The sequence below is a fragment of the Carcharodon carcharias genome, chromosome 32, assembly GCF_017639515.1.
Source record: "Carcharodon carcharias isolate sCarCar2 chromosome 32, sCarCar2.pri, whole genome shotgun sequence".
NCBI lineage: Eukaryota > Metazoa > Chordata > Chondrichthyes > Lamniformes > Lamnidae > Carcharodon > Carcharodon carcharias.
The window spans coordinates 13,450,320-13,594,498 of record NC_054498.1 but is presented as its reverse complement, the minus strand read 5'-3'; the positions used below and the strand labels follow the sequence as shown (position 1 = coordinate 13,594,498).

General features: G+C 44.2%; 1 protein-coding gene and 1 long non-coding RNA gene across 2 annotated transcripts; one reads left to right on the top strand and one right to left on the bottom strand.

Moving 5' to 3' along the window:
• The first annotated feature begins 32,240 nt into the window (after positions 1-32,240).
• Positions 32,241-127,520, top strand: LOC121272058 (protein mono-ADP-ribosyltransferase PARP6). Its single transcript, XM_041178468.1, has 23 exons — positions 32,241-32,278; positions 33,513-33,590; positions 45,688-45,726; positions 51,758-51,852; positions 54,681-54,741; positions 59,891-59,981; positions 63,068-63,134; positions 64,872-65,021; positions 66,725-66,875; positions 67,559-67,612; positions 69,616-69,711; positions 71,828-71,920; positions 75,209-75,334; positions 77,617-77,682; positions 86,453-86,520; positions 98,809-98,857; positions 101,439-101,551; positions 103,581-103,653; positions 105,953-106,022; positions 107,597-107,676; positions 123,103-123,166; positions 125,447-125,531; positions 127,400-127,520. The coding sequence occupies exons 3-23, from the start codon at positions 45,697-45,699 to the stop codon at positions 127,500-127,502; spliced, it is 1,785 nt and encodes a 594-aa protein (XP_041034402.1). The 5' UTR covers positions 32,241-32,278; positions 33,513-33,590; positions 45,688-45,696; the 3' UTR covers positions 127,503-127,520.
• Positions 50,797-57,542, bottom strand: LOC121272059. Its single transcript, XR_005941842.1, has 3 exons — positions 57,427-57,542; positions 57,110-57,308; positions 50,797-51,079 (listed from the first exon to the last, which is right to left on the bottom strand). It is a non-coding gene; the product is annotated as an uncharacterized LOC121272059 (long non-coding RNA).
• Positions 127,521-144,179: the final 16,659 nt, after the last annotated feature.

Sequence of the window (144,179 nt, the reverse complement as noted above, 5' to 3'; positions counted from 1 at the left end):
AAATTGAGGCACTATCATTGTTAGTCCACCAGTTATACTCAGCTTTGAAGTGATGTGTGGATCTCATCCTTCTCAACACTTACATTCCCTTTCTTCATCCTGCTGGGAAGCTTCTGGGCCTGTTTGCTACCGGTGGGATGGAGAATAATTTGGAAAGAGTAATCGGCGAATCCGGCCTTGCACTTAGTTTTAAATTATTATTAAAATGGCACGGGTGTAAAGTCAAATGTTCTAAGCGAGATAATTGGATTCAATAAGGGGAAAAGGGAATGTTGTGCTCCTTTACTGGATCTTGCCCATGTATTGATTTAGTTAACTGAGCAGGTCCATTGTTGCCACAACATATTGGCACTTATAATTTCCTCTGCAATTATTTTTGTTTGATTTTGTCTGTTGGACTCTCAGCCCAAATTTTTAACCCTGTGTGATGGCTATATTATGCTAATGAAATGTCATTATAATGGTTTAAAAGCATTTTGTTTGAGTCAATTATAATTGCAATGTAAAAAAAAAAAATCTGAAACGAGAGAAGGATGGAAATTGGCACAGACTTCTGAATTCAGTATTTGTGTAATCCAGCGCTCTTGCACCTGTGCACTGTGTTTCTGTGCACCCAGAATGGCCCTCCCATTGATGCACAGATTACAGGGCCATCATTGTTTAATGTAGCACCATCCAACATGTAGCAATCGCTCCAGTGCTGGCAATCTAGTGTACAAATTCAGTGTTGTCTGAACTTCAGGTTCTTGTTCATCAATTTGTCTTTTTTGAATCTTGTAGGTCTGGATGTTTGGAAAGGGATGTTAGTGCTGTTGCCAGTTTGGTGGATAAATTCCAAATCAGCAATTTGACACTTATGCAGATTAATTCCTTTTCCCTTTAGAGTATTTAACTCCAGGTCTGGCAGCGTGAGGGTAACAAAGGTACATGTTTGTGAGCAACAGTGAATACTACAGAAACGTTGCTCACAGTATGCATGTAGGGACCATTGCCTAGTGGAATTGGAAGTGGAAGAGAAGAGATGTGTGGAGGCCATTGAGATGAGCTTCGGTGGTTACAACTCTAGACTACACTTTTGCCACACTTTACTAACTGGGAATGATAGAGAAGCGATGACTGAGGAGGCCCAGACTAAAGAGGGTGGTTGGGAATGAAGTCTGCCATTGGTTCCATTGTAAACCTCCAGGGATAATCAGTCATTTATTCTGGCAATGAAGTACCACTGACACCAGCTCTTCCTGCCACATGGTATTTTCAGACATCAGGAAGCAGGTTGTCTCTGTTAAGGAGATAATTGAGGTACAGAGTACTTCAGTTATCCAGACCAACACCCAACTCTGACCTAGAGTTAAATGGTCATCTGTCCAATTGCCTCCTTGGCTGTGACTGTCCCTTGCTAATTAACAAGGCTCTAACAAGTTCCATTGGTCTCTTTACTTAACTATTGACGTGCTTCCTGCTCTTTGTTTTTTGGAAGATGGCCATGTTCAGAACAGCTGCTAAATGCAGAGGAATAACCTGTCGATTTATTTTTCTCCCAAAATTCAGCCACTTTTTACCCAAATTTGGGCCTTTGCTAAGGATCACAAGCAAAGGAGATGCAAATTGTTAAACCATGTGCTAATTCTTTCTTCATATTAAATCAGGGTTGTCCAAGCTCTGGTCTTTGTGGGCTACACATGGTGCCTCGGTGGCCTCCCTTTAATTTGAATCCACGTTCTCATTAAACTGCTGACACCAATAGACCACCGTGTGGTCATTTAGGATTCATCACCAGCGTCTTACACTCCTCTGCGTATATCACTGGTGAAAGCAACAGTAGATTCACCAGAGCAATCGTAAAGACAGGTGTGACAGTCTCATTACCCAGCTCTTCCAATAAACCCTGCAATTAGGATTCTTTTTGAACGTATTTACCAAACTGGCGATTGCCATTCCTGATTAATGTTGCTACCTGCTGCATATACTTGGGCTGTTTTGGGCATTGGGGAACTGACACTTCATTTCCTGCACAGTGACAGGTACAGCGATCATGAATTTCTTCTATTGGGTTGGGAAGTGCTTGTTGTGTTTAATGTGTTCTGCTGCCGCGTTTGCCCCTTGTGTGTTGTGAACTTCTCTGTGCTGATTGCCAATGAGTTCCACCACTAAGTGTTTCTCTAACTGAAAGAGTAGTGCCCCTGGTTGGCTGCACAGGATGCAGATGGTTCACCCAAATAAAATGCATCATTGCTGATGGTCTTTGGTACTGTAGTTGCTCAGCATTTTCGGAGGTGACATCTATTCTCACTTGCTCAAAGCCATAGGGTGGCACAGAATGGTCACGAGAATTGGTAACGGCTGGTGCCACTCATCTCACTCTATGCTTGCCATTGATATGCATCTCTCCTCAATGTCCACTGAGGGCATTGATGAGAGGTCTAAGAGTCCTTCCCTAGTGAGATATGCAGCAAATCATGACTGTATCTTGGACTCCAAAACCCTGCAGAGCAGATTTCTTAAAAGATGCTTCTGTGGGATTGATAAGCGGAATAACTGGGTCCTAGGTTATTGTATGTTCGGTAGCTGTTAGCTGCGCTCCAGTGTTTTGCTCATGAGTGACTGAGTTACATAGCTCAATATTGGACTTTTCCAAACTACTCAGACCATTTTCAAAAGTTGTGTGCAAATCTTACATTCCCAATTCCTTTTAAACATGCTCTGCCACATAAACCTATATATTTTTTGCTGATATAGTGTCAAGACCACAAGGTTTGGAAGTTCACAGCCTGGCTTGATAATTAGTTCCCGCTGGGATCAGAGGTGGGTGGGTGTTATATATGACACCAGGTTGCAGCCGGATCCCATGCTCCATCCCACCGCCAGACCACTTTTGCAGAGGCGAGCTGGGTGTCGGCATGTGTCAGCCAGCGCTCCAGGTAGGCCTAGGAACCCTCCTTGCCACTGCAGCAGCCACAGTCCGCCCTGTAGAGGGGTGCATCGCCCACCACAGCATTGACCTGGCTGCGAAAGCAATTTTTAAATTTATTTTTTAAGAAGTTGGAGAGAGGGTAACTCCATTTTTTTGAAGTACCCCCTCCATCACTTACATTACACTGCAGTTTGTCACTCCTTTCAAGCTGGAAGGCCTCTGGCCCTCATGTTTTGAGGGCACCCCCCCATCCCCATCCACTCACCCCCCCCCCACCCACTCACTCCCCCCACCCATTCACCCAGCCCCTCATCCACTCACTCACCCGCTCACTCACCCACTTACCCCCCGACCCACTCAACCCCTCCTCCCACTCACCCCCCCACCCCCACCCTCTCACCCCCCCAACCACCCCCATCCCCACCCACTAACCCGCCCCCTCACCCGCTCAACCCCCCCACCCACTCACCCCCCCACACCCACCCACTCATGCCCCAACTCCCCCCACTCACCCCCCCACACACTTACCTGCCCCTCCCACCCACTCACCCCACCAATGCCCCCACCCCCACCCGCTCACCCCCCCACCCACTCACCCCCCCAACCCCCCCACCCCCACCCACTCACCTGCCCCCTCATCCGCTCAACCCCCCCCACCCACTCACCCCCCCATGCCCACCCACTCAACCCCCCCACCCACTCACCCGCCTCCTCACTCGCTCAACACCCCCCACCCACTCACCCCACCAAAGGCCCCACCCCCACCCGCTCACCGTCCCCCTCCCCCAAGCCCCAGCCACTCGTCTGGCCATAAGAGGCTGCCCCAAGGGAAAATCCCAATGAGTGACTGTTTTTGCCATGGTGCAGGCTTCAGACTCCCTTTTCCGCCTGACTTCAGGGTTCAGACGCCTGGAGGCAAAATTCCTATTCCAGCCTTTTCTTTCTTGGAAGTATATTTTTTCCCCCAAAATATCATTTAGTCACAAAATTTAAAAGTAAATTACTGTTCAAAGTTGACATTACGTAAAGTACAAAATGGATCAACTCCTTCAGCACAGCATGTGGCACTTTGAGGTGTCTCACTACACTAGTGTACTGTTTGCTGTATTCATTTCATGTCAAACATACGGCCCGAGTGTACACGATTTCCAGTCCCTTGGTAGACAGGAGATCTTAGAGAGTAACCAGGTTTTGTCGTCAAACATTGGAGCGGTGAGGATTGAGACAAGGTGATGTGACTCATTGGAAATTCCTTCCTAGACTCTGCTGATATGGTGTGTACACTGATTTCCAAAGCCTTGCAGGTTTCATCTCATACCTTAATATAACAGCAAAAAACTGCGGATGCTGGAAATCTAAAATAAAAATACTTGGAAAAACTTAGCCGGTCTGACAGCATCTGCGGAGAGAAACACAGTTAACTTTTCAAGTCCGTATGACTCTTCAACAGAACTAAGGAAAAATAGAAGTTATTTCATCTCTCTTCTCTTTTTCCTCATCTCATACCTTGTTTGGTGCAGCCTTGCTACCATTTCTCTACGGGTATTTGTTTATGGGCTTCTTTAACATTTACGATTTTCTGTCAGTTCTTTGAGTCCTTCAATAATTTTCAATGACTTTTCCTTACCTTTTGCCTTCCTTTTTACATTATTCAGGTTCTTAAGGACCTCCTACGAGATCTTTCACAGGCACCATCATTCTTTCGAGGTGTGATGTACATTTTGGGCCTATTTTTGAGGATTAGGGTGGAGAGGCAACTGCCTTCATGAAAAATAACATCCTTGCATCACTTTATGCACTCGCACAGCTTTGACACTCAAACTAGCTTCATGTTAAGCTATTTTTTTAGCCGAAGTTTCCAATTCCACAACTCAGCTCCCATTTCTCCTAAATTTGAGTCTTTAGTGGCTTATTCTCTGATTTATAAGTGTGAAAAGGTCATTGTCCCCGGTTTCTCTTGATTGGCTAATTATCTAATAACACTAAATTATCATACCATGTGCATTTCTCAGAGTCAGCACTTAGCAATGCCGTGCGATCATTTCTCACGGTTTGTTGGATCTTGTACCCGGGTTAGTTGGGTCTTAAGATTACGTGTTGCACACTTGTTTCAGGGTGGCCGAGTTGGTACCACAGACAGAGAAGATCAGTAGATCATTCTTAGAAGAAACACCATTCTGTTTATTTACAAAAGGAACTCAGCAGCTACACTCGTGTGCCGACAACTCAAAACTCTGTCTTTACACTTCAGACTCTAACTCAAGACTACTGAGTACAGAGGTAGCCTGTGCTACTTTGCTATTGGATACCAAGATCATGTGATCTTCCATTACGACATTTGTCTTAAAGGTATATTACACTTCAGATTACTACACAAACGGTCCAAAAACATAGGCCAAAATATTATGTCTGAACCGAATGAGCGTAAAATGACACGTGATGATGCTGGGCGAGTGTCCCAATGTCATCGGGCACTCGTGCGATATTTCAGTTGGCAGGCACGCGCAGGAGTTGGGAGAGCGCCCGCTGACAATTAAAAGGCCTATTAAGGCCATTAAAGTCCCAATTAAATGTTATTTTTTTTGCTGCCAGGTGAAAAGGCCAAGCGGCCTTTGCACTTTTTAAGAAACCTCATCCACGGGCGGGATGAGGTTTCCAACAGCAAGTAAAAATAAAATAAAAATGATAACATTTCATTAACAGCATGTCACAGAGTCACATGAGGGGACATGTTTTTTTCTTACCATTTTAAAATTCCTTATTTTTGATTTTTTATATCCTCGGCTCCCTGAGGCAGCTCTGTGCCTTGAGGAACTTTTCCAGTGTGCTCTGCGTGCAAACTTGCACGCTCCCCCTCCTCCCTCCCTACAGAGGCAGTGCCGAGCGCTGCCGCACGCATTTCACTCTGGGTGGGCCTTAATTGGCCCGCCAGCGTGAAATTGTGGTCCAGCCCCGAGCGGGGGTGGCGGCTGGCTTGCCAACTGCTCCTGGGCACTCCCCCCACCACCCACCCTCCCCCCACCCCCACCACTGGCCGAGCCCACCCGACGAGGTAAAAATCCTGACCGCGCTTTTCACTCTTCCTGATCCAGATGCAGGATTGTTGCTGCCTAACCCAATTTCACTTCAAATCTTCTGCATCCATCAGAGAGGTGGGCAGGGTCCCTCTTTGTCTTGGATGGCCTTTAGTTACCTGAGGTGAGCATGACTTGTGTACAGTTACACACAGTCCGCAATCAAACCCATTTTTGTAGATATTTCAAATATCTCTCTGAAGGAAAGAAATTGTTTTTAAAGTATTTATGTAGTTTTTTTTAACCACATTTGCCACTAACTTTTGTAATTTCAAATGAAGTAACAACAACTTATATTTATATAATACCTTTAATAATGTAATAAAATGTCCCAAGGTGCTTCACAGGAGCATTATAAGCAAATTAGGACACCGAGCCATGCAAGGAGATATTAGGTCAGATGACCAAAAGCTTGGTCAAAGAAGCAGGTTTTAATGAGTGTCTTTAATGAGGAAAGCAGGGTAGAGAGGTGGAAAGATGTAGGGAGGGAATTCCAAAGCTTAGGAACCAGACACCTGAAGGCACGGCCACCAATGGATAAATATTGAAGAGCATTCTATGTTGTCACAAGTTCCTATCTGACCTTTTCTCTGGCATGACACTGGGCTCCACGCTTTTCATCCATAGAGGGGAAGGTGAACTTTTGAATGATCCTGTTCACATCTCAGCAGCTGACCCCAGTGATGCTTTGTAATAATCGGTTGATGGAGACACTGTAATATTTCCTCCCTCCCCTCCCGGAAGTGGATTATTGTACTGTTCTGAAGCAACTCCTCTGGGGCAGCCAACAGGCAAAAAAAAAATGGCACTATTGGTTTTATCTCACAATGGAACTGGATGCTTTCTGTATAGAAACAAAAAAACATGTTCATAGGAGATATATACCCCTTGTTTGGTGTGGAAAATACTTCAAATAATAAGTGCTGCAAGCTAAAAGAGAAGGCTTACTTCTTGCACACAAACTTTGGAATAAATTACCAAGCGAGATTTAGCAAGGTCAGTATTAACTAAGCTCATGAGGAAATTAGCGGTATTTCTACAATGAATTTCACATCTTTGTTTTAATGCTTTTGCCCCTCCCTATCTTTGTAACCTCTTCCATCTCCACAACCCTCTGTGATCGCCAATTCCGGCCTCTTCAGCATCCCTGCTTCTCATTGCTCTACCATTGGTGGCTGTGCTTTCAGCTGCCTGGATCCTAATCACTAGAGTTCTCTGCCCAAACGTCTCCACTTCTCCACCTCTGTCTTCTTCAAATTGCTTCTTAAAATCTATCTCTTTGACCAAGATTTTGGCAATCTGTCCTAATAGCTCCTTATGTGGCTAAGTACCAGGTTTTGTTTGACAATGCTCCTGCGGAGTGCTTTGGAATGCTTTATTTATGTTAAAGGTGCTACCAAAATGCAATTTAAGTTATTGTTGAATGAAAAGGGATGAAAGGAGAAGTTTGAAAGATGAACCTCTTGTACACGCTCCAAGAATGGGTACGTCTTACAAGATCTTACAAGAATTTCTACCTGGGAAGTTCCCAGATTATCTGTACTGACTCCTAAGTTTCAGTTCCTAACTTGATTTTCCAGGCAACCATCTGGCACAATGGAAAGGTCATTTTGTTTAAAAGCATCATTTTCACTATAGCCTTCTTTACAAGCTGATGATACATAAAGGCTTGCTGCAAAACTCTTTATTCGGTGTGGAAATTCACCCAACATTGGTGCAGAAGGAGGTACTGGTTGTCCTGTAGAAAAAGCAAAAGAGAATATTACTGCAAAAGAAAATAGCTGGCCACCATCTCACATGTCATCATCTTGTGTACCAAATCTCAATAGAGTTAATATATTACTTATTACAGAGCCTCACGCATCTTCCTAATGACTCTATGGTCTAGCTGAAGGATCTTGTTTTTTTTTAAAAAAGTATACATTTGGCTTAATGGTCCAATTTCCCATGTGCTCTTATGTTCACTAACATAGCTTTTGTATTTCTCAGAGATAGCAAAAAATGAATGCCATCTTCTCTCACCACTAACTATTGCTCTAAAAACCTACCAACCCATTACGATGGGTATATAACCCCCTTGCAGTATATGTGGCAGGTGTTACCAAATACAGAGGCTGTCAGATATATTTAATTTTACCCGGTTAATATGCTAGCAAATGAGACTCTAGTTGAAAAATCCTATTAATGAAAACATTTAAATGGAAATAATCCAAAGATGGGTCTTGAAGATTTCAAATGATGGGGCTGTGACTATTTCCTTCAGCAGCTTGTTCTATTGTGGGATTGTCCTTGAGATTTATATAACTTGAACCTGAATTTAGATAGCGCCTTTAACATAAAGAAGTTGGGTTGCAGGCGGATGTAAAGAACATCAAGCCGGGTAAGGAGAAATTAGCATTGGGTAACCAAAAGCTTTGGGATACCACAGAATTTAATCCCATTAAGAGTGCCTCCCGATTATAACCTTTTCTGAAAGCTCCTTCTCAGTGATTTGGCTTCATCTCTTATGGAGCAATCATACTTAAATCTAATTTTTGTAAAAACGTGCTTCTCTTTTCAGTTTCCTGAGACAGACTCACAAAGGGATCAACTCCAATAATGGCTAACTGAACAAACAAATTATGACATGAATAACATTTAGATGTAGCCATCAGTCAAAAGGCAAAAGAAATCCAGAAAATAGTATGATAGCATGTTGCAGTCCCACAAACTATATTGACGTAGAGAAGCTGCTTATGTACTGCCATCTCTATAATTAATTGAATCGTGTTCTTTTAAATGATTTATTCTCTCTCCTTTATTGCTCTTTGTATCGTACAGTCTTACGGAAGGCTTATCTGAAACACTGAAAGGATCTGACATTTATAAACATTTTTTGTTTTGAATATAAATAAGTGAGATGGTTTTAAGTCAATGTTTTTGTCCTCCAATATTCTAATTTCTTTTCCTCTTGCACTTTCTACTTTGCAAGTCATAGCTCATGTGAAGAGCTGACTTGGACTTGGCAACCATTTTAACAATTCCAATGGAGCTGGAATCTCCTTAACCTCAGCTTCAGTGTCTTCATCACCTTTGCTTTCCTGACCCTCCCTTGCATCTGCATGTTGTCTCTTCTTCCAAAACCATATTCTATTAGGGCACTCTGGACCTATTCAGACAGCAGTTGTTGTTCAGTGCATGTTTGTGGAGACATATGCCTCGTTTATTTCTGTCTCATATACATGCAATTATAAGACCACCTATTTCCAACTCTGTAACTTCGCCCCTGTCCCTGCTCTTCTGCCATTGAAGCCCTGATTCATGCCTTTGCCTAGAGTTAACTATGCCAATGTATTCCTGGCTGCTCACCCACATTCCGCTCTCCATAAACTTGAAGTCATCCAAAGCTTTGCCCCTGTCTTAACTTGCACCAAGTCCCATTCCCCTACCACCCCCTGTGCTCGCTGACCTACATTGGCTGCTCGTCTTGGTTTTAAAATTCTCACCCTTGTTTTCAAATGCCTGCGTGGCCTTGCCCTTCCCTATCTTTGTAATCTCCTACAATCCTCCAAGATATCTGCACTGATCTAATTCCCAGCTGCTTGGCAATACAGAACTTGGATGTTGCTGAAAATTTCTGCCTTGCACTTGTCAGGAAAATGAGAGAACGTCAAATTTCCGATGACCACAACAATTTATACTAGAGGAGAAAAGGGGTGCTGATTGGTTGGCAAGTTGCATCCTCGCTGAGTGTTGCCATGGAGAAAGCAGCAGCGAACTATAGGCCCTCCAAGCTCCCAGATAATTCATAAAAGGCGCTAGGCTTGAACATGTTCCTTTTGTTTTCAGAGAACAGGCTCCTGCATGTGAATGTCTGTTGCTTCTAGCAGATGTAAATGAGCCATGTTACGAGTTTGACTGATTTATCCCAAATTGGTTGTTAGTGTAGCTATTAGCACACTCAGGATTGTTTAGCAAGTGCTGCCCAATCACAGAATGACATTTAACAGTAGACCAAGTGTGGGCTGGCTGAGTACAATCTGTATTCTGCCTATTATTAACAACAAAAGGAATATGCTGTTTGATTTGATCAGCCAATCATTGGAACATATGGTCTAAATGCCTGGCATAGCACTGGTACTGGTTGCTCATTTGTGTGGTAGGCAGAGTTGAGGTGAGAGTAACTGCTCTCGACATCAAGAAAGCATTTGACCGAGTGTGGCATCAAGGAGCCCTAGCAAAACTGGAGTCAATGGGAAGCAGGGGGAAAGCTCTCCGCTGGTTAGAGTCATACCTAGCACAAAGGAAGATGGATGTGCTTGTTGGAGGTCAATCATCTCAGTTCCAGGACATCATTGCAGGAGTTCCTTAGGGTAGTGTCCTAGACCCAACCATCTTTAGCTGCTTCATTAATGACCTTCCTTCCATCATGAGGTCAGAAGTGGGGATGTTCGCTGATGATTGCACAATGTTCAGCACCATTCATGACTCCTCAGATATTGAAGCAGTCCATGTCCAAATACAGCATGACCTGGACAATATCCAGGCTTGAGCTGATAAGTGGCAAGTAACATTCACGCCACACAAATGTCAGGCAATGACCATCTCCAACAAGAGATAATCTAATCATCACCCCTTGACGTTCAATGACATTACCATTGCTGAAGCCCCCACTATCAACATTGTGGGGTTTACCATTGACCACAAACTGAATAGGAATAGCCATTTAAATACTGTGGCTACAAGTCCAGGTCAGAGGCTAGGAATCTTGTGGTGAGTAACTCAGCTCCTGACTCCTCAAAGCCTGTCCACCATCTACAAGGCACCAGTCAGCAATGCGATGCAATACTCTGCACTTGCTTGGATGAGTGCAGCTCCAGCAACACACAAGAAGTTTGACTCTGTCCAGGATAAAACAACTCACTTGATTGGCATCCCATCTGCAAACATTCATTGACCACTGATGCACAGTAGCAGCAATATGTACATATACAAGATACACTGTAGAAACTCACAAAGGCCCCTTAGGCAGCACCTTCCAAACCCACGACCTCTACCATCTAGAAGGACAAGGGCAGCAGATAGATGGGAACACCACCACCTGGAAGTTCCCCTCTAAGCCACACATCATCCTGACTTGGAAATATATCGCTGTTCCTTCACTGCCGCTGGGTCAAAATCTTGGAACTCCCTCCCTAACAGCACTGTGGGTGTACCTACACCATAGGGGCTGCAGTGGTTCAAAAAGGCAGCTCATCACAATTAGGGATTGGCAATAAATGCAGGCCTAGCCAGCGAAGCTCACATCCTGCAAATGAATAATAAAAAAAATCTCTTTGACTGGCAGTCTGTTAATGGAAAATGCCACCTGCATTGCCACTACATAGTAGCAGCATAAAACGGCCTGCTTCACCTTGGGTTCAAACTTTTGAGACTCTTTACCTTTCCAGTGTAACCTAAGGTAGACCTGGCACTTTTCAGATCTCTATATGGCTGCTTTTGGCCCATTGGTGAGCTTGGACTATAAGCGTTAGGTCAGTTAGGCATTCCTGGTCATTCACAATTCATCAGCCTTGGGTGAAATAACATTGGAATTGTTCACCGATGTAAAAGAAAATGTATCACGGCACTTTACAGGGTACAGGCATCCTCCAGCTTGATGGTCATTAATAGAATGGATGCCCTATCTAATCATACATGTCATACTATTGGTAAAAAGAGATGGAATGGATATAGGTGTTCTGTCAATGAAACCCTGCACTACTGGGAAGGCAAAACTTTTAAAAAACTGAGTTTTTCTTGCTGTTGATCACTGTACACAGGAAAAGTGATTCTTTCCTTCCTTTTGACAATACACTGATATAGGCAGTGACCCGCTTTAGATCGGCTGATCTGACAGATATCACTCAAGGTAGCTCAGCTCCCCACAGCACAATCTGGTCAGTCCCATTCCCCTACTTGATCCTCATAGCCCATCGTGTCCATGAAATCCCCTTTTCAAATCAAATCCCTTCTTTAAAGTCCTTAATGGCATCTAATTGGAATCCTCCCGTCTGAACCAACAGAGGAAGGTCAAACAGATCAGAACTCTATAGTAAGTGCTCCATGTTCACTCACCACTTACTAGACTTAATGGGCCAAAAGGCCTCTTGCATTGAAAATGCCTCTCTGGTTCAAAGGAATGACCAGAATTTGATTTCAAGGCAGCAGTGACTTGCACCACCACAGAAGTCCCTCCCTCAGGCTTGGAAGGGGTTTGGATGTCTTGCCACAAAAGGCGTCAAAGTTCAGAGGTTGCCTCATTGGTAAACTTTTGAGGTCTGTTCCATGGATATCTCCAAATAACAATTGCATTTTTAGGAACGTGTCTTAATAAGGCTTCCTCCAATGCAGATGCACCTGCCTCCTCTCATATGGAGCTGTTCATCAACACTTAGCTCCTTGGGATCTCTAAAAGGAATGTTTTGTCAAGGCTGTTTCAAAGCAGAAAGCAACTCCCCTTAACCTTAGCTACAAATTAAAATGAGCAAAAGTCAGCAGGCCACTAAAAATTGGTCTAAAGAATCATTAATCCTACAGAAAATAGTGAAGACTAGCAGAAAAATTCAATGAAACATTAAATTGCCTGTGGCTTGCAATAGCAAGAGGCATTCCAGCCTTAATGATTTTTGTTCCGCTGACCAGAAGTCCAGTGTCAGAATTTTTCATGTTGGCTTCAGGACTGTGGTCAGGGTCGGGGTGCAAGGAAGGCCATAACATAAGGCAGCACATATCTGCCACTATAATTCAACATCCAATTTTATTTTTCTTTTTTTTTAACTCCGCTATATTTAGTAGGTTGTTATCGGGGCTGGAGCGCCAATGGGCACAACATGTGGCCCAAGACTTACTGGCAAGTGGGAGGAGAACTAAAGCCTCCTGTTCCTAATAACCATCCACTGGCCTTACCTAGAAGACTCGGACAGATTTAAAGTGAGGACAGATTTGGCTGTAGTGCTTGAATAGTCCAACATTTACTGTATAAGCTCAATTATAACAAAAAGCTACAAGTGTACTTCAACATAAACCTTGATAGGAAGAGGGGAGGGATAATGGATTGGCAGACGGAGAGGGGGTGAACTATAAAACAATTGAAATTTTTAAATGTCGAATTTTGTCAGCTGTCGCATCCTTAATTTTGTTCACATTTCTTTGATTCCAGCTTCCCCACCTAGACCACTTTGCTCTGTGATTGTGGCCACTTGCTGTTCTTTGCTGAGATGTGGCAGTGTTTCATAATTCAACTCCTGTGGAAGTGGATCAGAATCCAAATGCATAACATCATGACATCTGTATATGTGCCAACTTCAACAACAGGCAGAGTTCACTACAACCATCAATTTTGTCTCCTATGGAGACTGGTATGAACAAATTTGCAATTCTAAATGAGCATTAGAGCATGAGGAGTAATCCAATGCCATGCATAGCTTGCAGGTAAAATTACCACACTCATAGACTGCGGGTTGCCAAAACATTCTCAAAAGGTCATCTGTGTTTACCAGAAATTTGAGGAACTTGGTAATCATTAACCCAAAGTCCCACTCCAGAGATTTGAGCACGTAATCCTAGGCTGACACTTCAGTGCAGTACTGAGGGAGTGCTGCATTGTCGGAGGCTCTGTCTTTCGGATGAAACATCAAACCCAGGCTGCCCTCTTAGTTGGACTGAATGGACAAATGTTCCCAATATCATCCAAATGCGGGGAATTATGAGGACAAATGGCTGTGGATGTTAGGTCAATTAAATTTCAAGACTAAGGTTAATCAACAGATTTTTATTAAGTAAAGATTTCATAGGAGCAGGATTAGGACATTTGGCCTGTCAAGCCTGCTCTGCTATTCAAGCAAATCATGGTTGATTATCCAACTCTACGCCATTTTCCCCACTATTCCCATGTCCCTTGATGACATTAGTATCCAGAAATCTATTGACTTCTGTCTTGAATATGCTCAATGACTGAGCTTCCACAGTCCTCTGGGGTAGGCAGTGCCAAAGAGTCACCACCTTCTCAGTGAAGAAATTCCTCCTCATCTCAGTATTAAATGACCTTTCCCTTATTCTGACTTTGTGCCCCCTGGTTCTAGACTCACCAGCCAGGGGAAACATCCTATCAACATCCACCCTGTCACGCCTTGCATGAATTTTGTACACTTCAATGAGGTCACCTCTCATTCTTCGAAACTCTAGAGAATACAGGCCCAGTTTCCTCAATCTCTCCTCATAAGACTAATGCTGCTATCCCAGGAATTAGTCTGTTGCACTCCTTCTATGGCAAGTACATCCTTCTTTAGATAAGGAGACCCAAACTTTACACACTACTTCTGGTGCAGTCTCACTAAGGCTCTATACAATTGCAGCAAGAATCTTTACTCCTGTACTCAAATATGCTTGCAATGAAGGCCAACATACTGCTTGCCTTCCTAATTGCTTAGTGCACCTGCATGCAATTTCAAGGGATTTTGGATCAAAAGGCAGGTAAATGGAGTTCAGGTCCAAACTAGTCATCGTCTAATTAAATTGTGGAACAGGTTTGATGGTCTATTCTTGTCCCTAAGTTCCTGATCATTGCACCTACAGGTGTTCAGTCTACTACCAAAGCTGCTAGATCGTCAAAGAGGGTATATACCTACCTAAACTTGCCCTCCTAAGTAAGTGATAATTAGAATGAAAAAGAAGAAAAAAGCTACCGCTGTAGCTATGTTTCCAGTCAATGGCTGATACGTAACTTTATTGATGGAGCAATTTTCCTGCATGTTTCCAGGATGCACGAGCTGCCTGTTGAGAGCCTATCAACAGCGAGAGGTTTGGAAAATTTACCCTCCTAAAGAATGTGTGCATGGGGATATTTGTTTCTCTCCATAGATGCATACCTCTTCCTATCTGAAGTTCTTGATCAAGTAGATTTGGGTGAATACAGTATAAGAAACATCAAAGTATTTGCTCATTATCAATGAGTTATGGAACGAGCAACTTTGTTGCGATGTATTGCTTTACTTCATCTTCCAAATGTCCTCTAGTCCACCTATCAACCCACACTAGATCAACCACAACAACTTGCATTTATGTAATGCCTTTCATATATAAAAAGGCCTAAGGACTTAATAGAAGCCTAAGGAACAATAGCTGGTGTGTCAATAACGGTGGGCTTAGGAAAGGGGGGTTTAAGGAGCAGCTTAAAGGAGGGGAGGGACATAGAAAATTGGAAAGGTGGAGGGATTTAGGAAAGGATTTCCATGGATTGAGAGATTGAAGCCAAGGCTACGAATGGTGAGACAAAGAGAGGAAAGTTGCATGACAGACTGGAATCAGAGGAATGGAGAGTTTGGAAAGGAGGGAATGGACACTGGAAGAGGTTATTGGGATCTGAAAGAGTGAGGCCATGGAGGAATTTTTATTGGGAGGATGAGTAATTCAAATTTGAGGCATTGTGGCATGGGAGGCAATTAGGTACAAGAGGATGTGGTGATGGGAAAGGAGGACCTTGTGCGGAAAAGGATATGGGCAGCAGAGCTTGGAACAAGCTCGTATTTACAGGGAACAAATGGTAGGACTATTCATCAGGAGAGAACTGTAGTAATAGCCTGGAGGTAGGAAAGGCATGGATGGGAGCCTGTTACATAATACCCTGTTGGGTTTTGCTGTCTCCATCACTATACAAAGTATTTCCTGTCAATCTTGGCGATGTCACAATCTGAAGCCATCATTTCTGATGTTGTACGCCAACTGCTGTAATCCGTATAACAATGCATTGTTCACCCACTGAACAATCCATATTGGTTTTTGATTTCATCTGGGTCACATTGAACAGAAAGTAATGAATACTGAGCAATAGTCTAATCTCCAAGGCCCAGCTGGTGCCAATCCTTATCTGCCTTTCTCCATCACTATCCTGCCTTATTCTCTCCTGTGATCTCCAATGGAATTTCCACAATTCCTTCCCTTCAACAAACCTTCACTTTTTTTTGCAGAGGCCACTTCTAACCAAAAACAAGTTCCATATCTGAAGAGTCTCTTTTACAACTTGTCCTGCACTCCTGGGTTGAATATAATAAAACCTTGCTGTCTGAAAGTCACTTTATCGCGATGACTTTGACCCTCCAGTATCTTTTCTGCCACATTTGGCCTTAGCTTCTTTCTACCGCAACATTTCCTGCTTTTTTTTTTTGCTTCTCTGTCTTATGATCACGACTGTGATCACTGCTCTTCTGAACTAATGTTCTCTGCTCAAACTAGATTCCTATTCTCAGAATCTTAACGGCACCGAAGGAGGCCATTCGGTCCATCGTGCCTGCACCGGCTCTCCAAACGAGCATTGTGACTTAGTGCCATTGCCCTGCCTTTTCCCCGTAGCCCTGCACATTGTTTCTGTTCAAATAATCATCTCATGCAATTTTGAATGCCTCGATTGAATCTGCCTCCTCCACATTTCCAGGAAGTGCATTCCAAACCCCAACTACTCGTTGTGTGATAAAGCTTTTTCTCACATCACACTTGCTTCTTTTGCAAATCATTTAGCAAATTTAAATCTGTGCCCTCTCACTCTTGATCCTTTTACGAGAGGGAACGGCTTCTCCCTATCTACTCTGCCCAGCCCCCTCATGATTTTCAACATCTCTATCAAATCTCCTCTTAGCTTCCTTCTCTCCAAGAAGGACAGTCCCACCCTCTCCAATCTATCCTCGTGGCTGAAGTTTCTCAATCCTGGAACCATTCTTGTAAACCTCTTCCGCACTCTCTCCAATGTGTTCACATCCTTCCTATAGTGTGGCGCCCAGAACTGTACACAATATTCCAGTTGAGGTCTAACGAGTGTCTTATATAAATTCAGCATTAGCTTGCTGGTCTTGTACCCTATGCCCCTATTAATAAAGCTCAGGATACTATATGCTTTACTAACTGCTCTCTCCACCTGTCCTGGCACCTTCAATGATCTATGCACATAAACACCCAGGTCTTTCTGCTCCTGCACCCTGACAAGATTTTACCCCTTATTTTATATTGTCTGTCCATGTTCTTCCTGCCAAAATGCATCACCTCACACTTCTCCGCATTGATCTTCATCTGCCACCTATCTGCCCACTCCACCAACTTGTCTATATCCTCTTGAAGTTCCACACCATCCTCCTCGCAGTTCACAACACTCCCAAGCTTCATTTCATCCGCAAACTTTGAAATTGTCCCCTGCACGCCAAGATCTAGATCATTAATATATACCAGGAAAAACAAGAGTCCCAATACTGACCCCTGGGGAGCTCCAGTACAAACCTTCCTCCAGCCCCTACAACGCCTTATCCATATTTCCCCTTTCCTGCATTTTCCAGAGGTGGGGAATAAGTTTCATAGCTTCCACATCTTTAATTTTTCTTTCCCCAGGACCTCAAGATCAATTAACTTTTTATCTTCCTCTGACAATCTATCAATCTTCTGAGTGAAAAAATGTTCTTCTCATCTGTCTTAAATGGGAGACCCCCTTATTTTTATACTGTGTCCCCCAAAGGGAAACATCTTTCAGCATCCACCCTGTCAAGCCCCCTCAGGATCTTATATGTTTCAATCAGATCACTTCTCATTCTTCTAAAGCCCAATGGATACAAGCCCCAACAGTTGAACCTTTCCTCCAAAGATAACCCTCAACTTAGGTATCAGTTGAGTGAAACTTTTCTGAACTGCTTCCAGTGTAATTATGTCCTTTCTTAAATAAGAAGACCAAAACTGTAAACAGTACTCCAGATGTGGTCTCAGCAATGCTCTATAGCAAAACATTCTTACTTTTATATTCCATTCCCCTTGCAAGAAACAAGAACATTCCAATTGCTTTCCTAATTGCTTGCCGTACCTGCGTACCAACTTTTTGTGATTCATGTACCAGGACACCCCAATCCCTCTGTACCTCAGTTCTGTAATCGCTCTCCATTTAGATAATAAACTAAGTTTGCTGATCTCCTATAATTGACCACCTGTGTCCTCACGCTGTGGACCTTGGCCCTTTACCTTAATTTCTTTGAGAAAAAGTTAGTCGTGTCAAGCTCATGATGTAAAGCCTTGATGCCTAATGTGTCATTTGAACACCTTTTAACTTACAGCTTGGTATCAGTTTTTTGTAATAGGGAGGATACTTTTTTTGTTTAGACTCATCAAAGGATGTTACCAGACTGATTCCTGGGATGAGGAGCTAAGAGATTGAGCAGAATCGACCTACATTTCCGAGAGTTTAGAAAAATGAGAGGCGATCTCATTGAAACATTTTATTTATTCATTCATTCATGGGATGTGGGCATTGCTGGCTAGGCTGGCATTTATTGCCCATTCCTAATTGTCCATGAGAAGGTGATGGTGAGCTGCCTTCTTGAAACACTGCAGTCAGACTCTGTTACAAGCACTGTTTGATATAACTGGATCGCATGCTAGGCCATTTCAGAGGGCAATTAAGAGTCAAGCACATTTCTAGTTCTGGGCCAGACCAGGAATGGATGGCAGTTTTCCTTCAAGGACATTAGTGAACCTGATGGCTTTTGACAACAATTGATGATAGCTGTGATGGTCACCATTGCTGAGACTAGTCTTCAATTCCAGATTTACTAATTGTATTTAAATTCCCACCAGGGATTTGAACCCTGTCCCCAAAGCATTAGCCTGTGTCTCTTGACTACTAGTCTAGTGAAATGACACTACTGTCTCCCCCTAAAATATAAAATTCTTAAAGGGTAGTGTTTGGTTGGGGTTCCAGAACAAGGGGCCACAGATTCAGAATAAACGGTCAGCTATTTAGGACTGAGATAAGGAGAAATTTGTTCAGGCAGCAAGTTGTGAACCTCGAGGAATTGTCTACCCCAGAAGACTGTGGATTCACTTGTTTAGTGTCCACGGGACTGCAATCAATAGACTTTTAGGGACTAAGGGATATGGGGATTGTGCAGGAAGGTGGAGTTCAGGTAGCAAGACTGCCGTGATCTTAGTGAATGGTGGTGTAGGGCTTGAAGTGTTAAACTGCCTACTTCTGCTCCTATTTTTTATATGCTTATTTTACTACCTTAGGGTATCCATGTCTAATGATATTAATACAGGAAGGCTAACAATTTGAAATACTTGAATAAGAGGGATGCAGCTTATCAAAAGTTGTTTTGAGAAATATATTTAAAGCTGTATAATATTCATAGAGATGAATCAATGTGCTGTTTCTCTAATGAAATATTGGTTTTTGTGCTCGTTCTTGCAGGCAGGTTATAGGTTCACTTTGTTTCTTAATGGTCATCATATTACTAGAAAATATTGTTCCTGCTTCAATATGCAGGTTGCCTCTGTGCACGTTTAAATCATTGTGATGAATTTATTCCTGTTTTCTTTGGGTTTGAGAACATTTCAATTGCTCTACCATTGGCAGCCCTGCTTTCTTTCTTGTTAAGAACGTTGGGATGTTTTACTACATTTGGTGCTCCCTAAGTTATTGTTATTAATTTGGAAGTGATGAAGTGTCAAAGAGCAACCTTGGCAAACTGAGTTATGATTCAAGCTGTGTTTTGTGAAAGCAGAAACCTACACAGATTTTTTTTTTATATATTCGTTTTGCCCTTTTTCTAAAAAGAGTTTTGGTCTTCATACTTAAGAATGGATATACTTGCATTGGAGACAGTGCAATGAAGGTTCACTAGATTGGCCCCTGGAATGAGAGGGTTGTTCTATGTATAGTGTAATGGGTTAATAGAATGGCTATGCTAATGAGCGATGTAGGCTATGATGTATCAGTCGTTAATGTTGGAATCCTGGTACAGTGAAGTACGTGCTTCAGTTTGTAAGCAAGAGCAGCTATTATTAATTGGGGAAAGATTAGGGAATTATTCTTAAGTATACAAGAACTGGCTTATACCAAGGGAGGGGAGGAAAAGGGCATCTGTGCTGGGTGCTCTGGTGTTTTGTAAATAAACCTGTGAAAAGGATAAGACTGGCTCCAGACTCATCCTTTGCTTAATGAACAAACACTGACTTTTAAAGGTCAGTGACATCAGTCACGTGCTAGACTCCTAGGAGAATGGATGGAAAACTCTGCACTCTTGAGAGACATACCTACTCTGTAACCTCTCTTCCTGTTAATATCCCAGTTTGAAGCAAGTACCAGAGGAAGCTTACGTTTCGCTAGGTAAGATAGGTCACACACACGAGAGTAAATTGGGTCTATACTCCCTGGAATTTAGAAGAATGTAATGTTATATCATTGAAACATTAAATATACATTAGGGTAGATATTGAGTGGCTGTTTCTGCTGGCTCGGGAATCTAGAACCTGTGGGCACAGTCTCAGGATCAAGGGCCAATCATTTAGGATTGAGAGGAAAAGAAATTTCTTCAGTCACAGGGTTGTGAATCTTTGGGGTTCTCTGCTCCAGTGGGTTGTGGATGCTCCATTGTTGAATACGTTTAGGTCTGGCATAGAGAGATTTTTGGGGTCTCAGGGAATTGAGGGATATGGGGAGTGGGTGGGAAAGTGGAGTTGAGGCTGAATATCGGCCACGATCATAATGAATGGTGGATCAGGCTCGAGGAGCCACATGGTCCACTCCTATTTCAAATGTTCTTAGGTGAACATTTCACTACAGCAAACAATTTGCTTGCAGCAACTCTCGTCAGTTCCCTTCCTCATCTTGAAAACTGTAAGTTAGATCTCCTCTTTTCCAAAAAATAAAGAATCTCAACTTCTTCATCGAACTAAAACTCCTGATTTCAACAACAGCTTACATTTACAGAGCGAGTTTAACCCAGTAAAATGCTTCACAGGAGTATGATCAGACATAATTTGACACTGAACCACATAAGGAGATACAGGACAGGGGATCACAATCTTGGCCAAACAGGTAGGTTTTAAGGAGCGGCTTGAAGGAGAAGGGAGAGGTAAAGAGATGGGAGGTTTGGGGCGAGAGCTCAGAGCCGAGCCAGCTGAATGCGTGGACATCAGTGATGCGGTGATTAAATTCAGGGATCTGGGAGTAGCCAGCGTTGGAAGAGCGCAGTGATCTTGCAGGTTGTTGGGCTGGGGAAGGTTGCAGGGATTGGGAGCAGCCAGGGCATGAAGAAATTTGAAAACAAAGATTCAAATTTTAAATTGAGCTGTTGCCGGACTGAGAGCTGACATAGATCGGTGAGCACGGCAGAACAGGATCTGGTGTAAGTTGGGAGACAGGCAGCAGAGTTTTGGATGGTTTCAAGTTTATAAATGATAATTGTTCACCTGCCAGGTCCTCTTCAGGCCTCAAAGATCCTACCTGTGATCTGTATGCCAACTAGGGCCAACTGAATATCTTCCACAGCCATAATAAGAGCTCCCTTAAGTTTAGCACTTTTAGCTCATTTTAAATGCATACCTTAATGCAATTAATTAAGTTGTTTTCATTAACACAGAACTGGACTGATAATCCAGAGACCCAGGGTAATGCTCTGGGGACCTGGGTTCAAATCCCACCATGGCCGATGGTGGAATTTGAATTGAATAAAAGTCTGGAATTAAAAGTCTAAAGATGACCATGAAACCATTGTCGATTGTCGTAAAAACCCATCTGGTTCACTAATGTCCTTTAGGGAAGGAAATCCGTCATCCTTACCTGGTCTGGCCTACATGTGACTCCAGACCCACAACAATGTGGATGACACTTAAATGCCATCAGCCAATTCAATTAACTCCATGTGATGTCAAGAAATGGCTGAAGGCACTGAATACTGCAAAGGCTACGGGTCCTGACAATTTTCTGGCAATAGTCCTGAAGACTTGTGCTCCAGAACTTGCTGTGCCCCTAGCTAAGCTGTTCCAGTACAGCTACAATACTGGCATCTACCCGGCTATGTGGGTAATTGCCCAGGTATGTCCTGTAAACAAAAAGCAGGATAAATCCAACCCAGCCAATTACCACCCATCAGTTTACTTTCCTTCATTAGTAATGTAATGGAAGGGGTCATCAACAATGCTATCAAGCGGCACTTGCTTAGCAATAACCTGCTCATTGACGCCCACTTTGGGTTCTGCCAAAGCTATTTGGCTCCTGGCCTCATTACAGCCTTGGTTCAAACATAGACAAAAAAGTTGGACACCAGAGGTGAGGTGAGAGTGACTGCCCTTGACATCAAGGCCACATATGACCGAGTGTGGTATCAATGAGCCCTAGCAAAATTGGAGTCAATAGGAATCAGGGGGGAAAGTCTCCACTGGTTGGAGTCATACGGAGCACAAAGGAAGATGGTTGTGGTTGTTAGACGTCAAACATCTCAGCTCCAGGACATCACTGCAGGAGTTCCTCAGGGTAGTGTCCTCGGCCCAACCACTTTCAGCTGCTTCATTAATGACCTTCCTTCCATCATAAGGTCAAAAGTGGGGATGTGCACTGATGATTGCACAATGTTCAGCAACATTTGCAACTCCTCAAATACTGAAGCTGTCCGTGTCCAAACGCAGCAAGACCTGGACAATTTCCAGGCTTGGGCTGACAATTGCCAGACAATGACCATTTCCAACAAGAGGGAATCTAACCATCGCCCCTTGATATTCAATGGCATTACCATTGCTGAATCCTCTGCTATCAACATCCTGGGGGTTAATATTGCCCAGAAGCCGAACTGGACTAGCCATATAAATATTGTGGCTACAAGAGCAGGTCAGAGACTAGGAATCCTGTGGCAAGTAACTTACGTCTTGACTCCCCAAAGCCTGTCCACCATCTGCAAGGCACCAGTCAGGATTGCGATGGAATACTCTCCACTTGCCTGGATGGCTGCATCTCTAACAACGCTCAAGAAGCTTGACACCATCCAGGACAAATTGCCTGCTTGATTGGCACCCCATCCACAAACATTCACTCAACCACCAATGCACAGTATCAGCAGTGTGTACCATCTACAAGATGCACTGCAGGAACTCACCAAGCCTCCTTAGATGACACCTTCCAAACCCACAACCACTACCATCTAGAAGCACAAGGGCAGCAGATAGATGGGAGTGCCACCACCTGGAAGTTTCCCTCCAAGCCACTCACCATCCTGACTTGGAAATATATCGCCGTTCCTTCACTGTCACTGGTTCAAAATCCTGGAACTCCCTTCCTAACAGCACTGTGGATGCACCTACAGCACCTGGTCTTCAGCAGTTCAAGAAGGCAGCTCATCACCACTACCTCAAGGGCAATTGGGGATGGACAATAAATGCTGGTCCAGCCAGCCACGTCCACATCCCATGAATGAATAATAAAAAATGAGAAACATTGCAAAGTTCAATCTAACCCAAAAAAACTAGTGCCACAAACAGTCTGCACAGTTTCCATTAGATATATTCTATTCATTTGTAAATCATTGTTCAGTCAGTAGCAGCAAGCTGAATTTTTCTTTGTTAGTTTGTTTTCAGATTTGCTTTCATTATAATGGTATTTTGTAAAAATAATATTTTATTCAAGAAACACAATTGCAGCCCAAAGGCTGAATTGCAGTGTAAATTGCATCAAAAAATTCATACATAGACTGTTGTGTTTACTAGTTTGTATATTTTATATGTTGAATCTTTACAGAAGTAACACTAGTTTCTGTGTGAACAGGTTTTATTTACAGTGGTTAAAAATATCCCTGCAATCAGAAAATGTCTGCACTCATGCTTACAGCTCAGGCTTCCAGGTGTTTTCTACATCTTTGTTCACTTTTCTGAGTCCACACCCAGGCTTAACCAATCAAGCACAGTGAGCATAGATCAGTTACCCGACTTGCATAATCAACCACAGAACAATTGAACACTACCAAGATTAAATAATCAAATTAAAAACATGGAAAGCTGTAACAATCATCCAGTAACAGAAATAGTCAAGTAAATTGAGCAGGTAACAGAAAAGTGGTGGATGGGATAGTTTTTTAAAAAAGGAATTTGAATTAAAATTATATTATAATTCCAAATAAACACGCCTTTCCTACATTTCAGGCACTGAAGCACGTACACATTTCTTAGTTTAAGTCCTTTATTGAGGACCTGAAGCATGAAATGAATGGAACTACATGTGATTAATTGGTTTTAAAAATAAACTTCATGGAAAAATACAAATACCTCAAATCACTGTTAATGCTTAAATGTAGCTGTAGTTAAATAAATCATTCCACCTTCTTTACTTAAAAAACAATACCTTTTTGTCCTCTGTTTTATGTGATTTAAATTAGTCAAGTCTCGAGTTGCCTTGATTGCTATGGGTGTGGTGGTTGTTTTAATGATCTATCCTTACATTTACAGCTAAAAATAATCTTTGTTAATCAATTATAAATTAGATGTTGGTATTTCCAAGCATATGGCAATGTTCCACTCATTACTCAGCACTCCCCTCAGTTGGGAGCTGTTGCCCGTGTACAGCTGTCAGCCCAGCTCAGCCCAGGACGTTTCTGCTACCTTTTCTACTCCTAGGAATTCATCTGAGAATGAATCATTGTTTTTAACCCCTGGTGACGTCTGTTCCTCATCAAGGGGTCCCTGGGTACAATGGTTCCAAACTTCGCAGATGTCAATCTCTTGTCCCCGCTGTGAATAGTGTGCAGCTGCTTGCTTTACCTCAGCTTTCTCAACAGAAGCAGATGGAGAGAAAAAGAGAGAGAGAGAAAATAATCTGAAGCAACATGTCCAAAATTCAGCCAATAGATTCTTGCTACTAACATGGTTTCTTTAAGTATTTTGAAGCATCGCTCTTTAGCTATTACCTTCTCCGATATTTTTATTGCGTACATAATTTAAAGTTGCAGGCGCTATTGATTCGTTTTTGCTTTCCTTTCAATGACAGAGGAAGTTGTGGAGAGATCGTCTGTTGTCAAGGAGATTGCACAGTGCTGGCGATTGTTTGCAGGGCCTTTCCTTCATTATTTCCAACCCATCGGGCAGTATGGAGGACCGAGGCCTACTTCTAATACAGACAAGTCTCTGAATTTCAGCACAAATGGTGAGTGTGCCTCATCAGATTTCTCACTGGTCGTACATTGACACCAAGGGTTTCAGTAACCCTTTCGGTGCCTCATGCCCAACCCCCACCATCAAGTTATGTTTCATTAATAATATGAACTGGGCAAAAGGACATTAATAATTGATGATTTCACCTTAATATCATAGGCGGCAGATGAAGAATGTGCCAGCCATTTCTTATTTAAGTGGGGTATCATCTGCACATTAATCACAGATGGCCTATTGCATGTATTGATTCCTTAGTTGCTGCAAGTTATAGGTTATATTTCCTAATATCTAATATGTATTTACCTCCCTCTGGCAATTTTCAAGCACTGGTTAATATACTTGCATAAATTTCCCTCTGCGGTATTGGGATATATTTAAAATATCTTCAAATAAGACAGTGGCAACATGGGGAAACATGTTAAGCAATGAGCTGGAAATAGTTCACAGAGGAACTGGAACTAAAGTGTGGAAATGCTTAGCTCACTGTTTGCGTAACTATTTTCTAACGTGACTCCATTTTATGTCTTGAGCCTATAAGTTCACTAGTCGAGTAGACTCTATTGCATGCCATCCATCCAGATGACTCCGAGTGTGTCTGGCCCATCCAACTCCCTTCTTCCGGTGACCTCAGCAGCTCTAGCTCCACAGCAGAACCCCAGAAGCAGGCTGGGGTCCTCCAGAGGACACCTGCCAAGGTCACCAAAGTAGCAGTCAGCAGGCTGCCTCCATCTCCGCTGTTGATGTCCGGGGAGCACCAAGACTTAGCAGCAGGGTTAGGAAAGTCAAGATGTAGTTGCACAACCTGAGTACAGGTGTTAATCACTTGTGCGTACTGTTCACTATTGTCAATAAACTGTCAAGAATGTCTCCCTGCCCTTGGCTGCTTGTTCTGATGAGCAGTGTTCGTGTCACTCAGATGTGAAACATTGGTTCCTGCACAAGATAAAAGCAGGTGTCTCAGTCTAGGGCCTCTTCCCTGTGCAGTGCAGTCCATAACCTTCAGGGCAAAGTGATGGTCTGGCCTCACATTCCCTGGACACATCACTGATGCCTGCACCTTGATGGTGCTGGTCATTGCTGCCAGAATGTTGTGGGCAGGTGTCACAGAGTTCCGCCATTCTCTGTGTGCTCTCAGCACTTTTAACGTGGGGCTGGCCCCCATCTCTTCAGCATCTGTGACCAGTGACTCTGTGCTCCTGAAGGGCTCAGGTGCTGAAGGTGGGCAAAGGATCAGATGCTTTTAAAGTTTCATGGCTGTGTCTCCATGTTTGACCTTAACCACAGAGCGCAAGCGAGCTGCCCTTGGCCAGACAGGAGTCAGACATTCTTAGAGGCTATGTGAAGATCTATGGAGTGTCCTCACTGCATGTCGTCGTCATCGTCTTCGTCATCATCCTCCACTACGTCTCCATGACAGGAACATTATCACAGAGGGTATTTGCGCTGCCATAAGCCAGACTGGAGTCAAGCGTTCATAGATGCAATGTGAGGATCTATGGGGACACCTCACGGCATATTGTCATCATCCTCCACAAATCTAGTGTCTATGAGGACCTCCTGAGTGCACCTGCCTCGTCTAGCCAGTGCGAAGGCCTCATCCCAGTTATTATTGCCTTCAACGACCTCCTCAGCCTCATCCCTGTCAGAGCCCTCTTCATCGGAGGAGACCTGCAACTCCTCCATCTCCTCCTCAGCCAGCTCCTCTCCCTATTGCAGCGCCAGATTGTAAAGGGCGCAGCATCGATGATGATGCATGACACCCTCTGTGGACTGTATTGCAGGGCTCCACCAGACCGGTTCAGGCACTGGAACCTCATTTTCAGCACCCCGATAGTCTGCTCCACTGTTGCGAGTTGCAGCATGAGTCCCACTATCCCGTCGCTCTGCTGCTGTCTGAGGCCGCCATAGGGGTGTCATCAGCCACGGCGTCTGTGAGTAGCCCTTGTCCCCAGGGAGCCGACCCTACAGCCTCTGGGGACCCTGGAAGCCTTCAGAGATCTGTGACCGACTGAGAATGTAGGAGTCATGCACGCTCCCTGGGACCTGTGCGCAGACCCGCAGGATGTGCTTGTGGTGGTTGCACACCAGCTGCACATTCAGCGAGTGGAACTCCTTGCAGTTGACTGCATGTAGCGACGGAGATCTGCGAGCCACATGAGTGCAGTCGATGGCACCCTGCACCCATAGAAAACCCAAGATCTGGGCAAATCTAATTACCCTCGCATCCTTGCTGCCCTGGTCCTGGTAAAATGCAAAGCTGTGTGCCCACAAAGACAGCATCCGTGACCTCATGGATGCGTTTGTGGGTGGAGGCTTGTAATATCCCACAGAGGTCACCTGTGGAGCCCTGAAAGGAGCCACTGACGTAGAAATTGAGCGCCGTGGTCACTTTCACGGCCACTGGCAGTGGATGCCCTCTATGTCCCCGTGCCACCAAATTCTGCAGTAGCTGTAGATCTGACTGGAAATGTGCAGTCTTTGGCGAAGCTTGTTCTTGGTCATCGGCAGGAATGAAAGATGGCGTCTATAGAACCTGGGTGTCGCTAGGCGCTGACCAGCAACAGCTCACTGTGGCTCTTCAGCAGCGATTTTTTAATAGCATATGAATACAATATTCCAATTTTTTTTGTACTACTGTATCACTCAGAAATTTTTTCGTTCTCTCGTGGGATGTGGGCATCGCTGGCAATGCCAGCATTCATTACCCAACCTTAATTGCCCTTGAAGCTGATGGTGAGCAGCCTTCTTGAACCATTGCAGTCATGTAGTGTAGTACACCCACAGTGCTGTTAGGGAGGGAGTTCCAGGATTTTGACTCAGCGACAGTGAAGGAACGACAATAGTTGCAAGTCAGGATGATAAGTGGCTTGTAGAGAAACTTGCAGGTGATGGGGTTCCCTTGCACCTAGTGCCCTTGTTCTTATGGGTGGTAAAAGTCATGGATTTGGAAGGTGCTGTTGAAGGAGCTTTGGTGAATTGCTGCAGTGCTTTTTGTGTATTGTACACACTGCTGTAACTGTGTGTTGGAGGGAGTGAAGGTTTTAATGTGGTGTGTGGGGTACCAATCAAGTTGGCTGCTTCATCCTGGATGGTGTCAAGCTTCTTGAGTGTTGTTGGAGCCACACACATCCAGGCAAGTGGAGAGTATTCCATCACACTCCTGACTTGTGCCTTATAGATCATGAACAGGCTTTAGAGAGTGAGGAGATGAGTTACTTGCCACAAGATTCCTAGCCTCTGACCTGCTCTTGTAGCCACAGTATTTATATGGCTAGTCCAGTTCAGTTTCTGGTCAATGGTAACCCCCAGTTGATAATATGGGATTCAGTGATGGTAATGCCATTGAATATTAAGAGACGATGGTTAGATTCTCTCTTGTTTGAGATGGTCATTGCCTGACGCTTGTGTAGTATGAATGCCATTTTCAACTTATCAGCCCAATATGTAAACCTTCCTTAGCTTAAAGTACTTTTTTTTTGAGAGTACAAGGCATCAGAATGTGTGTGACAATTGATTTCAGTCCTTCTGGACTAGGGAGAATCAGGAGAAAGTCAACAAATCTTCACCTTCCCGATCAACACTTGTCACAAAACCATCATATTTTTCATAATATTGTGTTATTGTGCGATATTGTAAAGTAGTCGTGTGTTTGTGTGTGTGTGTGTGTGTCTGTGTGTGTGTCTGTGTGTGTGATTGAGACCGCTGGACAGCAAGGTTTAAGTTATCAAAAGAGGTGTAAAAAGGCCTTTGAAATGCTCCTGGATGAGCTAAAGTAAAGGGGAATTTGCATTTTTAGCTCAGAGGAAAAGTTGTTGGATTTTCAAAGAGACATGATGAGGTTTTTATGACTGGCAAGATAAATAGGGCAAGATTATTACATTGATTTTTCCCAAAAGTGCCGACCATAATGATAACATGAAAGATTTTTATATTATAGCAGAAGTAACTTCCAAAGCCATGGGGAAAATGGGATTTACAAATTGAAGAAGGAGGATGTTGGATCCAATGCCCTTGGTTTGTTGAGGCTAAAGGATCTGAGCTGCACGCTTGTTTTGGGTGACCAAGTTGGTGCAGAGACAGAGAACATCTGAAGATCGCTTTTAGAATAAACACATGCTGTTTATTTACAAACTAAACTCTACAGCTATACTCATGTGCTCTCAACATTAAACTCTTTCTTCACTCATCAGTGACTAACTCAAGACTCTCACATAGAGTAGCCTGTGCTACTCTGCTATGGAATATTAAGATCATGTGACCTTACATTACAATGCTTGTCTTAACGGTATATTATGTATCAGATTATTACAGAGAATTATTTTTATAGAAGGATGTAAAGCTGTATAGGGGTGGCCATGTGAGATCTGAAAGGTATACCGTGTGAAAGAGACTTGGGGAAAAGCCTCTAGGCACTTTGCAGAAGTTCTGCTATTCCAGTAACCAAAGTTGTGGAGTTCCACTGTCAAGTGGGTGTTTGTGCTAACCTTGCTGGATTGTCTCTATACATTTAAAATCTATTTTGGACTTTTGCCTTATAGGGGGTGAATAGATGGGAGTTTGGTTAAGCAGGAATTTTGGGAATTGTTATAATATTAAGTAACTGTACAACCGAAATCTTGTGTGTGTGTTTTATTCTTTTCTTTTGTTAATAAATGTTTTAATTTAATTTTTAAAATCTCTAAAGGAGTTAATGGACTCATTACTTCTGACTTCAGTATACAAGCCTTCTCATAATAAATACAAATTGCAAAACCATTGTGATAGTGTGGCCAAGTTTCTCTTGTGGATTTGGTCGGCCTGGTGAGTGCCACCTGGTGTATCATAGTACTGTCTGGTGAACAGTGTTGGAAGGTGTATGGATGTCACATAAGGACAGTGATTTCTTCCACAATCCAAGATTCTCATATCATTCATACCAAGTCCAACTGAGGGAGAAAAGGCACATGGACAGATACTAGAGAGTGTCCATGGAAATCGAACCCGGATACTAGTCTTCACTTGTGGGGTTAGAGAGTGATCAAGGAAATGTTCTTATTGTCAACACACTCCTATGTCCATTTGATGAGGGGGCGTGTAATGCGATCATTGAAAAGGTGACAAAAAAGGCCTGTAAGTCTTATGTGGGGCCTAACAGATAACTTTGGGAAGTATAACAAGTCTCAAATTCTGGCAACTTGCTTAAAACAAGAGATGTTAGCCTAGGCGGTTGATCTAATATTGTTTGCTTTGTCCTATCGCCTAAGTTCTAAATGACTCCCAGCATGCGAGGCCTACAGAGTTAGAGTTTTTGTATAATGTATTTTAAAAGATGAGAACAGCAGCAAAATCATTCAGTAAACAAAAAAAATAATGTAAGTGGCAGATGCTTTTGTACTGCACTGAAGTGCCAGTCTAGAGTTGTGCTTTTAAATTATCAAGTGAGATTTGAAGCCATAAGCTATTAAAAACCTTCTGTAGGTGAGAACGCTGCCATTGAGACAAACTAATCCAATGGGCTGTTCTAAAATGCAGACTCATGCCCATGAAGGACAGGAATTGGACTGAACTATATTTTCTTTTTGCAAGTTGCAATTTCCAGAACATAAGAAATGGGAGCAGGAGGAGGCCATTTGGCCCTTTGAGCCTGCTCCACCATTCAGCGAGATCATGGCTGATCTAACTGAGGCCTTAACTCTACTTTGCTCTGCCATAATCCTTGACTCTCTTGTCAATCAAAAATCTGTCTAACTTGGCCTTGAAAATCATTGCCCACTATGGATTTCGAGATTATGATTCTGGTTGTAAGAGCCTCATTGACTACCAACTGAGCTGGCTGGGAATTTCTGGGAAGTGCTAATCTGTCGTACAACACACCCCATAATTTTATTTTCCTCATCAATCTCTCCTCCCACATCTCTCTGCTGAAGTTGTTGAATCCTCTCTGGGGTAGAGCTACGTGGACACATTTCATCCAAGCGGACATGACTAACATGGCAGTCTCTACCATGAATGTCGACTGTGTGTTGCCTGTCATTTTAAGATCAGTTGAACAGAGTGGGGTCATGTGATTTGTTCAACCAATGTGTGGCTAGCATGGGAGAATAAATTCGAGGGCGGGGCTTCCTATGTAGAAATGGCTGTATGAGGCACTGGCTTGGATACAAGCAGCCAAGGAAGCTCTCGTGTCAATAAGGTTTGTTTTGTTTGATGAGGAAGCCTCTCAGAGCCTGTTTCTACAGACAGGTTATAGAAAAACCTTTTACGCAGCAAATGGTTAGTGTCCGGAATGCCCCTGACAGTGTGGTGGGGGCAGATTCGACCGTAACTTTCTAAAGGGTCTTAGATAAGCTCCTGAAGAGAGAAAATATGTGTTAGGGTATGGGGAAAAGACAAGGGAGTGGGACTGGCTGAGCAGTTCTTACAGAGTTGGCACGGATATAATGGGCCGAATGGCCTCCTGTGCTGTAACCATTCTATTCTATTCTATTCTATTCTTTGCCACCTCAGAGGTGTGCACCATAGCCAACCTTGATCTTATCTGCTTCCACATGTGCAAATTTCCAGCAAGGTCTGTTATGGGGACTAGGAACCCTGACTAGTATTTCCCTTTCCTCATCTCATAGGACCAATTCTGATGCCCTAACTCTATCCTGGCTGAGACCAAATCCTTCAACACAGAGACAGTCTGGGACCACTCCGAACCTAAGCCACTCATCAAATGAACTCTCTTGATTTATTTCTGGGGAACTTACACTCCACATGTTTATCGGGAGAGTTTTGAAGCTGTGGAATTCATTTCAATGGGGATGGTTGAGGAAGAATATTAGATTGCATAGGTGGATGAGTGGAAATGGGGTTGAAGGGATATAGGGGAAAAGACTAAGTACATGTGACCAGGACTGTTTGCTTTCATGGAGGGCAAACGCCAATATGGACTGGCTAGTTTGAATGGCGATTCCCCCTTGTTATGTCTGTATGTTTTGTCAATAATTCAAATAAAGGCAGAGTTTCATGTGTAACTTTTCCAAAAAGGACTTCCAATAAAATTTCTGTGACAAATCATGAGATTGTTGCACGTTGATATCAGTGCCACGTGATATTCAAATATCTGCAGTTAGTGCCTGGCAATTGAAGCTGAGCCTCTGTTGATTTTTTTGGCCATTTGATTGATACCTTCCAAGTTGTGACAAAGGTGATTGTGTTTGTGTGCTTACATCTGGCATTGGTTTCCTCTCAGGCTGCGAACAGTACAGAGCGAGGTGCAGCCTGCCTCATGAGGCTGTCCCCAGTCGTGTGGCGCTTTCCTCACTCGAGTTTGAAAGGATGGGCAGGAGGCAATCAAAGCTGTCAACAGGTGGGATCGCCTTCTGAAACACTAGTTGTCTATAACCTGCTCAGCTTCGCCAAAAATAGAATTAAATCCTCTCTTTTTGTTAAAAGTTACTGCAATTATTTTTGTGCACTCTTCTTACCCTGCTTCCCCCACATTTAATCTCCTCCTTTTATTTTTTTTAATTCACTTCCTCACTTGCCCCACATCCAATCAGGTTATTCACTGACAGATCTAGTAGGCCACCTGCTGCATTGATGAGAGATCTCGGGATTCATCTGACTCCAGGAACATGATGGGCATCTGAGGAAACCTGCCCTGTCAATCTTCCTCTCCACCATGTGAGGAAGCACCAAGTTTCTCTTCGACACTTGACCCGAAGGACGTTGTTAAGAATGGGATCTTGCCATGTTGGCAGTTGCTTTTGTGAATCCATCTTGCAATAGCCCATGACACAAGGGGCTACATTCCATGGGCTGAATTTTCCCCCTGTTGGGCGTGAAGTTGAAGGGCGGGCACGCACAGGGGTGTTTCCAATCGGCGCCATTTCATGTGGGCGGGCCAATTAAGGCCTGCCTAGCATGATGTCTGCACAGTGCTGTGTGCTCCCTGTGCAGGTGGTGGGGGGATTCCCAAAATCGAGAGTGCGCTCTTTCACGCACGCGCATGAAAGAGCGACTCATCTCCCCGAGGCTAAGTGCTGCCTCAGGGAGATCGGCTCAAAATGTTAAAAACCTAAAAATAGAATAATAAAATTTCCCTGACATGTCCCCGCAGGGGCTCCTGGCTGACCTGCCGACCTTAACGTTGGACGGGCAGGTCCTTTAATTGCTTAAATGGCCTCAGTTGGCCACTGACAGGTTGGTGGGCACACAGCTGATTTTGCTGTGCGCCACCCGCCTACCGGAAAATTTAAATGGGGCGCGGTGACACCGGGAGTTCCGCCCAATGAATCCGCGTCATCTTACATGTTGGCGAGTGGCCCCGCCCCCTGCTCGCCGACAGGAAAATCCTGCCCACGATGTTACTGCAACCTTGTGATGTCCTCATACTCCATAATATTTTGCCTACAAATAGGAAAATCAAATTGTAATGTTTAATTCTCTGGCTGTTTTAATTAAATTGACTCCTAAATTATGATTTCCATTTGCCTCTTTTATTATTTCTGTCTGGAGCTTAGCAACAATTTGTAACTTGTGTGTCACCTGCGTTCAAGCCGTAAAAGACGTGACTTTTTATATCGATGACTTTCCTTTAGGACATCAAAGGTCAGCACTGGACCGATGACGATTCTGATGGTGACAATGACTCTGATGAATTCTTGTATGGCGTGCAGGTAAGCAATCCTTTGATTTTGCTCATTTAGGGTGCAGACTAGGGTGAGGGTCTGCAAGCACTGGCGAATATCCCTTTTGTGAGTTCACCATCCCAGACATTAAAGAGCCATTGGATTTATGGGTGGGGAAGGGAGGGTGGGGGCATGTTGACAAGTCTTAAAAATCAGCACTTTAAAGAGTAGTGGAAGATGATTTGACAGTAATTTTCAGAAGGGAATTTGATATATCCTAAAGGGAGAAATTTGTAGGAATACAGGGAAAGAGCGAGGCAATGGGATTTTCAACGAGCCAACACAGACAAAATAGGCTGAATAGCTTCCTTATATGCTGTACAATCCCACAATTTATAGGACAGTTGCCTGCCAATTTTATCTTATGCAATGACTTATGTTAAGCACTGTCCTTCATGTAAAGAATGTCCCAAGACATAAACAGGGACAGGGGAAATCAGACATCGGGCCAGAAGGGAGAACGTGAGAAGAAGTGGTTAAGGAGATAGCCTTTGAGGAGGTTATTAAAGGTATAGAGGGAGGTGATGAGTCAGGGTGGCAGGTAGAGGCAGCTCCAGATAGTAGAACCAAGGTTAATGAAGACTGGGGTGGAGGAAGCACTTGAGAAAGGATAGAAGGTTAGAGAAGCTTGAAGACAGGTAATGCTATATTTCCATTAGACAATTGATTCATAGGGCACATTACCAGGAATAGTAACTCATTTGTGAAAATAAAATGTAGGAAGTGAATCAATATTTGACAAGAAAGGAGATTCTTGGCATACATGTAATGGTAGGTCTGTTTGATTTAGATGGAGATGTAGAAACCTTGGGCTTGGTGCCTCTGGTGGTTACACTTGGAATGAGAAAGGACGGGGCTTGATGAGCCTTTCCTTATGTTAGCAACAGACAAATTGCTTCATTACGCTTTTTTGTATTTTGACAGAAAAACAAAAAAGGTGTTGCCACAAATTCTTGTAAAAGAGCATAAAGTTTTGAATTTATTTGGCCAATTATATTTCTCTTGTTTTACCATAGGAAAGGCATCTTATGGTTGCATGGTCTGATCAGGGGCAAGGAGCGCAAAGGGTTTTTACCACCAATATCCTTGATGCTAATCTCAAAAATACTGACAGTGAATTAATCAGAAAAACTTCACAAACCTCTTGCAAAACGTGACAAAAGATTTGTGATGCCAACCTCCAGTAGCTTGCTCTTCCCCAAACTCTCACCTCCCGAGGAATAATTCTGAAGGATGAAAATTGTTTTATAAATTGTCATTAATTGAAAAATCATGCGGAAACCTCTGGAGCATGGCTTGTCAACCACCACTGTTTAGAGAAGTTGTGTGTACTGCTGTAGATATTTCTACACGCATGGCTATCTTGCTATGTAAAACAAAGAGTGTGATTTCCATAGAGCAGAGATGAAGTCAGGTCCGTACAAGTGACAGTTGATTGAACCGTATTGAATTCGGCAATTACAGCTTAGGTTTCATGAGGTCTATCCTGAAATGGAATTATAATGCCAGGTAAAAGGGGCAAATTTCACAAGTGGATTTAAAGTAAATTGGAAGCCGGTGAACAAGCTGGTCAAAGTTCCAGAACCTGTGCTTTATGGTACGTGCTGGGGTCTTTCAGAAGTATTACAGCATGAGGCTGTTTCATATGAAGAAGACCGGGGCCAAAAGTCAAAGACCTTCGTAACTTGGCCATGGCTTAATGGTTTTATGTAGGGTGCACAGTCAGCAGAATCAATCCCAAAAGTCTCCCGTCTTCATTTTGCTGGAGTTATTCTGAACTTGACAGTGCTGGCTAGATTTGTTATAGCTGCGACCAAGTTCAGCTACTATCTCAGCAGATTTATTATTTTTGTACACCAGACTTCACCCTTACTCCTGGATGTTGCCTCAGCCCCGTTTTCCACTCCGCCCCCATTAGCTGTTCAGTTTGGGAACAAATTAATTCCATTCTGATGAGACTAGAATTTATCCATAAGGATGCAGCATAGATCAAAATGCTGCTTAATATACAGACAAATGCAATAATTTTATTTTCAGCTCTTAGTGGAAAGACAATTTGTGAACAAGGGTCATATTTCCCTGGTCACTGTTTGTTATCTTAATGTCTCAGAGTCCAAGCATGCAAAGGAAATCTTGAGAACTCGCTCGTATACCACAGGAAGGCATTTTATGTGATGCATTCAAGAGCAGAAGGATATTTACTACAGCAACGTTACCCTTTGTAATTGAGAAAGCACAGATGAAGTCGATTCTCCACGATACTATCAAATCAATATGAACAAAAAAAGCCTTCCCATCATATACTCTATAAGCTAACTTATGCTACTGGCCTACTTTATATTCCTCAGGAGTGATTCACCCATCAGAGCTCAGCTCAGACAGTCCAGGTTTTACCATTGTAATGATGGCAAAACTGTCAACATTCACTGTGATTATCCTGTAAAGCCTGAGCAACATCTGGCACCCCAACTTGTGCAGTTAAACATGGAAATCCAGAAGTTGGTATCAGTGATTTCCTGCTCCTCTACCAGGTGCGCTGTTGAAGTCCCTGCACATGTCAAACTTTATAAATCACTGAACTGACTAGAACTTCCCCTTTTACACGGTTAAACCTCCTTGACGAAGTTGTGCCAAGTTGATGAGGTATAATTAGGTTTTTGGTGGTCTAACAAGTCATAATGACTGCTGAAAACCTCTATAGCCCTGGAAACCCAATTTTATATTTGTGCAAAGGCAAATTTTTTCCATTCTGATTAATCCATAGATTTTTAATTATTTTTAAAAATTTTGTTTGAGATTTCAGTTTCTAGTAGGCATGTCCCCATCTTTATTTTGGTCTGTGTAAAATTTATATAAAGCACAGGATAATCGGGGCATTTTACTTTCTGGTCTCCTGTCCGTGAGAATTCTTCAATGTGATTGGCCCTGTTTGATGACATCACTGTTACTGGATGCCTGGAGATCCGCTTGACTTGGCGTCAGATGCAAGTCAACATTGGGAAAAGGGAAATCCATAGTGCAGAGATCACTGATCTTCATGGGCAGCTTTCCTGGAGGTCACTTCACTGCTGCCCACAAAATCTGAGCCATTAATCTGCAAAACAAAATTGAATAGAGAAAAGCCAAAGTCTGCTGAGATTCATCACAACTTTTTGTATTGACTTTATTCTGAAAGATGGCCAATCATTTGTTAAATTTTAAAGCTAAAGATATTTGACTTGCATGTAGGAATATAGAATGCGGCAAACAGTGGTGTCCTTTCCCTCTTCTAAACGGACCCTAAATTGGTTAATGTTGAGAGGATTGGAGCTGGCCTTTCTTTGTTGAAAGGCTTTGTTTTGGAATCCAAACTAGGGGACTTATGGACAGATTAAGACATATCATTTGTGGGTCAGTATGGATCTCAGCTAACATGCTCTGGCCAGTTTTGGCAGAAGCACCTATTGACTTTCATGGTGGTCCAATTCCGAAGACTGCTAGCATTGTTAAAAGCAGATCACAATATCAACAATTTGGTCCAAAGTTGGGTTTCACCAACAATAGAGTGTCTCGTTCCAGATCTTTGATCTCCAGTTGAATGTCCCTGAGCATATATAGCTCTATCAATGTGTGAACAAAATTGTTGCTTAATCATTCTTATAAAATTCCCCAGACCCATTGTCCCTTAACTTGCCATTTGATAATATCAGTGAAACCAAGAACGGAGTACAAACTATGTCACCACTGGCTGGCCTGGTAAATGTGGTATTGTTCCATTACTACTGATATATATATTTTACATAAAACTGTCAACTTTCCTCAGATGTACAAGGATAGTAAGCACTGTCATTATAACAAATTGTTTCCTCAATGGAATTTTGTTCAATGCAATTGGGGAAGCATTTCAAGAGTTTCACGGTTACAGTTTTAACAGTTAGCAAAGGTCAAACTGATTGTCTTAGTCAGGGTTATTACATAGAATTAAATATGCCTGTTTGGGTTTCTGTGGCTGGAATTTTCCAGCTGCTCCCCACCCACCACCCCACCCCGCCCCACTCTTTTCCCCCTCCCCCTCCGCGATGTATTTCCCTGTGGTGGGGCCGATGAGCCATTGAAATCTCCATTCACATTGGCAGGACTGGAAGATCCCACCGGTGTGAGGGGCTGAAAAATTCAGGCGTGTGCTGTAAACGCATTCATCCCTATCGGTCCATTTCTGGTATTTATACTCTACACGAGCCCCCCTTCACCCTTTTTCATCTGATCCTATCATTATAACTTTCTATTCCTTTCTACAAGAGAAGGAACCTTCTTTCTGAATGAAAACTGATCACGTTGCTTGTTCGATCTCCCCAAGATCTCTCCCCTCCTGTCGTCATGTTAGGGTCAACATCTCATAACAAGTCAGGGCACAGATGCTGATTGAGAACTGCAATAATAAGTGAGGAAGACATTTGGTAGAATGCTAAATGTTTCTCATTTTAAATCTATTATCTTCATTGCAATGTCTGTTCAGATTTTAAAGACCCCTTTAAACATGGTCATTGAGAATGTTGCCTGAACAACCAGAATAGGTCTCTCTAAAATGGTGCCTGCGGCAATTTAGCACTCCCTCAGTATTGCACTGGAACATGCAGGCCTCCTGCCAGCATAGAAGCAATTAACTTTTTTTTTATTCATTCATGGGATGCCAGTGTCTCTGGTGAGCCCAGCATGTGTTGCCCATTCCCGTTTTGCCCTTGAGAAAGTGGTGGTTTTCTGCAGTCTTCTTGAACCACTGCAGTCCATGTGGTGTAACTGACAGTTAGTGAGAACAATGTTTTTTTTTGTATCAATAGGCTCAAACTCAAAATAAGATATGATTGCTCACAACATTGAGTAAATGCAAGATAAATCTCTCCATACACTAATCTAACAAGATGCTTTGACCCAACGTCAGAAATAGCTGATAGTCCCTTCCTTGCCATCCACTATCTACTAGAGAAACTGTTATGAGTTGGCGAAGGCTTTGCAAGGGACACATGTTGAACCAAACCCCAAATTACCTAAACTTTGCAAACGTCCGATACCTGAAAAGGTTATCAAAATGGTTCACTTTGGCCATTTGCAAATTGCCTCTCACTTCTGGCAATTGCACTGAATGTTTTCTCTGAGCAAGAGCTAGAATGCAAACCACATTACCAACATGGTTGCCAAAATATCAATGAAGATACCCAATAGGGAAAGGACCTTATTTGGAAACGTGGGAAGTTAGAACTCACTTGACCAAAAACAAACTTGATTTGGTCCAAGTGTAGAGTTACGAATTAAGTCACGCATAATGCTTAGATTGTTCGTGGGCTTGATATCAGTTATACTCTGAGTTGACTATTGGGGTTGACTGAATTTAAGGTTCTTTGGGAACTCTGTTGGGACTTTTTTTAAAAGCTTTTTGTCAGTCAGAAATGTTTCATTACCTTCAACATTACTACTTAACTCAGCTCCACAATGCAAAGGCAAAACAACCAGGCTAGAAGTACTTTTCATTGCCCTGATCTTAAAAAGCAGACTCTTTAAGATATGTGATCAATTAAAATCCAAATTGACAGCCTAATAGATGTGATTTTTTTTGTTAAAAGGCATTTGGGCTTGCATGGGTGCATATCACTGCATGAGTTATGCGTGCCTGTGTGTCTTTTTGAGATGCATGTTTATAAGAGCCACTGAACTAAATTGATTTCCTTATGGTCTGGAGACTCTTATACTCTCACTTCCAAAATGAATGGGCTCTTGGGGCACCTCTTTCTGATTTCCAATAGGCCCTCGAACCCTCGGGGCACATTCTGACCAAGCTGAGCTTCAGAAAGGGTGCAGATAAAAAGACACACAGCTTTCACAAAGAACAAGTTAGAAAGACATTATTGTGATGGGAAGTAAAAAAAAAACAAAATGCTGGATACCTTCAGCCCGTCAGGCAGCTTATATGGAAAGGGGAACAGAGTTAGTGGGCTGAATTTGACTGCGGGCTTCAGTACTCCGATGTCCATGTGAAAAGTGGGCCCCAAGCCTGCATTCAGCAGCAACGGGACTGGCTCAGTGATTGACCCATCCAATAAAGGAGAATGTCTGGTCTCCTGATGTTGCTGGTCCAATCAGAGAGCCCACAGCTCTGAAGCCTCGGCAGCCCCACTAGGAGTTGTGGGCACTTCTGTGGCAGGTGGGAGATCTCGGGTGCATCCAGATAAGTAAATTTAATATATAAAAAGAATCATGGGCTGAGGGTTTACAGGGGAGGGGGAGCGGGCGGGTCAGAGAGGGAGACACCTTCAGGGAGGTCAATGGGTCCTTTCCTGTTTTTGGACCACTCTTTGTGCCATGGAGACTCTGGGCTACAGCAGGGAGGCCCATTTAGCTGGTGGACTCCTCACCCAGCAGTGACCTGGACCACTATTGGCAAAATTCCAGCAGCTCTGTAATTAATAAGGTCTTTAAGTATGCAAATTGTACTGCCCATTCCCTTGGAGCAAGAAGCCCATCTGTCATACAGCTTGCCGCTGGGAAACTATGCTGCTATTTCACCGCAACCCCTCCTCCCACCCCATCCCCCACCTCTCCAACCTAAACCCGGTAAAATTCTGCCCAATATTTAGATTGATGACCTTTTATCAGACCTCGCTTGGCACAGATCTGAAGAGAGGTCATTGGCCTGAAAAGTTGACTTTGTCTCTCATCCCACAGTGGATGCCTGACCGCTGAGTCTTCCCAGCATTTTCTGTTTTCGTCTCCAATTTCTCGCATCTGCAGCATTTTACTTTTGTTTTGCTGTTGTAATGGGGTCCAGCATGGATAATGGGATCCAGCATGGATAGGAAAACCAGGAAAAATGGAATTGTTAGAGTAATCAAGTTATCACTGGGAAATGAATAAAGGATAAAATCTGGTTATCTACATTGTATTAAATTAAATCGTATTTGTGGGCGGAAGTAATTGATGGACATATCTGTAAAAGAGAAGAGAGGAGGCTGCATATTAGACCATTTGATTGCATTGGACAGGACCCCAGGTCTTCAACACATTTTGCCATTGAGCAATGGAATTTGAGTTTGTGCCCAGACCTGAGGCTCTGAGAGATCCCCAAGCAGAAATCAGCCTTTTTTCCACACAATGCTGGATGTTATTTTTTTATTTTGGGGAGTGGTGGTAATAGCAGGTGGGTGGGTGGGTGGGGGAGCTTTTAAACCTCTTCCCCCCACCCCCCACCGCCCCCTCCTGAGCATTGTCCATTGTTAACAGAGATTAGCCTTTCAGTCTGGAATGATGTGCAGCCTGGGGTGGGGTGGGGTTGTTGGGGGGGTGGGTGGGTGGTCAAATTATCCTTTCATGTTCTCATTACTTTAGAGTTCGGAAATCTGGCAGGCCAAATGGGCAAGTGTGAATTACTTAAGGAGTAGTTGAATTTTTAAAGATTAAGTCTGGTTCTAATTTAACCCCTTTTGTGCTTATCCTTCGCTGTTTTGGTAACTGTGATGATAGGTGATGGGTATTGCAGTCTACAATTGGGAATAGGAGGGAAGATTCTGGCTTATCTATTACTGGGGAGACAGCGGTGTAGTGGGGTAATGGTATTGGGTTAGTAAACCAGAGGCCCAGGCCAATACTCTGGGGACGTGGGTTCGCATCCCACCATGGCAACTGGTGGAATTTAACTTCAATTAATGAAATCTGGAATTATAAAGCTAATCTCAGTGATGGTGACCATAAAGCTATTGATTCTTATAAAAACCCATCAAGTTCATTAATGCCCTTCAGGGAAGGAAATCTGTCCTTACCTGGTCTAGCCTACATGTGACTTCAGGACCACAGCAATGCAGTTGACTCTTAATTGAAATGGCTTAGAAAGCCACTCAGTTCAAAGGCAATTAGGGATAGGCAACAAATATTGGCCTTGCCAGTGACATTCTCATCTCATGAAGGAATAAAATGTGATAAGTGTGATATGGGACTAAGGCCTAATCTTTGCCAGTGCTGGACCTGTTGTACATTGATGAGAGGGGTGCTGATAGACAACAATAGCAATCCATCTACTCATCTCTAAGTACTCTGAATCAGCGTGGTACTTAGTCCATCATAAAACTCAAGTTCAGAAATGGCACTCCCCAGACAACAGTAGTATCCAAACAGAGAATGGGAGACAATTCAGTAAAGCGTGCAGAAGGGCATGCCAAGAGCACCACCAGACACACCTAAAAAAGTGGTGTCAGCCTGGTGAAACTACAACACAGGACTACTTGTGTGCCAAACAGTGAATGCAGCATGCAGTCAACAGAGCTAAGCGACCCCACAAACAATGGATCAGATCTAAGCTCCAGTTGTGAATGGTGGCGGACAATTAAACAACTCACTGGAGGAGGAGGCTCCACAAATATCCCCATCCTCAATGATGGGGGAGCCCAGCATATTAGTGCAAAAGATAAGGCTGAAGCATTTGCTACAAGCCTCAGCCAGAAGGGCTAAGTGGATGATCCACCTCTGCCTCCTCTGGCGGTCCCCAGCATCATTGATACCAGTCTTCAGCCAATTCAATTCACTGCATGTAATATCAAGAAATGGCTGAAGGCACTGGATAGAGCAAAGGCTATGTGCCTTGACAATACTCCAGCAATAATGCTGAAGACTTGTGTACCAGAACTTGCCGCACCCTTACCCAAATTGTTCCAGTACAACTACAACACTGGCGTCTACCCGGCTATGTGGAAAACTATCCAGGTATGTTCTGTCCACAAAGAGCAGGACAAATCCATCTTGGCCAATTACCGCCCCATCAGTCTACTCTCGATCATTAGTAAAATGATGGAAGGAGTTATTGACTGTGCTATCAAGCAGCACTTACTTAGCAATAACCTGCTTACTGATGCCCAGTTTGGGATCTGCCAGGGTTGCTGAACTTCTGGCCTCATTACAGCCGTAGTCCAAACATGGAAAAAAGAGCTGAACTCCAGAGGTGAGGTGAGAGTGGCTGCCCTTGACAACAAGGCAGCATTTGACCGAGTGTGACATCATGGAGCCCTAGCAAAACTGGAGTCACTGGGAATCAGGGAGAAAACTCTTCATTGGTTGGAGTCATACCTAGCAGAAAGGAAGATGGTTGTGGTTGTTGGAGGTCAGTCATCTCAGCTCCAGGACATCACTGCAGGAGTTCCTCAGGGTAGTGTCCTCGGCCCAACCATCTTCAGCTGCTTCATCAATGACCTTCCTTCCATCATAAGGTCAAAAGCAGGAATGTTCATTGTGCAATTATCATTGTTCAGTACCATTTGCGACTCATCAGATACCGAAGAAGTCCATGCTCATATGTAGCAAGACCTGGACAATATTCAGGCTTCGGCTGATAAGTGGCAAGTAACATTCACGCTACACAAGTGCGGAGGTTGGGGGGGGGATAGAACCATTAAAATCACAGGGATCTGGATTGGATTGGCTCCCTGATGCAGTCCCTCGTTCACTGCATTTTATGGGACAGTGGGACTGGATGCCAATTTACATAATTAAAGGCCCAATTAGGGGGCCATCTTACATTGTAATGGTGGAGCAATGCCTCTTCCCCCGCTCGCTTCCCCTCCCTGCGCTCACCTCTGCTTTCCTGTTGCATGAGGAAGCTTGTCAATTAAATGGATGCAGTCTCCCAGTTGTTGCCCTGGGACAGGTTTTATGGAACAAAGAGGAGATTGTGGGCAGGGATGGTAGCCGCCTGGGGCCGCAGTGGTCTCCCTGGAGGGGTTCACCCTCTGACCCTGTGACTTTTTAAAATATGTTTCTAACAGCCTTCTTGGATGTTCCAGGTCTCCTGCAGCCCCTCAGTAATGATCACCTCTCCCAGTGGCACTGCTCAGGCTTCAGAGCCATCGGCCCTGGTGTTTGGGGCATGCAGCATCAGGAGCCTGCCTGCCCTCCTTCATTGGATGGTGGGTCCACAGGCAGCCAAGTAGGAGTCAGTCAGGTCCCACTGCCGGCAAGTGCAGGCTCAGGACCCGCTCTTTACCCTGATGTCGGGGTCCCAATATCCTTTGTAAAATTCTGCCCATAGGTTCTTCCACCACCCCCCCACCTCTCCCACCACATCCTCTGAGTTCAACTTAGCAGCTTCTGAAGTACGTCAAAGTTTACAAAATCATTTACTTTCTTCAGGCAAGTGTGAAATCATATTACCTGTGTAGCTTTTTAAAAACAATCTCTCTGCACATTTAGCAACAGCAGAATGTTTTGGTGCAGGACTATACTCTCACAAGAAACTTAATTTTGGATGAGATCAGTAGTGGAATCATATTGTTACAAAGGTACAAGTAATCAACCAAAACGATAGGAAGTAGATCCATTGCTTTGATATTTCCCACGTCTCAAGTTCCAGATCTCACTTGCACATTTATGTAGGTGCAATGTGGAGATAGGGTACATATTTGAAGGGTAATCAATTCCTGTAATATCTAGGGTAGGGTTTTGGAGATGGAGCAGGAAAGTACCATTGAGATAAGTGGTCAACCATGATCTAATTGAATAGTGGATCAGGCTCAATGGGCTGAATGGCCTACTCCTGTTCCTAAGTTCCTATGTCATGTGTAATCTTGCTACTGCTCTTTGGATACCTTGGATAGATGCTCAGAATATAGCCTACGGTGGATACCCTAAGGTGAGACGAAAAGGAATTAGAGAGAAACACAATGTGCTATAGATATATCTGAAAAGAGGGAGACATGTTGCTGAAGCTTTTCATCTTTCACGTGAGGACAAAGGCAAGAATGCCAAATTTCAAACAATTATGACAATTTATACCACAGGAGAAGAGGAGTCTTGATTAGTTGGCAAGTCAACTCTGATTGGCCGAGACTTTGCCATGCGAAAAGCAACGGGGAACTATAGAATTCTTGGGTAATTCAAAAAAAGGTGCAAAGCTTGAACATATTCTTTTTATTTGCAGAGAACTGGTCGTTGCCTATGAATGTGTGTAGTTTCAAGCAAGTAAAAATGAAGCATGTTATGAGCTTGACTATCTTAAATTGGTTGTTAGTGTAGCTTTTATCGCACTCAGAATTGTTCAGCAAGTGCTGTCCAATCACCGAATTATATTTAACAGTAGATGTTTTGTTTTGGGTTTTGCAGTACAGGTTGGTTGGGTAGAGTCCTGTGCTCTGCCTATTGGGAGCAGCCAGAGAAACATGTTTGATTTGATCAGCCAATCGTTGGAACCTACGGCCTACTTTCTTGGCATCACACTGGCACTGAAATTCATACGTGATGAGTGCAAGGTGAAAAGGTTCGGCAACGTGTCTCTCTTTTCAGCAATTTTCAAATTCTGTACTGCCAAGCGCCTGTTAGTAATCTAGATAATCAATAAGTTGAAGCTGGATAGCGATACTTTTAAATCTTCCCGTCTTTCTGGGATTTTCCCTGCTGTTAAATAAATGGGAAGTTGCAAATTAAGTACAGAGCCATAAACACGAGGCAACTGGCATCTACATGTGGAACAGTTTCAGGTCTGGTACATGCCCTTCAAGTTGGCAAAGACATAGAAAAAAAAACATGAGAAAGATTGTCAGTCATTTCGTACTTATTTCTTCTGATCTGGAGCTAGAAATTTACAAGCATCCGTCAATCTGCGAATTTCTCTTGCCCCCAACGGCAATTAATCTGTAACTGTCCCAAGGATCTATAGCAATTATTAGACTGTGTGGGTTTAAAGTGATGAGCCATATTAACTGCAGCTTAGCAGCAGAATAATACACGGTGTTACATGCATGATATTCCTGTTATAAGAGAGCACATTGTATGAGTTACCGTGAACAATGCTATGGGAGATCTTCTAGGTTCACCTCTCACACTCCGCATAAGGTAGGGTAGGGAGCTCACTTAATTAGAAAGGACTAAATATGTACATTCCTCAGGACAGATAAAATGTCATACAACATCTCTTAGGGATGATACTATTGTCTAAGAGTCTGTTAACAAGAAGAAATACGTTGGCCATTCTCCCATGTAAACACTCTCTCCCGTATACACTTGAACATTGATGATTTGTTATTAAAGTACTGGACAGCTATTGCTTAAAAATAATACAGTGCTTCCTTTTCAATAGATACATGAGATGGCCCAGTCAGAAATATCAACCCAACAGGTAGGACATCCTTTGGACAGATCACAGTAAAGCTTTCCGCTAGTGTGAGCATTCAAAATTTTGTATATTGTAACACTGCTGTTGACTGACTTTATTCCTAGAATCCTCTTAAAGGTCAGCATTCATTTACCAGGGGACAGTTGAGCTGAAATAAAACTTAATTTTAAATATACTGTGGTTAATGTTTGGTGAAAGGAAGCAATTGCAAAAACAAATTTAATGTAAGACATGGTGACTCAGTATATGAATGTAACACCAGATGACTTGTTTCAAATCTTAAGGACTTTCTAGGCCCTTTAAAACATTGCAATAGGATTTGATGTCTGAACTTTTAATATTGTTTAATTAAAATTTCAATTTAACTTCACTTTCCATTTAATCCAGACAGCCTGGGATATGTTGTGGGTTGGTTTTGACTGATGTATTTTTCATTGCGGGACTGAATATAGAACTGGGCTTAAATAATGTGTAAAAGGGTATTTGTTGAATATGGTTGTAATGCAAAATCTTTCTGGATCTCAGGCAGAGTCTCTGTTCTAATATAATTTGAATTGCCACAGGGAATCCCACTGGACTCATCCTCTTCGTTACGGTGTTTATATTATGTGACTGTGTGCTAGAGTATAAAGCATTTACAACAGACAGAAATGTTTAATGAGAGCAAAAAACGTCATGTCGACTTTATCTGAGACACTTAAAGAGGAAGTGTTGAACAGATCACTAGAAATAGAAGCAACGTTATTTTAATGGTATGGCAAGCTGTGAACTGACTCAATTACTAACTTTTAAAGAGCAGTTTGATCAATTTTGATTATACCTATATTAAAAACGTTACATTTGCACACTCACCCCGTTATGTTTTTGTCACTTTTTTAATCAACTTTTTCCACTGTAAATTCTGATGTCCACATTTATCATGGAAAGTGCCTATGTAAAGACATCTAGCTGTAAGTACAAATTCCTGCCAGTAGTGGCATTGCAGCATCTCAGTTTTGTCCCTCAACCTGCTATAGAAACTTCTCCAAACAACTCTACTCCGCTTCCTAAATCACTGTAAGTACTCTATAGTAATACAAAACAAAATTATTATAGAAAGTGAGGGCAGAATTTACAAAGTTACAGAATTACGTCTGCCTGGCCTAGTTCAATTGACCTATGCCTTCTGATTCCACTTCCCTTCAACGCTATAATTTCTCTTGTCCTCCTGTGTTCAGTCGATTCAGTTGATTGACTATATTTATTACATTTAGCATGCACCTCCTGTTAGTTTTACTCTCATTTCCCATTATATGTTTACCGCCGCACTTGACCCGTTATATTCTTGTGTCTCTGCAAAGATGCCACAGAAGTTCTGTAACTGAATTAATAAAATTATGTAGATTATTGAGGTGTCCTAACAGACACGTGAGGGGATAGTCTGGTTGCTCAGAGTCCCAAGATGACAGTCGCAAATGATACCTCACTATTTCATAAATAAGTGTCAACAGAAATTGTTTGTAACCTGTTGTTCACGCAAAAGTTGCACACCAAATCATTACCCCTTTAATAACATGAATCCCGAAATGTACTTTTTTAAATGGTTCAAAATAAACATCAATATGTGGAAGCTTGTGTCCTCCGCTGTGGTGAGTTTGGTGGCCGGGGCATTTAATCAGGTGGTGGGTGAGGACTTCGCTACCTTCCAGTCTCCACTCTGATTAAATCTAGGGCAGGCAGGCCCATGGATGATCTTCCTGCCCTGCTATCAATTGAGGCTTTAAGTGGGCAATTAATGCTCACTTAAGAGCCTCATCATGCCACTGCTGGCATTCATCCAGTGGCAGGTATAGGATGCCCGCCATGCAGGGAGCATGACCAGGAGACCTGCACAGGCTTGCCTGTGGGCTCCCAGGTGGGTCCCTCGTTCAAAGGCACTCGGGGCTGAATTGAGAGACCTGACATTGGGAAGGGGGACCCACTGAATACCTCCCCGGTCCTTGCTGCCAATCCCCTCCCCTCCCCTCCCCACCCCACCCTCCCCGTGACGTCTCTCCCCACCCCACCCTTCCGCGACCCCTCTCCCCACCCCACCCTTCCGCGACCCCTCTCCCCACACCACCTTCCCCGTGACCTCCCTCCCCTCCCCATCCCACCCTCCCCGTGACCTCTCTCCCCACCCCACCTTCCCTGTGACCTCTCTCCCCACCCCACCTTCCCCGTGACCTCCCTCCCCACCCCACCTTCCCCGTGACCTCCCTCCCCACCCCACCCCACCCTCCCTGTGACCTCCCTCCCCACCCCACCTTCCCCGTGACCTCCCTCCCCTCCCCACCCCACCTTCCCCGTGACCTCCCTCCCCTCCCCATCCCACCCTCCCCGTGACCTCTCTCCCCACCCCACCTTCCCCGTGACCTCCCTCCCCACCCCACCTTCCCCGTGACCTCCCTCCCCACCCCACCCCACCCTCCCCGTGACCTCTTTCCTGCTATCACTCACCCGTACCTGGGCCACTGCTTGTCCAAGGCCGCGGGTAGGTGTAGTACCGGAAGCAGCCTCATGTGGCGCTGCTGATACAGAAGAGCTGCCGGCCTCTGGTTGGCTAGCAGTTCTCGGTAGGCGGGACTTGTGCCCCTTGGGGTCCTTGATCCAGCGGGTAGGCCCGCCTCTTGCCTGTCAAATGACTTGAGTGGCACCAGGTCTGCTGGGCCTTCCCTAACAGAGGTGACGTGGAGCTCATGCTGGCTCTCCAGCTGGCGGACGAGACCCCTGTCGTCTTTGCAAGATTCTGCCCAATATTTTCCATCCCATTTCATCATTCACTTGTGCTACAATTCCATTCCGCTCGGAGCTATTGACATTTCTGTTTTCACCATCATTTCCCTGTCTTTGCTGGGTTATGAATTGATGGCAGTCACACCTCAGTGAACATGCTCCCAGGTCTCCTCTGGCAGTGCTGAAAGGCTTTCCATCCAAGTGTGTGAGAGAAGCCTGTGGATGACTCTTGGTGAAGTTCCCGGAGATAAAATTTGCTGCTGACATTAGGAACATAATGGTGGAGGGTTAAGCTTGTGCCCCACCTCTACTGACAATGCTCTTGGATGTCAAATCACAGCAAAACCCTACAAAGCATGACTTTTGTGTTTAAACTTCTCTCTCCTGCTGACTCTGGCTAGGCTATGATTCCGTTAGAGCTATTAGTCTTCCACCTGAGTAGCAGTCTTCATATTTGAGATGTAACAGATTATTAGCCTAAAGGAGACCCACAGCCTATCTCCTAACCTCACTCAACATCCTCACACATGTAATAAAAACAGAAAACACTGGAAAAACTCAGCAGGTCCAGCAGCATCTGTGAAGAGAGAAACAGTTAATGTTCTGAGTCAGTGTGACTCTTCACAGCTCTGAAGGAGAGTCATACGGACTTGAAACGTTAACTCTGTTTCTCTCTCCACAGATGCTGCTGGACTTGCTTAGTTTTTCCAGCATTTTCTGTTTTTGTTTCAGATTTCCAACATCCGCAGTATTTTGCTTTCATCCTCACACGTACTTTCCAGTTGGGGTGTAATAGGCAAGATGGTGGGGTAATGGTAATGTTAACTAGTAACCTAGAGGCCCAGTGTATTGCTCTGGCAGTTGATGGGATTTCAATTCAATTAATAAGTTTGGAATATAAAGCTAGTCTCAGTAATGGTGACCATGACAACTACCAACAAATATCTTAAAAATCTATTTGGTTCACTTGATGTCCTTTAGGGAAGGAAATCTGCCATCCTTACCTGGTGACCCACGTTTGACTTTGGACCCACGACAATGTGGTTGACTCTTAACGGTCCACTGAAATGGCCTAGCAAGCCACTCAGTTTGCGGGCAATTAGGGATGGGCAACAAATGCTGGCCAGCAACACACACATACTATGAAAAGAATAAAGAAAAAAAATAATGATGATCAGGATTATCAATTAGCTGATTATTTTATTCTCCTCATGTAAGTTGCAAGGGGCCATCAGAAGCCCAGCAAATATCAAGGCTGGAGCCTGAGGCCTTCATGCTCTCTTTGGCTCACGACAGCAGCCAGTGTCCATTTACCCTGTAAACCATCAGAAGAGCTTAGGAACAGGTGTAGGTCATTCAGTCCCTTGAGCCTCTTCTGTCGTTCGATTGGATGAGAACAATCTTAACTCAAAGATCCAGCTTTAGTTGCATCAGTCTTAATGCCCTGGCCTAACAAAAATCCATCAGTCTCAGTTTTCCCATTGACATGCAGCCTCACCAGCATTTTTGGAGGGGGTGGAAAGAGTTCCAGATTTCCACTGCCCTCTGCGTGTAGAAGTGCTTTCTATAGCCAACTCTGAAAGCCGTAGCTCTGCTTTGAAGGTTTTTGCCCCCTTCTTCTGCACTCTCCCACCAGAGGAAATAACGTCCTCTAAGTGCGCCCTGAAGTCCTTGATTCATTTTAAACACCTCAATTGGATCACGCCTTAGTCTTCTATATTCAAGGCAATATAAACTTGTCCATGTCAGCCACCCTTCTGATTGAACCCTTTTAGCCCTGTATCATTGTGATGAATAATGGTACATTAATGATCTTACTGCAGTACTGGTAAGGCAAGAAATTCTAGAAGACTTTTCAACAGCGCAGTACGCAGTTGCATTGCTGGTGACACAGCATAGCAGCACTGCTATTCCAAAGAGAAGACTGGCGGGCGACCTAATTATGACGCGTTATAACAGGTCAAACGTAGAAAAAACACTTTTAGCTAGCAGGTCATAAATGTAAGATCATGACTAATAAATCCAGTAAGAAATTCAGGGGAAATTGGAGAATGTGGCTGGAGCACCGTGTGGAGTTGTTGACGCAAATAGCCTGAATATGTTTGAGGGGAAGGAAGCTGTATTCCGCAGTGGGTAGCATCCCAGTCTCTGCGCCAGAAGTTCCAGGTTCGAGTCTTACTCCAGGACTTGGTGGCCAAGGAAGGTGCATTTGTACCATAGCTAAATGGGTTGAGTATCAACTTATAAATCCTTCCAACACACCGCCAATGGCAGGCAGTAAGAGCGGGAGAGATTCCAGGTCGGCCACATGATGGAAAGAAAATTGGAACTTCTGCCACCGCTATCCATAGCTCCAGACTACACCGTGCATGTAAAATTGTCCAATGCCACGGCAACTCGGACTCCATGGGAGGGCTGGCTCAGTTGGCTGGACTGGTGGTGTGGATCAGACTGATACCAACGGCAATGTCTATTCTGGCTCGGGTGGATTCAAGAGCTGCCTCCTTGCCTTAGCCGTGTTGGAAGTCATGGCGCTGAGAGTCGGACCTGCCCCATTCAGGCAGGGAACCAAAGAAGATTTAAGGGGCAGTTATATAAACACCTGAGGGCGAGAGGAAAAGAGTGTAACAAATCACGTTGTGAAGCATAAACACTGGCATAGCCCAGATGGGCTGAATGACCTGTTTTGGTGCTATAAGCTCTAAGTAAAACGTAAAGACAAAACCACGTATCTGAAAACTTGAGCACTACAGGCAGTTATTGCATGTGCTGCAATTATGCCAGTTTCTCAAGTTAAACTAACTTATTCAGAGAATCACTGGGGAAGATTCAGACTGCAGCAGACAGAGCTGATGCAACTTAATCTGTCCCGTAGAGTGACTCATGGCACTCCTCTAGAGGTAACTGTTGTATGATCCTGCTCCACCCACACAACCTCCTCAACACAAAGACATGGGTGCTATAAAAATTCACGAGAAAGGACTTCCCCCACCCACCCCCGCCCCACCTTTTTCAAGCTGAATCCAAACATCACTCACATCGCTGAAGCACATACAGAAAAAAAGTGAGACAGAGACAAAAAAATAGCAAGCGAGAGAGACGGGGAGAGAGAGAGAGAGAGAGACCAACATAGACAAAAAGGGCGAGAATGAGACAGTGAGGGAAGAATGTGACTGAGCTGGCCTGAATCCTAGGGAGGCCAAAACATCAGCAGTGCCTGTAGTGACAGCTCCTTCTCGGGCAAGCCCGCCGATATATTAGTGTGTGTCTGTTTTTATAGGGTAGCTGTGCAGCTGATCTATACCGACACCCACAGCTTGATGCAGACATTGAAGCGGTGAAGGAAATTTATGGAGAAAATTCTGTCTCTGTCAGGTGAGTGTTTAACGTTCCATTTTCGAGTGTTGCAGAACTGATGGTAATTTTTATTACGCTTTTTTTCAGCCTGACATTTTGCTTTTATAATTTTATGAGATTCTTCAGGGAGTAAGAGCTATAGATTCTTTTTTTTTAAAAAAAACCCCTTACTTTAGTCTTTTTGGCTCCATTTCTTTCCCCCCTGCTCTTTGCTTCTAGGCTTCGTTCCATCTGCTGGAAGGATAGAGTGGTCCGAGATATAGATTCTCTCACTGCTCCGTCATTGCTGCTTTCTGATTAGCACTGCAGAATGGGACTGGGCCTGAAAGGTTTACCAACCCCTCTGTCCAAAGATGGAGCACTACAAGCCTACACAGGGTTTACCGTTCAGACTTGGATTCAAACTTGGATGCACCACCCTCCCACCCTCCCCACCACCCCCCCCACCAAATCGGATCTCACATTCACTCCTTCCAGATATATAAGACCACTTAAGTCAAAGTTGTTTATTCCGATTAAGTTATTGATGTTCGGCGTAATTTGCTTTACGCTTCATGTCCTCTTTTGTGATATGAAAAGCATATCATTTATCATTGCGATACGTGAATATCTATCACCCATCTATCAAATGCATTTTGTACTTGACTAATTCGGGCTCCTGGATGACATTGTTCAGACACCATGGGACTATAAGTTGCTTGTATCAGTTGTGTGCCAAAGAAAAACAGTGCACCTAGAACCTCGTAGTTTACCATTCGCTTTAACATCATTATGGCACAGATAAGGCAGCTCGTCCATTGAGACCATTCTGACTCCCTGTACAGCAATGCAGGCAGTCCCATTCCCCCGCTCTATCCCTGTAGCCCTGCGAGTTTATTTCCCTCAAGTACCCATCCATTTTCCATTTCTTGAGCTCTCCCTTTCCATAGCTCCCTCCCCCAACTTCAAAAGTCTCCTTCCTCTGTTCTTCTCATGAACCCTGCTTACAGTCTGAGAACCGTGGTGAAGGGCCAGTGGACAGCTTGTTGTGCTAAAGGCGCTATGCAAGTGAAATCTGGTATTCCTTTACGGTCCTATAAATACCATGGAAAAGAATCATTTGAGTCCTATCGTCTACATGCAACATTATTTTGCAAATTTCTTCAAACATAAATCACTTGGTTTCTCAGCATATTGTTTAATAAGTAACATTGCCTAAAAGTAGCCTTCTTTGTCTGCAAAGTGTTTTAGTCTATAGTTACTGTCTATGTCTGCACATGACGAAAATAGAAAATTCAGGAAATCCTCAGGCCTGGCAGTATCTGTGAAGAGAGAAACAGAGATAACGTTTCAGGTCAATGGCCGTTCCTCAGTGTTTGGGCCAGTCTCGTGATGTTTAAAGACAAAAATAAAAGCAGAATACTGCGGCTGCTGGAAACCTGACATAGAAACAGAAAGTGCTGGAAAAACTCAGCAGGCCTGACAGCATCTGTGGAGGGAGAAACAGTCAGACCTGCTGACAGCATTTTCTGTTTTTATTTGCGATGTTTAAAACTAGCTCAAGTAGTTTGTGTCAGTTGGGAGTGACTGCTGAAAGAAATATTGTGCGGTCCATAAAACTGCCCAAGAATAAATGGTCATGTCGTGTCCCTGTGACCACAGTTTTACCCTAAGGCCCGCTATCCAATTTGTTTTATCCTCTGAGCTCTCAACACTCACCTTTGCCAGACTTACAATTTAATTCATCCTTAGGATCTGAGCGTTGCTGGTAAGGACAGCATCCATTGCCTGTGTTAACGTTTCGAGTCCTTCTGACTCTTCTTCAGAGCTCTGAACGGGACTCAAAACGTTAACTCTGTCTTTCGCTCCACAGATGCTGTCAGGCCTGCTGAGTTTTTCCAGCATTTTCTGTTTTTGTTTCAGATTTCCAGCATCCGCAGCATTTTGCTTTCATTCATTGCCTATCGCTAGCTGCAATAGCTGGTGGGGGAATGTTCCTCTTGAGCTACTGTGACAGTTTGATATAACTAGGCCACTTCAGAGAACAGAGAAGAGCCATAGTGATGGTCAGGACTGTGGGCTTCCTTTCCTAAAGGGCATTAGTGGGCTTTTATGATACTCTGTCAGCTTTCTGGTCACTTTTACCAAATTAAAAAAAACACTTCTTTAATACACTTACTTCAAATAGCTCAAACTACTTTGGTGAGATTTGCACACACATCTTCTGAATTGTGCTCTGGGCTACTAGGCCAATAATATAAGCACTATATTGCCATACCTACTTTTGATGTCTGCAGTAAATAACTTGCATTGAATTATCAATGCAGACTTTAAATGACAATTTTCTAAGAGTTTCACGTTGGAAGCCCAGAATTAGACAACATTTTTCCTGGAGAACTCCAGCCATTTCACCAAGGTTTTGATCAATGTTCTGCTAAGGAGTTTGGGAGAATCCCCTTCGAAATTCCAAGTGGCAGTGGAGTCTAGGACTCCAAGTGTAAGTTCAGAGTGCATAATCTTACAATCAGAGACAGGCCATTCAGGAGAGAAGTTAAGAAACATTTATTTATGAAAAGAGTGGTCAAAGTGTGGAATTCTCCTATTCAAGCTGTAGATGCTAGCTCAGTTAACAGTATTGAATCTGATATATTTGCTAGATGATGGTCTAAAAGGATATAAAGCCAAAATTAATGGATGATGTTGAGATACGGATCACCCATGATCTTATTGAACAGAAGAACAGGCTTGAGGGGTTGAATGGCTTACTCCTGTTCCAATGCTCCAAGTACATCATAACCGAAAAGGCCTAAAACATTCAATGTTCAGACAGGCTGTGATTTATTTATTTAAAATATTTATTTCTGCAGGGAATATGGGACGATTGATGATGTGGATGTGGACCTGCACATTAATATGAGTTTTCTCGATGTAAGTACTGACTCCAGGATCAATTGCTATAGGTTCCTCCTTTAATTTTGTGTTGTCTTCATTCACAGTTGTGAAGATTAATACGTAAAAGCACAACACAGGTAGGGGAAAATAGTAAAAGCAAAATATGCTCTCAATGGCCTATCATATATTAAAACTCTTACATTGAGTGACCACTTTCTGGAGGAGCCACAAATACTTCCTGTAACGCTTTCCCTGTCACACTTTGTTGCCAACCACTTCTATTGTAATAAAACAGCACATCCAATGATTCACTTTGAGCTGTACCAAGGAAAGATTGTAACTCTTTCGAGTACAAACACGTTTCCATCTGTTTCAGATGAAGTTACATTGTTTCATAGTTTGCCATTGTGAGATTTGAATTCTCGATCTTGGGGTTACAAGCCCAGTACCATAACCACTTGGCTAATTAGGCCAAGCAAGGAAAGATTGTAGGTTAAGTAATGAACATTCTCCATTTAGCATGTGTGTGTCACTGAGAAGAGGACAAAACATTTAAAGCCATTGCCATTAATTGCCATTTTCCTAACCTTAACAACCTGGTTTCTTCCAAAAGCAGGAACCATTAATTTACAAGTATCTGCCAACCTCAATATGCTTAGTTCAATCAATTACAAAATAATGGTGCTCAGGCAATGGGGTTAAAGGGACAGTGTTGCTTGAGCACAGCTTGACTGTAGCAATTAAACATCACAATTATGATCCAGAATCCAGAGATAGTAAATGATTAGAGAGATATGGTAAGTTGCTCCCATTTGTGAGACTGACATTTTTTTTTAGGATAAAGGAAATATTGAATTCACCAAAGCCTTTCTTGTGGCACATTTCAGATTATTTTGCATAGTACATGCAGACTTACAATGGGAGATAAAAACAAAAAACAGAATACTGCGGATGCTGGAAATCCAAAACAAAAACAGAATTACCTGGAAAAACTCAGCAGGTCTGGCAGCATCGCCGGAGAAGAAAAGAGTTGACGTTTCGAGTCCTCATGACCCTTCGACAATGGGAGTGTTGCATTGCTCAGCATATTTCATTAGCACTATGTAGTGGTGATTAGATTAACAGGTTAGGATTGTCCCTGTAAGGGTGGTTGATAGAAACCCTTCGCACGATTGCACTTAACCTACAGGGCTACAGATTGTTAAAAATTCATTCATGGGATGTGGGCATTAATTGCCTATCCCTAATTGTCCTTATTCAGAGGGCATTGAAGAGTCAACCACATTGGAGTCACATGTAGGTAAGGATGGCAGATTTCCTTCCCTAGTGATAATCGACAATGGTTTCATGGTCATCATTAGACTTTTAATTCCAGATTTTTATTGATTTAAAATTCTATTAGCTGCCATAGTGGGATTTGAACCTGAGCATTACTCTCGGCCTTCGGACTAGTCCAGCAACAATACTGTGTCATTACCTCCCCCTAAAAGGATTAAGAGCTAGAAGGGGAGATTAGGCTTGATAGCTCATTTTTGGCTGGCACAGAAATGATGAGCAAAATGGCTTCTTTCATTTTATTTCTATGTTCATTGGGACCTGTGGTGGACAATGTAGGTAGGTCAAGTGGGTAACTGGGTAACGTTTGAGTGCCGAGTCTCTTGGGTTGCTGAAGGACTGAACAACAACCTATTTTGATTATCTGGTCAAACTCATTCACCCAGCCAATTGTTTGTGCACTGTGCGCACTTGCACCTTTGCAAGCGCCAGTCAGAGTGAAGAGAGCCTGGTGACCATCACTGAAATATATTAATTGTGACAGCCCAGTTCTCATGGGGAAAACATTGGAGTGAATACAATCAGGTTAGTAAAGCAATTAAAAATAGCTTCTTGGCAATGAATGAAACAATTCCATATGGATCTGCAGTTTGCTTAGGGGAGGCTGAGATTTATTTTTTTCTTTGTTGCAAGATTTCACCCTGAATGGTTGCTTTGGTTTGGTTCGAGATGTGTTGAAATGACACACCATTCCTTGGTACAGGGTTTGTGTAGATTTTGTAGATTTTAGCCATTCTAGTTGAAATTAGCATTGTTTTTCCACGAGTCGATAGTCTACTTGCTCAAGTGGAGCGATGTAGGGAGGAACGGAAATGATGGACTGCGATTGGGAACTGGAGCATGAATTGTGCCATATGCTGCATTTATTTAAGCTGCTGGCTACAGGTCTGATAACAGATGCTGTATCTCCAACCAGGTCATGCCCTCAACCAGGATCAACTAGCTCCAACCCAGGGGAAGGAAAAACATTCTTGTACTAAAATGAAACAAAGAAATCCATTTTTCAATGAAACTCTGAGGTAGATTCCCAAAGGTTATATTTTCACATCTAATGATTAGATGGTCTCACCTAACTAGTGCTCCTACTGGTTGGAGAGTCACTGCCCATGTCTTCATTCAGGCAGATTACTGTTGTTGGCTAATTTCGATGAAACTCATTCTGCCCCCAGGCTTTTTCTCGACTTGTTGATCCAAGTGCCTTTGGGTCTCTGCCCAGCCATTGGTTAGGTCTAGGTTGGAGTGGAGTTCCTTCTCATTTTTGTGCTCTCCTGCAAAAGAAGTTTAGGAGAGGATAGTGTGTCATTCCTTCGATAGAAGCTACAATGAGACAGAAAATTTTGTAGAACGCATGCATGTGAGACAGTAGTGATAACCATCATCGCTCACCTGCTGTCCACCATCTTGGATTGCAGTTAAAAGTCAGCGGGAATTTAAGTTTCCTAGGTTACAGTGAAATGGGCCAACGAGGAGTTGCAATCATCTCGCTCAGCTCCTTCTGAGGTCTGCTGCCTGCAGACGGAAGTTAAGATGGACACTGGGAGTAATATCAAAGGAAAGCAACCTTTCTGCCATCATTTACAGTATGACTCCCAAAGACCAAACCCAAATAAATCACTTTGAACCATTAATCACCCATTGGCCCCAGCACAGACCCTGCAACAAAAAAGATAACATGGCAAAGTACTGCGGATGCTGGAAATCTGAAATGAAAGTTTTAAAAAAATGCTGGAAATACTTGACAAATCAGGCAGCCTCTGTAGAGAGAAACAGGGTTAATGTTAACTCAGTTCTGATGAAAGACCATCAACCTGAAACGTTAACTCTGTTTCTCTCCACAGATACTGCCTGACCTGCTGAGTATTTCCAGCATTTTTTTTGGTTTTTTTTAATTTAAAAAGGTACAATTTTTAATCTGTCCTTGGGAATCTGGGCATCAGCATGTAGTGCCCATCGCCAATTGATCTTGCTGCCTTCTTGAACTGCTGCAGTTTATCTAGCATAGGAAAACCAGGGCTTTTTTCTGTAGAGGTTTGGTGTAACTGGATTCATGTGTAGGCCAGACCGGGTTAGGCTGGCAGATTTCCTCCTCTGGGTTTAACAGTTGGGTTTTTACAGCAAGAATGCAGCTTCATGATTATTGTTAATGACATTAGCATTTTATGCTAGATTTGTTATTTTAATTGAATTTAAATTCACAAGGTGGGATTCGAAATCGTGTTTCCAGAGAATTAGTCCAGGCTCCTAGTTTACTAGTTCAACAACATTATTACTAAGCTCCAGTGTCCTGCCATTTCCCATCAGCAATGAACATGCCAAGTGGGTTAAAAACGTATAATGGATGCATATCCTGGAAAACACTGGGCAGAATTTAGCCCTCGATGGGCGGGCGGCAGCCGAACTCTGCCGCCGAAACGGGTGCCGCCTCCATTTTGAGTGGGCGGGCCAATTAAGGCCCACCCAGCGGCCTGCCCGGCGGGAAGCGCTATGTCCTTCCTGTGCAGGGGGGAGGCAGGGATTCCCCAACTGTCAGAGTGCGCATGCGCACAAAAGAGCGCACTGCTCCCTGAGACTAAGAGCTGTCTCAGGGAGAGCGCTGAAAGTTTTATAAACTTGAAAAAATAGAAAACTAAAAAGAATTATTAACATGTCCCCCTCAGGTGACAATATCACAGGAGATGGGACATGTTAATAAATATCACAAAGTTTATTAAATCCACCGGCGGGATGAGGTTTCATGTTTTTTCTCCTTCCCGCCGGGGCTCCTGGCCTGGTTACCAACCTTAAGGTTGGACGGGCAGGGCCTTTAATTGGCTTAATTATCCTGTCGGTGGCCTCAATTGGCCATTGACAGGTCGGCGAGTAGACAGCTGATTGCGCTGTGCCCCCGCCTTCCTGAATATTTAAAGGGACCGGGATGACGTCCGGGATTCCTCCCAGTGTCATCCCGCATCGTTTTCCCCTCGGCGACCGGGTCCCGCCCCCAAATCTCCGAGGGGAAAATTCTGCCCATAATGTTAAAAAACCCACTGCAAGTAATCACGTTGGATACGACGCTACCTGTAACTCTTAATTATTGTCATATCAAAGCCCCATGGTAATAAAATAAAAAAAAAGAACTGCACATTAAGAGAAATGGCACGAAGAAGTTACCCATTGCCCTGAAGGAGGCACAGGATGACATAAAGGCAGAGCTGGAGAGAAGCTAACAGTGCCATTCATTGCAGTAGGTCAAAGGGAGCGCAATTTGCATATTCCACATTCAACGTTAAAATAACCTTTCTCTTCAGGTTCAAATGGAGCTTGGAATGGGGCTAAAAAAAACAAAAAAGCCCATTGCACACAGGCACTTGACTCACCAGGTTGTCCACTCTTACCTAATCCAAATTCTTCACCATGATGACAGGTCCATGGTTTCCCTATATTTATTGCACAATATGAGAGCTGCTTCCAAGGGACAGAGCAGAAAGGCTAAACAGTTTGATACTCTCCCAACAATAAAATTCAGCAGCAGCAAGGTTTTCTTCCGACCGCTCTAGCCATTTATAGATTAAGTACATGAACAGAGCCTGTGATATTATTCATTTTCTACACCCTGATGGATGGGGTTGGTTCCTTAGGCCTAATGACCTCTGTGCTCTGTACTCCATGATCTTAAGTCCGTTGGACAATATCATTCATTAAAGTCCACATATGTGCAGGTGTTTTGTTAGAATTCACAGTCCTAAAATATAGGTTAGCCCACTATAGTTCCTGGTTGTTTCAGGATCAGGTATTAAGCTAGAATTAACTGACTACAATCGTGTCCACCGATCAAGACTTGCTCTTTGTAACCAATGTAATTTGTTAACAGGAGGAGATCGCAACAGCTTGGAAGGTGGCGAGGATAGAGCCCATTGTACTCAGGCTGAGGTTTTCTCTATCTCAGTACCTGGATGGACCTGGTAAGTGACGAGCATGAATTTCATTCAAGTCTCTTCTCAAATTACCCAAGCGGATTGTTCACCTGACTGAGAAATTGGTTATTCATGTGAGACAGAGTATTTACCTAATAACACATAACAGTTAGCTTCTCTCTCTCTCTCTCTCTCTCTCCTCTCCCTACTTCCAACAACAGAATCAAATGGATTTTGCCATATATACAGCGTGTCTAGCTCCACGTGAGTGCATGAAGCCTCAGCTCCACCTGCTCATAGGTCAACCGCTCAGGTTCATTACGCTACCCCTGACAAAGCTGTAAAAGTGGCAATCAAAAAAGCAAAGGAGACCTAAGTGCCCGAATGTGGCATTCAGGTGATATTTGGCCATTTACAGTGAGTTGACACACTTTCATCCACCAAGACCTGAGAGTCTGCATCCTACCAATCTGATTAATTGTAAGTCCCTCTGCCTGATAACAGGGGAGAGTCAATGTGAAATAAATCTGGGCAACCTCAACCCACCTACAGGTCAGTGAAATTCCACAGTAAGCACTCTCTTATTTGAATTTAGTTAACACTAAATTGGATTGTCACAGTGGTCCTTGTTAAGTTAAGGATAAGTTTTTCACAAGGCTGTTGGTCTGTTGGCTTTAGTTTGCTGCCATATTCATTCCTTTTGGTCAACACAATGTAATATATAATTTAACGAAGAGGTTGAACATTGTGATACAACAACTCATAAATCCAACTTGAGACTATGGGCTGGATTTTTCTTGGAGTCAGGAAGACCCTGCAGAGCTCTAAGAATGGAGGCAGGACCCAAATGCTGAAGCCCCAGCCCCATGTGCAATATATCCAATTTTTGCTGTCAGGGGAAATGGAGAGGGGCGAGATTCACACTGGAGGGAAACCCAAACTCAGCAGGGCCATTTGCACTTAGTTTTGAGTTCAAACAGACCCCATTTTGGCAATTGCAAAGACGTTAACTGCAGTGTCAGAGTCAGAAATTGATGCAGTAGATGTAAATGCTCTTGAAGGGTGGATGAGGTCTGTTTCAGTGTCATGAGCTGAAATTTTGTTAAATCCCCCACTCTTTAAATATTTAAATAAAGCAGGCTGCAGGTGTCAGTGAGGGGCTAAAAAAACAGGCTGCAGCTGTCAGTGAGAGCTTTAAAAAAGCTCTCTGCTGGACTGCTTTGATTGACAGGCCATCCAGTGTAGATTAGTTTAAAAAATTACAATCTGTGCAGTTTCAATAGCGGTTTTAGTTGACATTTCCCAAAGAAGACTATCATTAATATATCACTATGAATGCTTGGCTGAGTTTCAAAAGTTAATTATTTCAGCAGGCGTTTCTGAGTTCACAGTTTGTTTGACAGTTTAAAGAAGCTGTTAAAGGATTGGCCATCTTTGATATGGGGTCTGAATAGATGTTTGTTTGTTTTTATAAGAGATTAACCATTTGAGATTTAAAGGTTTGAATAGATTTCATGATTGGGAGTTTTTGCACTATCAAATTTGTAGGAATGAGAGCTGTATTAGGTTGTTAGAAATTCATTTTCTTTCATCTCCATATGACTCCTGAGGTCTGCCCATGGTGACTACTGGGTGAGTTGTCATGGGGACTATGAGGGAACATGGCAGTTGGATGGGGGCATGAGTTGGAATTGAATTGGCATGGAGGGTATTTGAGGGGACATGGTGGATGGTAAGGGGGTGGGAGGGGTGCTATCAAGAAAGCTAATAGCTTTAAAACAAATGGGATGAAGCGCCAGACAACTGGGTGGGCCTTTTAACTAGGCCACCTCAGCATTTGCTGGCTCCTGAGGTTGTATATGCTCTGTTACTGCTATCCCACCCCTGCCGCACCCTCCTCAGAGTGAAAATTGTGTGTATCGAGGCACTTTTTACCAAGGTGGGTCCAACAAATCGGCAATGAAAACCCAGCCGTATAGGTTACATGATGCACATGAAACCACCCTTTGCTGAATATATTATGGAATCAAATTAGACTGCTACTGTACAAGAATTGATTTATATATTTTCTACAATTATACCAAGTGTTGATTCATTTTTAGGTAAAATATCATTTCCTTTAGGTCTATAAGTGCATTGCAAAGACTTAGATTTTTACAACACATTTACCATGTATAAAGAGGGTCTCAAAGTGAAGATATGCCATTCGTTCTGGCATTATTCAACATTTTGCATGGAGGTTAGGTGTTGTGGGGAATATGCAGTTTATGACCTTTGTCTTCAGCCCTGATATTTGTCAATTGGGTGGAACCAAGCAGTTGCGCATGTGGTCAAAACATTTCTTGAGATTGGCCTCAACTGCAAAAATAGTGAACATGCAGCTTCTTTACTACCAACTGCAGAAAGAATAAGGTATGAAATCTTCTGCAACGTTTCACTCAGATTAATTTTATCTGATTTAAATGTCCAAATAATAGAGCAGGACAAAGTCTCAAAAAGTCACTGACCTGAATTGTTAACTCTATTTCTTTCCCTAGAGATGCTGCCAACCTGTTGAATGTTTCCAACATTTTCTGTTCTTATTTCAGAACTGGGAGTGCATGCGCTGTTATACTACCTACCAAGTTGACTTGAGCCACAATTCTAATGGGTTCAAGTTCCCCTTGAGGACTACTAGCTCTATGCTGACACTCCAATGTAATACTGATGGATGAGCTTTTAAGTTGAGAGCTTCTCTCTAGTTTAACAAATCGGAGCATTGTTAAAGTTTCCAGGGAATTAATTGAAGAGGAGGAGTGAATTCTCCTGCTGTCTTGGCCAATAGTTCCTTCTGCAACATCACCAAAAATAGAGTAGCCAGTCATAACTGATTATTGGATCTTTTTATGCACAAAATGGCTGTCACCTTCCTTGCATTTCCAAGTAATTCACTTCTGTGTAGTTCTTTGAAGAGAGGTGAGGATCTCTTGAGAAGCAAATCTCACTTCTTTACACCTTTTGAGTTGTTCAATATCAAATTAAGATGCATTTAAAGATGGCTGATGCACAGCAGATATTACCTGTTTGACCCAATAGTCTTTGTCTTGAAAGTACCATAAGCCCTCACAAATGATGCTGTTTGAATCACCCAACAGAGCCATCAGTAGATGTTTTCCAGCCATCCAACAAGGAGGGATTTGGCTTAGGATTACAGCTGAAGAAGTAAGTACAATGGTCCCCATCAAACAACGTCACTAAAACAGGTCATCGTCACCTCACTGTTTGTGGGGTATTGCTGTATGCAACACTGGCTGCTGTGTCTCCTATGTTACGACAGTGGTTACATGCCAAACAATGCTCCATTGGTTGTAAAGTGCTTTGGGATGTCCTGAGGTTGTGAAGGGCGTTATATAAATGCAAATCTTTCTTTTTTATAAGGGAATGTTATATTTTAAAAGTGGATCACATTTATGTGTGATTATGAAGGCATTATATGTACAGTATACTACTACAAATCTCAAACATGATAGTCTTGCATTTGGCATGCATTTTCTGTAAGTGTCAACATCCTGTACAAGTCATTCCCATCACATTGTAGTTATATATTTATAAAACAGCATATTTTCCATCTCGTCAAACATTGCCATGAGAGATCTGTAGAATAGAGACAGGTCGGGTCCCCTTTATCCAAAACCCTGAGGGCCGATTGCCTTTCAGATTTCAGATCGTTTTGGTTTTTGGATTCTGCGTATAAACTTTCATTACAATAGCCTAAGACCAGGCTAGCTGTCGTCTAAAGTTAATAAAATGGCTATAAAAGTAAGATGTATCTCTGAATAGTAAATACAGGGTGCCTTTTCTCGAGGGACTGAATGGCCTACTCCTGCTCCTAATTCTTGTGTTCTCCAAAGGTTTTGAAGTGTCAGTCAGAGCTCAACTGGTAACAGTCCCTTTCTTTTTGGCATGTTCACCACAAAAATCGCAAGGTAAACAGTCAAGACTTCCCACATTAGAGGTTGATGGGGTTCAAAAAAAGTGTAGGTTTTGGATGTGTTTGGTTTTCGGATTTACGGACAAAAGATACTCAACCTGTAAAACATACACAAGCGCTGCAAGGAGCAAGGGAGTCTAAGGTTATGGGGTTGCTGACAGGAAAGTGGAGTTGAAGCCCCAGTCAAATCTGCCATGATCTTATTGAATGGTGGAGTGGTTAGAGGGACTGAATGGCCTACTCCTGCTCCTAATACTTGTGTTCTCCAAAGGTTTTGAAGTGTCAGTCATAGCTCAACTGGTAACAGTCCCTTCTGTCAGTCAGAAGGTTGTGGGTTCAAGTTCCACTCGGGGATCTTGGGTACAAAATCTCAGCTGACACTCCCAGTACAGTACTGAGGAGGTGCTGCATTGTTGGAGGCACTGTCTTTTTGGATGCAACATTTAAACAATGACTCATCTGGTCTCTGGCATGGATGTAAAAGATCCAATGATATTATTTCGAAGAAAACTAGGGGAGTTATCCTGGCCAATAGTTAACCCTCAATCACCTTTCATTAGAACAGCTTCCTTGGTGATTAGTTGTGAGGTTTAATGGTGATACTGAGTTCCATGATTCAACCCCAGCGCAAACAGCCCCCGCCTTCTTCAAAACAAAATACAGAAAAGGAAGTACAAACAATTTCAAGTTTAGTCAGACGTACTCATGTAGCAAATAAGCTTTCGTTTTAGAGAAAAAAAATGGCCCTGAAATTTCTTCAGGCTTCCTGGTTGCGGTGCTGCTATAACTCCCCAGAGGCAAAGCGGAAAACCAGTGTACTCCCGTCACAACCCTGACCAAATTCCGGTGGTAGAGCGAAACAGATTGGAGGAAATTCCTGGCTAATTCCGAAGACGGGGTTGACTCGTTGTTTGGTTTGTGCGAGAGGGAAATGTGATGGTCAATGCCCTGTGTTTCTTCCTTTGCAGAATTCTGGGAATGTTTACCTCTCAGCAGTGGAAGCACCTGAGCAATGATTTCCTGAAGCGCCAGCAGGAGAAGAGGCAGAGCTGGTTCAAATCGAGTGGCACTGTGAAGAAATTCCGATCTGGGCTCAGCATCTTCTCACCAATCCCAAAGTAAAGGGGCTTTTGTTCGGCGTTGGTTTCACAAGTGGTAGCATTAAGGGAGTAGAGTTAGCCATCCTAATTGCACACATTCCTGGAAGCCCCATCACATGTCAAACAGCTTTCCCTCCTGCCAATCTCCAAATATTTTTAGAACTAGTGAAGGAAAGCGTTGAAAGAAAATGAAAAATTAAAAGGTGTCATTATGGCCCGAATTTTCCAGCCCTTCCTGCCGGTGGGATCCTCTGGTCCCGCCAAAGTAAATGGAAGTTTGAAAGCACCTTCGCATCCATCACAACAGGACCAACCAAGCCGGAGCCAGAAAATCCCGGCCTATGAGGTTTCTCCTGAGTTGCTTGCAACAGTATCTGGAAGATTAGTCTTTAATTCTTGGAGACTCTAGGGCAATCTTGGATGGTTGACTAAAATTTGGTCAATATATGATTCCGTTAATAAATGGTAGCAGCAATTTAAGGAGTAATTTGTGCCAACCTGCTGTTCAAGAATGGCAAGCTGCACATTCGTGCCTGTGGACTTTGTTATCTCACCTGGTCCATTGCTGCAGGGTGGAAGGTAATCAGAGTTTTAAGTGCGTCCTCATAAAGGGTGAGGGGAGAAATGTGGGTACGTCACTCTCAAACCAGATGCCTTTAGGCACCTTGAGGTGCCCAGTAGCAGGAGCCAATCGTCCAGTTGGCAGTAATTTGGAATGATGCCAGCTGGCTGCTTTCCCAGCCAGAGTTTGGTGGATGAAAGGCCAAAGAAAGAGAGGGAGTAAAAAGGTGATATTTCTCCAAATGATGGTTCGAATGTCAAGTCCTTTTTTCAGTTTATGACAGCAGCTGTTTTACACATTGTAGCAGCAGAAACAATAACTCTGAAGTGCAGAGGAGAACCAGGAAAGGTTTCATGAGGGAAGGTTGAGCAGATTGGAGTTTAGAAGAATGAGAGGTGATTTTATTGATCCTGAGAGGATTTGACAGGGTGGATGCAGAGAGGATGTTTCTCCCCGTGTGGGAGTTTGGAACCAGGGGAAACAGTTTAAAACTTAGGGTTCTCCCATTTGAAACTGAGATGGGGAGAATTTTTTTTCTCTTGGTGTTGTTTTTCTGTGAAATTCTCTTCCCCAGAGAGCAGTGGAGTCTGGGTCGTTGAATATATTCAAGGCTGAACTAAGTAGATTTTTAACAGACAAGGGGGTTGAGGGTTATGGGGGGGGGGGGGGGGGGGGGGCAAGAAAGTGGAATTGAGACCATAAACAGATCAGCCATATCGAGTGGCAGAGCAGGCTTGAGGGGCCGAATGGCCTACTGCTCCTAATTCTTGTGTTCAGACTGACTGTCAAAGTGAAGGTCAAGTCCAAAATAGAAAAATGTAATAATTTTTGAAGTGTTCCCTTCCATACTTAAATGCCATGGGTGGTTTTCTATTCCAATTTAGACCAAGACTTTAGAGTGAACAAGGAAACATTAGTTAGCAAGGAAGTTAGCAATGTAGTCTTTACCACACTAAATTTCAGTGAGGTGAAAGATCCAATTGAGACTTCGTTGATGACCATATCCCATCTCTCGGAGCATTAAATTATTATCATCCTTGATAAGATGGGTGATAAAAATTATTGGATAATTAAGATAGACCTTTACCTTCTGGTCATTTGTGAACATTTAATATTATTCTGCCAGCTGATGAAATTATTTCTCCATCTCTCATTGTAGATCTCCAAGTTTTCCCCTCATTCAGGACTCCATGTTAAAGAGCAAACTCGGGGTGCCAGATCTCCGAGTCAATCGCATCATTAATCGCTCCATTTCCTGCACTATGAAAACTCCCAAACCAGAACTCTTTGGGTACCCCTCTGCCAATCAGGCAAGTTTCACCCCGTATAGTGTAAATGATCTGCAACTGTGGGTTCATTTAAATGGACAACAGATATGTAAAATCTATTTACGTGGCATGAATTTCTAAACCGACAATTTTCAGTTACTGAAGAGTGACATTCATTTGAATTGTTTTAGTTTCAAACAGAAATATACTTCCCAGTTACAATGATGACCCAAGTTGTACAGTTGACCAAAAATACCAAATCATTATATAGCACATTCTTTACAGCAGCTCATGATACCCTCTCCCCTCCTTCCTGTGCCCAAGGTGGAAATTTTCTAGCCCTTCCCAGTGGCCAGGTCTTCCAGTCAGTGGACGTTTGATTGGCACGCCACATCTGTTACAGAGAATCCCCCAACGGCGAAGCCGGAACATCGAGCTTGCTCCCTCCAATACTGTGGATGGCATTGGGAATGTATTGGTGAAGAGTTGCAAATGGAGCATGTAGCACCAACTTATTCCCATCTGTCTGTGAACGTCTACATTATTTTACAGTTTAGGAAGAATCTGATTTAGGCTATCGTATTGGGTCAGAGTTTCCTGGGATGAGGTGTCTCCCTCACATGGCAGTGCTGCACTGTCCATCTTTTGGAGACCCAAGATTAATTTATCATTAAGAAATTATCCATTTGCTCAGTGTCTTACCAATCTTATCCATTTACCCACAGGCTGGGAGCCACTGTAAGAACATTCCAACGTTAGAATATGGCTTTCTCGTACAGGTAAACTCTGAGCAGGAATATTTCTTACAGTAAATTGCAGTGAATGGGAGGATCATTACCAGTACAAATTTTGTGCATAAAATAAGTCCAAGCTCTTTAAAACGGTCTTCTCTCTAGACAGGATTGACCGAGAAATTACCCAATCATCTCTGTTTCAGCCGGGTCTTGCGCAACCTCCTAGTCAAGACATCTACTCCTTATAGCATCTCCTTAGAGAGCCCTGCCCTCATTTTGAGTCCGTTATGGGGAAAGGAAAGACTGCTTGCCACAGAGAAAGCAATTATAAAAGTAAAATTTTAAAAAATCCTCATTGCAGCGCTTCCCGGTGATACCCCCATTTTAATGCTGCACAGGCTTTGTGTGACCCCGGGTGGGTGGGAGCTGTAGCTTCGGTTGTTGAGGTGGGGAGACCGGTTGGTTGGGCGGTGGTGGCTGTTTTAGCTTCTGAGCAGGTGGGGGTGGGGTGGAAGTTCAGCGTGGTCGAAGTTATTTAAACAGCAGGGTTTTTTAAAATCAGAAACAAAAATCTACCTTTTCATAGGTTTTTTTTGCAGCAGCAATCAGGCCTCAAAAAGCTGTCCGTTAGGCCACACCCATTTATAGGAAAAAATGTGAGGATTTAAAGCGTCCTCACAGCTGTTAACATTCAAACAAGCTCCATGGTAGCCATTACCCCCTCGGAGTCTGCGAACCCAAAATCTTGTCTTGTGACCCCACCTGGGGTCACGACCCATGTTTTGGGAAGCCTTGTTCTCAAGATGACAGGAAATTCAAGGTGGTGATTGTGGGATTCTGTGCATTTGTTTTTGGGTATATACAGATGTTGCATTTAGTGTGAGCTTTGTCTGTCACACCCCAGGTAGCGCACTTTGTTATAGATGGGAAACAATGTTAAGAAAGAAGAAAACCAGTCATTTGACCCAGAATTTACAACTACCCACAATCTTCAATAGGTCTCATAGCTACATATAAGTAACTCCAGTTACTTGGATCCGCCCATTGAGAATACAAGGCAGTTACCAAACTAAAGATCACAACCATTCTTAAGACTAATCTATATCCGCTGGCTTTATTTTAAGTTTGGAATTTGGTAACTCCACCACAGGATGTATCTGCAGATACTGTATGGTAGATAATGTTTATGTTGTAGTCTGATAGGAAATCATTCTCATCCCTGTGCTTAGTGACTTCTTTAATACATTTAAAGAGACAATGTCTTTAATATGTTGAAATTTGTAGAGATCAAAGTGCCTTACCTTTTAAAAATTCTCCCCCTTTTGCCCCAATTTTTTCTCCTCTCGCCTTGCCAGCTTCCCCGTGGCATGTGAAGTGAGAGACAATGTTCAGAGAATGGTTCCTGCTGTCTAACTGTTGCCTGTGGCACTCTCTGCTCAGCCAGAAACAAGTCTGTTTTAATTGGGACTAATTTGACATCTCTGTATTGTACGTTGTGCAGCAGACCAGCCAAGTGAGTCCCGAGAAGGTTTAACCAGTTTATAACAATGCTTCGAGTGAGAGGTGGCCTGAGGTCATGTTGGAACTTGGCTGTCAAATCGCTTTAGCTATGAAGCCGTTGTTTAGTTTTCCAATTCCATCAAAGCTGGAACGTCACCGCTTCTTGGCAGCTAGTACCAATTTTCCCAGCACCATGCAAAAGATCAGATTCAATGGAAAATTACAAAAGGAAATTAGATAAATACGTGAAGGCAAAATTTTCAGGGCTGTGGGAAAAGAGCGCAGGAGTGGGATTAATTGGATAACGCTTTGAAAGAGCCAGCATGGGCCTGATGGGTCAAATCATCTCTTTCTGTGCTGTAAGCACCTATCATCTTGTTCATCTCCCCTTCTTGCACGCCTCCAAGCACACAAAGGGGTCTGCAGCCATGAAACACTTGCATGGAGCCAGGGCAGATTTCCTTTTTGATAGCAGTGGAAAACTGACACAGCCCCAAAAGCACTCAGCTACAGGCATATTGTCACTCAGTTGTACCTCACTGTTTCAGACCATGAAGTATGCAGAGCAAAGGATCCCCACTCTGAATGAATACTGTGTTGTGTGTGACGAACAGCATGTATTCCAGAATGGATCAATGTTAAAGGTAAGCACAATGTAACTGACTTTGCAGTATGGTAGATGTTAGAGTGGAAAATAGGTTGTTTGATGGGCACAGACCAGAATCATAGACTGGTCGAATAGTGATTAATATTCCTGGGTTCCCACTCAGCAATTTGCAATCTTGGCTGCATTTCCGAGTCCAGGAATGACATTACTATATGGAAGATTGGCCATTGTCTTGTAAGGAGATTGGGAGAAATGGAGGGCAGGTCATCTCTTAATGGGCAGTTCCACAAAACCATTGGCCAAAACTCAAGAATCTGACTTCACCAGGGAATGTTGACAGCATCAGACTTTTTAAAAATTCATTCACGGGATGTGGGCGTCACTGGCTAGGCCAGCATTTGTTGCCCATCCCTAAAGGCTTATACTTGCCTCCCTCCAAATTCAAAGAAAATAACTTCAAAACTGGAAGCTTGTAGGGGTTTTATTGAGAAGATAACTCAAGTGGGCACAGACACTACAGCAATTTTGTGCATATTTTCCAACCAGAGGTAAAATGACAAACAATAGAGACAGCAACAAAAAGGAAGGTAATCTTTCTCAAGTCTATCCAAACAAACATGCACATGTGGCTGCATACACACACTCTCCTAAAGTGTCCAGTTGATTCTCAGCTGTTACTTCTGGGTGAGCTTGGGCCTAAATCCCAAAGACGTTGTATCTCATCCCAGTTCTTAGCGTTAGCCATATGAAGCAGTTGCACCCATTACCTTAATTTTCTCATATTTACTATTTAATTTTAGCAGGACACTGGTCCTATAACTGCATCCTAAGTGATGAGTAATTCAATTTTCATAAACCCCTTTGAAATCTGTGACCGTTTATTCTGAGCTAAGGAATCGTCACAGTCCTCAATCGATACAATTTTGCTGGTTAGTTTTAATAAAAATGCCCTCCTTAATTATGTAAATACTCTTCAGTACCCTATCCCACCCCATCCCAAAGCTGTTAGCTTCCTAGTAATGGTTCCCTCATGAACAGGCAGCCTCAAGTACCTTGCCCACTTAACCATTCGTGGCATTGGCAGAGTATTTGACTGGCACAAATGTGTGTATATAGGGTCAGACACGCATTTCCAACAGAAGTCACTCAGCGGCAGTCAAGAGAGTTTTTCTTTTCTCTTTTTGCATCCAAATGCCGGTTGAACACCCTTTCCTGCTCCCCCTGACTGAGCTAGGAATTCAGGAACAAGAGGAGGCCACTCAGCCCCCTTGAACCTGATTTCCCCATTTAATTAGATCGTGGCTGACCTGCATCTTAAACCAATTTGCCTGTCTTAGCTTCATATCCTTAAAGGCCATTTTACCGAACAAAAATCCATCCATTTCCATTTTGAAATTTACAATTGCACTCCGCCCCCCCCCCCCCCCCCCCCCCCCAAACTTCCTCCCTCAGCCTCAAAGGTTTTCTGGATTGGCAAACGCAATACATGTCCTTCCTGATAGGTAACCAGCCAAATCACTAGGGGAGCTGACGCTACTAATTTTTCATTCCTGATTTTATTGAAGTTATTACAATAACACAGAAAAACATGCGCTCCAGTCACCCACGACTCCATATGTTAATGCAGGTAAGTTTGAGATACACATGTGTCATGTGGCTTAAAGTGATAGCTGATCCACACATTATTGTTTTCAAAGAAGGACTTGCACCTTATTCAGCAACTTCCACCCATTTTAGGACATCCCAGCCAATGAGGTAGTTTTGAAGTGTTAGCGTCAATTTGCACGTGCCAAGTTCCCACAAATGACACTGCGACAATGACCAAATAATCAATTAGTGACGCTGGCTCAGGGATAATATTGGTCAGGACGCTGAGCTAAGGCACTTGCTCTTCTGTGAAATAGACTTTTATGGTCTGCTTGAGAGGGCAAACAGTGCAGCACTCCCTCTGTACTGCACTGGAGTGTCAACCTACAGTTTGTACTCAAGTCTCTGAATGAGAGTTGAACTCACAATCTTCTGACTCAGAGCACTAACACTGAGCCAAAGCTGAGATTCTAATAGGCAAGAACCTGGTTGCCTGTATTACTCGCATATGGAGCTTGAATTTCAGTGGACTGACAGTCTTCCTTCCTTACTCCCTTATTCTCCAGCCTGCTGTATGCACCCGGGAGCTATGTGTCTTCTCATTCTATACACTGGGGGTGATGTCAGGAGCAGCAGAAGAGGTTGCCACTGGGGCTGAGGTAGGTAATCATGCTTTCCCTGTTTCAGAAATGGAAGCTACTTGACTCAACACCAAAAACTTGTAATATAATTAAAAACATAAAAGTGCTTGAGAAACTCACATCTGGCAGCATCTGGGGAGAGAGAAACTGCATTCATGTTTGAGACCAATTTGACTTAATTTTATAGCGTCTTTCACAAAATAAAACGTATCAATGCACTTCACAGGTACATTAGAAAGCAAAATATGATGCTCAGCCACAAGGACATATTAGTTCAGGTGACAAAATGTGTAGATACAGGTGTAGGTTTTAAGGAGTGTCTTAAAGGAGGAAAGGGAGGTGGAGAGGTTTGGGGAGGTGTTCCAGAGCTTGGGGCCTAGGTAACTTAAGATGCAGCCACCATTGATGGAACGATGAAAGTCAGAAATGCTCAAGAGGCCAGAATTGGAGGAGCACAGTTATCTTAGACATTTGTTGGGCTGGAGGAGATTATAGAGATAAGGCATGGCCATGGAGGGATTTGAAAACAAGGATGAGAATTTTAAAACCAGGATGTTGCTTGACCAGGAGACAGTTTAGGTCAGCGAGCGCAGGGGTGATAGGGGAATGGGACTTGTTGTGAGTTAAGACACGGGCAGCAGAATTTTGGATGACCTCAAGCTTACAGAGGGTAGAATGTGGGAGAGCAGCCAGCAGTGCATTGGAATAGTCAAATCCAGAGGTAACAAAGGCATGAATGAGGGTTTCAGCAGCAGATAACCCCTTTCCTCCTGACCCACCCAAAGCCTGTCCACCATCTATAAGGCACAAGCTAGGAATGTGATGGAATACTCTCCACTTGCCCGGATGAGTGCAGCTCCCACAACACTAGGAAGCTCAACACCATCCAGGACAAAGCAGCCCACTTGATTGGCACCCCATCCACCACATTAAACATTCACTCTCTTTACCATCAATGCAGGGGTAGTGGGGTGGGGTAGATTAAATTCCACCCAATGTGTTTCAGAGAATTGGCAAAAAAGTTGGACAGAAAATAAAACTATTGCAGATATTACCAAATGTTCTTCAAAAATTAAAACAGCCCAGATTTTTTTTCAATTCATTAACCCGTCTGGATTAACCGACAGTGATAAAGCAAAACACCAGTCGGAAAATCTAAACCACTGTGGCTCCTTTTCAACTTGACTTTGAGGGAGTTGGGGTGGGTGGGGCTTTATATAATGAGACAGCACAATTCAGAAGGTGCTGTAAGATATAATTGCAAAAATGTTGTGTGAATTCAGTGTTCCTACATCATTGAACTGGAATGAAACTCACTCCACAAGGGGCATTCATATACCATTTATTTTGGCTGAACTCTTGCCGTGTTTGGTTTCTGCCACTTGAAGGAGTGTTGTTGGGGAATCTTTAGAAGAAGACTTTCTGCATCTAAGGCAATTGCATCTCTGACCTATGTGGAGCCATCAGTCCAATTATTTGTAACTCTTTTGTTACAAAACAAATAAACTAAATTAACAAATCAAAGGACAAAGTAAAAAGCAGCCCCTTAAAGGGAAACTGCAAAAACAAAAGACAAAATGCAAAGGAGACTTATCAACATTAAATTAAAATGTCATTAAAGGGGTTGAAGTGCCAGTGATTTACTCCTTCTTAATTGATTGTTTCAATTATATTGTTTACCAATCATGTTATTAAGGCAAAAACAGAATTACCTGGAAAAACTCAGCAGGTCTGGCAGCATCGGCGGAGAAGAAAAGAGTTGACGTTTCGAGTCCTCATGACCCTTCGACAGAACTTGAGTTCGAGTCCAGGAAAGAGCTGAAATATAAGCTGGTTTAAGGTGTGTGTGTGGGGGGCGGAGAGATAGAGAGACAGAGAGGTGGAGGGGGTTGGTCAGCTCTTTCCTGGACTCGAACTCAAGTTCTGTCGAAGGGTCATGAGGACTCGAAACGTCAACTCTTTTCTTCTCCGCCGATGCTGCCAGACCTGCTGAGTTTTTCCAGGTAATTCTGTTTTTGTTTTGGATTTCCAGCATCCGCAGTTTTTTTGTTTTTATCTATGTTATTAAGGCCCTTTTCCTTGATCACAACCTACCATCCAAAATATTCTGATACATTGCTGCTGTGACAATCCCCAACCTGCAGAGTGATGCACGTTTGTATTACAACTTTAACGTGGCCAAGTGCTGCAAGGTGCTTCATGGGAGTGCAGCAAGATAAGAATTCTCAAAGGCAATTATACATCCCTCGAATTAAAATTGATAAACAACCACTTGCATTTTTTATATTACCCTTAAGGCAATAAATATCCTGACAGCCACTTAATCAGGTGGGAGGGTGAGGAATGAAGATCCCACCTGTACCCCGATTAAGTCTGGGGCAGGAAAGCTCATGGATGACCTTATTGGCCTGTTGCCATTTGAGGCTGTTAAATGGCCAATTAATGACCACTTAAGGGCCTCGTCCTGCCCCCTTGGGTGTTCACCTAGCCAGGGTGTGGCAGACCCACCACGCAGCCAGCCCGAAAAGCAAACACTGTTGCTTGTGAGCTCCAGGCGGCGGGGCATTTGGGGGAGGGGAGGGGAGGGGGGGGGATCTCTCTTTGTCAGACACTCAGTGCCTGATTAAGCGACTTAGCATTGGGAAGGGCCCAGCGAGAGGCACCCTCCCTGCCCTTGCCAATTCCCAGCCAGTTAGCCGTTCTGATCCGGGAGTAGGAATGTTACAGTTGGTTTCAGCATCAGTGGCTAGGGAGACCATTATCATCTAGACGTTTTGCTCTTGATAACCACCCTGCTGATGCTCACAATCTAATGGCTATGTCGGTAAAGTGCTGGAGGCTAACCAATGGAGGTGGAGCTATATTTCCGCAAGGAATCGAGGTGGAGAAGGATATGGGCATAAAATGAAAGAAGGGGAAAATATATTTATGAACGTAATCTAGGAACATTTGGAAGACATTTCTCTTCCCCCTCGCTTGTATGTGACATTATTACAATATGAAGTACCCTCTGTCATAGCCTGTTAACCATAGCCGACTATTTTGGGGTGTATAATGTGACAAGCAAAGAAATGGATCGTCACTTTCCATGATTTTTTTTTTTGGCAATTTGATCTGTAACATTGGGTGTTGAGTCAGAGGGACCAGAAACATTAACTCTGTTTCTCTCTCCACAGATGCCGTCAGACCTGCTGAGTTTTTCCAGCATTTTCTGTTTTAGTTGTAGCCTCAAGTAATGTTGGGCGTGAATTAAATGTATGAAGCGCCACTTGCCTCAAAGAATAATAATGAGGGTTCGTTTGTTAGGTGGTGGACCTGTTGGTTGCAATGTGTCGAGCTGCTTTGGAGTCTCCAAGGAAAAGCATTATATTTGAGCCTTACCCTTCTGTCGTGGACCCAAGTGATCCTAAAACTCTGGCATTCAACCCCAAGGTGAACTGTTATTAAACTAAATTTACATTGAGCTCTAACAGTCAAATTTCTATAGCTGATCTTGTGTGATTGAGTTGACAACACCTCATCAAGTTCACTTCCACTTACCGTTGTTTTGCTTTAGATGGGAGATTTTTGGATTAGCTCCCAATTCCCGACTTCATTTCATCTATTTCAGTCTGTTTGGACCCTATTTCCCCCATCCCATGTTATGTAACTATGAAGAAAAGACCAATTGCTAAAATGCTCCTTGTACATGGAACACAAAAAGTTAGCATACAGGTACATCAGTTGAAACAAGGAAGGCAAGTGGAATGTTGGCTTTCATTGCAAAGGGGATAGAGTATAGAAGGAGGGAAGCCTTGCTACAGCTGTTCAGGGCATTAGTGAGATGTGTATAGTTTTGATCTGCTCAGTTAAGGAGGGATATACTTGCATTGGAAATGGTTCACTAGGCTGATTCCTGGGATGTAGGGGTTGTCTTATGATGAAAGGTTGGGCAGGCTGGAGTTTAGAAGAATGAGAGGTGATCTTACTGAAACATATAGGGTAAAATTTTTAGCTCGCCAGGCGGGCGCTCGCCCGAATTGACCGAGCGTAAAGTGATACGCGATGATGTCGGACGAATGTCCCGACGTCATTGCGCATTCCTGTGATGTTCTGATTGGTGGGCCTGCTCCTGGGTCGGCAGTGCACCTGCCCACAATTAAAAAGCCAAGTGATGCCATTAAAAAGCTAATGAAAAGAATTTTATTTCACTGCTGATCCTCACCTTATGGTTGGCAAAAAGCCCAAGTGGCCTTTGCACTTTTTTTTGGAAACCCAATCCACGGGCGGGATGAGGTTTCCAAAAGCAAATAAAAATAAAACAAAAACTTCAATTTTTCGTTAGTAACATGTCCCTGCTCATGGGACATGTTTCATTACATTTTTATTTCCGTTATTATATTTTTAATATCACACTTCATTTCCCTGAGGCACAGAGCTGGAGATTATGAAGAGCGTTTGTGCACGTGTGTGAAGGCCGTGTTCGCCCGGCTCACACTCCCCACCACCCCCGCTGCCACCATGTTACACACTGGGCAGACATTACTTGGCCCGCCAGCGTGAAATCGCCTTTCATCCTCGATCATGGGGCGCTGTCGGCTTCCCAACCGCCCCCACCGAGCCCCCCGATATAGGTGAAATTCTGCCCCGTAAGATTCGGAGGGGGGCTTGGACAAGGTTGATGCTGGAAGGATATTTTCCCCCATTGGGGGAATCTAGAATGAGGGGGCACAGTTTCATAATATAAGGGGATGCCCATTTAATTAGATGCCCAAGATGGTGAAGAGGGGGAATTTCCTCTGAGGGTCAGGAATCTTTAGAATTCTCTACCCCGGAGAGCAGAGGAGGCTGAATCGTTGAACATATTTAAAGTGAGATAGACAAATTTTTAAATTATGGGGAGTCGAGAGTTATGGATGACGGGCAGGAAAGTGAAGTTGAGGCCATGACCTAATCAGCCATGATCTTATTGACTGACAGAGCGGGAGAGCAGGCTTGAAGGGCTGAATGGCCTACTTCTGCTCCTATTTCTTATGTGCCAAGTGCACCAAGAATGTTTTCAACAGGATAAAATATTAGTTTAAACTGCTCAAACAATGTACTAATTTTAAAAGTAAAGAATTAAAATTTAGTATTTTATTGTATTGTGTTACCTCACTTTTACCTAGTTATTTTTCTTCTATTTCCTTTTCATCTTGTCCTTCAGCCCAGTTAGTTTTGGAGGGAGAGTCCTCCCAGATACTCAAAGTTACCCTGCCCAGTTTTTAAGCAAGCATCTGGAACATTCTGAATATAAATCCTTCCCTCAGATTCTGCTCTATTACTTCGGAAGTTATTGCAATCAACAGGCATTTTTGTTCACAATAACGTTATTGGGATCTTCAATAAATATGGACAAAGCTCCAGTGAATCCATGACCTTGTGGGATAAGTTGGAAGAATTTCTGCCTAAGACTAGCTGACATTTTGGGAATGATCAGTCAGGAGTTCCACTGGATCTTGTGTCTACCTGATCTTTAATGTCTAGCCTTTATTGTTGTCTCACAAATTCATTGTTCAATTTAGAATTTTCATTGGCTGAGAATCTTTGATAAGGGAACTTCTGCCCCAGCTTTGACTACATTGGCACCCTAACCCTAACCCAGTTTGTTGTGAACTGTTGGGTTGTTAGGTTCTTGCCAATTGTTGCCCATGGGATGACCTGTGTCTGACCATTTTCTTGTTGCCTATTTACAGAAGAAGAACTATGAGAGACTACAGAAAGCCCTGGATAGTGTAATGTCCATCAGAGAAATGACGCAGGTATGTCAACAGTGCTCACACTACATGGACACCCTTTATCTCATTATGGTTTCTTGACTGCAAAGACAGAAATTTACCAACTGAGATTAAAGACAATGAATGTGGACATTTTGCCAGTTAATGGGTTAGATTTTCAACTTGGCCCCTGGGTTTGAACTAGCATCACAGATGAGTTATCCATTTAGAAACCAGCTGATTTTCAACCAAAATTTAAGTTGAGCGGATCCTCTGATGTGTGGCAAATCTGAAACATGTTTCAATTTTTTAGTTGCGCTCACCATAATTAATAATGTCTATCCTTTTCTTGGTAAAATATCAACTTGCTTTTGAAATTCCTTAACTCCCTTAATCTTCTCCACCCCCTCCGATCTAAACCTCATGCAGAAACTTCCTGATTAATCTTTCTGCCATGAAAGAAACAACTTGGGAGAGGAGAATTTCACCTCTTCTTTGTGATAGTCATTGCTCCTAATCAGCCACACCAACAAAATAAAATTAAGCTGCATTTAACAGTTTGCTGCTTAACGCTGCATCACTGTCCAAACAGAAATATGGAAAAGCAAAAAATTAAGTTGCAATCTTATTTTTGCTTGATAGGCATCTGACCCCCATGACCGCCAACATGTAATGCCTCCCACTGGCAAACTTCAACTTCCCAAATGCAAATGAGCTAAACCTCCCAAATGATGTAACCGAGGCCCATGCCCAATACCTCTCTCTTTGACTAAACCCTGCCTTAGATCATCGCAGCTTATTTAGCTCACTGGCTGCACTGTCGTTTGAGCTACAGCTTGGTTAGCCCTCCGGCTTGACCACATAATTTGGGCCTACACTTTAACCTGGTTCTGAGGGAGTTCCACGCTATTGGAGGTCTTGCTTTTTGGACGGGGTGTTAAACTGAGGCCCTGACAACCAAATCAGGGAGATGCAAAGCAAATCCAAGAAAAGCAGGATAGTTATTCTGGTGACCTGACAAATATTTTTGATTCAACCCACAACCCAAAGTATTTCGCAACCAATAAATTATTTTGAAGTGTGCTTTTGTTGTTATATTATCAATGTCCCTAAAACAGATATGAGATAGATAATATCTTTATCTTTCCTTCTAAAACCTTGGCCTAGCTTTCCTAACTACTGCTGGAACAACAATAACATAACAAAAACGAAAAAATAAGTTAAATCCTTTCCAATTACATAATTTCTCTTTTTTTACTTGTCCAATAAATTATTTTGTGAGTTTTTAAAGTAGAGAGATGTGGGGTGGAGGGAGAAAAAAACACTATGGGGTCACTATTTAAAAGTAAGGGATCACCCATTTAAGACCGAGATGAGGAGAATTTTTTTTTCTCCCGTAGGATCGGGAGCCTTTGGAATTCCCTTCCTCAGGAGGTAGCACAGCAAAATATTTTTAAGGCAGAGGTGAATGGATTCTTGATAAGCAAGAGGTGGAAAGATTATTGGGGGTTATGCAGCAGGTTACAATCAGATCAGCCATGATCTTATCAAATGGCAGAGCAGGCTCGAGGGTCTGAGTGACCTACTCCTGCTCCTGATTCGTATGCTCATACGCATATTTGGAAATACATTTTCTTTGTTGCCCTTAGGTTTTTTTGAAATGTTTCTGCTATAGAAGTGTCTGCCTAACTACAGGCCTTTTTTTGGCTGTCATGAGTGCACGTGCTCTATAAGTTTTAACCTGTAGAAAAAGCTGGGAGTTCAATGAATTCAGAAGTGCCCAATCTTCCAGGCCTTGAGTTTGCTTTAATATCAGCTGCTGAAGGAGGGGGGGAAAGCACTGTGAATGAAGGAAACCTGCTCATTGTTGTGGATTCTTGACTGCCTGCCCACTGAGCCTCTTGTTTCTTTAATATCCTCTAGTGGGGGCAGAGAACAAGTTTTCAAATTCCCGCTTTGAGAACGGTTCGGTTTCTAACTTAAATCTTTAGATCTGCTCCACCCCCAAGGAACCTCTGACCAAAAAAGTAGCCCCTGAACACCAAAAAGTGGCCCACAAGAAAATCTCAGAAAGAGCCCTCGAGAAATGAAGCTATTTTGGCCCCTGCTTTGGGACATGTTGAGAACATTTTGTTTCTTTGTCCTTTCATGGAATGTGAGCATCGCTGGCAAGGGCAGCATTTGTTGCCCATCCCTAATTGCCCGAGAGCTGAGTGATTTGCTCGGCCACTTCAGAGAGGGCAGTTAAGAGTCAACCACATTGCTGTGGGTCTGGAGTCACATGTAGGCCAGACCAGGTAAGGATGGCAGATTTCCTTCCCTAAAGGACATGAGTGAACCAGATGAGATTTTACAACAATCGATGATCGTTTCATGGTCACCGTTACTGAGACCGGCTTTATAGTCCAGATTTTTATTAATTGCATTTAAATGCTACCAGCTACCATGGAGGGATTTGAACCCATGGGCAGGATTTTCCGGTCGGCCTGTGGGGGCAGGCCCCACATGCTGACGGGTAAAATGACGCACGCGCTGACATTGGGCTTTTATTAAATAAATAAATACATTTCCACAAATATAAAAACATGTCCCCACTCATGTGACAGTCACATGAGGGGACATGTTTAAATAAGTTTCTTAATCTTTTCTTTCATTATTTTAATATCCATTCAATCTCCGTGCCTCTGGGAGGTTGCTGAGCTCTATCGCGCGCATGCGTGAAGGAGCGCTGGCCCTGACTCTCCCCTCCCCTCCACAACCCCCCCCCCCCCCAGCCCGCACAGGTCGCTGAGCGCTACCGGTTGCATATTACACTGGGTGGTCCTTAATTGGCCTGCCCATGTAAAATGGCAGCGGCTCCTCGCCCGCTCCTGCCCAGCCCACCCGACGTAGGAAAAACCCTGGCCCCTGCCCCCAGAGCTTTAGCCTGTATCTCTGGATTACTAACCCAGTGACGTTACTGCTATGTCATCACCTACCCCTGAAAGACACTGTCTGAATGCAGGTTCTTTCTTTCGTTACTCATGAGGGACATCGATGGACATATTGTGAAGATTGGTGGAAGTGAACCCCCTTGATACACCTTTTTTCCGCTTCGTTCTCAATGTAAAACATTCGATTGTATGGGGTCTGGGGGTAGGGGTGGGTTGGTGGACTGTGGGGGTGAAATTGGACTTGCCTCAGGATGCAAAACCTGTGGAATTCTGTCCTCCGTGTACCAAAAGCCCGATATTTAACTCTGCTCTTGGCCAAATCGAAAATTGGGTATTCCTACACCACATGGACTGCAGAACCTCAAGAAGGCAGCTCACCATCACCTTCTGAAGGGCAGTTAGGGGTGGGTAACAAATGCTGGCCTTGCCAGCGACACCCACTTCCTGTAAAAGAATAAATGTTTAAAAATACCCATAATCGAGCAACTTATTGTCCTTCAAGTATATGTCCAATTCCATTTGGAAAGCTATTATTGAATCGATTTCTAACATGCAGTCAGGCAGTGCGTTCCAAAATCTAAGAACTCATTGAAAAAAGTATTTTTCCTCAGACCATCTCTGGTTCTTTTTGCCAAAAACATTGAATGTGTGTCCTCTTGTTATTGACCCTCCAGCCATTGGAAATGATTTATTTATTTACTTACTCTAAATTTTTGAAGTATCTCTACCAACCTCCTCTTAGCCTTCCCTGCTTAAAGGGGAACTACTGTTTCACTAATCTATCCATGTATCGGTAATTCCTCACCTGGAATCACTCCAGTAAATCTCTTTTGTAATTTCTCCAAAGCCCTCATGTCCTTCCTAAATGGTTGTGTGAGAAATTGGACACAGTGGGTGGAATCTTCTTCTCTCTGTGGTGGCAGGAAGGACATTTAATTAGGTGGGATGATGGCATACTGGACACTCACCCCCCACCCCTGTCTTTCCGCCCCTGCCAGAATTAAGTTCTGGGTGGGAAGCCCATTGTTGACCTGCCTGCCTCAATGCCAATTGAGGCTCTTAAGTAGCCAATAAATGACCACTCAAGGGCCTCATCCCAACGCTGCTGGTGTTAACCCAGCTGCAGGCTGTTGCCATGGAGCACGTGTGACAGCTACAAACTGTGCATCCAGCTTGTCAGCTCCCAGTGGGATGGTCGTGGGGATCCCTCAATCAAAGGCACTCAGTACCTGATCAAGGGATTCGACATTGGGAAGGAGGTCGCCTGATGAGAACCTTGCTGCTGACCCCTTCCGGGACCCTCTCCCTGTGACCCCCGCACCCCCACCCCCCAATCGCCACGTTACATACTTGCAGCCTGGGATGCTCTGCAATCCTGGGACCTCCATTACCTGTGATTCCAGCAGCAGCCATGGCCTCTCCAGTGGCGCTACTGAGTACAAAAGCTGCTGACCTCTTGAGTGGCTAGCAACTCTTGGTAGCTGAAACTCCAGCCCCCCCAGGGGTTTAGATTCCAGAGGAAAGCCCGCCGCTGGCCTTGCCACTGCCTGATTGGCTTGTGGTTTGGCAGGCCTCCCCAAAAAGAGGATCTCGCACTGCCTCTCAAGTTGGCAGATGAGAACCCTGATGCCAGTACTCCAATGCACTGGTTTGTAAATGGGGTTCCCAAAATTGCTGGTTAAAATTACTGCAGTTTTAATTCTGTAGTCACCATAAACCATTGGCTCTGCCAATGGTCTCCCAAAATAATAAAAGGACATCTTGTCATCTATTTACTTAGTGACCTCCAATTGCCAGATTGTGGGTACTTTTTGGATGCAGAACTTGGAAGCAAAAAGAATATTAGTTTGTGAGGCTACATGTTGGCTGCCATTAAAGAATGATTTATCAACTCAGAAACTGAAAATGTTTGATTAGCATTTTCGATGGATTTGACCAAGGAACTTGCGGCTCAATCTTGATGTAGCAATTTTGATGCTTAGAAGCTGCATTCACACAAATCACTGACGCACTATCTCAGTATCTGAAAATGCTTTATTAGATTTTGAATGAGCTTCATGAACCGGTTCCTTGTGGAACAGGGCATGTGCTTTCCCCCCGCCTCTTGCCTACGAGACACAGTAGGATGTGTCACTGGCACGTCTCTGAGCTTTAATAATATCTCAAAATGCTTGATTTTGGTTAAAGGTTCATGACAGCAAATTTGAAGCAGATGTCTGCAGCTTCTAACAGCTCAGCAAAAGAGGCAGTCAGCCTGTCAAGTGGAATAAGTGAAGGAGGAGGAAAGAAACTTTGAAGGAAAAGGAAGCACCAAGATAGCAGACAATAAAAATTAAAGTGATGCTGAGAGTCATGAAGTGTGTGGAAGCCAATATTTATGTGCTTTCCCTGCACTACTTGTCAGTCAAATGCTGATGAGACAGTCCCTCTGACCTGGGGACCCTGTCTTCCTAACTGTAAAGAAATGGGGAAAACCTAATTGGTGATGAAATAATTTATTCCTTATGTTTAAAACACTGAAGAATTCCGAAGCCAGATTGTTCTGTACATGGTGAATTGGGTTGCCACCTGATTCTTCTTTCCACTTGTGTCTGGATGCTCTTCCAGAGGGCTTTATCAAAAAGAAAAAAACGTCTTTCCTATTTTCTCACCTCATAAAACCTTAGGGTCACTTTGGTACATTGTTCCGCTGGTGCAGCCATCTATCTGTCACCAAGCACAATTAATAATCCATTGTATCCGAACCTTGACTATGAGTGTCAATACACTTCACACAACCAATAATAAAGTGATAATGTTACCTTAAGTTTTCACATACCTATGTCAGAGGTCACTGGATAGTGATCAGGGGTGTTGAAGGCAATTGTAGCATCCCATAGTAATTACACAACTGAGGTGAGCTAACTGTAAAATTGGGGATCAAACCTCTCTGCTTGCTGAGCTAGGTATTTTATTTGCATTTGGGAGCTATCAGAGGAGCTTTCAATATTGATTTGATTGATGTTTGCCTCAGTAATTCCAACGAGAGCAGTTGAAAATTTCTTGGGCACAATATGATTGGTTAGATTTTATGATCAGGAAATCATATTTAACAAATCTATTAGATAGAGTTCTTTACGAGTGTAACTAGCTGGGTAGATAAGGGGGAACCAGTGGATATAACACACAGATTTTCAGAAAGAATTCGATAAGATGGCCACACAATAGGCTGTTTCACAAGATTTAAACTCACAGGATTGGGGGTAATTTATTAGCGTCAATTGAGAATTGATGAACTGACAGAAAAGAGAGAGGAGAAATAAACAAGCCATTTCCAGATGTGTAACTACTGGGGTGTTGCAATTTACCACCTATATTGTTACAACTGGTCCCTGGATGAGGTCCCCACTTGTTAAATTCCCAGACAAGATCCCCAAATTTTTAGGACTGGGATGGGACCCCAATTTGTTATGACCCAGGGTGAGGAGGAATGAGCTGGCTCCCCTTCTTCATTCAACCACCTCGGTTGGTCACAACAAGGTTAATTTAAAAATATCCTTTCCCCGGTCCAAATATATTTACTTTTTACCCATTTTTCCCTGTGTATTCCCATGATGGTAAATAGTCATCTTGCATTCATATCAGAACTACTTACACATTCTGAGGTATAAATGGATTTTTGGATGACTGCTGAGATGTGCAAATCAGTCTTTTGTCTCTGTAACCACAGGAGGTTAAAGTTCAGTCTTTTGCATCTTTCCTATCTCCTTTCAAGTGTCGCTGCTTGAAGAAGGTGTGACATTCCATGTTCTCTCAGGCAGGTCTGTCAGTATAATCCATAAAGGAATTTTCCAGCAAGTGGTCACTTTACATTATCAGCCATCTTTTGCTCAGTGTCTTTGCTTGTATTTCCTTTAAACAAAACATAGGTCCTCCTTAAAAAGCTCAGCATGTCTGTAAGTAATTTGTGGCTGTAATCTGCTTTTCATGATAATATCAATAATTTAAGTGAAGGGAAGGAGATAAAAAAATCCATTTGCTGATGATAAAAACTAAGTGGGAAAGTAAGCAGTGAGGAGGATGTAAGGAGGCTGCAAAGATTGTGGACCAGTTAAGTGATTGGTCAAGAAAGTGGCATAAAATGTAATAGGTTGGTTAGGGTATAATGTGGGAAAGTGTGGACTTATCCACTTTGATAGGAAGAATGGAAAAGTAGAACTTTTTTTTTTAAAGAGTGCGAGTTTAGGAAATATTGGGATTCTGAGGGATTTGGGTATCCTTATAAAAGATAATCACAAACTTAACAAGCAAGTTAACATACAATTTGCTTTTTCGAATTGTGTGTTAACCTTTATTAGAAGGGTGATGTTGTTTGACGAATCGCAGGACATCCTCTTGCTCTTAGGATCTTTGACATCCGACCGCACAGGTAACCAGGACCCTACCCCCACAAAAAAACAGCACCTCCAATCTTGCAGCACTCTTTCAGTACTGCAGTGAAAGTTAGATTATTTGCTTACTTTCTTGGAGCTGTGTGACTTGAATCCATTAACTGCTGATTCAGAGATGAGAATGGTACCAGTTGAGCCAAGCTGACATATGCAGGGGAGTATGTTTATATTAAAAGTATGCATGACATTAATGGCTCATTTCTTTCAGCATGTCAGCTGTGATTCAGTTGGCAATACACTCACCTCTAAACCTTAAGTCTCTGGTTTTAAGCACTAGGGCTTGAGCACAAAATCAAGGTTGACACTCCATTGTAAAACTGAGGGAGCATTGGATGTTGGAGGTGCTGCCTTTCAGATGAGACGTCAAACCAAGGCCCCATCTTTCTGCTTGGGTAGATGTAAGAGACCCCATGGCACTTATTTCAGAGAAGAGGAGGGGGAGTTATCCCTGGTGTGCTGGCCAATATTTATCCCTCGATTAACATCACAAAAAATAGATTAGCTGGTCATTATCACATTGTTGTCTGTGGGAGTTCGCTGAACACAAGTTAGCTGCCACATTTCCTACTTTACAACACTAACTACACTTCAATAAATACTTCATTGGTTATAAAGTGCTTTGAGGCGTTTGGTGGCCATGAAATGTGCTATATTAATGCAAGTCTTTCTTCTATGCAAAAATGTGCATAAAAATAAATTGCTTATCCACAATTATCAGGTCCCTTATTAACTGGGGATGCAAAGGCTTCACGTGGAAATGGGACACGCACGCATCACACGTAACAAGTTGTCTGTGGCTTTCTATCTTTTACCCAGAGCTATTTGCTTAATCTGTAGAGGTGGAAACACATTATTCTGAATTTGTATCCAACTAGCCGCACTGTGTAGGTACTAAAACCAAAGAACATCAGTGCTCGGGTCAGACTACACCTTAATTGAGGTGACCAGTTTTAGTTATGGAAGAACAGAGGGAATATTCACACCCTGGAGATGGCCCAAGTGGGGAGCTGAGACCAATCCCTAGCAATAGAGCACTGGATTATGAAGAGCCAGTGGAGGATCTTGGCCTTTCCATCATGGAAAGGATACAACTAATAGGTGCACTCAGAGATTCCTAAGGTGGTAAATGGTACAGAAGACGTAAAACTGGGCCATTACTTCAAGGTAAACCATGAGGACAATGGGACAGAGATTCAAACTGGCAAAAGATAAATATAGGACTGATAAGGGAGTTCATTTAAGGGAAATGGAAGCAAAGTTTTATGCAGTCATTTAAGAAACTGGATGCTGTGATGGAGGAGTATAGGTTATGTTTGGATGGATATGGTAGGGTGGGTTGAATGGGCTTTGCCATTCTCATCTATCTTCTGATTGGAATTGATTTTGCTTTTGAACTGAGGCTAAAGTGCAACGTTTCCCTATGAGATTAACTACTTGTCATATCTCTTATAGGGATCATACCTGGAAATCAAAAAACAAATGGACAAGTTGGACCCTCTGGCTCACCCATTGCTGCAATGGTATCTCAGTATTATTGTGTGTTTGTGTAGTGCCTTTTCATATTGCACACATAGTGCCATTATATTGCTTAACATCTTTTCCACTCATACGATGCATGCCATCTATTTGTGTATTGAAAGGTATTTTTGAGGACAGGAAGATTGAACTACCAGCCATCTCACAATAATTGTAACATAAATGAAAGGGAACTGTGCCCAGTTGCAAAATGAATCCAGCAACATAGGAACAGGCCATTCAGCCAGTCAAGTCTGCTCTGCCATTCAATTACATTGTGGCTGATCATCTACCCCAGTGTCACTTTTCCGCTCTATCTCCATATCCCTTGATGTCATTAGTCTCCAGAAACCTATCGATCTCTGTTTTGAACATGCTCAGTGATTGAGCTTCCAGAGCACACTGCGGTAGAGAATTCCAGAGATTCACCACCCTCTGAGTGAAGAAATTCCTCCTCATCTCAGTCTTAAATGGCCTGCCTCTTATCCTGAGACTATGTCACCAGCCAGGGGAAGCATCTCATCTGCATCCACCCTGTCATGCCCTGTAAGAATTTTGTAAGTCTCAATGAGGTCACCCCTCATTCTTCGAAACACCGGGCAATACCAACCCAGTCTCCCCAATCTCTCCCCATAAAACAATCCAGGGATTAGTCTAGTGAACCTCCATTGCAAACCCTCTATGGAAAGTATATCTCTGCTTAGATAAGGGGACCAAAACTGTGCATAATACTCAGTGAGGTCTCACCAAGACTCTATATAACTGCAGAAAGACATCTTTACTCCTGTACTGAAATCCCCTTGTGATGAAGGCCAACATATCATTTGCCTTCCTGATTGCTTGCTGCACCTGGATGCTAACTTTTAGTGACTCATGAACAAGGGCACCCAGGTCCCTTTGGACACCTGCACTTCCCAATCTCTCACTATTTAAGAAATATTCTGCCTTGCTGTTTTTCTGTCAAAGTTAATAACAACACTTATTCACATTATATTTCATCTGTCATGTTCTGAGCCTGTCTAAATCCTCTTGAAGCCCCTTTGCATCCTCCTCATACCTTACATCCCACCTAGTTTGTCGTCATCAGCAAATTTGGAAAAATTATAATTGGTCCCCACAAACAAATCATTTATATAGATTGTGAGCAATCATTGACCTGGCACTGAACCTTGCGGTACCTCACCAGTAACAGTCTGCCATCCTGAAAATGATCCGTTTATTCCTACTCTCTGCTTTCTGTCTGTTAACCAATTCTCAATTGATAGTAGTATATTTCCCCAAATCCGATGCGTTCTAATTTTATTTACTAGCTTCCAACTGTGTTGGACCTTATAAAAAGACCATAAGATGTAGGAGCAGAAGTAGGCCATTTCGCCCATCAAGCCTGCTCCACCACTCAATGAGATCATGGCTGATCTGATGATCCTCAACTCCACTTTCCTGCCTTTTCCCCGTAACCCTTGATTCCCTTCCTGATTAAAAATGTGTCTATCTCAGCCTTGAATCTACTTAATGACCCAACCTCAACATCCCTCTGTGGTAAAGAATTCCACTGATTCACTACCCTTTGAGAGAAGAATTTCCTCCTCATCTCTGTCTTAAATGGGCGACCCCTTACTCTGAGATTGTGCCCTCTGGTCCGAGACTCTCCCACAAAGGGAAACAACCTCTCAGCATCTACCCTGTCAAGCCCCCTAAGAATCTTACATGTTTCAGTAAGGTCTCCTCTCACTCTTCTAAACTCCAATGAGTACTGACCCAACCTACTCAACCTCTCCTCATAAGAAAATCTCTCCATACCCCAGATCAACTTAGTGAATCTTCTCAAGACTGCCTCCAATGCCAGTATATCTTTCCTTAAGATAAGGGGACCAAAACTGTTCACAGTATTCTAGGTGTGGTCTAACTAGTGCCTTGTGTTGTCTTGGCAAGATTTCCCTATTTTTAAACTCCATTTCCTTTGAAATAAAGGCCAACATTTTATTTGCCTTCACTATTACCTGCTGAACTTGTATGCTAACTTTTTGTGATTCATGCATGAGGATCCCCAAATCCCTCTGTGCTGCAGCTTTCTGCAGTCTTTCTCCATTTAAATAACATTCAGCTCCTCTATTCTTTCTGCCAAAGAGCATAACCTCACATTTCCCCACATTATATTCCATCTGCCATGTTTTTGCCCACTCACTTAATCTGTCTATACCCCTCTGCAGACTCTTTGTGTCACCCTCACCACTTGCTTTCCCACCTATTTTTGTGTCATCCGCAAACTTGGTGATAGTACATTCACTTCCCTCATCCAAGTCATTATTATATATTGTAAATAACTGTGGCCCCAGCACTGATCCCTGTGGCACTCCACTAGGTTGCCATCCTGAAAATGCCCCCCTTATCCTAACTCTGTCTTCTATTAGTTAGCCAATTCTCTATCCATGCTGATATATTACCTCCAACACCATGGGCTCTTATGAAGTAGTCTCATGTGCAGTACCCTACCAAATGCCTTTTGGAAATCCAAACATAATACATCTATTGGTTCCCCTTTATCCTGCTTGTTACCTCCTCAAAGAATTCTAATAAATTTGTTAGGCATGATATCCCCTTCATAAAGCCATGCTGACTCTGCTTGATTAGATTATGTATTTTTAAATGCTCTGCTATTACATCCTTTATAATAGACTGTAACATTTTCCCAATGACAAATGTTAAACTGGCTTATAGTTACCTGTTTTTTGTCTCCCTCCCTTTTTAAATGAGGGTGTTACATTGGCAGTTTTCCAATCTTCTGGGACTTTTCCAGAATTTAAGGATTCTTGGACGATTACTACCAGTGCATCCATTATCTCTGTAGCTACTTCTTTTAATATCCTAGGATGCAACCCATCAGGTCCAGGGGACTTATCGGCCTTTATCCCCATTAGTTTCCCTAGTACTTTTTCTGTAATGATAGTTGTTGTATTTGTTTCCTCCCCTGCTTTTGCCCCTTGATTATTTAGTATTTTTGGAACACTATTAGTGTCTTCTACCATGAAGACCGATGCAACTCCTCTGCCATTTCCTAGTTCCCCATAATTATTTCCCCAGTCTCGTTCTCTAAGGGGCCTATATTCACTTTGGCCTCTCTCTTTTTATATATTTAAAGAAGCTCTTACTGTCCATTTATATATTACTTGCTAGTTTACCCTCAAAGTTTATTGTCTTCTCTTCGTTTTTTTTTGGTCATCTTATGTTGGTTTTAAAAATTTTCCCAATCCTCTGGTTTACCACTAATCTTTCCCACATTATATGTTTTTTCTTTCAATTTGATACAATCCTTAACTTCTTTGGTTAAGCGTGGTTGGTGTATCCCCTTCCCAGAATCCTTCTTCCTCACTGGGATATATCTTTGTTGTGACTCATGAACTACTTCTTAAATGTCTGTCATTGTTCATCAACCATATATTTTGCTAAACTCCTTTCCCAATCCACTCCAGCCAACTCTGCCCTCATTCCTTTGTAATCACCCCTCTTTAAGTTTAGCACAGTTGTTTCTGACCCAAGTTTCTCACTCTCAAACTGAATGCTAAATTCTGCCATGTTATGGTCACTGTTTCCTAGGGGATCTTTTACTCTGAGATAATTTATTAAACCTGCCTCATTACATATTAACAGATCCAAAATAGCCTGATCCCTGTTTGGATCCACAACATATTGTCCTAGGAAACTGTCCCGAATACACTCAATGAATTCTGGCTTGTGGCTACCTCTGCCAATTTGATTTTCCCAATCTACATGAAGATTAAAGTCACCCATGATTAATGTACTGTCTTTTTTACATGCCCTCTTTATCTTGTGATTTATTCTCTGTCCTACAGTATAGCCACTGTTAGGGGGCCTAAAGACTACTCCCACCAGTGTCATCTTCCCCTGGTTATTTCTTACCTCCACCCATATGGATTTTACATCTTCCAATTCAAGATCATTTCTTGTTATTTTACTTATTCTATCTTGTACTAACAAAGCTACCCCACCACCCTTTCCTTCCTGCCTGCCCTTTCGAAAAGTCACATACCCCTGAATATTTAGTTCCCAGCTTTGACCTCCTTGTAACCATATCTCCATAATGGCTATAGGATCATACCCATTAACCTCTATTTGTGCCGTTAATTTATTTATTTTGTTCCGACTGCTACATGCTTTTAAGTAAAGAGCCATTAATTTTGCTTTTTTTAATGATTCTTTCCCCCTTTGACCCTATTTGCTGCTTTTTATTAATGTTTGTACACTGTCCCTTCCCGTCATACCCTGGGTATCATTACCTAAATAGCTGCCCTGCAATGTTGCCATATCCTTTTGCTTTGTAAGTGTACATATCTCCTCTCCAGAACCTCCCCACCACCACACCCCTGTATTTACTTTAAAGCCCTCTCTACAGCTCCAGTTATTTGATTCACCAAGACACTGGTCCCTGCACAGTTCAAGTGACACCTGTCCCATCGGAACAGCTCCCTTCTAACCCAGTACTGGTGCCAGTGCCCCATGAACTAAAACCCATTCTTCCCACACCAATCTTTGAGCCACACATTTAACTCCTTGACTTTATTTACCAGTTTGCTCAGGCAGTAATCCCAAGATTATTACCGTGGTGGTTCTGCTTTTTAATTTAGCTCCGAACTGTTCAAATTCTTTCAGCAGAACCTCCTTTCTAGTCCTATCAATGTCGTTGGTACCAGTGTTGGTGATGACAACTGGATCCCTCCCCTCCCCCCTCCAAGTTTCTCTCCAGAGGAGGATGAGTGAACTGACCACAGCACTGGAGGAGGAAATAGGAATGTAGTAATGGTAGGGGACAGTATAATTAGGGAGAAAGATACCGTTTTCCCCCTGTGCCATGGCCAGTTCACTCATCCTTCTCGCAGTCTCCGCTCTCACCCACACAGCTTGCAAGAACCTCGTAATTGTTGGACAATTGCAGGGGCTGAGGCTCCTTGAACACTACCCCCTGGGTCCCCATACCCACCTCACCTGCACTCACACCCTTCTGTCCCTGATCACAGACCAAATTTGAATTACATAATCTGAGGGGTGTGACCACCTCTTGGAGCAGAGTGTCCAGGTAACTTTCCCCCTCCCTGATGTGGCGCAACACCTGCAACTCAGAGCCCAGCTTTTTAATTCGGATCCGAAGCTCCTCGAGCTGCAAACACTTGGTACAGATGTGTTCACTCTGGATCACCTTGGCGTCCAGCAGCTCCCACATGCTGCAGCAGCAACACATCAATCGTCTTGCCGTCGCTATTGTGTTTTATTTAATTTATTAATTAATTACTCTAGTATCCCTGCTCTTTACACTTTATTGTAATTAATTTATTTTTACACCAGTATCGATCTTAAACTTAACAAGCTATTTTTAAGAAAAAGAGAGAAAAAAAAGACTAGAGACCTAAACACAAACTAAAGGCATTACTTTTACTTTAAAGACTAGGAATACTCACCAATCCCACTCATCAATCAGCTGCTTTCCCTGCATTCGCATCACATTGTGGTTCGTGATGTCACTCTGCCGCTGGTCTCTCTGAGGTTAGGCCTCTCAATCCGCAGCTTTTATCCTCTCTGGCTCACCTCTCGCTCAAGATATACTATTTTGAGTGTTAGGAATAGAATAAACCTTAATCACTTACCAGGCACTCACCAATTAACCAGCTTCTTCTCCTGTAGCAGAGTGAGGATCAATTCTTGGAGGCTGAAAATGTTTAGGAAAAAGCAGCCAAACACGTCTTTCCCTTCCTCCCCCTACTCCCTGAAGTGCTCAACTCCAGCACTCTATTTCTAAATTGCACTTGAGTGCTAAGTTGCACTAAATTGGCTACTTATATATGCTTCTAACTCTTGTAGACTATGTAGTATTTCTTTAAATACTAGCCATTGCCTGTCTACCGCCAAATCTTTTAGTATATTTTCCCAATCAACCAGAGCCAACTTGCCCCTTCTAGCTTCCTAATTTATTTCCTTCAGATTTAAGACCCTGATTTCAAAATGAACTATATTGAATTCAAACTTAATGCAAAATTCAATCATATTATGGTCACTGTTTCCCAAAGGCTCCTTTACAGCAAGGTTATTAACTAGCCCTTTCTCATTACACAACACTAGATCCAAAATAGCCCAATCCCTAGTTGGCTCTTCAACAAACTCCAGAAACCCATCTCGTACACACTCCAGGAGTTCCTCCTCTATAGATTAGTGCTGATTTGGTTAACCCAGTCTATGTGTAAATTGAAGTTGCCAATTATTACTGTATTATCCACATTACATGCATCTGATTTCCTGATTTATACCATGTCCAACATTAGCAGTATGGCTTGGTGGCCAATAAACAACCCCCACCAATGTTTGGTCTCCCTTAGGTAGGAAGGGGGATGAGGCCCTGAAAACAATTTCAGGGAGCTAGGGAGGAGATTGAAAAGCAGGACCTCTAAAGCAGTAATCTCAGGATTACTTACAATCCCACATGCTAGTGAGCATTGAAATAGGAGTATTGAGCAATTGAACGTGTGGCTGGAGAACTGGTGTAGGAGGGAGTGCATCAGATTTCTGAGGCAATGGGACCGGTTCTGGGGCAGGTGAGGCCTGTGTAAGATGGACGGGCTGCATCTTAACCAGACTGGGACTTACATCCTCTCAGGGAGATTTGCTCATGCAGTTGGGGAGGGTTTAAACTAGATTGGCAGGGGGATGGGAAACAAAATGAGCTCAGACTAAAGGGAAGCAAAACTGGTAGAAGGAAGTAGAAAGGTAGAAAGCAAATATAGAAGACAGACGAAGCACAGACAAGCATCAAATATGATCAGAATAGAGAATAATGTTAAAAAAGCTGATTTAAAGGCACTCTATCTGAATGCACGTGGTATTCGCAAAAAGGTTGATGATTTGAGGGCACAAACTGAGGTCAATGGGTATGATTTAAAATGCCATTATGGAGACATGACTGGAGGATGACCAAGGTCGGGAACTGAATATCCAAGGATATTTGGCATTTAGGAAGGATGGGCAAAAAGGAAAAGGAGATGGGGTAGCACTCTTAATAAGGGACGAGATCAGTACTTTCATAAGAGAGGATCTTAGATCAAAGGATCAAGATGTAGAATTGGTTCGGGTGAAGCTAAGAAACAGCAAGGGGGAGCAAACATTGGTGGGGGTTCTTTATTGTCCATCAAGCTAGCTGACAAGTGGCAAGTAACATTCATGCCACGTAAGTGCCAGTCAATGACCATCTCCGACGAGAGAATCGAACCATCGCCCCTTTACATTCCATGGCATCACCATCACTGAATCCCCCAGTATCAATATCCTGTTACCATTGACCAGAAGCTGAACTGGACTAGCTATATAAATATCGTAGTCACAAAAGCAGTTCAGAGGCTAGAAATGCTGCAGCGAGTAACTCACCTCCTCACTCCCTACAGCCTGTCTACCATCTACAAGGCACAAGTCAGGAGTGCGATAGAATACTTCCCACTTGCCTGCATGAGTGCAGCTCCCACAACACTCAAGAAGCTCGACACCATCCAGGACTAAGCAGCCCGCTTGATTGGCACCACATCCACAAACATTCACTCCCTCCACCTCCAACACACAGAAGCAGCTGTGTGTGTACCACCTACAAGATGCACTGCAGGAACTCACCAAGCCTCCATAGACAGCACATTCCAAACCCACGACCACTACCATCTAGAAGGGCAAGGGCAGCAGACATATGGGAACACCACCACCTGGAAGTTCCCCTCCAAGACACTCACCATTCTGATTTGGAAATATATTGTTGTACTATCATTGTCGCTGAGCCAAAATCCTGGAACTCCCCCCACCCCCCTCCCAATAGAACTCTGGATGTAGCTACAGTACATAGACTGCAGTGGTTCAAGAAGGCAGCCCACCACCAGCTTCTCAAGGGCAATTAGGGATGCAATAAATGCTGGCCTACCCAGCGATGTCCATATCCATGAATGAATAGTAAAAACCATTACGGGTTCACTTCTTTCCCCTGAATCCCCACTACTCACTCTGTCTCCATCTCACTCAGGCATAGTCTCCTGACCATGCATCCCTTACTAACCGTGCAGTTTTAAAAGCCTGACTCTTATATAGACCCCCTGATTAGTTGGAGTTCAGCATCTTGGTGAGACTTAATGAAAGATTCATCAAAACATGTTGGCAGGCTGCTTTTAACTAACTGTTTGAAAGCTTAGAATCTATGGAAGACTGACAAGGGTCAACAAGAATATAGATATTGAGCCACCAACAAATTGAATTTATAGAGTGCTTTAACTCAACAAAACGTCTCAAGGTGCCCTATAAGAGCGCTATAAGGCAACGCCAGATAAGGAGATATTAGAGTAGGTGGCCAATAACTTGGTAAGATAGTTAGGTTTTGAGAAGTGTTTTAAAGAAGGGGAGAAAGGTAGAGAGGGAAGAGGTTTATGGAGGGAACTCCAGAGCTTAGGGCCATGGCAGCTGAAGGTGCAATCACCAATGGCGGCGCGATTAAAATCAGAAATGCCCAAGCAGCCAAAATTGGAGGAGCACAGACACCTCTAGAGGGTTGTGCAACTGGAAGAGAATACACTGGCAGGGAGGGATGAGGGATTTGAAAATGAGGATGAGAGTTTTAAAATTGAGGCATTGCTTAATGGGGAGCCAATGTGGGTGAGCAGGACTTGGCGCGAGATAGGACATGGGCAGAGGGTTTGGATGACCTTAAGTTTGAGGAAGGTAGAGTATAGGAGGCCGGCCAGGAGAGCATTGAAATCGTCAGGTTTAGAGGAATGAAGGATGAGGGATTCAGCAGCTGAAGAACTGAGGCAGGGATGAAGTCAGGTGACTTACGAAGATGGAGGTGGTACGCCTTAGTGATGGAGCAAATAGGTGATCGGAACCAGGTGGTCAGTTTACAGCTCGACATTGGGCTGGATTTGGGGCTCCTCGGCCAGCAGTTTTGAAGGTGAAGAACATGTAAAATCCAATGGCTGGTCTTCTGTCCCCTACCTGCCCGCCCATCGTCCCCCTCCCCCCAGCCCTGTCTGAAATTTTACAGGAGCAGGGGGGACATCAGGCAGCCAGTTAATAACCACTTATGGGCCTCATCTTGCCACTGGTGGTATTTTACTGCCCACACCTAACAGTTTTAGCTGCGCAGGCTTGTGTTGGGCAAGTGGGGAGCCTCCTTTGCCGATCTCCTGAGTCCATTAGAGGCAGCCCCACTTCAAGGCCATCTTCACTCTTTAACCCTTCCACTCCCCACCTCCCACCAATGGCCTCTTGAACCCTGCCTCCCAACCTCCCTCATCCGCCTTGTCCCCCCACCTCACTGAGACCCCCCCCCAACCCCAGGCTTACCTGGGCTCCTTGGCGTGGTGGGACTGCCTATGGTCCCAGCACTGGCCACTGCCCCCAGCTGGCACTGACCTGAATGGCTGGCAGCTCTTGAGGCAGGTCTTCCTCCTGAGAAAGGGGTACAAGCCTCACCTTAAAGCGATTTAATGCTGCTCCTAGCGAGCTGCTGGGATTGCCGGTGTTCATTACCCACCCACCCCGCCCTCCCCGACTTATTAGCCGGGGGGTCAGGGACTACAGAGCTCTGTCAAATCCAGCCCAAGGAGTAAGAAATCTGCTGCAACTGTTTTGTATCTACCTGAAATAGATAAAAGAAGCTTTGTTTATTATTGTCTAATCAAACCAGGCTTACTGTGTCATCTCAGAAATCATAGAACCCTACAGCACAGGAGGAGGCCATTCTGCCCACCAGGCCTCTGCTAGCTTCTTGAAAGAGCTCTCCAATTAGTTTCACTCCCCTGCTTTTTCCTGCCACGAGATCTCTTATAAATTTGGCTTCAAATACTTTCAGTGAAAATATGCGCACCAATCCGTTTTCTCATTCCAGCAAATATTTTCTACCCCTGCAGCACTGGCAGATATCCTGCCTACACTTGGGACATTGAAGACCCAGTGCCACATTTTATTTCAGATATAAAATGGACATGGATCCAAAGTCAGGCATTTCAGCTGCATTCTGCCCACCACCCTGAAATTTAAAATGTCATTTGCCGACTATTAATTTAACTCGGAGATTTTTGACTCAGCTACAATGCTGCACCTTGGATTCATACAATGGGTAACTGAAGTGTGGCCCGGAGGGGACAGATGAGGTTAGCAGTTGATGTCACAGCCACGTGCCAGACCCTGGACTTAAAATGCTAGGAAATAACTGTGGCCAGAATTTTACCTTTGGTGTGTGAGCACACGCCCGACACGCCCGAACATAACATGATGCGCGATGATGTCAGGCGTGTGTCCCGACATCAGCGCACACTCGCGTGATGTTTTGTTCGGCGAGCGGCGCTGGAGTCAGCTGCGTGCCCGCCGATAATTGGGAGGCCAGTTAAGGCCATTAACTAGGTAATTAACTTGAAGTTTAAGCTGCCCGCCCAACCTACAGTTGGCGGGCAGGCGAAAAGGCCAAGCGGCCTTTACATTTTTTAGGAAACCTCATCCACAGGCGGGATGAGGTTTCCTAAAGCTAATACACATTAAATGAAAACTTTATTTTGCAATTAAAAACATGTTCCATCTCATGTGACACAGTCACACAAGGGCACATGTTTCATTAAATTTTTGTTGTATTTTTTAAACAAGTGCTTCAGCCTCCCTGAGGCAGCTCTGTGCTCTTTTGCGCGCATGTGTGAACTGCGCGCTGGACCCGGCTCCCCCTCCCTCCCCCCGCCGCCCGCACAGGCTGCCCTCAGCGCTGCCGCTCGCGAGATCCATGCAGGGTGGGCCTTAACTGCGCCCGCGTGAAATCGCGGAGCCGAGCCGATCGCGGGCGGCAGCCAGATATCCGACAGCCCCCACCTGCTCCCGCCAAACCCACCTGAAAGATTTTGGCCTATATTTGTACTTATATGGTGATATGTCGCAATGAAACATCTCTAAAGCGCTTTGCATGGTGGGATTTCTTTTGAAAATCAGTGACTGTTGTCACCACCATAAAGAATGGCCAGTGTCCCCAAAACCTTGGGGTTCATTCTCCATTCATCTACAAGAACAACCTACGTTTATATAGCGCCTTTAATGTAATGAAAAGTCCCAAGGCACTTCACAGGAGTATTATAAATCTAAGTATGACACCGAGCCACATAAGGAGATATTAGATCCAATGACCAAAACCTTGGTCAAATAGGCAGGTTTTAAGAAGCATCTTGAAGGAGCAAAGTGAGGCAGAGATGTGTGGCAAGGGTATTCCAGAGCTTGGAGCCTAGACAACTGAAGGTGCGGCCACCAATGGTGGGGAAATTATGATTGGGAATGCACAAGAGGCCAGAATTAGAGGAGTGCAGGTATCTTGCAAGGTTGTGGGGTTGGAGGAGATTACAGAGATAGGGAGTGGCAAGTCCATGGAGGGATATGAAAACAAGCTTGAGAAGTTTAAAATCAAGGCGTTACTTGACCGGGAGCCAATGTAGGTCAGTGAGCACAGGGGTGATAGGCGACCGAGACGACTAAAAGAGCAAACTGGGCCAATGTGGACATGCAACTTTCCAACCAACGCTTTTTGCAAGTGCCAATCTCCCTGAGTACACTAGATAGGAAATTCAGCCTTCAGATTCCATTGCAGTGAATAAAACTATCAGTAAGCATGCAGTACGTGACATCCCATGACAGATGGTGTGCTTCTCACAGCCTACCATAAAGAGTTGGAATTTGGTCTCAGTTGCTGGAAATTTCCTTGGAGCTTCTCCCACTTGGCTCCTGTAATTTTGGCAGCTTATGCGCATGAACAAAGTTGCTGCTGAACTTTCACTGGTGGAGCGGGACAAGCCCCAAGTGTCACACTTGCCGCTTGGCTGATTTCCAGTGCTGACGCATCCCACCACCATTTTGACTGCTTTATTTGTCCGTCAATAGAACTACATTAGAAAAAAGCTGTGTCCGGTTGAGAAACCAATTTGCCAACAGTGGCTGCATTTCAGAAGCATGTCAATGACTGTTAAAGCACCTTGGGACATCCTGCGATTGTGAAAGGCTCTATATAAATGCAGTTTCATTTTAAAAAGGACTGGAGTCCATTGCAGCGAAACAAACTATCAGTAAGCATGTAGAAACCTACTCTTGCCAATGTTAGCATGGCTTTCAGCATAACGTTTCCAATCACAAATCGTTAATCTTAGCCCTTTATCAGGTCGTGGGAGAGATGGGGAGAAATTTGGTTTTGGGAAAAACATGGAAAGTTAGCAACACAATATTTTATGTTTATTTTCTAGGATTATTTCGAGCAACAGGTCACACATTGTGAAACTACCACTGAGCAGAGTAAGTGGTTTCATTCCATTGAATAATGTTGGTCAAATTTGTCATGTGTGTTATAATGATATAAAGGCCAATCCATTATATGGGACTGTGCAAACACACTGTGGGCTCACTTATTACTTCTAGAGACATGTGAACGGATATACATGGATAGAAAGCTTGAAGGCATCAGAGCTGTGCATCTGTGTTCTGTCTCCAGGTCGACGTGAAACTGAGGCTGGATCACGTGACACACTTCCTTTAAAGTGATGACATGCTGTTAAGCTTTTAAAGGCACATTACAATAAAGTTTGACTAAATTTATCATATCGCCCCACATATGGCATCATTTAAAAGGGGAGTAGCATTTTGGACTAAAACAAAATGCTGGAAATCTGGAATAAAGCAGAAGTGTTGGAAATACTCAGCAGGTCAGGCAGCATTTGTGGAGAGAGAAACCGTACACACTTCTGGATGTTAATATTTCATCAGAACAGTTAATCTGCTCACCTGACTGCATGACCATTGGATAAAGTATGTGCATTTGAACAGGTTGAGTGGGATCCCCTTCATTTAAACAGCCTGCTATCTAACTAATGTTGAAGGTGGCATTGCCCTGGCGAGAAGTGACTGGCGAAGGTTTGCAATGGGTGCTCTCCTGATCAACTACAAAGTGTCGCTGGCCTATGACGATCAGACTGTGATATTCTTTAATTGAATATCCTCGAGATATCTGGGTCTAGGGTTTCCTCAAGATAGCACTTCTGTTCACCAGTGTCACCCCAGCAAATCCTGGAGTGGAGGGTGGGTTGTGGCTTAAATCTCCTGGGTTTCTGCGTGCAGTCAACTGCTTTGTGATCCACTGTATCGGGTAAGGTGTCCCACTTGGTAAGTCCATCCATCAGCTCCTTAACGAAAAGAAAGTTGGAGTCTTTGGAAATGCAATGGGATTCCAGTGCTCAACATTGTGAAGGAACGCACAGCTGGGACCTATTCAGCGTCTCTTGTCACTCCTGATGGGGGAGAACACCAGATGTGGCTGCAGGTGTGAGGGGGCCAATTGGCCACTCCCCCTTAGGCCCACTTCCCAAAAAAAAGGGCGAAATCCAGGGAACATCTGCTTATGGAGAATCGCTAGGTGACTGGCAGCTTTGGGATTGTAGTAAGAACCAATATTGGAGGAAATAATTACCTCTAAACAAAGTGAATGCACCATGATTGCCTGAAGTTATTCAGATGACAACTTTTGGCTTCTCTCCCAAAATGAGCAGATTTACAAGGAGGCAATACCCCAGTAAAATAAAAGGCAGTTTGAAGCAGCCTTCAGGTTGGCATTCATTCCCATTGTGAACTTGGCAGCCTTATCTAATGAAGCTCAAGTTAAACTATGTGGTTAAGGCACATCATCACTGTAGCTCCTGGGACCTTAATATTGTTGCCACATCAGGTGTCATGCACAACATAGAATAAATTGAGCAGATATTGCTGCCAATGTTAAATGCCACTTGCAGCACCAAGTCATTAAAAATTGATTCTATTTTGCGACAAGGCATGTGTGAGCAGCCAGAAGGAATGTTGACAATCCCCAAATGATAGTTTGTGCCGGAAGAAATTCCAAAAGCTTGCATTTTGTGAACCACAAGCTGGTGCTATTTCCTTATTTATCTAAGATCGATGGCATTGTGCCATCCTTATGCCACCTTCCCACTGGACCATGGTGCAATGGCGTGGAAAGATTTCAAGATTGAGCTTTGTGTTTGACATCCTATTGTGAAGCTCCTTGGCCACATCTCCACTCTCTCGTTCCCTGTGTCACAATGCAGAAGCCTGTATCTGTGCCAATGGTGGAATTAAATATCACAACATTTTGAAATATTTGTAGTGCCAGGGGGCATGTGGTGGGGGAAAATTAGCCCGTAATGAAACTTCAAACTGGATTGAAAAATATCATTTTAACTTTGCGGCCAATTATTTCAACCAGTTTGGTGTCTGATGTTAAATTTTTGGAGCATCAACTCCAGAAAATATGGAGTGAAGAAAAACCTGATAACTTCCCCAGTGAAGACTTCAGTGTCAAAAAGCTGAATATCTCCAAATTACCACACTGATTACAAGGGGATTTGGTTTGTGACTGAGACATTGAAACATACTTTACTTTGCATCTTAAAAACTCTACACTTGCCTGGTTAGTTGAGATATTGTCTATTGTAGTAAGGAGCAACACAGACCAGGAAGTCCCAGGTTGAATTCTCAGTCTGTGGTGAGCTAGCAGAGCCCAGCAGAGCAGCAGTTGTGTTGCACTGCTCCTAGGCTGGGGAGAAAAAAAATCAGCAAGGATTCCTGCTTTCAGCTTCAGTCCAGTTATCACCGCCAGAAATTGCCTATATGTGGATGTTATCTAGCTCGTCTTGGGATGTTTCCACTAAGATGGTCTATGAGGTGGCGGAGAGCCATACTCCAGGACAGAGACAGCACCTTCAGGAGACTGGAAGTGGAAGAGCTCGATGTGTAAAGATTCCTCATCAGTCAAGGTCGGTGAGTGAGGGGGAAAGAGAGCTCAGCAATACTGTGACTGCGTGAACCTGCCATGTCTTTTTCTTCACAGCAGTTGAAATTCATGCACACGTCGCATCAGTTCCTCCTACTGAGCAGCCCCCCAGCCAAGGAAGCTCGTTTCCGCACAGCTAAGAAGCTCTACGGCAGCACCTTCGCTTTCCAGTGAGTTTCAGAACTTTTGCCTTGTTGACTTAGTAAACGAGAACAAACAAAACCATTAACAAAGAGCCCATTCCAAAAATAGCTCGTTTGATTGTTATTTTTTCACATACCCCTGGGTGCAGCCCTTTTTAAATGATACAAGTTGTACGATGTAGAGAGCACCTGCCTCAAAGGATGATGGAGGCCGACTCAATAATAGCTTTCAGAAGGGGAATTGGATAAATAATTGAAAAGGAAAATAAAAGACAGGGCTGTGGGGAAAGAGCCGGGGAGTGGAACTAATTGGATAGCGCTTTCAAAGAGTTGGCATAGACATGGTGGCCTAGATCTTCCATTCCCCTGAAAGTGAGGGCCTTTGTACTTATGAAGTAACCAGAAGATGCACTGGGGGACAGCCCCCACCCCCCAAAAATTCCCCACCTAAGGACTGCACGGGAATTACCTGGGAAGCTTAAACTTCTGTTGAGAAATGACCATGTCCCCGAGCCCTCTGAAACTCCAACTTAAATTGGAGGCTTTGGATGGTTCCAACTTAGTCAGCAGAGTAGTTACAGTAGTTAGCCAGTAGTTACACTAGTTAGCCAGGACATGTTAGAAGGGTTAAAGACCACTTGGGTAACTATGATACTGACTCCCAGCCCCCAACCCCACTGCGATTGACACCCCCGCCCTCCCCCTAACCCTCCTTAATGTGGTGGGAAGGTGGTATGGCTTCACTTCCCCAGATTGCTCAGAAGGGACTCCCAGAGCTGCCGTGCTGCCCGTTTCTCTGCAGGCCGGGGTCGGAAGTCCGGGCGAGGGATGTGCAGCTCCGGCCCAGGGTAAGTGAAAAGGGACGGAGTGCCTAATGGTGATTGCCACTCATTGGAAGACTCAGCTGATGAGCGGAGTGGCCTGCTCTAGTGCAATGTGACTTAATGACAGTGTGCTATACGCAGGGAAAATCATGCAGACAGGCACAAACTGAACCATTAACTTTGTAGCATTTCTAATGAGAAAATGACATTGAAATAATTGCATCTGCTTCGAGTATCCATTAGCAGCACTACTTGCAGTAAACAGAGAGGTTGCTGTTAGTTCAATGAAACCAGACCAGAGATGCTATTGTGAGGTTTACAAATTGCAGTATCAGTCTTCACAAGATCAGGGAAAGTGGCTGCCGACCTCTGATACCAATTAAAAGACACAGAGAATGAATCCATGATGATAAATGTGCAACATGTTGTACAATGAGTTGCGGTACCTCAGCAAAGCCCTGCAATTATAAAGCACCGAATCACAATCTCAGCATATCCAACTTGTTTTATGTCATACCCAGTGAATTACTTTTGAAGCGCAGCCACTTTTGTTATGTGAGTAAAGACAAGTTTGTGCACTGATCCCACCATCAATGAGATGAATGACCATCTAATTAACCGGGAGAGTGGTCCAAGTGTGGAACTCACTACCGCATGGAGTAGTTAAGGTAAACAACAGAGATGTATTTAAGGAGAAGCTAGATAAACATGTGAGGGAGAAAGGAGTAGAATGATATGTTGATTGGGTTAGACGATTAAGGTGAGTGGAGGCTCATGTGGAGCAAAACAGCAGCATTGGGCCAAATGGCGTATTTCTTTGCTGTACCTTGGCCAGGACATCTGCTGAATTTCCTCTTCTTCACATAGTGTGCTGGGGTCATTTACATCCACGGGGACAGGGATTTATCATGCCAGCCAAATTATAGCAACTCTGACAATTCAGCACCCCTTCAGTGCTGAACTGAAACTAGATTATATGCACAAGTCCTGGAGTGGGGTTAGAACCTATAACCTGCTGACTCCGAGGCAAGACTGTAACCAACGGACCTTAAAAAGCCTTTTGACATCTGCCTCTCCGTGTTACTACCCCAGAACATGTGATGTGTCTGTTTTCTTAAAGGTGGAGAAACGCTACAAGCAATGCTATTATTTTCTAGCGGTGTTGAGGATTGAAGCGTTTTGCTACCTAATAAACTTGTGCTAAAGGTTGACTCTCTTTTATTCTTTAACAGTGGCTCACACATTGAGAACTGGCATTCTATTCTGAGAAATGGCCTAGTTAATGCATCTTATACAAAATTGCAAGTAAGTATTCCCTAATGAATGGGATAAAAGAATATCAGTTGCGTCCCTATTGTCTCAAGGATATACAGAGCATTCTGGCAGTTAGAACATAGCGGTCAGTTTTGACCACCCTGCTCTCAGAAGAATATAACAAGCCTGGAGAGATTGCAGAAGAGATTTACTAAGGTAATACCAGGGATGGAGGGCTTTAGTCATAAAGGAGAAATTGGGGTACCTTTCATTGGAAAAATGGTTACGAGTGGATCTGATCAGTATGTTCAAAATTACTAAGGGTACTGACTTGGTAGTTTATTTCCACTAGTTAATAAGTTAACAAGAGGAGAGATACATTTTAAGGTCGCCAAAAGAATGAATGGAGAGGTCAGGAGAACTTTATTTTTAATATAGAGAGCAGTCAGGGTATGGGATGTCCATCCAGAAACAGCTGAAGCCAGATCCACTGTCACTTTTATAAAGGAAATTGATAAGCATTTGAAAAACAAGAAAATGAAATGGTATGGAGAAAGGGCAAATGACTAGGGCCAAGTAGATCGTTCTTTCAGTGAGCCAGCACAGATGCGATGGACTGAATGGCCACCTCTACCCTGTAAACTTCTATGATTTAAACATGATCATATTAACATGACAGATTGGCACAATGGCTAATCCTAGGGTGTAGTTACATATGAACATACGAAACAGGAGCAGAAGAAGGCCATTCAGCCCCTCGAACCTGCTCCGCCATTCAACAAGATCATGGCTGATCTGTTTGTGTTTCAAATTCCATGTTCCCATCTATCCCCAATGACCCTTGATTCCATTGCCTAACAAAAATCTGTCTACCTCTGCCTTAAAAATATTCAATGATCCAGCCTCCACTGCTTTCGGAGGTAGAGAGCTTACAAAGTCACACAGCCCCTGAGAGAAAACATTTCTCCTCATCTCTGTCCTAAAAGGGCAATCCCTAATTCTAAAACAGTGGCCCCTAGTTCTGGACTCACTCACAAGAGGAAACATCCTTTCCACGTCCACCTTGTGACTGCCTTTAAATAGTAAACTGGCCTGATGCCAAGTGCTGAAGTTCCCTATTGATCTTTGTCTAGCTCTGCTTGATCAATTAGGGGTTCCACATGGGTATTAGCACCATTCTTAGATGTTAAGTATCTTGTAGAGAGAATTGGATTTTCCACACTCTCAGTGCATTTAAATAATTCCCAAGAGGTTCGCACCCACTGAGTGTTTTCTATGCCAGATTTGTTACTACTTTAATTATGTTCCATATGGTGTTTAATCCAAGCTGTGTGCTCTGTTCTGCTCCATGTTGCAGTTCTAAACATCCCTTTGAATAAAGTTTGAAAGTGCAACCTAATATAACCGGCCAATTGTCAAGACGATGTTTACTTGGAGGCCAGATTCCCTTTCTGCTTAATAAGTTAGCTTTTGAATAATCATTACTTTCCTTTTTGATTCTTTCCCCAACTTGCTACCTTTTAGAGGAGCCTCCAGCTCCAGAGCCTCCCTGTTTTTTTTTGCCCCAACCACATGCTGGTGGGGAGACAGGCGAAAGAGTCTGAACTATGGATATGACAACACTCGTTGTCAACTTGCCTTGAAGTCAGTTGACAGGAAGTGCACCTGTATCAGGGTGAGATGGCTGTATCTCTTGCTTGATTACCCTCCCCTTGTTCCAAACCCCCTTCCCCCACACCCCACACACACACACCCCCACCCCCAACCCTGCTCTAGAGAAATTGATACTAGGGATTGGAAATAGTGCAGGAGTTGGGAGAAGTCTTGGCAGATGTAACCAAATCAATGGTCAAAGAATGAGATCTTAAGCAGTCTTGTGAAGGTGGGAAGGACTGTAGTGAGCGAGAAGGATATAGGAACAGAACTGCACACACACTGTGATGGCTAAAGGCTGTATCCATAATGGCATGCCAGAGGGCAGACTTATAACATCTGAGTTTGAGCTTGAAGCCCTTTTACCAGCTGGTGGTGAGATTAAATATGTTCACTGTGGTTTCCAAATAATAATGAAGAGATCATTAAAGCAAAGGAGAAGTCATGAGCAGGGAACAGTGGAATTTACCCTTTTATAAATAATAGGGAATAATTAGTTTGAACAATTGTCCCCCCACCTCCTGAGAAATTTTGTTTTGGTCACAGCTCCTTATGCTTTACAGCGTACAAAGCATGACGTTCATACTCCATGCAGCTTGCTGTCCATGCAAATATTGTGATATACTTAAGCCTTTGATTACAGTCCAAGTATTTGCTCATCTATAGTCATAACGATCACACTGCTGTCTCTTACAAGCTGCACGGTGCAGCCTATGGCAAAGGAATCTATCTCAGCCCAATCTCCAGCATTTCTTTTGGATACTCAGGTAAGTGAGTTTTCTCAATTCAGCTGCCCCGAAGCGAGTTTAGTCTTGTCATCAGCTCTTAAATATAACTCCTCCTCTTTTTCAAATGGTCCGCCATTTCGATTCACTCCGCTGTGGAAACAAATGCAGGACTTATCACAGCAGTCCCTCGCTGTACTATTCTGGATTAGCTACTGAGCTTCTGAGTAGTAAATTCCATTTCGGGTCAGCACAAACAGCCACTCATCTGTTATGTGGTTTATCATTGCCAAAGAAAAGCCTGCAAGCAGTACAAAAACACTGAGAAATTTAAGAAGTGAAATTACTCTTTGCAACAAAAGACATCAGCTTTTAAAGAAAATTCACTGGATGCTGTTTTAATCTATTCATTAACGAATGAAAGCAGGACTTAAGGTTATGATAAAACTGAGCATAAAGGAGTGTCATAGAAATGTGCCAGTGTGTCCGTTGCAAATATGGCTGAGAGCAATTTTAACTCCCTTCATTTCCATCTAATTCTGTTAATATTAACTGTTTGGTAGTACAGAACTTGAGTATTGTTGAGAAAAGACACACACTGTCGAAGCTTTTCATCTTACACTCATCAGGACAATTTGCAAGAGTGCCAAATTGTAAAGGGAACAGCAATTTAAGCTTCTCATGCAGGAAGGAATACACACTTTACAATTGGCATCGCTGGGATTGCTACAAAACTTGCCTGAAATGTGATGGGTGAACTTTTAACAAATATGGTGGAGCTTAGTATTTATTGTCTGATACAATTGTCTTTGCCATTACCCAGCTCGGTCTGGGGGGTATCTTATTTCTTTCATCAGTCTTGGAGCAATTTTTAATTTAACCCAAAAGCTTTGCTTGGCTAAACTGTTAGTAGATACAAACTGACCTGATGAGTAATGTTTTCTGAGTGACTGAGATCATGCAACTGCACAAGCTAATAAAATATATAGTTTATTTAAGTTACTATATTAGCACACAACAGCTTAATATCTTCACGTGACATTCCGCTACCTGTTATTTTAATGGAAGCATTAACCTATTCGATATAAATGGACTTGCAACTCTTAAAATAATGAGGAGTGGATTATCAGTGTTTGCACACGAGTGTCACACCCAATTCTAGACTTAAAGTGTTTTTCACACAGCAACACCACTTTCATCATAATTTTTACAGTCCTTAAGCATCTATTTTTTTTTGCTAATGTAGAAGTAATGGAAGACTCAACCTATAACTTTTTTCCTCTGATTATTATCTCCTCTAATTTTCCACCAAGGCCACTGCTATTCAGGAGTGGCAAGCGTGGCTGACCTTTCACCCCTTTCCCAGGCCCACCATGCTGAGATTGTCTGTAGTGTTACCAGTGTCACTGTGGTCAAGGCCAACCATTTCAGCACAGACTGGGAACTGAATCTAGATCTTTGCTGACCCAAATTCCACTCAGTGAGCCATTGTTTTACTAAGCGTTGCTGGTGTTTCCTTTACCTGTTTGCTGAGATTGTTTTAAAGAAAATGAAATAGCACTGTGATCATTCTTTCTTTTGTGAAGTGGGGCAGTAAACAAGAGTTTCCTTTGTAGGAATGGGCAAAGGACAGCATCGCATGCCATCAAAGGATGAACTGGTCCTCCGCTACAACCGGATGAACACGATTCCCCAGGTATTAGTACCTCATTTCCTCCTTGGTCTCTGCAAGAATAGACCCTGACTGCAAAGCTGCATTGCTATTGACTAATGTACATGATTCCAAATTCTTGTTAACTCGGATGATTGAGTGGAAATCTGGGTCTGGGATCTAAACAGCACAATTTAACCTGGTCTCTCTAGTACAGCCATTCAAAGCTGGAAACCGACTCCCTCTTACAACATTTTAGCTTCCTCATTCTATTTCTGCTGACTTAATTATGCGGACATCTCAGGTAATACAATTCAAAGTGAGCATCAGCCTGGCGTATATTACAATTTTGTTCTTATGGACTTATGCACTGGGGAGTCAAGGGTCTAGGGCACAGATGTAATGTTTAGCTGTCCATTTGCTTTGTACCTTTAAGGCCACTGCTCAAGTCTGGTCTCATTCAGTCCTAGGGTCAGTTACAGGATGAAAGTTTCTCCAGAGTGACCTCTCTCGAGCATCTCACCCTGTTATAACTGACATGATGATTCTGCTCTGCAGCTGTTGCAGGGAGCATGCTAAGAGTTTCCTGAGTTCGTCCTGCTGTTTCTAATGTTTGGCTGAGGTATGTTGCGGGAGTTTCGCTAATCCTGATGACACCACAATGAGGCTTGTATCAAAGCTCACTTTTTCCACCTTCAATCAAAGTCTTTTATGGCAAGTTTTTTTCTATCCATACGTCCAGTTTTCATTTCATAAGGCATTGCATCTTTTGGAAAATGAGAAAGCAATGGTATGCAGGTTGCTTTAATGGTTTCCCAAACAAGCACTGGGGAAATAATGTTTCCCAACTTCAGTTAACACAGGGCGATGAGCTGCACTTAGTAGGAGGACATAAACTCTGGGTCACCAAGAACCATGGGGTTTAAGAGGTAGTGGCAGGAATGTGTGGTAAGTTGGAAGGAGTGAGTTCAGGAGTAGCTGCTCTTTCTGGTAATTATGATATGGTAACAATTATGGTAGTAATGGTCCTAATTTGGGAGTTCTCCACTCGCCTTAATGGCGATTGCTTCAATGAAAGATAATCATTTCTGGAGAACCTTTTATGCAGATTTGAACAGAGAGACACGGCAGAATTTTCTGCCTGTCAGGCAGGCGGAGCAGGAACAGCCGGGTTTCCAACTCCCAAGGATAGCAGGAGTGTGCGGGTGGAGGTGGGCATGCACAGACCCCCGGGTCCAATGGCAACCCGGCAGTCTGCTTAAAGGAAGGTCTGGCAGCCTCCTGTAGGCTGCTCACAATGGCCAGTTCGAGGGCGAACCACAAGGGGTCGGCTGAGCAGGGCAGGCTGGAGGGAAGGGCAGAGGAACAGGGCCAGGCTGCAGGGTCTTCCCCAGGAGCAGGGCCAGGCTGCAGGGTCAGTTCCAGGAGCAGGGCCAGGCTGCAGGGCCTTCCCCAGGAGCAGGGCAGGCTGCAGGGCCTTCCCCAGGAGCAGGGCCAGGCTGCAGGGTCTGCCCCAGGAGCAGGGCCAGGCTGCAGGGTCTGCCCCAGGAGCAGGGCCAGGCTGCAGGGTCTGCCCCAGGAGCAGGGCCAGGCTGCAGGGTCTGCCCCAGGAGCAGGGCCAGGCTGCAGGGTCTGCCCCAGGAGCAGGGCCAGGCTGCAGGGTCTGCCCCAGGAGCAGGGCCAGGCTGCAGGGTCTGCCCCAGGAGCAGGGCCAGGCTGCAGGGTCTGCCCCAGGAGCAGGGCCAGGCTGCAGGGTCTGCCCCAGGAGCAGGGCCAGGCTGCAGGGTCTGCCCCAGGAGCAGGGCCAGGCTGCAGGGTCTGCCCCAGGAGCAGGGCCAGGCTGCAGGGTCTGCCCCAGGAGCAGGGCCAGGCTGCAGGGTCTGCCCCAGGAGCAGGGCCAGGCTGCAGGGTCTGCCCCAGGAGCAGGGCCAGGCTGCAGGGTCTGCCCCAGGAGCAGGGCCAGGCTGCAGGGTCTGCCCCAGGAGCAGGGCCAGGCTGCAGGGTCTGCCCCAGGAGCAGGGCCAGGCTGCAGGGTCTGCCCCAGGAGCAGGGCCAGGCTGCAGGGTCTGCCCCAGGAGCAGGGCCAGGCTGCAGGGTGTGCCCCAGGAGCAGGGCCAGGCTGCAGGGTGTGCCCCAGGAGCAGGGCCAGGCTGCAGGGTGTGCCCCAGGAGCAGGGCCAGGCTGCAGGGTCTGCCCCAGGAGCAGGGCCAGGCTGCAGGGTGTGCCCCAGGAGCAGGGCCAGGCTGCAGGGTGTGCCCCAGGAGCAGGGCCAGGCTGCAGGGTCTGCCCCAGGAGCAGGGCCAGGCTGCAGGGTGTGCCCCAGGAGCAGGGCCAGGCTGCAGGGTGTGCCCCAGGAGCAGGGCCAGGCTGCAGGGTCTGCCCCAGGAGCAGGGCCAGGCTGCAGGGTGTGCCCCAGGAGCAGGGCCAGGCTGCAGGGTCTGCCCCAGGAGCAGGGCCAGGCTGCAGGGTGTGCCCCAGGAGCAGGGCCAGGCTGCAGGGTCTGCCCCAGGAGCAGGGCCAGGCTGCAGGGTGTGCCCCAGGAGCAGGGCCAGGCTGCAGGGTCTGCCCCAGGAGCAGGGCCAGGCTGCAGGGTGTGCCCCAGGAGCAGGGCCAGGCTGCAGGGTCTGCCCCAGGAGCAGGGCCAGGCTGCAGGGTGTGCCCCAGGAGCAGGGCCAGGCTGCAGGGTCTGCCCCAGGAGCAGGGCCAGGCTGCAGGGTCTGCCCCAGGAGCAGGGCCAGGCTGCAGGGTCTGCCCCAGGAGCAGGGCCAGGCTGCAGGGTCTGCCCCAGGAGCAGGGCCAGGCTGCAGGGTCTGCCCCAGGAGCAGGGCCAGGCTGCAGGGTCTGCCCCAGGAGCAGGGCCAGGCTGCAGGGTCTGCCCCAGGAGCAGGGCCAGGCTGCAGGGTCTGCCCCAGGAGCAGGGCCAGGCTGCAGGGTCTGCCCCAGGAGCAGGGCCAGGCTGCAGGGTCTGCCCCAGGAGCAGGGCCAGGCTGCAGGGTCTGCCCCAGGAGCAGGGCCAGGCTGCAGGGTCTGCCCCAGGAGCAGGGCCAGGCTGCAGGGTCTGCCCCAGGAGCAGGGCCAGGCTGCAGGGTCTGCCCCAGGAGCAGGGCCAGGCTGCAGGGTCTGCCCCAGGAGCAGGGCCAGGCTGCAGGGTCTGCCCCAGGAGCAGGGCCAGGCTGCAGGGTCTGCCCCAGGGGCAGGGCCAGGCTGCAGGGTCTGCCCCAGGAGCAGGGCCAGGCTGCAGGGTCTGCCCCAGGGGCAGGGCCAGGCTGCAGGGTCTGCCCCAGGGGCAGGGCCAGGCTGCAGGGTCTGCCCCAGGAGCAGGGCCAGGCTGCAGGGTCTGCCCCAGGGGCAGGGCCAGGCTGCAGGGTCTGCCCCAGGAGCAGGGCCAGGCTGCAGGGTCTGCCCCAGGGGCAGGGCCAGGCTGCAGGGTCTGCCCCAGGAGCAGGGCCAGGCTGCAGGGTCTGCCCCAGGGGCAGGGCCAGGCTGCAGGGTCTGCCCCAGGAGCAGGGCCAGGCTGCAGGGTCTGCCCCAGGAGCAGGGCCAGGCTGCAGGGTCTGCCCCAGGAGCAGGGCCAGGCTGCAGGGTCTGCCCCAGGAGCAGGGCCAGGCTGCAGGGTCTGCCCCAGGAGCAGGGCCAGGCTGCAGGGTCTGCCCCAGGAGCAGGGCCAGGCTGCAGGGTCTGCCCCAGGAGCAGGGCCAGGCTGCAGGGTCTGCCCCAGGAGCAGGGCCAGGCTGCAGGGTCTGCCCCAGGAGCAGGGCCAGGCTGCAGGGTCTGCCCCAGGAGCAGGGCCAGGCTGCAGGGTCTGCCCCAGGAGCAGGGCCAGGCTGCAGGGTCTGCCCCAGGAGCAGGGCCAGGCTGCAGGGTCTGCCCCAGGAGCAGGGCCAGGCTGCAGGGTCTGCCCCAGGAGCAGGGCCAGGCTGCAGGGTCTGCCCCAGGAGCAGGGCCAGGCTGCAGGGTCTGCCCCAGGAGCAGGGCCAGGCTGCAGGGTCTGCCCCAGGAGCAGGGCCAGGCTGCAGGGTCTGCCCCAGGAGCAGGGCCAGGCTGCAGGGTCTGCCCCAGGAGCAGGGCCAGGCTGCAGGGTCTGCCCCAGGAGCAGGGCCAGGCTGCAGGGTCTGCCCCAGGAGCAGGGCCAGGCTGCAGGGTGTGCCCCAGGAGCAGGGCCAGGCTGCAGGGTGTGCCCCAGGAGCAGGGCCAGGCTGCAGGGTGTGCCCCAGGAGCAGGGCCAGGCTGCAGGGTGTGCCCCAGGAGCAGGGCCAGGCTGCAGGGTGTGCCCCAGGAGCAGGGCCAGGCTGCAGGGTGTGCCCCAGGAGCAGGGCCAGGCTGCAGGGTGTGCCCCAGGAGCAGGGCCAGGCTGCAGGGTGTGCCCCAGGAGCAGGGCCAGGCTGCAGGGTGTGCCCCAGGAGCAGGGCCAGGCTGCAGGGTCTGCCCCAGGAGCAGGGCCAGGCTGCAGGGTCTGCCCCAGGAGCAGGCCAGGCTGCAGGGTCTTCCCCAGGAGCAGGGCCAGGCTGCAGGGCCTTCCCCAGGAGCAGGCCAGGATGCAGGGTCTGTCCCAGGAGCAGGGCCAGGCTGCAGGGTCTGTCCCAGGAGCAGGGCCAGGCTGCAGGGTCTGTCCCAGGAGCAGGGCCAGGCTGCAGGGTCTGCCCCAGGAGCAAGGCCAGGCTGCGGGGTCTGTCCCAGGAGCAGGGCCAGGCTGCAGGGTCTGTCCCAGGAGCAGGGCCAGGCTGCGGGGTCTGTCCCAGGAGCAGGGCCAGGCTGCAGGGTCTGTCCCAGGAGCAGGGCCAGGCTGCGGGGTCTGTCCCAGGAGCAGGGCCAGGCTGCAGGGTCTGCCCCAGGAGCAGGGCCAGGCTGCAGGGTCTGCCCCAGGAGCAGGGCCAGGCTGCAGGGTCTGTCCCAGGAGCAGGGCCAGGCTGCAGGGTCTGCCCCAGGAGCAGGGCCAGGCTGCAGGGTAGGCCAGCAGGGGAGCTAATGTGCCCCTCGCTATTCAGATGATTGCCTTGCTGCCCTCCTTGAGGAGGTGGCCGCACAGCAGGAGGTGCTAGTTCCCCAGGTTGGGAGGAGGAGGCCCCCCCCACATGACCAAACGTGTCTGATAGGCGGTGGTGGAGATGGTGAGCTCCCGCGATGTGGTGCACCTGAATCCAGTGTCGCAAGCGCTTCAATAATTTGTTGCACTCTGGAAGGGTGAATACTCTGTTGGCATTGGGCATTTACCCAGCAGGTAGCCTTAGCCTTTGAGGCCCCCCCACCAAGTCTTACTGTCGTAACTGCATTGAATCACGTTGGGCATTTTTCCTACACTGGGTGGGCAAGCAGATGGTGACCATGCTTACATCAGCCTGAGTGGTTCATGGGGAGATGAGTTCTCCCCCGCACCATGTGTTGCTCATGACTAGTCTGGGGACAACCTGCAGGAGATGCAGCTAGGCGCATACTCAGAACTCCAGCACATGTCCTATTCACGGTGATGAGATTGTGGAAGGGGAGCCTCAAGGTGTCGTGGCCAAGAACCCTCGACACTGCACGTAGTTGCGCCTCCTTGCTATGGGAACAAAGACCGTGTGTTTCCGAAAGTGTTGGACGCACAATGTGTCCAAGGTGGCCATTGTGGGGGGGGGTTGGGAGCAGGCGTACTATCTTTGTCTGAGTGATCAGCAGTAGTGGGGAGAGGAGGCACTGGAGGCCTAATATGGGCCACTGTGGTTGGGGTGCAGCGTGCGCGTGCAGAGTTCATGTGCAAATTGTCGTAATGAACGGTGTTCTCTCTTTCTCAGGAGAAGAATTCTCACAATGCATGTGAGTGTTCGCGGACTGGAGGCAGCCAGGCGCAGTAGATGATTTTAAGCTGTTTCGAACAGGAGGCTCTGGAGCCTGAGAGGCGCCATGCGCCCTGGTCAACTGGTGTCAGTAAGGCTGGGGTGGAATGGCCAGGTATTTGAGGTCCACAGTGAGATCCACTCTCTCCCCACCACCCATATCACTGATGATTGTTTGCATCGTTATTGTAGCAACATTGCTCGGTCACAGACTGATAGAGTCAGAGGCTTGGGTCATAGACAAAGCTCCCTCAGCCCTTTGAAGATACGTGTGTCAAGCACCTTCCACAGTTGTCTTATTCCATTTCTGACCACTATCCCCATGGCCTTGTATGTCATGGCATTGCAACTGCACATCCAAATACTTATTACATGTTAGGAGGGTTTCTGCATCTACCACCCTTTCAGGCAGTGCGTCCCACATTCCCAACACACTCTATGTGCAAAAGTTGCTCATCACATCCCATGTAAACCTCATGCCCCTTACCTTAAATCTATGCCACCTGGTTACTCATCCCTCCTCCAAGAGGAAAAGTTCCTTTCTGTCGACCCTATCTATGTCCCTCATAATGTTATAAAGCTCGATAGTTACCCCTCAATCTCCTCTGCTCCAGGGGAAATAACCCCAGTCTATGCTATGTCTCCTCATAAGTCAAACTCTCCAGCTTAGCATGCATCCTGGTCAACGACCTCTGCACTCTCTCCACTCCAGTCACATCCCTCCTGTGAAGCACTGATCACAGCTGCACACAGAGCTATAGCTGTGGCCTAGGCAGTGTTTTCTGCACTTGCAACATGACCTCCCTGTTCCTATATTCTATTCCTCTGTTAATAAAGGCAAGTATGGCATTTACCTTCTTAAACACCTTATGTACCTGTCCCGCTACCTTAACAGACCTGTCGTCATGCACAGCAAGGTCCCTCTGATCCTCTTTACTTTCCACAGTCCTACCATTCCTCGTGTGTTCTTGTGCCTTGTTTGTCCTGCCCAAGTGCATCACCTCACACTTATCCACATAACATTCCATTTGGCATTCCTTAGGCCATCTGACCAGCCCGTCTGTATCCGCCTGTAATATTAGGGTCTCATCCTGACTATTTACCACTCCACCAATGTTCGTCTCCATAGGTTCTGGAAGGTTGAATGCATAATGAGCCGGGGGAAAGGGATGAAGTGAGTCACTGTGTGGACGCCAACTGATCCACTGTCCTTGTTGTTCATTTCAGCATCATCAGAGCCTGTCAATCAGCAACAATTCCAGATGCCCCCCCTCACACCTGAGGGCCCTCAACTGTCACCTGCGTCACACCATTTTTGCGAGACAGGCACCAGCGCAGATACTAGCACCTCAGTGGGCATTGCAACATTGGCTAGTGTCCCGGGGCACATTGGAGAGGGCACTTCACATTCGCTGGAGGAGTTGGCAGAGACAGAGAGTGCCCACGGTGCCAGCAGTCGGAGGACTGCAGGGGACCACCAGGTACATGCTCAGTCGGTGCCCATGATGTGCCTCTGGAGTTGTTCGCGATGCAGCAGCTGCAGGAAATGTGGCCGGGTGCGCGGGAGCATCTGAGAGTGTTGCACAAGACGATGCGTCGCTTGGTGTCTGTGGTGGAGGAGTCCACGCGGAGCATCACTGATGCAATGAGCCTCATGTCAGAGCATCATGCTTCCTCCATGGAGAGAGTGGCGACTCTCTTGGACAGCGGCTTCCAGGAGAACAATCGGGTTCTCCTGGGGTTACGCTCGGACCTGCAAGCCCTCACAGCGCCAGTGGCCACAGCTGGTCAGTGCCAATGTGGGAGATGGTTTGGGCTTCAAGCTTCCCAGCTCGTTGCCCATCCATCCAAGGTGAGCAGGGAGGTCTGAGGCGACCTCACGTTGGCGGAGCAGCTGTCTGGCGTATCTGCGGGCTCCTCTCGTGGCGCTCCGGATGAGGGCAACAGCTGCTCCGTCCCTATGTCAGTGAACGTTGCATCCGGTGAGGCTGTGATGACTGGGGAGATGCCAGCTGTGGTGGGGCCAGGACAGGCTCCACGGGCCCGAGGACAACCGCCAAGGTCATCGAGGCCAACAGGACATCAGAGTCAGCAGCTGGTTCAGATACCACTCCAAGCGATGGGGTCAGCACCTAGACGTAGCACCTGCAAAAGTAAGCATAAGGCGCCTTAGGCACACCACGGGTTTCTCACTGGTGCTTCTGTATTGGCCCAAGATGAGGGAATTATTATTTGTATATGCTTGAAAAACATTTTGGTTTAACTTTGCGTGATCTTCTAATGATGAAAATTAAATCCAGATGTGTTACCATGGCTGAGGGTGGCTCCTTTGTTCTGCATTTATATGTTTTATATACATGTCATGAGTGTTTGGGTGGACATTGAGGTTTATGTCCAAAGCCCTTAGTTGCAGCTAATGAAGTGGCAGATGTTGCACTTAGGTGCTGCGTGTGGAAGTGCCAGTCAAAGCTGGTCCTCCTGATCCATTTGTGTGGAGCTAACTGAAGGTTCGTTGGATTAATGTGTCCCTGCCTCCCTGGTGTAGACCTCGGTCAGCGTCTACCCCCTCATCGTTCCCCTGTGCTTCCTCATCCTCAGACTCACTGCTGGACTCATCGTGTGCAGCCGCAGCCACTGCATCAACATCTTCGTCGTCCACTGTGTCCCCCCCTTTCCAGCGCAAGATTGTGCAGAGTGCAGCATGCAGCCACTATCACCGAGACACTGAATGGTCCAGGCATCGGAAGAGCATCTTGAGAAGACTGATGGTTCTCTCTGCCACAGCTCCTATTGTACCGCTGCTCAGCTTCTGATACTGGATGGGGAGAGGCGTCATAAGCCACCTTCTGAGGGGATAGCCCTTGTCACCCAGCAGCCACACATCCAGCCGGGCTGGAGCACTGAAGAGCCCCGGCACCTGGGAGTGTCTGAGGATGTAGGCGTCGTGGGAGCTGCCTGGGTACCTTGCACAGACTTGTAGAATCAGCATCCTGTGATCACACACTATCTGCACATTCATGGAGCGGAAGCCCTTCCTGTTGACGAAGGCACCGGGCTCACCTGCTGGCGCCTTGATGGCCACATGTGTACATTCTATAGCACCCTGGACACGGGGGAAGCCAGCAATGGCCGCGGAGCCTCTGGCTCACTGTGTCTGACTTGCCTGGTCCCAATGGAAGTGGATGAAGGTCAATGCCCATCTGAACTGAGCGTCCATGACCTGCTTGACAAAAGTGTGGACAACTGATTGGGATACACCGCAAAGATCACCCACCGACCCCTGGAAGGAGCCAGAGGCATAGAAGGTGACTGTGAGCTTCAGAGCCACTGGCGTGGGGTGTCCACCCACACAGTTAGAGGAGATCTCAGGCCCAATATCTGATGGATGTAATTGACTGTCTCCCTTGACAGTTGGAGCCTCCTTCGGCAAAGCACCTCAGACATATTGAGGTAGCTGCTTCACCGCTTGTAAATCCTGGCAGCAGGATAGTGGCGTCTTCTGCAGCCCCTTCCACCTTGGACTACCTCTTGGTCCTGCGCTCCTTGTGCCTGCGCAAGTACTCCCAAAAGTGGCTCCCCTGGAGGCTGAATGTGTACTCCTGGCCTCCGCCTCCTTCTATCCCTCCCTTCCTCCTCAGAGGAGCTGCCTCCAGTGGAGATGTCAGAACCCACACCCAGGCTAAGGGAGGCTTCTGGAAAGCTGCAGGCCCGATAAAGATTCCTGAGCGCTGGGTGCTGACCTGAAGGTTCAAAGTACATAAAAAGCTGCCGGAATATGTTCTGAACTACTGCAGATCACACAGGCAAATTTGAAATACTTTCTCCAATAAATATCCCACAAAGCAGATTGACGAGCTCACTGAGCCCTCTTATCCTGCCCACGGATAAGGTTTATTAAAAAGCCTCTTACCCGCCTGCCCATTGCGCCGAGCCGAAGATAGCACAGGCGCCTGAAAATCAGCGTCGATTGCTGATTTAAGGACCTTAACTAGCCCGTTAATTAGTGGCGGGCGTGCATCGCACTTCATTGCTCGCCCTAAAATACCGTGATGGCACGGGGTGATGTCAGGGCGTCATTTTACACGCTGATGTGTGGGATCCGCACAGTGTGCATCGTTCACTCGACTTATGCAAGAGGAAGAGCCCCAGTTGTTCAGAATTCAGCGTGGGTCAGCTTCTCCCAGTCTTCAGAGTTAGAATGTTTCCAAGGGTGTCACAGCCATCCGATGTGGACTCTTTCTCCTTGTTAAATAACTTAAGAATGTTTATGGACACCAAAGAGCGGGCAGCTTCTTCCTGAACCTGCTTCATTCAATTAACCAATGAGAATGAATCCTACCCTGTAAGCACCGAATCAGGACCAGGCTTCTTTAGATCCAGCCAATGATCAGGCTATCCCACCATTTTGCTTCTGAAAATAAAGATTTAAAATCACCATCGCTGAATCCCCCACTATCAACATTGGAGGTTACCATTGACCAGCAACTGAACTGGAAATGGAATAGCTGTCTAAATGCTGTGGGGATAGTTGCAGGTCAGAGACTGGGAATTCTGCAGCGAGTGACTCACCTCCTGGTTCCTAAAAGCCTGTCCACCATTTACAAGGCACAAGTCAGGAATGTGATAGAATACTCTCCACTTGCCTGGATGAGTGCTGCTCCCACAACACTCAAGAGGCTCAACACCACCCAGGACAAAGCAGCCCACTTGATTGGCACCACATCCACCACCTCCAACATTCACTCCTTCCACCACATGCAGCAGTGTGTACCATCTAAAAGATGCAGCAATTCACCAAGGCTCCTTCCACAGCATTTTCCAAACCCACGACCACGACCATCTAGAAGGACAAGGGCAGCAGATGGATGGGAACACCACCCCCTGGAAGTTCCCCTCCAAGCCACTCACCATCCTGACTTGGAAATATATCGGCCGTTCCTTCATTGTCCTGGGTCAAAATCCTGGAACTCTCTCCCTAACAGCACTGTGGATGTACCTACACCACAGGGACTGCAGCGGTTCAAGAAGCCAGCTCACCGACATCATCTCAAGGGCATTTAGAGATGGGCAATAAATGCTGGCCTAGCCAGCAACAACCTCATTGCGAGGGCTTTTTAACCCATTTGCTCCTCCCTCTGCTAGGGGTCTCCCAGTTGCAGAAGGCAAATCACCATATCCTTTCCCCAATGCCCAATCTGAGTCAAATAATTCCATTGCTCTGAACAGGGACATTTTGTCCAGGACTTATTTTATCAGAGAAATTGCCCATGGCACTTCCAGTTTGAAAGCTCTTTGACATTTACAGTTCTACATTGTTTAGGTCCTTCATGATGAGAATAGTTCCCGAACACAGTCGTGCTGGGATTATTTGAAGGCAAAATAAGGGCTTACACTTCATGTAATGTTGCAAATGTGGCATTGATAAGGCTTGCAAGCAGTTAGTGAATATAGTCTGCCGGTAGTTCCGGCAGTGAGTGGGTCAGGTGCAGTGTAGACTTTAGATTTCCATGCCTGATTTCCAAGAGATTGTAGGGCTCTGATTGTTAGACCTGCTGTTTAAAAACAGACCAAGTTGCACTGTTACAGTTTTCCCCCCTTTGCTGTATAATGAATATATTGTGTTTCTAAATCTGGAAGCAAGGATCATTCCAGGTAAAAGGAGATCAATAGACAGTGAGCATTAACCCAGCCAGAGTGTTAATGGAGGGCCAGTTTAAGTTTCCTTCTATACTCATTGTGCCTTACATATGGAGGTGACAAGCTCATGATTCTGACAGGGTGAGATCAGGTAGACCGTTAGCTGACAGTACTGGGACTTGGGGGCTCAGATTTAAGTTTTTATGCAGCAAGGGGTAATGACCTGGAACTCGCTGCCTACATGATGGAAGCAGAGATGATCAATGAGTTTGACAGGAAACAGAGATGATCAATGAGTTTGAAAGGAAACAGAGATGATCAATGAGTTTGAAAGGAAACAGATGATCAATAAGTTTGACAGGAAACAGAGATGATCAATGAGTTTGACAGGAAACAGAGATGATCAATGAGTTTGACAGGAAACAGAGATGATCAATGAGTTTGAAAGGAAATCCATGGTCACTGGAGCAAAATAAACTTGGAGGGCTTCAGGGATAGAGCGGGGGACTGAGACTGACTGGATTGCTCCACAGAGAGTCGTCATGGACTCCACAGGCCAATTGGCTTCCTCCTGTGCCATAGTGACTCTGGCTGTATGAATGAGAAGTGCTTTGCTTTGGAGCATTATTGAGAGTCCACATTGGAGTGATATAAGTTGAGCCCTGTGATCAGTCTCTTGCTACAAGATCGCTTAACAGAATGAAGCAGCCATCCTCTTCAGGAGCAGTCAAGGTGAGGGGAAGATATTTATAAATCAATATGGTTCCATTTCTATTTATGGATACTATTATTTGACTGCTCCTCAAGTCTTTGGTATCTTCTGGCAAAATGAGATAAATTTCTTTCAGCAATAGCATGTCTACTTGTTCCCTTTGAGGTACATGAGCATTGTCTTCTCTTTGATTAGATAGTCAAATCCTTACACATTGCAGGAGATAATTTTGAGCCAGGATGGCAGTAGGAGTGTGTCTATGCTTGGTTGTATCCAAGACTGCATCCTGTAATGAACCATAGTGACAGTTAGAAGGGAGGCCCTATGAATTACCAGGGTACATCACTGCAGCAGGACCCCCAGGTAAGTGAATTAGTCATTGATTTCCTAGTATATTGTTCCTGCCCTTCTGCCCCGGAGCAATGTTTTAACTGGGATTTAAGCACAATTAATGTGTACACATCAACACATTGTCCCTCTCCTTATTCATTTCCTCTTGATCTTTCAATAGGCTGCGTGTGCTGCCCACGCTGTGCTTGCGCAGTCACCACCGACCCTGGTATTGGAAATATTACAGCGTCGGCAGCATCAAGTTAACACTTTTAACAACCCCTCCATCCACCCCAAACCTCTCAGATGGCTGGAAAGAGCAAGTGGCAAATGGGACCCACTCGCCTGCCCATCCTCAATCCTAACCCCCAACTAAAATGACACATCACGTTGGTTAGAAATTTATTGAAAGATGAACTATCAAAAGAAATGGCTGGGGAGAGAGGGAGAGAGCTGGAGAGACAGGGAAATGGCCATGGCCTGATTGCCCGTCCACCGTGGGCTCTGGAAATGTGGAATTGCTTGAAATTTCAGACCAGCCACTAAATTGGTTAAGAATTTGCGGCTTTTTTTGGTGGTATAAATTCCTAATTTTTTTTGGGGGGGTGGGGTGTGGTGGGTGGTGGGTTTGCATGGGCAATGAAATAAAGTTCATTATTAAAAGTTTGAAGACTGCTGAAATCTCAGAGCTCTGAGATGCAGAGGGATCTAGGTGTCCTAGTGCATGAATCACAAAAGATTAGTCTGCAGGCACAGCAAGTAATTAGGAAAGCTCGTAGAATGTTGTTATTTATTGTGAGCGGAATTGAATACAAAAGTAGGGAGGTTATGCTTCAGTTGTACAGGACATTGGTGAGACCACATCCAGAGTATTGTGTACAGTACTGGTCTCCTTTTTTAAGGAAAGATGTAAATGGGTTAGAAGCAGTTCAGAGAAGTTTTACTAGACTAATATTGGGAATGTGTGAGTTGTCTTATGAAGAAAGGTTGGACAGGTTAGGCTTGTATCCACTGGCATTTAGAAGAGTAAGAGGCGACTTGATTAAAGCTTTTAAGATCCTGAGGGGTCCTGACAGGGTGGATGGGGAGAGGATGTTTCCTCTTGTGGGAGAAGCTAGAACTAGGGGTCACTGTTTAAAAATAAGGGGTCATTCATTTAAGACAGAGACCAGGAGATATCTTTTCTCAAGAGTGTCCTGAGTCTTTGGAACTCTCTTCCTCAAAAGGCGGTGGAAGCAGAGTCTTTGAATATTTTTAAGGCAGAGGTGGATAGATTCTTGATTACCAAGGGGGTGAAAGGTTATCGGGGGTAGGCAGGAATGTGGGGTTGAGGTTACAATCAGATCAGCCATGACCTTATTGAAATGGGGGAGCAGGCTCGAAGGGCCAAGTGACCTACTCCTGCTCCTAATTGATATGTTCGTTTGAAAAGAAGCTATCCCTGTTTGAGGGTGGATTTGGGTTTCCTGCAAATGACATCATTGGATTCTGCGCACGCACTGATGAGCGCGCACTGGCAGAAGCACTGTTGGTGGCCATCTTGCCTTTGGTGGCAGGAGTTATGCCTTTGGAACTTAAATTTCTGTCTGTCGTTAGGCTGTTGGACAACGGTGGCCTTCGGCTGAACCATAAATCTTTGCTCAGTGTTGTACAGTTTACTGGTCACACAGGATCGGTGGGGGAACTTGCCTATCAAGTCCTAATGTGTTTCAGAGACTTATGACCAGTTGCATTTAAGGTAATATTTCATTGTACAGGTATCAGGCAGGAGTACTGCGCCTTGGGTGAGGAGATGGGGGAAGGAGAATGTAATTCCCTGGCTCCCACCTCGCCTGCAGTTGGATATTTCATGGCTTTCTAACCACCTTCTTGTAGCCTTGGTATCTTAAGTTGTTAACTGAGTTGCTTTCAGGCTCTGCGGGGAACTGGGATCCAGTGCAACCTGGTGGTGGCTCTACTGTGAATTGTAGGTGTTTGAAGTCTGATGAGTGACAGATTGACAAAAGTGGCACAGCTTCCTTGATCTCCTGGGATCTCAAGGGAGCAGGAGAGGAATTTTCCACAGTACTTCTTCCCCTAATAGACCCTGGATTTTTCTCTGGGGTTTTGTCTCTGCCCTCTCCTTGGAAATTACCTGGTTGCTGGAGACGGGTAGGAAGTGTCCAATCACAATTCTCCAGCTGTCGAGAGTGTAGGATAGGCTTGATGGAACAGTTTGCTCATGTCCCTCACCTTCAAGTAATGGATGTTTTTGTGTGCAATGGAGTAATTTAAAGGTAAAGTACCATTCCCATAGTATTGAGATGGCAGTGACATTACAGGGATACACTGTTCTTCAGAAGGTGAGACGGTGGTATAGTGGCAGTGTCACTGGACTCGTAATCCAGACTAATGCCATGGGGACGTGGGTTCAAATCCCACCATGACAGCATTGTCCCACCATTAAATGCAATTAATAAATCAGGAATTATAAAGTTAGTCTCAGTAATGGTGGCCATGAAGCCATCATCAATTGTTTTATAAAACCCAGTTCGTTCACACCCTTACCTGGTTTGACCTATATGTGACTCCAGACATGCAGTAATGTGGTTGACTCTTAACTGCCCTCTGAAATGGTGTGGCAAGCCACTCACAAGGGTAATTTGGAGTGGGTAACACATGCTGTCAGTGATGCCTACATCTCATTAAAGAATTTTTAAAAATCCCATCCTTCCTGCACCAAACATTAAAAGAAAAAGCTGCGGATGCTGAAAATCCGAAACAAAAACAGAAAATGCTGGAAAAACTCTGTGAAGAGAAAGACAGAGTTAACGTTTCGAGTCCATATGACTGAGTTAACTCCCTTTCTGTCTCCACAGATGCTACTAGGCCTACTGAGTTTTTCCAACATTTTCTGTTTTTGTGAAAAGAGAAATAGCGTTTTCAGTTGCCAGAGCACAGAGTTACCACCTGACTAATATTTCTGTGTTTCTTCTACAGACGAGACCCATTCAGTCCAGATTCCTACAGAGTCGAAACCTGAACTGTATAGCACTTTGTGAAGGTAGGAATTTTCTTTGCTGCCTAGCATCTGAGTGTACAGCATTCTAGGCTATATTAATAGGGGCATAGAGTAAGAAGCAAGGAAGGTATGTTAAACTTATATAGAACAGTAAATTGACCTCAAGTAGAGTATTGCATCCAGTTCTGGGTACCACACTTTAGGAAGGATGTGAAGGCATTAGAGAGTGTGCAGAAAGGATTAATGAGAATGGTTCCAGGAATAAGGGACTTCAGTTACATAGATAGATTAGAGAAGGTGGGACTGTTTTCCTTGGAGAAGAAAAGGTTGAGAGGAGATTTAATAGAGTTATTCAAAATCATGAGGGGTCTGGACAGAGTGTATAGGGTAAAACTATTCCCATTGGCAGAAGGATCGAGAGCAGGAGGGCACAGATTTAAGGTAATTAGTGAAAAAAAAAGCAACGGAGACGTGAGGAGAAACTTTTCATGCAGTGAGCGGTGAGGATCTGGAATGCACTGCCCAAAAGTGTGGTAGAGGCAGGTTCATTCGAGGCATTCAAGAGGGTATTGGATTATTATCTGAAAAGGAAGAATGTGCAGGGCTACGGGGAGAAGGTGGGGGTGTGGCGGGGGGTGGGGGGGGGGGGGTGGGGGGGGGGGTGAACAGGTCCTTCAGAGAGCCAGCACAGATATAGCAGGCTGAATGGCCACCTTCTGTGATTCCTCAATGGCATATACGTATCCAGAGGGATTCCAAAAACTACCTTCCTGTTTGTTAAATAACCCTTGAGGCCAGTTAGCTCAATTGGCTAGATGGTGTGGCTCAGAATAATGCCAACAGTGCAGATTCAATTTTCGTCCTGGCTGAAGTAGACTTTGGACCTGCCCCTGAGAGTGGTGTGTGTGGCAAACCAGGGCTACCAAGAAACCAGTTTAGGTTGAAACATTAGCAGACGATGAGACAAGGACCTGGCTTCAGACAGAGCACATGTGAATGAATGAAATAATCCCCCACCCCCTAACTTCTCTCACTAGTGAACTCTCAAAGATAGTGAATGAGGGACCTCTTTCCAAGATTGTCTTGTTTTCTAATATTCACACTCTCTTCAATGTTTCCCCCAAACGCAGAACTGAAATTATGAACCTAATATGAGGAATCACAGCCAGTTACCAATTTAAAACTTCCACCAATTCAAATTAATCAAGGAGAAAGTAATGGCATAATTGTTTGCCTGTTTGGTACAGCCCATTCTCAAATATTTACATAGTTGTTAGAAAGCACTATTCCTGAATAAGCTTATTATTAATGATAGTGTTGGCTAGGCTGAGTGTTCAGTGCTGGTTTTTTTTAAAGTCATTATGCAATTTTTTGACAGCTACATAATAGTGCCCTTTGCTGTAATTTCCAGATTTCTGATGTGAATGTGATACGCTAGCGAACTGCGGTAATTCACAAAGCTACATAAGGAAATAAGAACAGGGCAACTTGCACTCACATAGGGTCTGTAGTTTAGCAAAGCAATTCCCTGGAGCTTCACACCAGACGGGGAGGTGAGAGGAGAATCGGCATCATACAGGAGTTAACACAGATATGGGGGAAGTGACTGAAGGTCCACACAGTTGTTGAGACAGATTTTTGAAGAGGCTTTTCAAGATGGATAGAGATGCAAGAAAGCTGAAGGTGTTTATGAAGGCAAGCCAAGAGTGTTTGTGGTGGCTAAAAGCTTGGTGTTGGGTGGGAGGAGGCTGTGCATTGTAGGGCTACGTTGAAGAGCAAAAGATGCAAACTGGGATGTGAAGCTGAAGGAGATGGAGTCAAGTGAGGCCATGGAGGAATTATGAGCATGATAATTTTGAGGTTAATGCTTTAGGGGACAATGCTTCAGGGGAGGTCAGTCAAGACAGCAGTAATAGATGAGCAAGTTAGTACAGTTTAGAAAGCAAGCAGTTGCAGCGCTCCAGATCACTCCACAAACAAAATCTGGCCATCATTGGATCTCTGGAAGCACATGTGTGATTGCAGGAAATTCATGGAGGAGTATCATTTTTATAGTGGGGCCACACCTACTTTAAAAATCTCTGGAATAAAGCATTTATGCCAACCCTTGCAACTTTACTAACAATGTTAATCATTAAGAACAAAACTGCTGGAAGAATGGTAGTCAATTAGTTGTCTCCCAGCAATATCTATTGACTTGAACTTTGCATGACATTAGTTGAGATTGTCAAAGAGCTTGTGGTGAAACAAATTGTCGGTGAGACTGAATACAATATTCCTTTTTAACCAGTCCCTTGGTGATTTTTATTTTCTATTTCTTAGTTATAACTTCAAAAGATCTCCAGAAACATGGGAACATCTGGGTCTGTCCTGTGTCCGATCATGTCTGCACTCGCTTCTTTTTTGTGTGAGTAGCATGAATAACATGAGGCTGAGTCTAATCTTGATGATAATATTGAGTTTGCCAAGAGAAATTAGTTTGATTTCAAGATTATGCTTAAATCAAGATTTCCGGCTAGGAACTGGGAGTGCTGTCAACCGGTCGATGCTCCTTTCCCTCCCTAAGGTCTAAGTTAGAATCTGGACCAGATAGGTTGGGATGAATACAACATGTCACATGGCTCCTGATGTGCGATCACCTTTCAGGTGCCATATCTTTGGCATGTCCACATGCCTAATGGATACTGTAGCCCAATCATTACAGTTGTGGGCTAGTAATCTTGATAGTATGAGCTTAAATGGCAGGCTGATAAATTGACTTTAAATAGGTTGGTAATTTGTATGCTGGCATCTGATTATGAACAGGTTTGTTGTAAAAACCCAACTGGTCCAACAAGGTTGTTATATTGTTATATTATTCCAATATGATTTAGGAACTATATGTTCAGGCTTAGGTATACTTAAGTATCCAGAGTGCCACATGACTTCACTACAGTCTGAGTATTGAACTAACAGTGTATGAATCAAATGTACTTCTCAGATCTACCATGTGCTGTGGACTGATACATTATTAATTCGACACGCAGTAGTAAGTGATGTGGCACTTCAGATACTTATATACACATACGCATGAACATATAGGGCAGAATCTTCTCCTCTTTCTAGTGGCGAGCTGGAGGTGGGTAGGGCATATAATTTGGAGAGATGGTGCCATACCTGAACCCTGTCGCCTTCCTGCCTCCCCCAGAATTAAGTTCTGGGTGGAAAGGCCCATGGTCGACCTTCCTACCCCATCAACAATTGAGATCCTTAAGTAGACAATTAATGACTGCTTGGGGGCCTCATCCTACTGCCACTGGTATTAACCCAGCTGAAGCTGGGCCTGTCACCAAGCGTCGTGCAAGGCAGCTAAAATGATGCGGCCAGCTTGTCAGCTCTTGGGTGAGGGGGGCGTGGGGTGGAATCTGTCAATCAAAGGCACTCCTTGCCTGATCAAAGGACTGGACATCGGGAAGAGAGGTGGGGGGGAGGGGGGGGGGGGGGCACTTGCTGCCAACCCCCCTGCACATCTCTCCCCACGAACACTGCCCCCTCAGCACCCCCCCCCACCCCCCCCGCCCCCACCGCCACCATTACTTACCTGTGGCCTGGGTCACTATGTGATCGTGGGACTCTGGCGCCTGTCCTTCTGGCAGCAGCCATGGCCTCCCCAGTGGCACGGTTGAGCACAAGAGCCCCTGACTGGCTGGCAGCTCTCGGTAGGTGAGGCTTCTGCCCGTGGGGTCTTGGGGTCTTGATTCCAATGGAAGGCTCACCGCTCCCTGATTGGCAAGTGGTTTGGCCTTCCCGTAAAGAAGCGGCAAGGGTCTCTCTCCAGCTTTCCAGCCAGCAGGCGAGACCCCCCAATGCCTCAAAAAGATTCTGCCCATAGTTCCCAAATCACGTTGGAATAATATAACTAAAAGGCCTTTCAGGGAAGAATCCTGCCACAAATTACCTGCTCTGGCCTGCCTGTAACTCTGGTCTCACACTGCAAGGCTGGTTCTTAAATACTTTGCCCGCGTTGGTCACAATCTAATAGATAAAGGGCCCCATAGTGATCACATTCACAAATGGCATTATCAATAGGCACAAGGTTCAGTGTTAGTCCAGTTTAAAATGGGTTAACACCTTTGTCCGTGCAGTATTGATTAGAAGTACTTCAAGCATTAGGCTGATGCACTGTTGTACAGAGTTTCTGCTTTCCAACATTTCCTTAAGTATAAGTTGGCTCTTGGAATTAACATCTTATTTCTAGACAACAGTTATATTTGCTCATGACATTGTCCTTTGCAGGTATGAAGATGGGCAAGTTGGCGATGCCAACATCAATACTCAGGATCCCAAAATCCAGAAGGAAATTATGCGTGTGATTGGCACTCAGGTTTACACAAGCTGAGTCCCAGAGGGATGCTTAAGAAAAATTCCAAAGGATTCCCCATAGACTTGAGACCTGTCACAATTGTTCCCAATCTTCCTATCCTGGCTTTTGCAAGGAGTCTTTATAAATATTTTCAGCAGAAAAGCTTTTTTTTAAAGCCAGGATAAGAGAGAAGTCAGACTTAGTTTGTCCTTCATGATGCATCAGTGCTGTAATGGTGTTTTTTATTTATATATATATATTTTATATATATATATATAATATAAAAAAAATTGTGCTTTTTTTGTATGACTGTATTGTGTATGTTTGACAAGAAAATATCATCCGTTTCATTAAATTATGTGTATGAAAAAATAAATATTTTGCACAATTTTGACTGGATATGTGACATTTTTAATTGCTTTAGTTACTTTTAAACTGAGGACCCCATCACTTCGTTTTTGCCTGTTACCCATAAGGACAGTGAAATGCATGAGCGGATGTCTGGAAAAAAATAATCACAGCTTCCTTCTACTTAGATGTCTCTTATGTTTCTTTTTAATTAGCAACTAGTTGGTGGTCATCAACTGTAGCTTTTTGATGCCAGCCAGCCTCACTAACTTAAAATGTTTACCAATAACGTTGAATGTTAAATGGGTTGCCTATGATTTAGAAGGCTGTGGATTCGGGTCTCGCTCCAGAGCCCCGAGCACACAGTCTAGGCTGACTTTCCACTGCACTATTGGAGGTGCTGTCCTTTTGGCTGGGGTGTTAAACTTGGGCCTTATCTGCCCCATCAGGTGGGGGGCAAAAGACCCCATGGCACTATTTTTGCAAAGCATGGGAGTTATCCCTGGGGCTGCATCTTACCTATGTCGGGCAGGCTGGGCAGGAGTGAGTAGGGGTGGGCGGCAATTGGCTGCGTGCCGCCATTTTATGTGGGCGGGCCAATTAAGGCCCACCCAGTGTAACACGCGGCCGGTAGCGCTCAGCGCTCCCCGTGCGGGCACGGAGCTGCCTCAGGGAGATTAAGTTGCTGAAAAAATTTTGTTGCAAATAATGTAAAAAAAAATTATTTAAACATGTCCCCTCATGTGACAATGTCACATGAAGCGGGACATGTTTGTCAAGTTTGCCAAATTTTTTAATGGCCTCAACAGGCCTTTGACAGATTGGTGGGTGTGCAGCTGCTTCCAGCGCCCGCCCGCTGAACGGAATATTGCAACAGCGCATGATGACATCGGGGCGCATGCCTTAAATCATGTCGCCTCGTTTTGCACCGCAGCGTGTCAGGCCCGCCCTTGCACGCCGATGGCAATATTCTGATCCTGGTGTCCTGGCCATGAAACAACATCACACAAACAGATATCTGGGCATTACCACATTGCTGTTTGTGGGAGCTTGCCTGCTGGGCACTGCATTTCCTACATGACAATCACACCAATCCAAAAAAGAACTTCATTGGTTATAAAGTGCGTTGGGACTTTATTTTATTCTTTCACAGGATGTGGGCATCACTGGCAAGGCCAGGACTTGTTGCCCATCCCTAACTGCCACTCCATTGCAGGGGGCAGTTAAAAGTCAGCCACATTGCTATGGGCCTGGATTCACATGTAGGCCAGACCGGGTAAGGATGGCAGATTTCCTTCCCTAAAGGGGCATTAGTGAACCAGAGGGGTTTTTATAACAATCAACAATGATTTCATGGTCACCATTACTGAGACAAGCTTTTCAATTCCAGATTATTACTTGATTTCAGATTCCACCAGCTGCCAAGGTGGGATTGAACCCTTGTCTCCAGAACATTAGTCTGGGCCTCTGGATTAAGGTGTGTCACACACCTTAAACCAGCTTATATTTCAACTCTTTCTTGGACTCAAACTCAAGTTCTGTCGAAGGGTCATGAGGACTCGAAACGTCAACTCTTTTCTTCTCCGCCGATGCTGCCAGACCTGCTGAGTTTTTCCAGGTAATTCTGTTTTTGTTTTTGAATTTAATTGGTAAGTTTGATATAATCCACTCCAGCTAAATGGAGTCTCAGATATTTGGTTAAATGGACCCAATTGTTTTTCAAGGTGAAAACTCCATGAGGAAGGTGTAGGATAAATCCTTGTTGCATATTTCCCACATTAAACTTAAGCATTGTCACATTATGCTGTTTCCTATCTTTAACGCATTCTCAATCAAAACCCTGGAATGTCTTATCACCCTTAGTTTTCCCTTCGCTGGATAATCTCCTGGTTTAAAGCCCAATATTGACATTGCTTAAATCTTTACAGATGTGCTGATTTTCCTCAAATCTCTCCTCCTGTTCTCCAATTTTCTGCGCTCGGTATTTGGGGCAATGAGTCTTTTGAGGAACACAGGTTCGAATCTCACTGCAGCAGCTGGTGGAATTTAAATTTAATGAATAATGTCTGGAATTGAAGAGGCTTGTCTCACTAATGGTGACCATGACAACTATCATTGATTGCCGTAAAGCTCCATCTGGGTCGCTAGTGCTCTTTAGGGAAGGAAATCTGCCATCCTTAACCAGCCTGGCCTGCCTGTGTCTCCAGACCCACAATGGGGTTGACTCTTAACTGCCCTCTGAAATGGCTGAGCAAGCAACTCAGTTTGAGGCAATTAGGGATGGGCAGTACTGCTGGCCTTGCCAGCAATGCCCACATCCTATGAAAGAAAAATAAAAAAAAAATTATAGACCTTTAGTGAGGCTACATAATTAAAGACAATGCAGAGCACTCATAAGTTAGTGAATCTGATTTTGGAATACTTTAATCAATGCATTGCAATATGGCAGCCATTATATTTGGAGTTCAGCATTAAAGATTGGCTTTGAAGACTATATTGTGGTTATGAATCCAGATAAACTTTCAAGCCATATCATCACCATTTCTTTGATACTTTACCTTTGACTATTAATACAATGACCTTTAAGTTTTGTCTACTTCCTCTTGATTATGGCCCCTCCCATTTATCTTTGGAAGGCAACCCTCATCCAAGCCAATGGAAATATTTTGGTACCATCTTATTTGATCATTTCTGGGTGTAAGGAATATGGAATTTAGTTTTAACCATAGGATTAATAAAAAAACAAATTCTAACCTCCAACAAGCCTCCAACCTCATTAATACTTGTTTTTTTCTAAAAAAAAACAATCAGTGCAAATGTTTTATCATTGACTTTCAATTCAGGGTGATTCAAAAGTGATGGATATGTAGGGTAACAAATGGCATTGTGGGAATCATTTGATGATGGATCTAGGAACATGTCTAAATAGAATTGGCAATTCAGGACAAGGATGCTGTAATGTTATGCATCGCAGAGTGATCGGACGTGGGCGAGCTCCTGATTCGAACAATGCCGCAGCAGGCTACTGCCTAAACGGAGACAAGGCCCTGGTTCAGAAAGAGAAAAATATAATCTTCAGGATCAATAATGCTATTTTCGTAGAGTTCTTTCACCTGGTCTTTGGAAGATGAGATTGCACTGCTTCTTAACTGGCATCAGTCCCTCACCATGTTTCACTGGAGAATGAGGGGGCAAAAAAAAAAGGAAAAGCCCTTAAATCTAGCTCCACCTATATCCCCACTTTGTAGGTAAATATCGTCTGAGGTGTATTGAGCCATAAGGATGTTCAGTGAGGAGGAATAGGTCATAAATAACAGCAACTTGCATTATGTAGCACCTTTAACATAGTAAAACGTCCCAAAAAGCTTTACAAGTGTGTCACCAAATAAAATTTGACACCACGCCTCATTAGGAAAATATTAGGACAGAGCTTGGTGAAAGAGGTGGGTTTTAAGGAGTGTCTTGAAGGAGGAGAGAGGTGGCCAAGCAGAGAAGTTTACACCGGTAATTCCAGAGCTTAGGGACGAGGCAGTCATCAGTGATGGAGCGATTATAAAACAGGATATCAGGAGACCAGAATTGGAGGAGTGCAGAGATCTGAGAGGGTTGTAATGGTCTACTTCTACAGAGTACTACTGAGCTATACAGTAACAGGTTGAATGAGCCACGCAGAGAATATCTTAAATTTTCACATTGTCAACCAGCAGCCATTGCCAAACTGGGAACTTTTGTGACACTTTCGAATAATAAAACACGACACAGATTTGAAGCTTTCCACTGGACTGTGCTTTATTTCAGTCAAAGCAGAATAGCATTAACTACAGAACTACTGCATTTTTACACTACATTAAATTGTTAGAATTACAGGGCATCCTCTGCTTGTGTATACAACCTCTAATTTAAATTACATCTCTGGCAGGAAAGAAAATGGGGAGGGAGGGGTGAAAATCTCCCCCAAAAATAAATAAGAGCAGTTGTGACAATTAAATTAATAAAATTCAAGAAGCAACAATGATAACAAATTACACCCAGAATACTTTAAACCTGATCATAAATAGCAAATAATAAATTATTTAAATATTGGATCTTAAATAGACAGGCCATACAAATATCCGTTGTGGCCTGGATTTCTTTCTCATTTTCATTTAATATTATTCCTCATGGTAAAACACTGAAAATCTTAAATTCTTTTTTTTTCTTCTGTGAATTATAAAGAAAACCATTGATAAAGAAAGAAAAATATGCTTTCGTATATATACAAGTGCAGCAAGATCTCAGTAGCTAGTTTGCAGTACCTGTAATTAGAGGAATTTGTTGATTAAAAGCTCTTATCTGTTATGCATTTTCCGCTGGCTTAATGCAAATATGATCGCCTTTTTATCCTGGCTGACTTTCATGAGTGTAAAGTCTACGCAGAGCAGAAGCAAAGGCATTTACAATTATCTGTGGTAATGTAAGATATGTTATTCCTCTTTGTTAACTTCTGACTTTTTACATGTTACTGCTGTTTACTGTCTCTCTTCATAATAGAAAATGACTAAAATAATACAATGTAAATCATCTGTTTCTCAGGCAATGTACTACCAATTTCATACCATCAAGTCAGAGAAGCTTCTATTGGCGACATGACCAAATGTGTCTTATATTTTGTTTATATTATGATTGGTGGGGATGTGTTATAGTTTACTCAGGGAGTCTGAGTTGCTGTGGTAACACACACATTTACAAGCACGTTGTAGTCTGGGGCTATGGATAGTGATGGTAGAGGCTCCAGCTTTCTTTGGCTGACCAGGAATCTCTCCTACTCTTACCGCCTGTCATTGGCATGTGTTGGAAGGATATGCAGGTTCATCCTCAACCTGTTTGGCTGGGTTATGAACGCTTCTTCGTTGGTCATCAAGTCTTGGGATGGGGCTTGAGCCCGGAGCTCCTGGCTCAGAGGCAGGAACGCTTCCCACTGCACCACAAGACCTCCTCATAAATTACGATTAGGAGGCGTACAATCCGGTTAGTGCGCACTGGCATATCCTATCATCTAGTGGTTATGTTACTAGAGTAGTAATCCAGAGAATGTGAGCTCAAATCCCACCATGGCAGTTTCAGAATTTGGGAATTGGCGAGAGGGCAGGTAGGAAATGTCTGACCATCATGGGTGTGGAGCAGACTTGATGGACCAGTTGGTCCTTTCCTGTTGGCCATTTCCATAATTTGGTACTAATGTAAGAGAATAGTCTTCGGCAAGGCCTTGGTTATCAGTGCAATGTCACAACAGGAAAGCAAACAAGGTGCTAAAATATTTCACCGCAAAGATAGTTACTGTCTTAAATAAAGTAAAAAGCAGTGTTCTTCACGATGTATAAATAGAGATTCACAGCCTCCCCAGACATCCATTTTTAATTTTAATGAGTGAGTGGATAACACAGGAGCATCTGAGATTGTTTTGCATAAGTTGACCCTCAGTTGAAGAATGCTGTATTGGAAGGTGAATAACAGCATGTTGAGCCACATCCTGAATGCCCCTTCTGTACCCATCAAATCCTGGAGGAGGACTTGAACCCAGGACCTTCTGACTCAGAGGCGGGGCATGTCCACTAAGGCATGTCCACTAAGGCATGTCCACTAAGCCACACAACTTCTACACACAGTGGTGAGCATTAGAAATGGTCTCATACATGGCAATAACAATTGTAAATAGGCAGGCGTTGCATATTCTTTTCACTCTCTTTACGGGTTTGCAAAGGGTTCTATTTTTTATAAAATAGTAAGGCTTCTCTTTCTTTTCCATTCTAAAGCCAGGGAAGCAGAATCCAACTCTTCACTAAGACCCCATTGTGACGCTGCACCAGTGGATAGTATGGGCAATGCTTCTGGTCTTAGGTTTGGCAGGTGAGCAGGCTTGAAACCTCCGCCAAGGTTTCCTAACAGGGGGTCAACAGAACCCACTCCACAACCCACCCACCTCAGAGAAATACCATCACCTGTGCTGTTTCTCCAAGATTCTGCCAGACAATCCAATGGAAGGAGACTCCTATGGAAAATCTCTTTGTATACTTAAGTGCAACGTCAAAACCCAAAACATTTAAAGGTGCTTTGCTCTGGGATCCTTCTACTGGACAATCACCACCAAGAATAGCAAACACAGCCAATGACAGGTAAGGCTGGTTTGTATTGTGATAGAACTGCTTCTGGATTATTTCACTGGTGTACTCCTCATAAAAGGTGAACATTAACCTTTGGGAACTTTCTAAGATAGTTTTATAACGCACTCTCATAGCTGTGAACATTTCCAATGCTTTAGAATGATAAGGGGTGAGTTAAGTTCCCTTTGTTTCCCTTGGTGCAAGAATGCAACTACAAATGGCACAGAAAGCAAATGCCTTGAGGCACAAGGTAATACAATTAGACACCGTGCTGTTTGTGTACAGGAATATTTAGCTTGCAATCTATAAATTCCTCTGACAATGGCACTTTTAACTTGCCAAAACTAATCCAAGGTAAAGGAGTTAAAAATTAAGTTCCATTTTAGATAATATCAAGCTGTGCTTTGCACTGTATGAGGAGTAGTGCAATTCCTTATGTGCATTGTATTATACCAGTCTATCTGTGATTACACATGGGTGGTAAGTTCAAGTCAGGTGAAGTAGGGTTAGATCAGAAGAATTGAACCAGGGCTTGAAGAGTTAGGTTTATGACAATTTGGGAAGCAGAGGAGTCAGTTGATGTGTGGAAATTTGTCTGCAGAACTGGCTGAGGGAATTGGAGATGCAAAAGTTGCAGCGCCACCACTGTTGAAGATGTAACTGCAATGTGACACGTTTACATAACCAGCTTTCATTATGGACAGAGATATCCATAATGGGAAAAGTTATCAGGAAAGTGTAGCAAAAATTGACAGCAGGGAGTAAGGTTTGTGGACAGGAAATATGTGCTGATGTAAGATTTTAATAAGACATATTAGGGGTTCAATGATATGATATAAAATGCCCCAAAATAATGAAACTGTGTAGTGGATTCAGAAGTGTCAGCTTTGAATTGAAGATCTACAATCCTTGAGTTTGTAAAACACAAATTTAAAATTACTCAATTATTATCTGACTTAGGTCACCTCTTTAATCTTCTCAAACTTCAATTTGGTTGCTCATATTTTTTTCTCTATCGGTTCAGTGAGATGGAATGAAAAGTTCTGGACCAAATGATTTGGGAGTCTCAATAGACTTGATCTAGCACTGGGTCAGCAGCTATTGGAGAAGTTTAGTACTGTTGATTTGAACAACAGGAACATGCCAGTTTGAGCCCACAGCAAGAGCCATACCTCCTGGAGCACTGCAGAAGTCCCAAGAAGGTAACCTCCATGATGTCACTGGACCAAATTCCATTGATTTTTGTTTTCACAGGAAGATATCCTAAAGAATGACTATTCACTATATAACAAAGACACTACTCTTTATTTTACTGAGTTGTGAAGCGAGGAATTTTATGAGAGTGGGTTCATTATTAAAACTACATAATGCGATTTCAACTGATGTGACCCAAATTTCTATCTTCCTATATCAGACTATTTGTCATTGACTTTGTTAGTATTGCTGTTAGATATGTTAAAATAGTTACTTGCCTCAATCTACAGCTATCTATATTCTCTGCACAGAAAGACAATGGAACAATCATTTCTCTCATTTTTGGCAGGGGGTCTTCGTTCATTTCAGTGCAAATCAAGATGAGGGAGGTTAATGGAAAGAAATGAAAGCCTTCCACATTTCTGGCACCTGTGTTATCATAAGCACTCCCTGACCATATAAAGTCCTCATACAACATGCATGAACTATCAACCTCAATGGGTATAAATTTGGCAGATGGAGTATAATGTGGGAAAAATATGAAGTTGTCCACTTTGGCAGGAAGGATAGAAAAGCCAAGTATTATTTAAATGGACAGAGACTGCAGAATGCTGAGGTACAGAGGGATCTGGGTGTCCTTGTACATGAATCACAAAAAGCCAGCATGCGGGTATAGCAAGTAAATAGGAAGGCAAATGGAATGTTGGCCTTTACTGCAAGGGGGATGGAGTATAAAAGTAGGGAAATCTTGCTACAACCGTACAGAGCATTGGTGAGACAACACCTAGATTCTGTGTACAGTTTTTGTCATCTTACTTAAGGAGGGACATACTTGCATTGGAAGCAGTTCAGAGAAGTCTGATTCTTGGAATGAGGAGTTTGGGCCTATTCCCACTGGAGTTTAGAAAAATGAGATGTGATCTTATTGAAACAAATAAGATTCTGAGGGGGTTTGACAAGGTAGATGCTGAGAGGACATTTCCCTTTCTGGGGAATCTAGAACAAGGAGGCACAATTTCAAAATAAAGGGTCTCCTATTTAAGATGGGAATGAGGATGAATTTCTCTCAGGGGAATGTTAGTGTTTGGAATTCTCTGCAATTGAGGCTGGGTCTTTGAATATATTCAAGGCTAAGTTAGACAAATTTTTGATTGGCAAGGGAGTCGAGGGTTATGGGGGCAGACAGGAAAGTGGAGTTAAGGCCACGATCAGATCAGCCATGATCTTATTGAATGGCAGAGAAAGTTTGAGGGGCTGAATGGCCTACTCCTGCTCCAATTTCTTATGTTCTTATGTATTGCATTTGAGTCAATTCCATTTCCCACATTACCTGCATCAACCAGAATGCCAAGTTAAGGACAGTTTTGTGTCCAACTTAAATTCATATAGAAATCCTGCAGCCATAAGATGGGGATGACTGTTCATCCCATCAGTCTGACTTGGGTATTAACTCATTTAGCCCACTAACATAATTGTTTTAAGAACACGTTTTCCCAAGGAAGGGACCGTCTTTTCTAAATCTCAAAGAAAACATCTACTTTTAATTGGTGACTAGGTAGCATAACAAGGCAGCGTAGAGAAGCAACTGTAATAAGGACAGAAGTCACATACTGGTGAAAAGTACAGAAGGACTTTGAGAAATTGGAAGATATGATAAGGCCAGTCTTGTACTTTCCTTTGGTACGAATGGTAGTCCTAGCTTTGAAACAAGCATTATAAAGTAAATGAAATGCCACCGCTGTCTGCTGAAATGTTGGTAACTACCTAATGCAATGGCATCTCCAGGTATATCTACAGGCAGCTGGTTTCTGATTGAAGGAGAGACAATCATCTTTTCAGGCTAAAGTCAGTGCACCCTAGATATGGATTCTTCTTCACTGGTATGTACAAGCTTCCACCAGCCAATGGACAAGATTTGGCAGTCAGAAAACTAAGTACTGAAAAGTGACATTAAGACAATTGCACCTGCCCAAGGTTGCAATCGCTCAAGGAATTTCACAGCATCGACAGGGTGTCTATTGCAAATTGAGTTGAAGGAGTGCTTCACTATAAAGAAAAGCAATTGATTGTTGGCACACCAGTTTGTAGAAATTGGGATGTAATGTTGGTCACTTCATCTGAATGAGCATGTCTACTACCATCCACTCAACTGGGACAATGCTATCAGCTGAGGAGAGTTGAGAAAAAGATAAACCTCTTTAGGGCTTTGAGAATACAAGTAACTTTGTTATTAACATCAGAAGTTCTACCAGGATTAAGCTGTTGAAGTAGGTATTTGATATTCTTGTGCTTGATTGCCATATGGTTGAATTCATTGCTTGCTGTCCAAGAGAAATGTTTTGCTATCAGATCCTGGATATCAATAACAATGTACTGCTCAGGAACATTAGGATCAGGAGTAGACCAAACAAGCCTGCTCTACCATTCAATTAGATTGTGGCTGATCTTTACCTTAACCCTGTTGTAATATGCCTCTAAGAGATTGTGCCACATGACACACTTTCCTTTCTAGTGATGTCATGCTGCAATCCCTTAAAGGCATATTACAACAAAGCCTATTTACCTGAATTTGCTCCATACCTGACAAAACTTCAGCTAACCCTCAAATCTGTCACATGGGACTGTCTATCTCAAGAGAAGGGATTGTGGTTTCGGAGACAGGCTTGACTATCTTGGACCAGACCTTGGAGCCTCTTGGAGAATCATGTGGATTGGAATTGTTAGACTTGTGCTTCTAAAAGATTTAATGGGTGAGAATATTAAATTTGAAGCCAATTTATACCAGCAAGGCTAGAATGATAAGGTAACGTGTGAAAATAATTTTCTATATTCAATGGTGGGAAATCTTGCTCACTGGCTCTGCAGAGTGGAAACTTCCATCTATTAATTTTTAAGGGTGGCAAATTGTAGACTATGATCTCCTAATAAATAGAGCCAATGGGCAAAACCACATGGGTAGGATTTTACCCCCGTACGTTTATTTCTTGCGTGGTAATATGACTCTTTAAAACAAATTTAAGTGAAATACTCCTTGCCATAAGGAAAATAACTCAAAATCACATTGACCACTGTTTACCCTGAGGTGGCTTATGTTGTTGATAGATGGCCTTATCTGTCTAGAGGTTGGACCTTCAAATGATTCTGTTGGCATCAGTTGTATTATCAGTACTCAGCCTGCCCATTACACAATGTGCTTGATGATGGCTAAGGAAATGACAGCTTTGAAACTACCATTGCAAGTGTATCTCCATGTGCCCTCTTGGAAATATCTGCAACCAACCCACCCCTCAACAAACCATTGACACCTGATGTATCTCACCTCCCCAAGTAGAGGCTTGGTATTTCTAAGCATTGCTTATTGTATGTACATGATGGAAGGCCACTCCATTTTCCATATTGCTTTGCTGGAGACCAAGAAAGAAACAGCAATTATCTAAGTTGCTGTCTCTACTGACATTTACAGAGCTTTTATTTTATAGTTCCTGGTTAAATAGATGTAAAACTAATGGTATAGCTGCTGAGATTGGCTAATTCAACCAGCCCAACCTCTTGTCTCAAGAGATTTTTTTAATGTTTAATGATATATTCATGCTTTTTAAAGACTTGGTACTAAGGATGGTCATAAAAAGTTATTGGATTTGAAGAATTGAGTGCTAGGGCCATCAAGCCTGTGGACAAGTAAAATTAGTGAGAAGTGTAAGGGTGCAAAGTTTGATGGTAACTGCATGACATCATTAGGTGTATGTGTAGGAGGTATTTACATCAGGCTAGGATTGAGGTGTACTGCAAGGCAATGTTTTGAGAACTGTACCAAAATGGCAGGATTCATTGGTACTAATAACGCACGCAAAGCACAGAAATGTTCCATTCATCGGTACCTGTCAACCATTATGTTAAACACAGGCAAAATAAATAAGCAGTACAGTGCGAATTCCTTACTTAACCATGCATGTTCACATCCTTAGCTCCCTTGGATCCATCATTGTCGCCTTTGCCCACTGAAGCCAGCAGTTCTACTTTTGTTATGTGCTTAGGGCACCTTTACCTATGAGTGCTGTTACAAAAAAGAGCTCACTCATATACATGCTCTTGTGTGAGAGCATCACCTCCAGTTTGGTGATGATGGCAGTAATAACGAGCTCACAAAAGAAAAACAATACTTCAGAGCAACAGAATCGCTACATTGCCTGAGAAACATAACATTAGTCATCATTGGGCTGATCTAATATGAACAGATTTAGTATTTATAGCATGAAATAAATACTTGGGAACAGCAACAACAGCATTTCGATATGTTACAAGTAACCGCTAGTGCTTTTATGGTGAAAGTTTCAGTATCTCATCAGCTACTGTACATAAGGACATAGCTCATGAGCCAGCTCTTCAGTAATATAAAATGAATGTTCCGCTCCCATATATTTGCAGAATCGATTGTCTCTCCACTGTCTGAGCGCCTCCCAAATTACTTAAGTGTTCCTAAAATGACTCTTAAATCCTATGAAGCCTTTTCTTGTATGCAAGTATTTTTCCCTAAATCACCATGAAATGTTATGATCTATTTTTTTTTTGTTTTTACTTACAACTATAAGATAAGATTTAAAAAAGTTTGGTCCTTTGGTCCCTAATCATCTAAGGAATGATATGACTTTACAGTAGTAGAACTTTTAAATCCCTGTGCCAGCTTCCGAAATGTCCCTTTATCTGTGATATCCTTCCTGTTTCAGAGGCAAGGATGTATCGTGTTGGCTGTAGGCACGCAATCTTATCCAGCTGGCTTTGGTTTTTTTTTTAAAGTCAGTATTTACCATTTAATCCTCCGAACATCAGTTATTCAGTACTTGTGGATTAACTCAGCCATGGTGTGTCTCAATGTCCTCATCACAGTTCCAGTGCGAATATGATTTTTTTTTTTGTCGTCATTTTTTTTGTGTTTTTGTTTTTTTTTGTTTCCATCCAAACTTCCTTCTTTTTTTTTGGTCTCACCCCCTGGCGCCCCCCCTCCCCCCCTCCCCCAACCCCCCCCTCCCCTCCCCAAGTCGCTCCTGAAGTGTTTCCCCCTTTTGAAATCTAATCTGTCTTCTTCCACAGTGATACACAGCAAAATAAAAGAGTCATAGTTTTCAGACTGCACTTGTGACAAAGGATCACTGAATGCGGCGATGCTTCCATCCTGAGAGAGAGAGAGAGAGAGAGAGAGAAGCACAGAAAAGAGAAAAAGATGAGTTAATACGACAGGAAAACAGTAACTGGTAGTGATCATTGTTAAACAAATTCAGTGGCAAAGCTAGGCCTCAGAATTACCTAAAATGGATGACATCATGTTAAATATGGCCTAATTGGGCTGCGGTATACTTTCCTCAAAATATATCTCTCTTTTTTCCTACAGTATTAAATTCATCACTAAGCTAAAGATTTGGTGAACGTCTGCTGTAAATGGAAGGACTTTCTGTGATGCTGGTATGGGGAGTTTTCCCTTTTGCGCCCCTAAGTGTGGCAGCAAATATTTCCACCACAATGGAGACTCCTCTAATTTACCCTGATGATCTAGCCTAACCACATGAACTCAAGAGTCATTGTCACACCAGCACATCAGCTCAATTTACTGTACTGAGATGTATGTTTGTGGTAGAAAGTGAGTTTGAATTTGTAGCGTGCACTTCAATGTGACTGCAAGCTAACAGCTTTGACATGAAAGGACTGAGATACTGAAAATAGAATAATGGAGTGCTTTAAACATCTAACTGGAATGGGAGAACACTCAGAGTCCTCATTAGGTTTGAGCTAACAGTGGCCAAATGTCTACCAAAGTGCTGAGAATGAAAACAATACAAAGTAAAAAAAAATGTGTTTAAAATGTGACTAAACTCCTCCAGGGCTACTAAGGAATCATCAAGTTCCCCAGAACAATACCAAAATTTCATTAAAACTCATGACACTGGTGTGTACAATGAGCATAGAGCTGGAGAACACAAGTGGAGAGTTCACAACTTTGAAGCAAGGTTAGAGATTATGAAGCCTTTGCTCTCCCCACAGTTTAGGAGATGTGGAACAGACTTCCATCGAAGGGGTAGATTTGAGATCAGCTAGCGTCTTTGAAAAGTTGCCGAATCGATACTTGTTGAGATGGGGAAATAGAGCATTTACAGTAATTCTTGGTGTTTTTTCTAAAATTGGGGAAATCAAGATGGAAATCGGTGAAATAAGGGATAAACAGACAACATGGGTTAGTTAGAAGTCCAATATAGAGGGAGTCTGATAGAAAGGGGTACATGGTCAGAAAGGTCTTTTCTCACAGTGGATGCGCTTATGTCCTCAAAGCCCGAGACTATAGGGATAATTTTAACAAACACCTAACGCCCTGTACAGTTAGACAGCTGGCAGACATCCATTTCATCACCTGTTTTCCTCATGACAATAATGAACACAGATAGGAACATGGTCCAGAAGTTAACCTGGGAAGTAGGGATATTAATACTGACCGAAATGATAGATTAAGTAAAAAGTGAGTGTCAATGGACTGATGGGCGGAAATTTGAATCTCAAGTCTCCATTCCCTAAACTTTCTCCTCTGTACAGTGAAACTTTTCCTGGTGCTTTCTGAGGATCTCTAACATAATTGGTCTTGAGGAACCGTGTCTCATAATTAGCTAAAAAGACTATTGCGTTTATTGACTTTTCTAAACCTAATTGTATTCCCATCAAGTAAGCGCTAAAAAGCAGTTGAAACGCAGGAAATGACTCAGGACTTAAGCTCTCCCGAAGCAGTGGAGACAAGTGAGGATTGAGCTACCTTACTAGTTTCATACAAGTTCATGTGTGATTGATTCATATGCCGATTGCCAAGTGTGCCAGGCAAAGCTGAAACAATGCAAATGAAAGCCAGCTGGTTTAATCCAGTCACGCTCCTGTCAAAGTCTTCAGCTACTGTCAGTGAAAACCAGGCAGTTAGGCATACATTTCCCACCATTTTCTTTTCAGCTAAGGTAGAAAAATCACGGCAGACACACGTGAAAATCCCCAATATCCTCTCCCGGCAGATGAGGCATCTTATAGCGACCATGGTTTATAAAATCAGTCTCAGGCTTCAAGTGGACCAGTGTGGTTACTACCGGTTTTCTTAATCAGTGAGCTACATTTGTAGTATTAAAAGGGCTTTTGTCATTCGCAAAAATAGAAGGGATTTAAGAGAAAAGTAACCTGAGTGAAATGAAACCGAATTTTGAAAACATGTCAATAGAAGGTGTTCAAATGTTGCAAAAAAAGTTGAAAAAGGATTGAAGCATTAAAATAAAGATCAGGGTGGTCTGAATACTATTATGTTCATTATGGTGATATACGACTGTAGGGATGTTCAGGATCAGAAATAACTATTGCTATTCAGGCTTCTTGGTCCATGAATCTAGGAAATCTCAGATCTCACAATAACTCACCTGTCCTTCCAACAGTGGTGTAGTGGTATGATCACTGGACTAGTAATCAGAAGTGCATGAGCTAAAGCACTGTGGGTGTGGGTCTAAATCCCACCATGGAAACTGGTGGTGCCTAAATTCAATTAATAAAATCTGGAATATAAAGCTAGACTCAGAATGGTGACCATGAAACTATAATCTTTTGTTGTTTAAAAACCCATCTGCTTCATTCATGCCCCTTTAGGGAAGGAAGTCTGCCATCCTTACCTGGTTTGGCCCACATGTGACTCCAGACCCACAGCAATGAGATTGACTTTTAACTGCCCTCTGAAATGGCCTAGCAAGCCACCCAGTTCCAGGGCAATTAGGGATGGGCAACAAATGCTGGCCTTGCCAGTGACACCCACAGCCCATGAAAGGGTAAATATAGAGAAAAATCCAACTTTACTCCGGGGACTGAGTATATTTCCAACACCTTCTTTAATTTGCTGAGATAATTGGCACCTTCCCAAGCCACCACACCCCTTTGGCACAGTCCCACATATTCATCACTCTTAAATTTAAACTTTCCTTTCGCCGTTCCTGTTTGAAATTCTAGACCTCTTCCATAGTGTGCTACACATTGAACGTGTTGACATTTGTCTTGCCCATACCGGAAGTCAAAAGCAATTCCGCCCGTGTAAGCTTTGTGCTTCGAGCTTAGAGTTCAACCCTTTGAGCTTCCCTTGCAATAGGATCTTAGGTTATGGCTAGCAGCCTAACCTGATAGCTTCTGGTGATTGTGATGGACAGGCTACAAGGAACATGAGGCCACTCTATTCAACCTCATGGATGCAGATGAATATCTAGCATCCTACACTGCTGAGCTGCATCTAACTTTTACCTTCTCCAGCTTCTCCCTACCCCCCCCCCATTCCTCCTGCATGATTTGTGAAGACGAATGCCATCGGGCAGTTTGATTTTGGATGGAATATTTTAACGCCGAAGTATAATTTCCACACGGATTGATTCTCGGCTGCGAATTCCAATGTCTGGCGACACAGCAGGCAAATGGAATGATGAAACTCTAAGGAATAGAGCGTTCACCTGTAAATTGGCCTGACTTTGCCACTGAATAACATTGAGCTTAATTCATCCAGTCTCAAAGATCCACTCACTGCATCTGAAGGTTACAGGTACAACCAAGCTTGTTAAAATTAAGAATTTTCACCAAAAACAAATTTTAAAAAAAGAGAACAAATTAAGTGGTTCATATGCTGGCACTTATGCATGCTGGGATAGAAAGAACAATCATGCTCATTTTAAGTTCCATCGAACGCAAACACTGCAGCTCTTTCTGATACCAGAAATAAAACACAGTCACAACTGGCAACCCCACAGCAACACCAATATCCAGTGGAGGACCCTTTTCATTTGCTTTGCGATCTTCACAGAGCTAAGATGAGATCAATAGATGAGGTACCACAAAATTGCCTTGCAGTATGCAGCCCTGAGCTCCTTCACTCCTGCCTCTCGCTAGTTGGCTCTCACAGTAAGCTTAAGTCCATATTAACTCAATGGGGTCTTCTGGATTGAGGGGAGATTGCTACCTTTTGGGAACAGTGATCGAGTGAACAGTGCTT

Bases quoted from the DNA above. Each gene is read 5' to 3' on its own strand.
- LOC121272058 (XM_041178468.1), top strand. From the start codon at position 45,697: ATGGCCCAGTCAGAAATATCAACCCAACAG. The intron at 77,683-86,452 runs GTATGTCAACAG...TATCTCTTATAG, and splicing joins CCATCAGAGAAATGACGCAG to GGATCATACCTGGAAATCAA. The intron at 125,532-127,399 runs GTGAGTAGCATG...TGTCCTTTGCAG, and splicing joins TGCACTCGCTTCTTTTTTGT to GTATGAAGATGGGCAAGTTG.